General features: G+C 39.3%; 7 protein-coding genes across 19 annotated transcripts in view; all 7 read left to right on the top strand.

The window, feature by feature from the left end:
• Window positions 1-15,748, top strand: part of dennd5a (DENN/MADD domain containing 5A) — a 35,739-nt gene extending 19,991 nt beyond the window's left edge. For 2 of the 4 annotated variants that reach the window (XM_061037734.1, XM_061037718.1), the window contains 18 exons: window positions 342-650; window positions 2,428-2,643; window positions 2,768-3,002; window positions 4,516-4,666; window positions 4,785-4,878; window positions 6,073-6,204; window positions 6,405-6,557; window positions 6,854-6,941; window positions 7,026-7,116; window positions 9,282-9,410; window positions 9,758-9,879; window positions 9,975-10,120; window positions 11,009-11,127; window positions 11,221-11,402; window positions 11,657-11,739; window positions 12,572-12,695; window positions 13,361-13,529; window positions 14,302-15,748. In XM_061037734.1, the coding sequence (XP_060893717.1) occupies window positions 342-650; window positions 2,428-2,643; window positions 2,768-3,002; window positions 4,516-4,666; window positions 4,785-4,878; window positions 6,073-6,204; window positions 6,405-6,557; window positions 6,854-6,941; window positions 7,026-7,116; window positions 9,282-9,410; window positions 9,758-9,879; window positions 9,975-10,120; window positions 11,009-11,127; window positions 11,221-11,402; window positions 11,657-11,739; window positions 12,572-12,695; window positions 13,361-13,529; window positions 14,302-14,485 (2,727 nt within the window). In that variant the 3' untranslated portion in view covers window positions 14,486-15,748. The remainder of the gene's footprint in view (window positions 1-341; window positions 651-2,427; window positions 2,644-2,767; window positions 3,003-4,515; window positions 4,667-4,784; window positions 4,879-6,072; window positions 6,205-6,404; window positions 6,558-6,853; window positions 6,942-7,025; window positions 7,117-9,281; window positions 9,411-9,757; window positions 9,880-9,974; window positions 10,121-11,008; window positions 11,128-11,220; window positions 11,403-11,656; window positions 11,740-12,571; window positions 12,696-13,360; window positions 13,530-14,301) is intronic. The other 2 variants (XM_061037742.1, XM_061037727.1) reach the window with 1 other exon arrangement.
• Window positions 15,749-16,464: 716 nt separating this feature from the next.
• On the top strand, window positions 16,465-21,324 carry sinhcafl (SIN3-HDAC complex associated factor, like). 2 transcript variants are annotated; one of them, XM_061037706.1, is made up of 6 exons: window positions 16,465-16,615; window positions 17,667-17,822; window positions 17,953-18,052; window positions 18,151-18,265; window positions 19,006-19,160; window positions 19,276-21,324. In XM_061037706.1, exons 2-6 carry the CDS (start codon window positions 17,695-17,697, stop codon window positions 19,453-19,455), a joined length of 678 nt encoding a protein of 225 aa, XP_060893689.1. In that variant the 5' UTR covers window positions 16,465-16,615; window positions 17,667-17,694; the 3' UTR covers window positions 19,456-21,324. The 2 variants fall into 2 exon arrangements, with proteins under 2 accessions (XP_060893689.1, XP_060893680.1); XM_061037697.1 differs by having other exon boundaries at window positions 19,003-19,160.
• A 2,848-nt stretch (window positions 21,325-24,172) lies between these two features.
• scube2 (signal peptide, CUB domain, EGF-like 2) lies at window positions 24,173-41,716 on the top strand. Of its 5 annotated transcripts, none has more exons than XM_061037655.1 (23): window positions 24,173-24,434; window positions 24,943-25,059; window positions 25,234-25,359; window positions 25,716-25,850; window positions 26,714-26,839; window positions 26,957-27,073; window positions 28,436-28,525; window positions 29,156-29,272; window positions 29,378-29,500; window positions 29,805-29,921; window positions 30,099-30,221; window positions 30,517-30,633; window positions 32,190-32,279; window positions 32,435-32,557; window positions 33,169-33,336; window positions 33,685-33,891; window positions 38,247-38,417; window positions 39,122-39,289; window positions 40,094-40,255; window positions 40,372-40,569; window positions 40,776-40,928; window positions 41,041-41,120; window positions 41,444-41,716. In XM_061037655.1, the coding sequence occupies exons 1-23, from the start codon at window positions 24,347-24,349 to the stop codon at window positions 41,588-41,590; spliced, it is 3,063 nt and encodes a 1,020-aa protein (XP_060893638.1). In that variant the 5' UTR covers window positions 24,173-24,346; the 3' UTR covers window positions 41,591-41,716. The 5 variants fall into 5 exon arrangements, with proteins under 5 accessions (XP_060893638.1, XP_060893646.1, XP_060893629.1 ...); XM_061037663.1 differs by having other exon boundaries at window positions 24,940-25,059; window positions 33,688-33,891; XM_061037646.1 differs by having other exon boundaries at window positions 24,940-25,059.
• Window positions 41,717-42,988: 1,272 nt separating this feature from the next.
• Window positions 42,989-47,738, top strand: tmem9b (TMEM9 domain family, member B). Its single transcript, XM_061037633.1, has 5 exons — window positions 42,989-43,224; window positions 43,787-43,878; window positions 43,965-44,073; window positions 44,378-44,512; window positions 46,493-47,738. Exons 1-5 carry the CDS (start codon window positions 43,159-43,161, stop codon window positions 46,646-46,648), a joined length of 558 nt encoding a protein of 185 aa, XP_060893616.1. The 5' UTR covers window positions 42,989-43,158; the 3' UTR covers window positions 46,649-47,738.
• Window positions 47,739-48,444: 706 nt separating this feature from the next.
• dennd2b (DENN domain containing 2B) lies at window positions 48,445-101,094 on the top strand. 4 transcript variants are annotated; one of them, XM_061037603.1, is made up of 20 exons: window positions 48,445-48,597; window positions 64,045-64,143; window positions 69,541-70,779; window positions 72,474-72,619; window positions 76,606-76,727; window positions 78,571-78,786; window positions 79,062-79,158; window positions 79,337-79,381; window positions 80,291-80,475; window positions 81,627-81,736; window positions 82,838-82,907; window positions 85,040-85,117; window positions 86,235-86,375; window positions 86,529-86,677; window positions 93,555-93,732; window positions 94,822-94,863; window positions 95,410-95,521; window positions 99,051-99,290; window positions 99,561-99,647; window positions 100,588-101,094. In XM_061037603.1, the coding sequence occupies exons 2-20, from the start codon at window positions 64,070-64,072 to the stop codon at window positions 100,620-100,622; spliced, it is 3,366 nt and encodes a 1,121-aa protein (XP_060893586.1). In that variant the 5' UTR covers window positions 48,445-48,597; window positions 64,045-64,069; the 3' UTR covers window positions 100,623-101,094. The 4 variants fall into 4 exon arrangements, with proteins under 4 accessions (XP_060893586.1, XP_060893604.1, XP_060893577.1 ...); XM_061037594.1 differs by lacking the exon at window positions 48,445-48,597 and adding an exon at window positions 54,279-54,565 and having other exon boundaries at window positions 100,588-101,093; XM_061037621.1 differs by lacking the exon at window positions 69,541-70,779 and having other exon boundaries at window positions 48,446-48,597; window positions 100,588-101,093.
• A 1,503-nt stretch (window positions 101,095-102,597) lies between these two features.
• trim66 (tripartite motif containing 66) lies at window positions 102,598-123,025 on the top strand. 2 transcript variants are annotated; one of them, XM_061037569.1, is made up of 18 exons: window positions 102,598-102,617; window positions 105,583-105,807; window positions 106,565-106,778; window positions 108,709-108,838; window positions 109,151-109,267; window positions 109,451-109,565; window positions 109,843-109,989; window positions 110,692-110,809; window positions 110,923-111,728; window positions 114,167-114,373; window positions 114,710-114,839; window positions 114,925-115,006; window positions 115,099-115,273; window positions 118,484-119,268; window positions 119,352-119,475; window positions 119,598-119,672; window positions 121,127-121,279; window positions 121,411-123,025. In XM_061037569.1, the coding sequence occupies exons 2-18, from the start codon at window positions 105,799-105,801 to the stop codon at window positions 121,645-121,647; spliced, it is 3,624 nt and encodes a 1,207-aa protein (XP_060893552.1). In that variant the 5' UTR covers window positions 102,598-102,617; window positions 105,583-105,798; the 3' UTR covers window positions 121,648-123,025. The 2 variants fall into 2 exon arrangements, with proteins under 2 accessions (XP_060893552.1, XP_060893543.1); XM_061037560.1 differs by having other exon boundaries at window positions 115,093-115,273.
• A 4,431-nt stretch (window positions 123,026-127,456) lies between these two features.
• On the top strand, window positions 127,457-140,472 carry stk33 (serine/threonine kinase 33). Its single transcript, XM_061037549.1, has 14 exons — window positions 127,457-127,693; window positions 132,420-132,536; window positions 133,052-133,165; window positions 133,288-133,392; window positions 133,588-133,726; window positions 136,031-136,116; window positions 136,638-136,725; window positions 137,793-137,868; window positions 137,964-138,076; window positions 138,259-138,344; window positions 138,431-138,503; window positions 138,879-139,051; window positions 139,500-139,586; window positions 139,889-140,472. Exons 2-14 carry the CDS (start codon window positions 132,450-132,452, stop codon window positions 140,051-140,053), a joined length of 1,392 nt encoding a protein of 463 aa, XP_060893532.1. The 5' UTR covers window positions 127,457-127,693; window positions 132,420-132,449; the 3' UTR covers window positions 140,054-140,472.
• Window positions 140,473-142,891: the final 2,419 nt, after the last annotated feature.

The following is a 142,891-nucleotide window of genomic DNA, read 5'->3' as shown; positions in this document are numbered from 1 at the left end:
CACAGAGGAACGTTTTTCCTCATTCCTTTCGATGCTGCATTTTTTAGTTTCTTTGAATGACTTCGTCACTCGTAAAATTTTAACCAGCAAAGCGTCTTAACTGTAAAGCTGTGTGTTAAAGTCAGCTGTTTGTTAGAAGGGTTGTTGTGGTGTCAGACATGGCGGGTAGTGTTAATCTTAAGGGCCTTTGAAATAGACATTGTTGGCTTTGTCATCGTGTAATAAGAACTTGTTCGACTTGTTAGCAGTTAGCCTTGTTTTACAAATAGAACTAATAATGTTAAGCTTTTCATATACTTCTGTTTGTATGCATCATTTTCTTATCCTCTGTCATATTTCAGGCCAACTTGTGTTTTGTGGACATCGACAACCACTTCATTGAACTGCCAGAGGAGTTGCCCCAGTTTCCCAACAAACTGGAGTTCATTCAGGAGATCTCCGAGGTGCTCATGTCCTTTGGGGTTTCTCCAGAGGGAAATATTCACTCCAACGACAGCCAGGCAAAATACCGGTTCAGATCGGTTGATATGGTCTCTGATAAACGTAACGGCAACCTGGCCTCGCCCCTCAACTCCTACCTGCTAAGGGAGAACGAAACTATCGCCAGACTGCAAGCGCTGGTCAAGAGGACAGGGGTCAGCCTGGAGAAGGTGAGGAAAGAAATGTTGAATTTGTTGAAAAATGATATATTAAGGGTACTGGTTTGGCTCTGTTGGTTGAGCAGTCGCCCCATGTACAGAGGCTACAGACCTCATCATGCTGGCTGCAGGCTCCCAGTCCTGATGATATTTGGTTCACGTTATCCCCCACTCTTAACCTCCATATTTCATGTCTGTCTTCAGCTGTCCTATCAAATAAAGGCAAACAAAAGCAACCCCCAAAATAATCTTAAAAAATGATATATCAAAGAAAACACATCATATCACCGGCACTTTAAACAATATCAAGTAAATCTGTCAGTAGCCCGAAAATTGTTTTTTTAATAACTTCAGCGCAAAGTTAGATTCTTATTGACTTGGATGTGCCTGGAAATCAACCGTGAGTATACTCTGAGATTTCAATATTTTTGATCAGCAATTGACACCAAAGTAAATACATTTTCACCCAAAATCAACAACATTTTGAAAGCTTAAATAATGTTGATTAAAGATACAACTGTTGTTATTTTTTAAATAACTGGAGGATCTAAATTTTCTTCTCCTTTAATCAAGAGGTCTCTCTTGCCTCATCTCGTAGAGTTGTATTACCTAGATTTGATTCAGTTTTGTATCTGTGCAAATAGATAAGATACTGTACATGAAAGCTTAAAATGGCACATTTGCTGAAAAATGGACGGAATAGAAACCTCTATCAACTACATAAACTGAAAAACGTGCATGTTTATTATTCTATCTGTAAGTATTAACATCATTATTGTAATAGGGGACAATGGACAAAAGGGGGCGCTCTTTCTGTGCCACACTTCAAACTCAATAGATCTTTTGTCAGATCTCAGAGGAAACTGTTGTTCTTTCATCAGAAATGTTTTTTTCTAAAATTGTGAAAAAACATGTTAAAATAAATAGAAATGTTAAGTTATTTAATTGTGACATTTTACCATATTTGGAGTAAATATGTATACGGACACATTTTAATATGTCAGAGATTGTTGGTCCTATTTGTGTTTTTACCATAATGTTAACGAACAAACAGCTGCCACTACATCACTGTTGTGAAGATGTTTTACTTCATCAGTTCAAAATTCACCTCCAGACTCCTTTGAAAAGGTGCTGGTTGATGTTTACAGCGTAGATGACAGAAAGCTCTTACAGATACTCACTTCACTAGATGTAGTCGGTCACTTTGAAGACTTGTTTTTAATTTACCAAGAGTGTCTCAATAACAGTGATAATAGCATGATGAAAACACAATCTAATGCCTGAGAGACGCACTAATTAGCTGCTAATTAGAGAACGTCTCTGTGAATGTGTTGTAATCAGCTTTTATGCTATTGGGCAGCATTATCTTTTCAAGAAAGGATTAGCTCATCGTCTGTGTACAGCTTTCCAGCTCTGAGGTCTGACCTCACTATAGCGCTTTTTCTTATCTCGACTCACTGCTGTTACAGTTTACAGTAGGACTTTCACAATCATCCAGTGCAGGGCCTGCTCTCTGTTATTTTAGCCCCCTTAGTTCTGGCATCTGTCCAGTCGACCTACTGACATGCTAAAAAAAGAAAACGTGTTTCAGTTTGCTTTGGGTCTTAAGTCAAGCCAATGTCCTTGACTTCCTTTCCCATAACCCCCCTGCTCAGTGATAACCAGCAGATAAGATCAAATAAATGCCCTCCTCAGTTCCTTTTCTTCGTCTCACAAGCTTTTCTGTTTTTTTCCCCTGTCCTTACTTGTATCTGTTCCCTGTGTTTGGGTGTTTGTTACTGAACACCAGCTGGAGGTGAGAGAGGACGCCAGCAGCAATAAAGACGCACGGTTTCAATGTGATGAGGAGGAGCTAAAGATGCACCAGGCCAACATCCAGGTGCGTGAGGTCTTCGCCAACAGATTCACCCAGATGTTCGCGGATTACGAGGTGTTTGTCATCCAGCCAAACCAGGACAAAGAGTCCTGGTTCACCAATCGAGACCAGATGCAGAACTTTGACAAGGTAAAGAGCTACAGAAAGATTGTTTATAGAGTAGTTGCTCATTGCTCGAAAGGGTATGAAATTTAATTTAACCCTTCAACTTGTTTGTGTGTGTGTGTGTGTGTGTGTGTGTGTGTGTGTGCAGGCCTCCTTCCTGTCAGACCAGCCAGAGCCCTATCTGCCCTTCCTGTCACGTTTCCTGGAGACGCAGATGTTCGCCTCCTTCATCGACAGTAAGATCCTCTGTCATGATGATGAGGAGAAGGAGCACACGCTGAGGGTGTTTGACTCCCGTGTGGATAAGATTCGCATGCTGAATGTCCGCACGCCTACCCTGCGCACCTCCATGTACCAGAAATGTACAAACATCGAAGAAGCGGGTAAGTCCTGACAATCATTCAATGCTTTGAGGATTCCAGAAAAATAGAAATAAAAACAGTTTGGAGGGGTTTGGAATCCTTTCAAAAGCACTATGTTTGTGCAGAACTGTAACAAAACACTTCAGCTTACAAAGAACCTGTCTCTGTCTTGCACCTCTCATCCAGAGACAAACGCTGTGATTGTGGTTGACTGGGATAATTCAACAGGCTTTCATTTTTAAAGTTAAAACTCTCACAACAGCATTTTTAATTTGAGACATGGGATTTCAGAAACTGATGTCTGTATGTGAATTAACACCCTGCATGAATGAATGTAAGTAAAGAAACTGCACAGTGTGTAACTTGTGGCAGACCTCTAAAGTAACAAATGTTGGTTAACCGACTGGTAATCGCTGTCTTCTTTGCAGACAAACTGGTTAAAAAGCGATATGAAAGAGCAGATTTTTTCGCTCCTGGACCTCATGCCATTGGGCTCGAGAACGACAACACTCACCCTCGTAATATTTGCACTTGTTACCTCAAGCATCCCTGGTGGTAGCAGTCTGAATGTGTGTGCAATGTATTCACACATAGGGGAAAGACGGACTCTCTGCATGATAACTCATTGTTTGTTAACTCTATTAACACACATATGGTGTATATGTGTGTTTGATACCTCCAGTTTAGAGATTCTTAATGTAAAAAACAAACAAACGTATCCTTATAAATAAAGAGTCCTCTGTGAGATCCTTTATGCATTGCGTTCGTGTCGTTTTCTACACCTGCAGCTTCAGGTTGTGGTGCATTATTACTACCAGATAATGCACTTGTTTGTCATCTATATATTGGGGATCTGAATGGGTGACATCAACTCTTCGTCATGAACCAAATCTGTGTTCCTGTGAATCACAGCTTTAGACAGAGTGTGTAAAAGTTATCTTGCATTTCGTCTGAAATATTTGAACCTTTTTGTTTTTCCTATCCCATCTTTGGCACTTGCTACATTTTCTTTTCATCTATGTAAGTTTGATTGTATTTCCTCATAACTCATGGATGCTTGTGATAACACAGCCCACGTGTGAGTGGGTTGATAATCAGGCATCAGAAAGTCACTGTCTAAAGCTGCATTCATGGAGGATTCTGCAGTGATTTCTTAAAAGAATGAAAGAAACAAGAAGAATCTATTCTTTGTCTTTTCTGACACTTCTTTTGGTTCTATGCTGGGCCTTTTATATTTTACAGACATAAGGCGTTATTAGTTGTATTTTATCTTTGTTTCAATACTTGACTTTAAACTTTATTTTTCTGCTGGTTTTGGGATTCCTTTATCTTCCTCGACCATTTATGACCACCTGATCTCTTTAATTGTACAAACAAACCCAACTGTTGACTTAAGCTTTGCTGAAACCTAAATATACTTTAATGTGCCAAGGACACTTAATCGCTCCTCCCTCACAGTAAGTGGAGCAAATGGACAAAATGAAAATTATGAATGCATCCTGTCATCTCACCACCTCCCACGTCTCCTCTGCAGAGAAACTCATTGAGATGAGAGTTACAAAGATCGACCACACTGCCCTGCACCCCCACCTGCTGGACATGAAGATCGGTCAGGGCCGCTACGAGCGGGGCTTCTTCCCCCGACTGCAGTCTGACGTGCTCTCTACTGGGCCCACCAGCAACAAGTGATTATAACTGTTATTGAAACTTGTATGGAGAAAAATGTTGTTATCCATGGTCAGTCTGAACTGAAAGGCTGTGTTTTATAACATGTCTCTGTAAAGGTTGCTGTTTGTGTTACAGGTGGACCAAGAGGAGTGCTCCTGCCCAGTGGAGGAGGCGGGATCGGCAGAAGCAGCACGCTGAGCACCTTTATTTAGACAATGACCAGAGAGAGGTGAGAGGTTCATGCACTGTGCTCTTCTGTCAGCATGTATTCGCTCAGATTGACTGCCTGAGCTTTTTTCATTTTGCATGATCTGTTGTCTGTTTGCTTTGTTCTTACATCACTCTCATCCTCTTGTCTGCTTAACTTTCCTCCTCCTCAAACTTCTTGTCTTTTTTTGTTTTTCTTTCTCTGCCTCTCTTGCACTCACGCTCACACGCTCTCAGCATGTAGAGTGTTTGTTTCCGGAGCTGCAGCTCCTGCTGTTTCTTGACTACTACTGGCTCTCGCAGTCCTTCAAGCCCTGTCTTAAGTCGGTCACTGTGGACGTGGTATGTTTTAGAAATATGTAAGCCATTAAGCCTTAACACTGGGACCACATGACCTGTACGCTCATGTAGTCTCTACCTCCCTTTGCATCCTTCATTTCCAACTTTTTCTATTCTGTGGGATTGGTCATATTGGGGATAAAATGTGTGGAACTTATAGAAATGAAATGATGCCAACAAAGTCAAACAAAATGGAACTTGGTACATATGTTTCAAAAGTATCAACAGATTTGCTTTAGACATGAGTATTGATATGAATAACACAAATATGTTCATCACAGATCTATTCATCTTTACCAGTTAGCACAGCTTTTGGCATTATGCTGCTGTACAAAGCCGAGCACTGAATCTACCATAATATGTTATCGGCCTGAGCAGGAGAGAGTCACCATGTGAATCTCTAGTGGATGAAAATTGTGCACTTGGTCATGTTAGCATGATCCCTTATTGGCTGGTTAGATTTTGATGTCAAAGTAAAGAACATGAACAGCTGTATTAGTGTGAATTGTAGTTTTTTTTAAATATTGATCTTTTGTATTTAATCAATAATAGTTCACCTTTATTGATCATTTTAACTTTTATTTTTGACAGGTTCACTGCTTGTAAGGATGAATACAGCTTTGTTTGGGTGTTATATGTGAAGGTTGCAAACAAAGTTCGGGCACCTTTGCTCAAATTAAGGATTACAAAAAAGTGAAGAAAGCCTCCATTACTGTAGAAGAAACTGTGAGGTGAAATCCTGTAGTTGTAGTTCCTCTTGTTTCTCTGTGGTAACCTTCACCTGTGCTGTGAGCCCATGAGAAAGGTGATCCTTTCTCTCTGTGTGTATGTTTGTTGTATAATATTTGCTGACTAATTTCTCACTTTCTGTTATTAGAAGTACATCCAGGAAGCCAGAAACCTGGGCACGACCATCAGACAGCCCAAACTGTCCAACCTGTCCCCTTCAGTCATCGCTCAAACTAACTGGAAATTTGTTGAAGGATTGCTGAAGGAGTGCAGGAACAAGGTTTGTGCTCTTACTGACTAGTACTCATCTTTCTGGGAGGAGGTATAACAACGACATAGAATCATAATCATTTTTGAGTGATTGAAAATGAATAAAAGGAACTGCTGTCTCCACAGAGCAGGTTCAGTGTTATCAGTTTGATGCTTTGTCTAGAGAAATTCACCTGAAAGCAGTATGTGTTCCTGTTTGTTTCCCTGCAGACCAAGCGTATGCTGGTGGAGAAGATGGGTCGGGAGGCTGTGGAGCTGGGTCACGGAGAGGTCAGCATCACCGGTGTGGAGGAGAACACTCTAATTGCGAGTCTTTGTGACCTTCTGGAGAGGATCTGGAGCCACGGGCTGCAGGTTAAGCAGGTCAGAAAAAAAGGATCAATAAACTTTTATATATAATAGTTGATGTTTGATCCTCCACAGCTTGTGGACATACAGTGCTCTAAAGATTATTTTAGGGCTTTCATGCCTTTATTATAAAGGATGACATTTGTTTATTAAAATAAGAGTGAGGTCAGAGTTGAACCCTGGGCTGCTTATATAGAGCACTGTAGCCTCTGTGAATGGGTCGTGCTGTATTAGCACTTGGCTATCCTGGGCCCCTGTCATACAGTTCTCTCAGAGCAAACGATGGCACTCATGTAGGTTTTGTCTTTTAGGGTAAATCTGCCTTGTGGTCCCACCTGCTGCACTATCTGGAGAGCAAAGAGAAGAAAAATGTAACTCCAGGCACTTTGGGACCTCCAGGTAAATGTCATTTCACCTGATGAACAAATTAGGACTTTTCTTTTAGTAAGGCTGAAGTAAATAAAATAAATAATTTTTGCTCACCAGGTTTTATTCATGACACTGAGAGGCGCAAATCTGATGGTGGTGGATCAGCCATGGCCCCGCTTAAAGTCTCCCTGATCCAGGACATGAGGTGAGGTGTGATGTGAGCTCAATGGAGCAATACATTAGGAAAGTTGCTTGCAATCATAAAGGGTACATAAAGATTGTTTTGAAATACTAAAGCTGCTGGTCATGATGATAAGAGGTTAGCTGGATAAGACTGCCCTCCTGTGGTAGACTTACATGGAGTTGTATGTTTCCATTATAATTAATGGCTTAGTGGATCCAGACAGGATATTCATTTGATTTATTTCAGTTCAATCATGATGAAACTATCTTTCATGGAGTACAACCTTCTACTAGTGTCTCCACCATACATTCTATGGTCTCCACATATAGGAACTGAATAAAACGATATATAAAGAGAGGGTGCCACCCGCTACATTTGCTTTATATTCTGATTATAAGAAGAAGAAAAAAAGTTGTTTTGTGCTTTGCAATAGTGAGAACATAGTGAGATGTTTGAAAATCATGGGAGACATGCAGCACCAACACACAATCAGACATAAACTGGTGAGGCTGATTAACATGAAACACATCTCAGACCTTAGGGCCAAGCAAGTGCCCCACTTGACTCAAGATGTTGTATATTTATCAACATTTTTATAAGACACTGAGCCTTTCACTTACCCCAGGAGCTTCCGCAGCACACCTGTGTATTTGTGATATGGCAGTGATATGGCAGCCTTTAATGTCGTCATGTTATTCATGTTTGTGATGTGAGAAGGAGGTGCTCAGTCAGTCCGTGTAACAGCACGTTACTTCCAGCCTAATTACCAGACCCCCCCGCCAGTCTGACTGAGATTGGGGGGGGGGGGGGGGGGGTCAGCTTGAGGCGTTCATACTCTGCATCATTGATCGACCCCCCCTGCACTCTTATGTCAACACATGACGCAGAGGCATCCCTCAGCCTCTCTCAGGCTTACAACTTCAAACTGAATTTTTCACATTTTAAGGCTTGATAGATAGAGATGGCAGCAATAACTCAAATATGTGTCAGGATGTGTTTTCTATCTAAGAGGCAACAATAAGAGTGCATACAGTAGATGTTTTCCTCTGTTGCCATGGAGATGACGAGCAGAGAAAACTGGGTTACTTAGTGTGAGTGAGCGTGGAGGGTGTAGACAGGGAGGGGGATGGAAGGTGGAGTGTGAGACTCGAGGAGCTCTCAGCCGACGAGCTTCTGGCACAGGTGGAGTGGAAGGGAATGTGTCTGGACGGCGGAGGCATGATAGTAGCTCCGAGCGATGACATGGGACCCAAGTCTGTGTTTGAAAATGCCACCACAGCGAGAGGCTGAGCTGCTCCTCTCAGGGCGGTGAAATCAGACCAATGATGATACATTATATATCCACTAGTCTGAGCTCTTTGAACAACATTTGCAGCGCAGAAATTATATTTATTGAACATTTTGATAATCTGATCATTTTGTGTCCTTTCTAATGCAAGAATACCAGATATATATGATATAACGTAATATATAAACATAACGCTTCTCTGCCCATCTGTTTATAGCATTACATTTTAGTCTCTTGGATAGGTTGAAATACAAATATATCTGAGTTGGCTGTGGCTCAGTTGGTAGAGTAGGTTGTTTCTCAAACGGAAGGTTGGGGGTTAAATCCCCAGACATTTAACCCAAAGTTGCTCCCGCTGCTTTGTTGGCGGAGTATGAGTGTGTAAGAATAGGGTTAGATGGCAACCTCTGCCATCAGTGTGTAAATGGGTGGGTGTGACCTGCAGTGTAAAAGTGCTTTGAGTAGTCGGAAGACTAGAAAAGCGCTATACCATTTACAAAACCAACCGTTTTTTATACATTACGTTTGAGTCTGAAACCTGTGATTAGTTATGTATTATTTTAACTAATCATTAAAAGTACATTCAAATACCAATACATGTATTGATTAAATCAGTTGAATCCATCTATTAATCATATTTGTCTTTTTTTTAATCAGTTGAGCTACTTTAAAATCTTTGCCACTTATATCCTTACTTTCATCAGATTGATATGAAAGCAGCCTTCCGGTGTAAAACCTCTGCACTCTGAGGTTCAAACATCGAAGTGAATTAACAATAATAAACACATATTTGTCTCAGATAAATCCTTCCTTTTCTCACATGATAAAAAAAATCCTGTTTATGTATAAACTCCATACCTCTCCTGACCTCGATGTCGATCTCTTCTGTAACTTTCAGACACATCCAGAACATCAGTGAAATCAAGACAGATGTGGGCAAAGCCCGAGCCTGGGTTCGTCTTTCGATGGAGAAGAAGCTGCTGTCCAGACACCTGAAGCAGCTGCTTTCAGACCACGAACTTACAAAGTAAGCGAAACAACAGCAAATCTGCCTGCTGTCAGTTACTCCTTCAGGGTTGGCTAGTGAGTCTCAAGGACAAAAGAGTGTCTTTCTTCCTACCTCATCATTACCTTCTTTCTTTGTTTGTGGAAGAATGTCTGTCTCAGATGAAATGAACATGATGTGTGATATACCCATTTATAAAACATTAACTCTTGAAGAATTTGCAAAGCCTCATACTTAAGTCCACCGCCACATAAATCATGCAAGGCCTTCTTCATAATTGATATGTCAGTGTTGAACTGGGTCAGGGGGGAGTCTGTCTGCCTTTGTGACCTTACCGTCTCAAACAATCCTTTTTTTTTTCCTTTTAGAAAACTATACAAGCGGTACGCCTTCCTCCGCTGTGACGATGAGAAGGAGCAGTTCCTTTACCACCTCCTGTCCTTTAATGCTGTTGATTACTTTTGTTTCACCAATGTCTTTACAACCATAAGTGAGTGCTTTATTCGATTTTCAAACAACAATAAACAATCAGTTTTTAAATTGAATTGAATAATAATTACGTTTCCCTCTCGACTTGTCTCCCAGTGATCCCCTACCATGTGGTGGTGGTTTCCAGTAAGAAGCTGGGGGGCTCCATGTTCACAGCCAACCCATGGGTGTGTGTTTCTGGTGAGCTGGCAGAGACAGGAGTCCTGCAGGTCCCCAGAAACACTCTGGAGATCACTTTTGAGGTTGGTGTTAAATTTCTGATATAGAATAACTGCATTTAACTACAACTTGTTTTTTTTCATTCAATATTTTTATTTTATTTCAACTTGGGTCTCAATTTTTCAGCGTTTGTCATCATTTTTGTTGTTTATGGCAAGAATCTGTTTCCGCAACTTGTTATATTGGGAGGTTCTAACATACAAATAATCTGCTTTGATATGTTTGTATAACAATAAACATGACATGGGAATAAGAACGAAAAAAACACTACTAAAGAACCATCAACATTAAATAATATCGGAACAATAAAAGTGTATATATATATTTTTTTTTTTTTTTTAACTAAAAACAGCCATACCTTGTTTGAAATTAGGAGGATGAAATGTAAGAAAATGCTTCATGAAAACAATTAAATGAAAATATACAAGGAGCATAGATAATAACCCCAAAATAACATGAGACCAATTGAGTTCAGGAGGAAACAGGGGACTTTGTGCTTTTGTTGCTGAAGGTTCAAGATTAAACTGGTTTAAAAAAAGACAATGGTTAAGTCAGATTGTCTATACTCATTTTTTTGTATGAGACCTTTATTGTCAATAATAATGACTCATCACATGAATGGTTGTACATGAACGCATTAGAGGTCATCTTAAACGTTGTCTGTAAACTGAACTGAACTATGTTATTAGACAGCTGAGGTAATCATTCACCACTCTTCATGTTTGCTCTCAGATCGAACTTTAGACAAAACCTGTGTGATCACCTGACTGCTCATCTTCCTTTTCCAGTTCCACTTCCTGCAACATGTTATAGAAACAAATCATGTCCAAAAAAAAAACATATGGAAGTAATTCCAAGGGCTATTTTTTTTGGTTTGTGTGTTCTGATGTCACCATTCTTCTCTATCTCAGTGTCAGAACCTGGGCAAGCTGACCACCGTGCAGATGGGTCATGATAATTCTGGGCTCTACGCAAAGTGGCTGGTGGAGTCTGTCATGGTCCGCAATGAGATCACAGGCCACACTTACAAGTGAGTGTTTCTTTAGAGAACCATCTAACTGCTTTGCTAATATTTTGACCGTTTGGTGCTCAAAAAATAAATGAAATGTGTGTTGTTGTGCAGGTTTCCATGTGGCCGGTGGTTGGGGAAGGGTGTGGATGACGGCAGTCTGGAGAGGATCCTGGTGGGAGAGCTGATGACCCCCAGCACAGAGAACGATGAAAGGATGTGCCGCACTCCCCCCATGCAACAATCGCCCGGGATGATGAGGAGGTTTGTCACCATCTCGCCAAACAGCAAACCAAGTAAGTCACTCAAGCACATAATAATAAGTACCAACTCCTAAGTCAAAGTGCCATTGAGACATATTTGTTTGACTTGTTTTATACTTACTCATGCTTGAGGTCTTGTTCTTATTACCCTCACTGTCAAAAATGTAAACGCATGAATGAGAAAAGACAGAGTGATAAATAGATAAGACCTGGTTAGGAGGTTTTTCTCCCTGTGTCTGCTCGTATCATCTCAGAGCATCTTTGTTTGCCCCTTTCTTCTCATGCAGAGTTAAACACAGGTCAGATCCAGGAGGGAGTCGGAGAGGCCATCAATGGGATTGTGAAGCACTTCCACAAACCGGAGAAGGAGGTGAGAGACGGCAGTCTAGACAGGCCCCAACACGTAGTTCTATTATTCATCACAAATGAAAGAAAAGCAGCTTTCGGCTTTGGTGGTCCCAAAGCCCCTCAGTAACTGGGGAGCGACTTGTTTTATTCACATTGTTTAAACGTATGAGAGAAGAGCTTATTCTGTTTTTCAGAAATGAAAATCATTCTTCATCATCGTGTTCTTGTCCAGACTGATACTTGATATTTGTTCTGCTCTCAAGGCAGTAATAATAATGTGTAGCCAGCCTAACAGTACAAAGGATTTTAAATGGGAAATCCCCTTCACTACTGCTCCACCTCTTTACAGGACTAATGGAACAATGGAGAGAGGCTGCTTATATAAAAAAATGTCCCTTAAATGTAAATGTACTCTGTAGTTGGAGCTATCACAATGTTAAGATATGTGCTGCTATATTATGTTTTCTATGGCATGCTCGTGTGTTTTGATGTCATGTAAAGTATTTCAAACATACACATGATAGCTTGCTTACATGCTTATATTCACATGCTGATAACACAGCAACATTTGATCAGTTTGGTTCATCACAGATGTAAACAGTGTTATCTCTTATAATGATTCCTTACTGTATAAAAAATGACCTATGAAGCCAGAGAGCTGTGTCTTGTAAATATTCCACCAGTTAGTTTGCACCTTAGGCTTTTTTTCCGCAAGACACAGGGAGGTAAAGAAGTTACTTTATATTAGAAACTGGATCTAAGAAGCTGTTGAGAATTGTATTTTTTATTTTCATTTGTGAGAAATAAATTCAATTAACCACATTTTTTTTCCTTCTTTTTTTGGCCCTGTACAGAGAGGCAGTCTGACTCTTCTCCTCTGTGGGGAGTATGGCCTCGTCTGGGCCCTGGAGCAAGTTTTCCAGCACGGTTTCAAATCACCCAGACTGTTTAAGAATGTCTTCATCTGGGATTTCTTGGGTAAAGACTCGTTCAAATCTCTGATATCGTTTTGATGATATTCCATCCACAATGTAAAGAGTTTGACTATCAAACAACCAGACTCTGTACTGAAGAAGTAAGAGGTTTTTTCATCATGAACAATAGCCACCCTGGCCAGTTGAAGTCATAGCCAGCTACACTTGCCTCCAATAGTGACCTGTTTTCATGCTTCAACAAACATAAAGCAAAAGTTCTCTTACAGCAATATTCACTGCTTATGTCATTGTTACAGTTTTTTGTAACCAAACTAGTAGTGTCTTAAATAATAAGATTTGTAACAAGGTTAAGTGTAATAAGATATAGCTTCAGCCTACACCTTTTCTTTTCTTGTGACCGAAATAAATGATTACTACTACTATTGTTTGGTAAAAGATCATGCTGGTGGAAAACGGTGAATGGGTTTTTGAGCAGGATTGGTTTGGGATATAATTAATGTAAAATCAATACTACATCAACTACTCCATTTTAAAAAAAAGTTGTGGAAACAATGAATAAGGTTAAACTTGTGTTGAGGATGTTTTGTTCGAACTTGGTTTGTCTATTTGAAACACTATTTGGGGTCAATTATCATTCATAAACGTCTAAATAATACTGTGTAATGTATTACTACCTAACTTTCTTTTGATTCTTTTTTGTTTCAACAGAAAAGTCACAAGTGTACTTTGAAGGTGCAGAGCAGCGAGAGGTTATTCCGGATGAAAACTGGCAAACCAGAGTTCGCCATTTCTGCCGCTTCATGCGCGCCATCAACAACACGTCGAGAAACATTGGCAAGGACGGAAAGTTCCAGATGCTTGTCTGTCTGGGTGCGAGGTGGGTCGAAAAAAAAACACTCGCTTACCATCAGGACATATTTAGACGTCGAGGACATTTGTTGTGTTTCACAAGGACATTCAGTCTTCAGGTTCAGTGCAGTGAAACTTGTATAGCAAACATAAGATTTCAGCTGCTGATAGGTTGGAGTGGTGAGTATTGACTCTGTTCCTAAATAATCTGTATCCTCATACTGTATATCCACAGCCATGTAGTATATTTACAATTTAGAAGCGGTGATTGCTATGGCTGCCTGCTTGGTCTCTGCAAACTCTTTAGCACATGAATCGAGCTTAAGCCCAAAGAATACAAATGAATCCTTCCTGCTGAATAGTCCTTTATAAGAACAACCCTAGCCCTATAAGAACATAGCAACCTATCAGTCCTGGATGCACTGCTCTCCTCCTGACCCTGCATCCTGACCTGCGATGAGTCAAGTGAAAATGATCTCTCCTTGGAGGATTCTTGATGTATGAAATATTCTATTGGTTTCCATCAGTGCTTCCTCCCTGTTTAAGTGTTTTTGTGTCCGTGTGATGAGTGTACAGTATACTGGTGCAGTTGTTTGTATGTTGATGTACAAATGTGTTTATTATTAACCGATTTCTATTAATTACATCTCAATACACTATAGAAGTGCTGCAACAATTAGTTAATTTGTTGAAAGTTTTATAATTCACTTTTTTACTGCATAATCCAGTTTTTATACTTTTCTTGTAAAATTGAAACGTGCAGAAATGTGTGACATTGTGTCGGTGTGTTCTTCTCTCAGGGACCATTTACTGCATCACTGGATTGCTCTGCTCGCAGATTGTCCAGTCACCACTCAGATGTACGAGGACACTGCACTGATTAAGGACCGCTCATTGGTAAACTCTCTGATCAGAGTACTACAAACTCTACAGGAGTTCAACATCACCCTGGAGGCTTCGCTTGTCAAAGGAGTTGGTATCTAAACCCAACCAAGGAACATCACCGGGAACCACTAAAGAGAATAATTGAACCTTTATATGCAGGAACCCACTTGAACAAAGGACATTTTCTGGCTTATATTAAAGCTACTGTTACATTTGCCATATATATTAAGTGCAATGAGCCTTTCAAGATATGTTATTTTTTTCCTCGACAATGTTGCCATTAGATGTTAAAATTATGTTTTAAAAACGTTTTCTATTATGACCCATGATTTTCACATTATTGACGATGACCTACTCGTGCTATGTTTTATTGAAAGCTAAATATTTTCATTGTTATCGTGCTGACTGCTGACAATGGCTATATTTAAGGGAAAGTGAGGATCAAAACTGTTAATATATATTTTCAGAGAAAAACAGTATTATTTTGTTAAATCAGTCAAGTTGCTTACTCTGTTGTCAACTCAGATTCCAATGTCATTACGCAGAGCTTGAAGCAAATCTTTGCAGAAGTATGCTTTATAAGTATCTGTATGACAGGTAGTTTGTAGTGTGAAGATGAATCACCTACAGAGGAATAAAGAGGTTGTTACATTTGGCTAATTCCCTGAGAAATGTACCAGTTTGCAGATCTTTTAGATTTAATACCTAAAAATTACCCTTTTTGCATGATTTTGACTATGTGGCTTAAGCCTGTTTGACAGTTTATCCAGTTGGATAAGGGAGAATACCCCAAGTCCTCCAGAAGATGCTTTACCTGGCTTTCTGTGCTAAGTGGATCAAATTGACAGCCTTCATGTAAATACCTCCAACCAACTGTTTCTGCCTACCATCATCCCAGCCCTAACACTACATCTGCCCTCTTCTCTGAACAAAGACGAGTGGTCGCGTCGATCCTCATACAGAATGGTCTGCTTGATTTCCCATATGAGGACAGCTCATTCCCCTATCCTGATTTTCTCATCATGGTTTCTTGCTATGCAATATTCACAAGTTTCAACCCTCTACAAACTACATGGGGGTGTCTTGGATATTACCAGGCCCTCCTCTGTTACATGCATTGAACTTTACTGTGCAGAACAAGAGATCAAATATGTGAAGGACTTCTTTTCTGTGCCAACAACGTCTGGAATGACTGTGTTGTACTCGTCTGTGTACGACCCACACGAGCATCTTGGGAGATATATATTTTTGTTTTCCAATACTGTTGTACATTTATTGACATAGCTGTGTAACGTAGTGTTTACTAAGTGAGCAACACTGTACAGTGTAAAAAAATATTAAGAATAAAGCATCTGTAATGGGTTGGAGTGAGTTGAATTGTTTTTATAGATGACCAGTCATTCTTTTATATTATTTTATTTTCTGCTGAATGGGCTTTCTCTGGTTAGAAAATTTGTACTTCAAAAATCCACAAGACTCAGCTTCTTAAATGTAAATAATTATTGGTTTTAATAGCCTACGACATTTCAGTCAGCCTGGCTTCAGGATTATTAGTTAATTAATACAAACAATTTTCAAGTAGATCTATGTGAAATTAAGTACACACAAATTAAGTAATTTTACCTATATTGAACAATGTTAATCATTTCCAGATGGGTTGATAATGAAAATAATTGTAGATTTTTGTTCACATTTCCTCTTATTAATATTATTTAAAAAATATTGGAGTATTAAAAATGTCTTGAATTCAAAAGTTATTCACAGTTAGTCATTAAACAGTTAAGTGTAGATCATGGTGTACACACGGTAACAAGCACAGACAAAGCTTTATAATCTCTGCTCAATGTACCTTCTCAACTGAGAAAATGTCAACAAACCCCGTTCGCGCCATGTCAAATGGCTGTTTTTCTTTAAAGCCTTGGGCCAGGTGGTTCATGGGATGTTGAGTTTAAAAAAGAGGCCGTTGAAACTGAAGGCATAACATATTTCCCGCTCGTTCACTACACCTCCCATAATTCATCTCTTCTGAAGAGGGGTCGAGGATAGCGCCCATTGGTTGAAACCCGGTTCAAACTCGACTGCTGCACTCCTTATATGGGCATTGTACGCATATTCCTTTCATTGCTGCTTTTTATGCTAATCGTATTCTAATGGCCAGCTGTATGCATTAGTAGTAAGAGCATGCGCAGTGCGTGAAAAGAATACGGCGAAGATTCAAAGTTTTGTTCAGTAAGTCGCTTTTATTTCTCTTCAGCAGGAATTACGTTTGTGAAATTGTACTTGTTTGTTTAGTGTGGAAAGACTGGTTGTGTTTTGATATTGTTGTAAGCTGACGTGTGTGTACGAGGACTAACCTACTTGACAATAGGATAACGTGGAAGTGAACGAGAGTGTGGCGTGGTAATGGTAGCAGAGTCGGTTAGCCAGCGTGCTAACAGCTAACAACAATGAACCGTATTTGGCGCTCTAGCGGGCAAAAGTTTGAATTTAAAGGGAAGGTATGCGTTCATTGCAATTTTTTCTGAATGCCATTAAAATATGGACAACATAACGCGAATTGCACAAAAGTTTGTACCAGTGTGTTATGTAAGGTTGCACATAATTCACCGGAGAGCCCGGTAGCTTTTTGTTTCTTCACTTAAAAAAAAAAAAAGCGCTACTGCTGCTGCCCGCTTTCTGCGTCGACTAATCACTGTAAACAAATGACTGACCCATGCCGTGTGTTCACTGCTTTCTTATGTTGATTTCTAACAACTTCCATTGGTTTAAAGTTAATTTAAAAAGTGACATAAATGTAAGAATAAAGCACGGTAAACGATAGTGAAGCTTATTGGTGTTTGCGTGTTTGAATGTGCGGGAGACAACATAATTTATTACTGCATCAGATTTAACTTCTCTTCAACACTTCCTTTGTTTAATCAATATCATCCGGTTAGGACATTATTATTATTATTATTATGTGTTTTGGTGTGTTGCTTGTTCCCGCAACTTTGCTTCAATTGTTAAAATATGTTTTTGTAATTTCCAAAGATTGGCTTGCTGTTTTCAATTCAGTTCACTTAAAAAAAAAAAAAAAAATGCTTTTCTGCTCAAACCGTGTGTTTCGTGTGATATGTATTAAAAATTTAGTGTTGGGATAGACTCCTGTGTGTTTATGTGTGCGTACTGGGACCGCCCCCTTTTCTAGTAGTAGTAGTAGTAGTAAGCAACTGTCTGCAGACATCCACGGTGCGTGTAACGGAGACTGGGAGAATAACCTCCATTTGTTGTCGATTTACAGGTTTCTTTCACAACACTGAACAACAAAAATGTTCGGCTTTCACAAGTCAAAGATATACCGGAGTAACGACGGCTGTTGCATCTGCAAGACCAAATCCTCCAGTTCACGGTTCACAGACAGCAGTCGATATGAGGAGACGTTCAGACTGTGTTTTGGGTAAGAAGCTCTCATTCATTCATTCATCTGCTGTATTTGCATCATATGAATGTGCTTATATGTACATAACGCAAGTATTTTCTCTGACTATCAGGAGCTTTAGCAATTGTGCGTTTCATTCATTTTTCAGGCTATCAGAAGATCGTGTTGGAGACATTTGTAATGCATGTGTGTTACTGGTTAAGAGGTGGAAGAAGCTACCAAATGGCTCCAAGAAAAACTGGAACCATGTAAGTAATATCTGCTTACAATAGTAGGGATTATATCTCAGTCTCATTGTCCTGCTCTAACTTTAAATTGACTGGATGGTTTTCCTGACTTGACTCAGGTGGTTGATGCCAGAGCTGGACCAGGCTTCAAGATGACAAAACCCAAGAAGATTAAAAACAGTGATGGGAAGAGGAAAAGCAAGCTAAAGAAGCTTCACAAGTTAAAGAGACAAAGTAAGTTGGCAACAAAAAAAAATGACTACAAGAAACTGGCATGTGTCAAAAAAATTGTCTAGTGTATTTTTTATTTTTTCAAATTTTAAGTTAAATGGATAAAAGGCCTGTACCAGAAGCAGGATTGAAGTCGGGATGTAACTCTATGGCACAGTTATCCCGTCATAATAACATACGCTGCACACCCTACCAGCTCAGGTAACCTGGTTTAGGTAGGGAGCAACTGATAGAAAGCAACACGACAATATAATCAAAGGCTCAGATTTTTTATATTAAGATTTAGTCTTGCACCAATACCAATGATTTTACTCTTTATTACCATTTTTTCTTTTTGTTTGATGTTTCTCTCCTGCCTCAATACTTTCCATGTATATGCTGAAAAAAAGTTCTCTTTAATGTGCTCATGTAGATTGCAAAACTCTAGGTTGACTTACAAATTGGATAACTACAGCAATTTGACTACCTTGTTCAAAGCTAGTCATTACTCTTTATGAAGCAGGTTAACTAAAGGATATTCTGGGTATGTTAAATTTGAGTCATAGTGCATGCCTCCGGTTCAAATCCAGACTCTGTGTTGACTCGCTGTCAGTCTACGTAGTTTTTATTCAAAAATATACTTTTATATTGTCCCCTTCTCATTGGCACTTCTCCACTCAAATGATCTGTAACTGTTAAGATTTTAGTATTTTACCCACTAAGTATGACGACAGCATGTAATCGTCTCTTTGATTTCCAAGCAGACTCAGATGCCCACAGTACGACCTCCAGTGTGTCTCCTGCTCAGTCCCCGAGTTACAGCAACCTGTCAGATGACGGCTCAGACATTGAGTCAAAACAAAGACGCACGACTCCCTCGATCTTCTCTTTTTTGGACCGATCTTACTGGAAAAGGCAAGTTTCTGCTCTCATTGAAAACTTTTGATAACATCATGTATTTCTTAAAAAAATGTATGTCTTGAAACATGAATAAAAACTGATTTAAAATATGCCCGTTTTTCCCAACCAGGCAGAAGGTGTGCTGTGGGATTGTCTATAAGGGGCGGTTTGGAGAAGTGATTATTGATCCTCGACTCTTCAAGCCCTGCTGCAGTTCCAAAAAACAGAAGACACTGGCGTCCACCAATGTGGCCACACACCTTCCAGACACACTTCCAGCGCAGCTCCCAGAAGACATGAAAGAAACATGGTGATGGCTTTAGTAAATTCCCCTGTAGGGTTATCCATGGCATCCACCTGGATTTGTCTCCAGTGGCAGACCTCTGAATTTCCAATCCCCAAATTATACCTGTTAGATGTTCCTTTGTTAAATTCCTTTTCATATGGGTATTTTTTAACTTTTGTATAGAGTTGATTTCTTTTTTATATAAAGCAAAATGAAAAAAATATCATGGGCATTAGTGTTATTTATAGGATAAGGAATTTTGTTGCCACTCTGTTTCTGAATCTACATTTTTTTACGTTTTGTAATTAGTGATGATTTGTAAATATTTTGTCACCTTTTTTTTTATACATATCAGGACTTTACCTTTTTTATTTTGTATTTACTAATTGTAAGAGTGCATATGAAAGAGACCAGCTTTTTCTAATACCAGCTTTTTGTATGTGTGTGTGTTGGAGAGGCTGTTCAACACGTCACTGAAATGCTCTCTTATCTGTTTGTGCCATATGTGCACATTTTTGAATATGTAGGATTGTTTTACAACACAAATGGCTTTAGTTTAAACCAGAGATGATCAACAGTTTTCTATGAACTTAATGAGCTTTTATTGTGTGTGTGTCTGGATAAGAACCCATAATCTCTGACATTTTCACAGCTTAAGCATGCGTCAAGTTTGACACACTATGCATGCAGTACATTCCTCTGCTTTTCAAAATAACATAAGTAATTTATTTATTTCTTTGTACAGTCTCCAATGAAATAATGCATGTTGTAAAGCAAATGATTTTTTTTTTTGGTGAATGCAGTTTTTTGGCATTTGGTACATCAAACCATTACACAATGGCGAACCACTACTTCTGTAGAAAAATGTTTTGTGTGCACCAAGACATCTACTTTCTCGTTAGACCAGTAATGTTCAGCACATTTTCACATCTCATTTATTTCAGGATATTTCTCTACAGGTGTGCATAGCTGGAACCTGTTCAGAAATGTGTGTAAATTGCAGGGAAAGCTAGCTGCTGTATTGCAGCATCCTTATCTGTTTAATGGCATGTAATGGTCGGAAGCTGAGCATTTAAAAACGTGTGACATATATTTTACGGTTACTATGTATGTTGTTGGAAGTGTTTTTGTGAATGCCAGTGCTATGATTTATCTTCAAAAACTGTCACAGTTCAAACTATGCAGACACTTTGAATGTGAGAAGTGTTCAGGGCTATCATTTTACTAATACATTGTGAAGTGATTGGTCCTTATTTAACCAAATTGGCTTGTAAAAAAGCATCCATTTTATCAGCAATAATTTTCCCAATATCAGTTCATAATTGTCTCAAGATATTTCTTATGTTTGTGGTGTTGAAATAATACTTAATTGCACAGTTTAAGCCATGATGCATCGTGTCTCTTAAATTAACACTGCAGTGACAACGGTTATGTTTTTTTATTACTGTCTGAGACTTCATGAATTGACAGGCAATGATCTGTGAAGTTGCTTAATATATTAACTTTTCTTTCCGCGGCAGGGTAGCTGAATGCTGAACATGTATGATTCATACTAACAGGAGAAATGCTGCTCCCTCTTTTGAAGCTGGAAAATAAGCTTTTTTTTGTCCTTAGGGAGTTGCCATATTGTTTTTTGCGAGGTACATTTTGGGATGTGAGATGTGCCTTAATGAATTACCTGACATTTTCTCTATGATTATCATGTAATTTATACTTATTTATTGCAAAACTTTTTAAACAGATTTTTTGTGATATTTGGTGTAGAGACTTTCCGAAAGACTGTTATTCATTTTGTTCACTTCCTTTGAACATGCCATGTAGATGTTTCTCTAATGCTTTTTTTGTATACTGTACCACAAAGTAGAACTGTATTGTAATAAAAAAGTGAGAAAAATAAGTGTGATGTTTGTTACTCCAACAGTAGGTTGCGCAAGTGAGTCAGAGGTGGCAGTTTATGCAGATTAAAGTCACTTCTGTGGAGGAGTTTGGTAAAATGACTTCTCTCTGACTTTAGAGGACATTTATAGATTGGGATTCTAATAAGAGACAGCTATATTGCTGTTGCACACTAGATATAGTTTATCATCTGTTAGCAAATACTCTTCACTGCAAAGCTTTCAGTGTTCAGGGTTTGAATGATAGGACTGGCCTCAAGTCCGTATTGAGGCACATTATAAATTACATTCCATGAACGTCCCTCTTGCCTGATATCAGTCAGAATAGTAAATTGATTATCTAATGGAATCTTCCGTATGTGTCAAAAGGACTAAAATAAATGAATGTGAAATTTAAAATTGAAAACTACCCGAAAACATATTAGTCCTTTAAAAAATGTCCTCTGTTCACTGAACCACGAGGACTCATCTTTTATCTTCATTTAATCTTTTTTTTTTCTTTACTTTATTGCTTTTATTTAATATTAACTTAAATAGCATTTCCTGAGAGCAAGCTTTTGATCCTTCTGCAAGGAAGAGATAAAGTGAGTCTCTGAAGCATTGGAGGCCAGCCTTTGTTAACCATTAATACTGGACTGACGCTGCAGAGTGCTTTGAAATACTTTGAATGTTATTTAATATCATGGACACAAAAAAAATTAACATTTGCACTAGAAAAGTGTTGAATTCTGCATTTAACTCTTGAATAAGTCACATTTTCTACCCTGAAATAAACAAATTGTTGTTCTATCATGCCAGATAGTAATTATACAATGCTGATCTGTTGGTATTTGAAATATGTACATACTATTGGGCATGCACTTTTTCTGCAGGGTCATTGGTTTTTGTTTAATTGCAGAGTTTACCTAATAGAACAACAAGGGTGATAACACTCCCATTCTCTGCTTTACACCAGTTGCCTTTTGATCTGCCTTTGATTTACCATGACCTGGATAAATGAGAACACTGACACAAGAGTAGACAGGTATCACTCCTTGAAATGTATGGCATGTAAGTTAGGTCGTTTATTCATGTCATATTTAGACTAACGAATTTCCCTCGGGATCAATAAAGTATCTATCTATCTATCTATCTATCCATCTATCTATCTATCTATCTATCTATCTATCTATCTATCTATCTATCTATCTATCTAACGCTCATTAGTTATTATATAGGCCTATAACAAACGGCTCTTACAACTAAATCATTGACTGTAAGAAAGGGTGTGAAAACAACAAATTGTATCTTAATGCAGATTAAATCCAGGTCAAAACAGTTGTATTAGACTGACTTCATTTTGGCTTGACATGCCGACATAACTTGGATGTTAATGACACCTCTTATACACAAGGTGGCATTGTTGCCTCACCACTTCCAACCTGTAAGAAGTAAAGTTTTACTATTGTTTTTCTTCACACCAGGGTAAATTCCAAGAATTATTCAACTTAAAACTTTTCAACATAGAGATATAATTTCTGAATATTATCAGATGTTCTGCCTATTGTAGCCTACCTAATGTACAGAGTTGTGGAAAACGGGATATACATCCATAAACTGTCTATCTGAATCTTTGAAATAGAGCTCCGTACAAATTCTAACATTTTACCAAAAAACGCAGTTGGGGGAAATTTAGAGTTTTAAATGTGCCATTATTTTCAATCATTTGTTTTGAATTGTACTGCTCTGTAAATCCATTTTTGTTGCTACTTGTCTTAACTACAATTAATAAATATAAAAACACAATAATAGTATTTAAGGCATACTGCAACCTATTGGCAGGTCTCCCTGCAAACACACAGGCCTACAATCCTCTGCAGATAATTCAAAACGCAGCAGTGTCACTGGTCTTCAGACTAGCTTACACTAACGAACTTATCGATTGGATTTTGATGCTGATGATATTTATGACGACGATAATGATGTTGATGATGATGATTTTGAGGATGTTTCTGATGTTGATTATATCCACGATGCTGATGATACGCATATTAATGATGATGATATGAATTATATTAATAATAATAATTATAATAATAATAAAAGTACTCTCCCTCTCTCAGACATACTCTGATCGTCTGTAGACATGAAACTGCAAAATTGTTTACATTGATGAAAGCTACAGAAATGGAGGTTTGTGAGGCGGTGTAGCCTTCTGTCAGTGTGATCTTAAAAAAGTATTCACTTCTATTTTTTGATAGCCTATTTTATCTTTAATGATTATGTTATTATTTTAAAGATATTAAAACGTATACCGGAATTAAGATCCCTGTGTGAAACATTACCAAGCATTTTAGTGGGCCTACCATTATCTTCCACCGAAATACCATCATAACAATAATAACAATAATAATGCAGACCTCAATTTAAAACACGGTCACTGTGAAAACATTGTAAATTGGAACGTTGCCTAGCAACCACATTGTTTGTCATGTTCTCTTTCAGGGCTAGCTTGTTAGCCAGGTTATCAGCGTTTGTGTATAACGCTAATTGCAACTTTGTAACATATTTATTCAGTCTTTTTTCTTTTCTTTTCTTTTTTTTTTCTTTTTACCTCAGACGTGTGACATGTTCGGCATCAAAACAAACCTCAAAGGTTTGAGAGTTTTTCCAAGGGATTTTCTGTTCCGCGCTGTCAAAATAAAAGTCCTTTTGGCGTGATCTTAATGTAACGCTGAACGCAAAGTAGCTTTACTTCCGGTTGTGCATTGGTTATTTGGCTGACTTGACGCAGCTCTGCTTCAAAAGAGTTTTCTCTACGTGTACGCGCGCGCACACACTCATTCTCGCCCTCTCAAACACACACACACACACACACACACACACACACACACAAACGCACTCCCTCACTTACTCCTTTCTCTTTTCAAAAGCCCCTTGTGAAACAGATTGACAGGCTAGAATGAAAATGAGGCGGACGCTCGGTCACGACTTCAGTGCGTACGCGTCCTTTTGAGAAGACCTCTAAACTTGGATCATATCACCATGGGAGCTATTTGGGCTGCGAGGGACTTCTGTTTGTTTTTGCTCTTGTTAAATAGCCGCCAAAGCGCAGCTCTTCCAGAGATTCGAGGTGGGACTGTAGTGAGTGTGTGTTCATGTGTGTGTGTGTGTGTGTGTGTGTGTGTGTGTGTTGTGTTTTCCAGTCATGGAGAGTGCTACTTTACGCACGCTTTAGAGAGTGCGTTTATGTTGTTGTCCCCGGTCCCAGTGGTGCCTTTTTTTTTTATTCTTTACTTCATATTTTTTGGGGCTCTTTAAGACATGCCTGTGGAAATAATTAACTAATGGCTATGTGTTTGTAAAACAATTTTTGTATCGTAAGTAAATTGCATGAGCACTCATTAGTTAGTTTACACTGGAGTTTTTCAAATATCCCGCTGTGGGCTTCTATTTTCATTAGGCTCGTTTTTATTGTTGTGCGTCAGTTAACAGATATAGGCTCACCCTCTTTATTGTTTACTTACAACAAACAACAAACGTAGATAGTGCATCTTTGAATGTCATACTATTTGATGTATTGGAATATTTGAATGTTTCCTGGTGTTTATGACCTAAAAGACCCTTTGGGATTTCAGTAGATCCATGTGCAGAGGGAAGTGATGGCTGTCACATTGATGCTATATGTCAGACTACTCAAGGCTCATACAAATGCACGTGTAAAGCAGGCTTTAAAGGAGACGGAAAACACTGCGAAGGTAAGTGTTTTCCATTTGTTGACCTATATAATCTGACCTCATTTATTTCCCTGTATAAATGTAGGATATACACACATTTGCCTAGTGCTCTCAAGTTATTGAAGACCAAAATGTTTTGCATTTACATTTTCTGATCAGTGGGTGGACATTTGCTCATATGTTGTTTACTTTCAGACACTGATGAATGTGACTTGGAGTACAATGGTGGCTGTGTACATGAGTGCAACAATATACCAGGCAATTATCGCTGCACTTGTTATGATGGATTTAATTTGGCACATGACGGACATAACTGTCTCGGTAAGATCAGCTTTAAAGGATGGAGTAAAATAAACTTTTGTGATTAATCATTTGCTCTGATGGTGAAGAGTTCAAGTTTATGTTGGCTCTATGTGTAGTTTCTCACAGTCACACAGCCTACTCTGCTTAAGTCCACTTAGTTTCACTTGACTCTGCAATACCTTTTGTTTGATTCATGCAGTGATTTAAACTAGTTCTGAATATTTATGTGTTGTGTGAAAAAGTTCTTATTATCTGCATTGTTGGACAAAATAAGCCTTATTTGTTTTGCATAGGGTAACAGCTAAGTTGAGAACAGTACACACATTTGTTTTGTTAACACTGCTAATGAAATGAACTTATCCCCTGTTTTGTAGATGTGGATGAATGCAAGTTCAACAATGGCGGGTGCCAACACACTTGTGTTAACACTATGGGCAGCTATGAATGCCGCTGCAAAGAGGGCTTCTTCCTTAGTGACAACCAGCATACATGCATCCACCGCTCTGTGGGTGAGTGACCACAACATGCAAGCTCGTTCTGTAAACAGCAGCTACGCCTGCAGCCGTAGCTTGACGACAAAATAAATCTCAGGATTGTAGAAATGATTTAGTCATTTAAAAAAAAAGAATTGATGGAAAGTGAGACTTTAACAGTTACTGGTTCATATATGGTAGAAATATTAGATTTGTACCATTTGTGAGAGTGTTTTTGGTTCATGTTTGTGATTGCTTATTGTATCAAATTGTCAAACAAAAAGTCTGAGAATAATTGAGCAAATCGCTTCAATATTCATAAACAAATCTAAGATTGACGGCACAATGAAGGGTGACAGGTTCAAGCTGGCTTCTGTCACTGAGCCCTTATCTGCAGCAGCCACATGCTGTGGGAAAAGGATCCCTGTGTCCCAGGGAACAAAATAAGTTAATAACTGCAACGCTCAGATCTATGTGGCCTGTGTCACAGATTAGTCTGAAGAGCCTCTGTATTGTCTTCTTGACTGAAGTGAACTAAATGCGAGTACTTTCCGCTCCATCAGGTCATGACAACCCTTTATAATCCCGTGGACCTGTCCACTCAGCTGTGACCCATCTTTATAAACGCTGCTTCATCGCATCTCATTGCAGCTCAAAGAAAAGTACGTTCCCGGAACTTATTTTCAGGGAACTTTTAAGAAATTTTTACCGTGATTATAGAGTTTTCTTTATCCCCTCTCATAACACTGATCGATGTTTTCTGATTGTGTAAAGCTTGAGAACAATCAGTGTCTTTAAGGATGCCAGACTAATCTTGCACTATTTGTGCCTTTGTGTGGAGCCGGTCAGTCGCCGTAGGAGAGTTTCATCGTCCATCTCTTTCCCTCTTTTTATCCCAGAGGGCCTCAACTGTATGAATAAGGAACACGGCTGCGCCCACATCTGCAAAGAGACACCCAAAGGGGGTGTGGCCTGTGAATGTCGTCCCGGGTTCGAGCTGGCCCGGAACCAGAGAGGCTGCATCTGTACGTACTTCACAGCATTCAGCTAAACTCACACTACAACATGACCTAGTCGCACTTATAAACCCGTGTGTTGTGCCGATCAAATGTCTAACGGATGCAATGTTGTTGACCCTGCAGTAACTTGTAACCATGGCAATGGAGGCTGCCAGCACACCTGTGAGGACACAGAGAGTGGCCCCATATGCAGGTGTCACATCAGGTACACACTGCAACCTGACAAGAGGTCGTGTGTAGGTAAGAAATTAAAAAAAGTTTGTTAACTCAGGTGTTGTTTAAAACAGGGAATGTAAAATATTGTAAGACGTGATGCCACAGTCAAATCTCTTTATGTTGTGTCTCTTTATGACATCCACTTTTAAAACTCCCTTTGAAGAAGATTATTTACCCTCTGATGGGTGTGTACAATATGGCTTTGTTACAAATAACCTGCCAGTACTCTATGAGGGCTCCTAGTCATCGAGGTCACAGTAATTGAAAGTTTAATAGAAAAGACAACTGGACATCTCAGATGGGAAGCAACATGTGTTGAAGAACTTCCACCAAGTCAAGTTGCCATTTGGACTAAACTTCGCATGACCCGCCAGTAGTTCAGTCGATTCAAACATACCTGCATATTCAAAATGACTGAACATGAAGAAACCAAACATGATACACTTCTCCATGACTCCTTTTTGGTTTGTTATGTATATTAAATGAAGCACAAAACATGTTAAACAAGCAGTCATTCCAGACATTCACAACTGTAGACTTCTAACTGAGTGAATGGAGTACTAAGCAAGTTAGACATTTATGAAATTTTGAGGTTCAATGAGGAGCTGAAACAAGCTTGGTTTCTATATCATGCTATTTGAAAGTGTATAAATTGATGGTTTTAAGGTATGGCGATTTCAAACAAAACCAAAAAATAAGTAAACTGGATTTCTTTAAAACTGGCTGTAAAAATATTTTTTCTAGTTCTTTTTTGTCTTGTCACATGAACCACAGCTATCCATCAGGGTTGGCTTGTAAACATTTAATTATATTCATAGAAACCAGGGGAATGACTGAGGTACGATTAATATTTTGGCCTCTTCAAATCCTTTCCATGTTGTGTCTTTTATTAAATATGTAACAAAACAAGGAGTGCACATACCACGAGCAGCCCACAGGATAACGCTCTTTGTTTTTTTAGTATTGTGATGTTATCATGATGGAAAAATGAAAACACATTAACTGGAAACATCTCTCTATGTCAGTTCTCCTGTTAGGCGCTTGTGTGCATTTTTCCACACAATGGTTCTGTAGGATAAAGATCAGAAATTGGGTAATATCCCTCCAGCAGCAGCAGCAGTGCGTGTGAGGTCCAGGCGTAGCACTGCGATGTTGTCTTCAGATTCACTTTTATAATCTGATGTGCTATCTGACGAAAACACCAAGCTGCTACAAGCTGAACATCTCAAGTGTAAACATGCATCTGGTTACTGAAAGGGGATCTACACAAACAGAGCTGATGTCGGCAGAAAAATCACGCCTATGATTGCGTTGATTTTAAAATGTTCTGAATTTGTGAACCTACTCTTATTCTGTCAATGATTTGTTTGTTTTTTTGTGCCACAGAACGAGACGAAGCCACAGCGGAGTCTGCAGACCACAACGCAACATCTTTTACTGAGGTGGACAAAAGGGTCAAACGGAGACTCTCAATGGGTAATAATAATGCTAAATTCTAACTGCCTGTGTTCCATGCACATGCTGCATGGCAGAGAACCACTTAGGGATATTATACAGGAGAGAGGACCAATCTCTAGTCAGCCTGTGCATTCCTCAGACTTTTGAGCAAACTGTGAAATGACTACGGACTCGCTGTCTCACCCCCCAGCTTCCCCCTGGAAAAATATGCATTTGTGACAGTGTGATACATTTCACATTATCCTTCTACCTGGGAAGGGCAGGGTGTAAATCTTTACTTATATGGTGTTAGTTGTGGAGTTCTTGATCACATGATTTGTGTAAAACATTGTGTCTTAGGCTGTTTACCAAGTCCATAGTCAGAACATGTCCAGTAATACAGAAAATAACTTTTGTTTAGGTAAGCCTTCATGTCAATATATACTCAGCCTTTGTATGAGTGACAACAATTATTCATGTTTTGAACTGTAGAATGAAACACTTCTCTTCTGTATTTTTCTTGCTCATTCAGCTTTGTGGTCCAGCTGCTTTAAGGGCACCATGTGAAGAAAAAAATCAAGACTCTGTTTAACAAAGGATCTAGCATGTAACATTGAGATATGAAGTGCAACTTTTCATAGGCATTGACATTGTGTGTTTTAATTTCAGAAACCTGTGCTGTGAACAATGGGGGTTGTGACTGCACCTGTAAGGACACCTCCACAGGTGTACGCTGCAGCTGCCCTGTTGGCTTCACACTGCAGCCGGATGCAAAAACCTGCAAAGGTCAGACTGCCAGTCCTTTAAAAAAAAAACTATTATAAACAGAGAAAGAAAGAAAGGATTTGAGCTTTTTCATGAATGTGATCATGAAGATCTTGTATCCCACAGATATTGATGAATGCGAGCTCCACAACGGTGGGTGCGAACACTTCTGCAGGAACACCATTGGCAGCTTCGAGTGCAACTGCAGAAAAGGCTTCAAGCTGCTGACGGACGAGCGTTCTTGTCAAGGTAGAAAAGCTCCTGAATTGTTTAAATCAATGTGATCCATCCTCAAATATCTAAGACAACATTTCAGATCTAGTTGTTAGATAAAAGGGGGTGTCTCAACACAGCTTTTGTGTAACCCCCTTTTTATTTTAAATTTCAAGTATGGAAAAGTTCAAATGTACCTGTTCTTAAGACATGTCAGATTTCACTCTGTGGGGGAATTCATGATCAAAAACTAGCATTTCTCTGTGGTTGGAAAATCCCTCCTGATGAAGAGTGCCACTGACTGCCCTGCTATTATATCTTCTGTTCATTTTGATTACAGATATAGATGAGTGTTATTTTGAGCGCACATGTGATCACACATGTGTGAACTCCCCTGGTGGTTTTCAGTGTCTGTGCAACAAAGGCTACACCATGTATGGACTGGCCCACTGCGGAGGTGAGTCTACAAAGAAAGGAGGGAGTTTCATATGGGACAAGTTGAGCACAACATCTCGGTTTCACTTAAAGATGTGTTCAGATAAAAAAGAATACGAATGCACATGCTTCTTGGTTTGCTGTAATTATTCACCCTGTATTATTAATGAAAATGACCTTTTTTCTATTCTCCTGTCAGATATAAATGAATGCAGTGTGAACAATGGTGGTTGTGAGCAGGGTTGTGAGAACACCATGGGCGGATTTGAATGCTTTTGCCATCCTGGCTTTAAGCTACACTGGAACAAAAAGGACTGCATTGGTAAGCCAGTGCCTCTTCCTATATGGGAGGCAAATCAGTTGAGTGTGTGCTGTTTCCATCCCACATTTTTGACATAAAAACTTAGGGGACAAAAACAGGAGATACTTTGAATTCTGTTCTCTTTTTTCTCTTTAATTCTCTGTCACTTGGTTTTCTTGTGCTTCAGTGAAACATCCCAAAAGATATGAATCTTTTGGTGCTGGAAGATGTTGGACTTGCCTCGTTGCCCTTTTCGCACTGTTGCAATCAAAAGTGTTCCATTTTACCTTGGAGTTTTGTTTTGATTTCCATCTAGAGGCTGAGGGTTCACCACCAGCAAGACAAACGTCTAAACCTACCTTGAACTGTAGTAAGCTGGAGGGAGGGGACCACTGCTTCCTGACATGCCAGTCCCAAGTCCACATCAGCAGTGGTGAGTTTGGTTGAGCTTCAACTCAGTATAACACGATTTTATTGCCATGATGGGCACAGTTATAGAGATATTTCCCTGTGAAATGTGCTGCAGAGGAAGCAATTTGGCTTTTCATCAGCACATGTTAGTGTTTCAGCACCCGCACACCCTGCGGTTCACACCTGTGCACTTCACGCAGCCTACTGTACACGTCTTTCTTACGCTTGAGATTTTTAATCTCATTTACCAAGACTCACCTGCTAATTACTGTACATACACTAGCATTTGTATACCATAGGAGTCACTCTTAATATCTTTGTCCAAAGGTACCAAAGGTAATTATCTGTTATCATTATCTAATAAAACTCCACTCCTGTGGCTAATACACTTACTATTGACAAGTACAAGATTCAACTCCACATCAAAAAATCCAAGCAAGCGCTTTAACATAGGAAACAATGATGCATGTCTTTGTATAGTGAAAATTGGGAATAGTGCAATTGTTTAAAATACTTGATCCAATCAGTATTCTTCATAAATGTAATAAGCAGGGCTGCCAAGTTTGGAGTGAGACTTCGGAAGAAGGGACCTTGAGTCGCTGGCGAAAGAAATGGGGCCAGATTAATATCTCATATTAAATCAACATTAGGATTAGACTGTTGTGATGTCATTATTCTGTCTTACTCTGTCGTTATTCAGGCAGCTCCTCTCCGCCGCCAGATTATTTCTGCAATTTAAAAACAAGTTTCCTGCAATTACACATTCTTCATAGTGGAACAGCATAAGTAGAAATGAAAGTTATTGTAATATCGGATACAACAAAGACAATTTTGACTAAATTAAGTAAATAGTTAAATTAAACTTTGAATTCAGCAACCTGTCCTTTGCTTAGTCACCCCTGTTCACCAGCCTGTGTCACATTAACTTACTCTTGCTCAGAGTGACAATTAAAGAATGCATTTTATTAAGCTAGAAAAATAACACAATTCATATCAAAAAGAGTTGGTTACCTAAAGTTTGACTTTCTGCTTCATTTGAAACGCATTATTTACTTCATTATTTAATTCACTGACTGTCACACCAAAGTTTGTTCTCTTCTCCTGAGATGGTGACTGCATGACCCGCCCTACTCTGCCTCTGATTGGTTGGTACTCGTTGCCTTTCATTGGTTTGGTTAGATTAAGACATGAGGACAGATGATTTGTTAGGCATAATATCTGGGTAAGCAAATCAGAGGCAGAATAAGGCCCCAAGTTCAGCAAGCAGCAAGTAAGAAAACATATTAGAGAGGATGAAAATAAAAAGGGGCAACTTTTGATTCTCATCGTGTGAAACATGAGGATTAGCGTGTGGCCGTGTGAAGATGCTCACCTGCATGACGGTCAATGCTTGAGACTCTGCAGCTCTGAATAAGTCATTAGGTCAAGCTGTTCTGGATCTGCTTGTGTGTCAACATCAGTCTGCAGAGAAACTTTTCGTGTTCCTACATGCCGCCTGTTTGCTCCCTCTTACTTGGCTTTTGTGGCCTTAACTTTTGTCTGTGTTGGTCTGTGTGTCATGGCCTCTCGTGTTTGCAGGGACGGAGGATTCGTACACGGTGACCTGTGGAATGCCTCTGCCCTGCCTGGCTGAAGCACAAAAGAACAGCAGCGGCTTGCAATGCTTAGGCAAGTTCAAAACATCCCAGATTAACATCCATCTTTCTGCTCTGCCACACAAAACAGTAACTCAGGAACAGCTCAGGCTTTACTTTTCAGCTGATAAATACTGCCAGGAGATGAAAATGATGAGTTTTTATTTCTTTTCTTCCTCTTTCCCGCAGGTCCAGAAATGACAAATGTTCCACGCATTAAAACCACAGCCACTTTTAAGTCCGGCTCTGCAAAATGCAACTTGAAACGAAGTCATGATAAACTAAAGGAGAGCTTGAACTCAGCTCAATCAGGTACAGAGGTTGCCAAAACAACGAGCACAACAAAGCCTCCAAACACAGGACCTAGATCACGGATAAACAAGGATTACATTTACAATCTCCTTGTTGCTGGTTAAAAAACATTTAGGTTTTACCCAGAACTGCCAGCATTCAAAGCTGCACTCTTTAGAAGATAAAGCAGACCTCAGAGTCAAAGTAAACCAAAAACCAAAGGCGAATGTGAAAGACATTTTGTGGGGAAAGTGATGTGGTTTTGAGTGTCTTGAATGTCTCAGTACAGCACTTTGTCTGGCAGTGACAGGGGAGGATGTAATTAGCCATAGCATGCCTTTCAGTTGGTTCTGACTGAGCCATCAATCAAATGGGTTTCCGATTGTAGGATTATTTTTGCTTCTCCAAAGGGTTGTGATGTTAACATCCGTCACATTCGCTGAAAAGGCACAGAGGTGTTTCCAATGAAGCAAAATGACAAAAAAAGATCCTTTATAAGTTTTCTGATCTACACTACTGAAAAGTTATCAAATTAACTAAACATAAGGACTTGTTTGCTGTCTTTTTTTGTTGTTGTTGTCTGTTATGCTCTCAAAGTTTTTCTTTAACAATTGTGCCATTTTGTTTGTTAGATAGCAGGTTCCTCTTCACTGAAAACGTCCAGTTCAGCTACGTGAGCCTGCGCTGCACCTCATCCGGACAGCGAACACGCAGCCGTCACGGAAGGAAAGCTGGCGAGGAGGACGGCTTGTCGATAACAGCTGAGTTTGAGCTGGATGTGAACCTAGAGGAGGTAACAGGTTGGTCTCTCTGCGCTTCCTGTCTGCCTGCCTGCCTGCCTGGGACCTTTGTTTCTCATCCTCCATCTTTCTTTGTTTCTTTCCTTTTCTCTTTTCAATCGCTGCTGTTCATCACTAAACAAACCACACTGATAAAGTATCTCCTGTTTTGACTCGGCTATGGTGGTGGGCTCTGGGTTGGGACTCTGAATCAATGTGTTTAGAAGTGGTGGCCTAGATCACTCTTACCCTTACTTGATGGTGGATTTGTGGGTCTAGTTGCGCATGTGAGCAACCCAGGTGAAGGTGCAATTTACGACTTTTTTTTTTCGCAATGGAAACAGTTGTGGTATCAAGTGCCTTTCTCAGCAGAGAGCTGTGACCTGAACTGTGTGCGCCGACGCTCAGAGAAGAGGCTCAGGAAGACCATCCGGACCCTGAGGAAGTCCATCAACCGGGAACAGTTCCACCTTCACTTTGCCGGGTCTGACTACGAGCTCAGCAAGACACTGGGCCAGCCAGCAGAGCTGCCGGGTCACTGTGGAGGAGGACAGGTGCTGGTGGGCAGAAAATGTGGTGAGTTATTCAATGCAGAACCTATGTCAAATGTCAGGAGTCAACCTTTCAACCAGGGACCACTTCTGATGCAAATATTGATTCTTTTCATCTCACAATTATCAACTTGGAACTGCTGTTATTGCAGCTTACATTATGGCTTTTACAGCTTCGACTGGGCCCAATACACACAGTAGGCTCATAGGTTTTTCTTTAAGCAATTGAAATGGACCATGCAAGTAAGATATATTTAGACGAGCTGCTTTAATGATTCGATTAGATTTGGAACAGGTGTTGGCCAGATGAGTGCCTTTCTTTGGTTTTCAGACATGCTGTAATGAGCTAGTTGGAGGGGAGAGTGGGCTCGCATGGAAGAACAGAGACTCTGTTGTTGAAATGGTCCAGCTTCTATGGATAAAAGTGTAACATGAGGGCTGATGGCAGCTCTCCTGGTAGCTGTTGCCTCTCGCTTGGGTTTTATATACAACCTGTGATGGAGAAAATGTTCATTAAATAAGACCGCACACTGTCAAGCGTTGGAGAGCTGAAGGCTGGCATGTGCATTCTCTGGATTTTGGGACCCTGCGCCCCCTAATTTCGGGCCTCACAGTAAGTTCTCTGCCTGCTGCGCTCTGTTTTAATATCAGTGAGAGTGAAAGTGCTGCCTTTCCTCTGTGGAGATGTCTAAATATTTATTCAAATGGTATGCTTTTTGTTCAAATTTTGCGCATGTCTGTCCCAAATGTTGGAGCTGTTTGAATCTGACAACAAGGCAGATCCTGAAAAATATGCGTTTTTGTTTATGCCCTGAAGAAAGCATTGGAAAGCGTTTTTACTCATCTAAGATTTTTTTTCACTTTAACCAAGGAGCAAATCTAGCCTGAAAAAATAACTTGTCTGTAGTTTCTTGAGGTGAAGTTTGTTCAAAGAAAACCCACAGCTGAATACATCTCCCTTCAACTCAACATTTCTCTCCTCTACATCAGCGTCAAAGTTAGTTTTGCTGCTGAGCCGTGCCAACTTGATTTAAACCCAAACTGCTCCTGTTCTTTACTCCTCTGTTTCAGTAACTCAGCTCCTGAGTGTGTTGATTTCTTAACTCCCCCGCTATGCTTTCAGGTCAACATTAAGCAGTCTATTGGCCATGGCAGGGGTGTAGACATGTAATTTGGAAGAGGAGTGGAGGGGGGGGGGGGGGGGGGGGGGGGAGCTGAAAGGCATTCTTCTTAACCTCCAGCTCTTTAAAGGAGCTATATTTTCCCCCTCCTCCTCCCCCACCTCCCGCTCTGGCTTAGCTCGGAGTGCAGTTTAGCCCTATTCAGTTTGCCCACTCCATTGAAAAGCCCATTTGGGACTTGTTCTCGCTGCCTCAGATGGATGACAACACAGGCTCTTGTGCATTTGGAAAAAAAAATATGCATCCTGCTCGGTGCACTCTTGAAAGTGTTTCTCCTCTGACTTTGATGCTTTGGTTGCTGCTTACATCGGTTTCTAGGATGCTTCTACTTAAATGAAGCCTATGGGTGATGGAGTTAATTAATTATGCAAATATCCCTCTCTTAAAATAATATTTGTTGGTTTTCATGTGACTGCATCCCAACACACCTTGATCTGAAAGTAGGACCAGAGCAAACATTCACATAAATGACCCAAACTTTCTGTTCTCGGTGCGTGTCCACGTTTATTTGACCGCTCTAGTTGACTTGTTTGCGTGTTTGTTTTAACATTGAAGATGTTTAGGAAGTGCTCTTGATTCAAGCTGGCAGTTTGAGTGCTGTGTCCCCCCTGCCCCCCAACTGGGGCCACTTTGCATGACCCCCAGCCACTAAACTGCTAAAGAGAATTGACTTCAGCCACACCATGGGAATCAATTAGCATCAGTTGTTTGGGCCTCGGCTTGATAGGCGCGAGCAGCGATTGGGCCGAGCAGAATGGGGGGATTCAGAAACCTGACCCCTTTTATTGGGTTCAGCTCCTTACCACTGTGATACCGTGGTGTTTTCCTATGTCATCAAGTAGGCACAGACTTGGGACTTGAATAGAGGTGAAAGGTCTTTTAAACCTCTTTGGGGCCATCAATTCGAGGACTCTATAGAAGCGTTCTTTGCATTTGAAAGGCTTCAAGGTTTTTTCTCTCTTTCACTCTCACTCTCTCTCTTCTCGCACTGCTTCCCTCTGTCAAATAAAAGCTGTTAGAGGACAATGCAATGATGGCTCCTCATGGTCTTTCAGAGTAAACAATGGGTTTCAAAAAATGAACTGCTCTTGAGAGAATTACATTTTCTTTCTTTGGAGGAAAATCGAACAATTTGCTGAGCCACATAGAATGGATCCACATTAAAGCTTTTTGTGTGTTGCGCTTCCAGAGATTGTGGCTTCTCTACTTACAGGCGGCTTAAACTCAGGCACATTTTGCGCGAAAGGCCTGCCATTTAATTGATTTATTCTTGTGTGAGATCAGCCTCAATTTTCTGCTGAACTTCTGAAGAACATCAGACAGACACAGTAATTCCCAAAATTAATAACAGGTGTCGCTCTGCGTGGGAGGAACCAAAGCAAAACGGCTTTCTGCTCCCTTTAATCAAGACTTTGCACTTTTGTAAGATAAGAAGGAAATGCTCTCTTTGATTTGCTTCTGTGTTTTCTTTTAAGAGAGGTGAGGTTGCTTACGGTGGTAGAAATGTTCCTCCCTAATGCACGGCTATAATGTGTATAAAGTATTAGGACGTGTCAGATGTAGTTAGAGGGGCAGCTGTGGAGAGGTTGGGCTTTTGTCTGAAAGGTTTTAATGGGTCACAAATGCATTTACATAGCTGAATAACACCTTATATTTAACTTTTATGTTTTTAATTTGACTGACAATATGATTCACCCTTCATTGAATAGTGTTGCTTTAATAATTAGGAAACGATTTAAGTAACAACTTTGCTATTATCAATTTCAACTAGCCTATTTCTTTTTGTTAGAAAATGTTTGAATTTGACCATAAACAGACCCTACATTTTGTTTTCTATAGCCTAATTGTTATTGCCAAAGCACAATTATTTTATTTCACGCTTTCCTTTATTAGCTCACCTCATAAAATTCTTCTTTACCTCCACTTGATTCCAAGTAGTTTGATTTAAATATTTCCCTTCTGAACACTGTAGTAACAACACAAGATCTAGCATGAGCTATTAAATAGTCTTTCTATTTAGTGGCAATAACATTGACATCATGAATCAGGTTAAAAAGTCATAAAATGACCAAAAGAACACGACTGATGTTACAGAGAAACATATACTTATACACTCTAAGTCTTTCTTGACTCTATGCTTTGTCTTCTTTACAGAGAAGATTTTAATTTAAAATAGTAGATTAATTCTTTGAAGCCATAAGCTAAAGCTGGTTGGTTTATCTTTCTTCCTTCTGGTTCACAATTAAGATTTTCTTTATCCTGATACATGCTTTGACCATAAAACACTTTTCCAAACACACTAAGAACACAACTATCCCAGTGCCAGGTGAATATTTACGACTTGTCTTTTAAAAGCCGTTCTTGAAGCTCATCTTTCTCTGGAGTTTATAAATGAGTTCATATGAATTTGTGAGTTTGAGGAATGTAAATATTTTTTGTCTGCATCTCATAGTATGATTTGTTCTGTTAAATTACCCGGTGAGTTGTCTTTCTACAGTAGTGGAGTAACTTGTGCTGACATGTAAAAGATGGATGACAAAAAAACTTGTCATATGGATTTATTAAACATAAAATCTGAAACCCTATTGAACTATTGCGCTGTCTTTTAAGAACACTGATTCCTGAAATGTTCATTACATGCAAGTCAAGCTCTGAAATCTGTCAACAGGTTGATGAATTGACGAGGCTCAGCTCACGTTTGATGTGTTAAGGATGCTCTTAACTGTGTTTATCCACTTCAAGTGTGTACACGGTGCTGTTTGATTACACTTAAGAGGCAGCTGATGAAGTCTGGCTTACTTTACTTTCATGGTCTTGTCATGCAACTGAACGACTGTCGTTAGAGTGTAAATCAACTCTGTGGTTAGGACTGTTTCATTATGTGCAGCCACAGGCCATCCTGCTCTATTTGTCGATTCATGTCTGTCTAGCTTTTTTGGAGGCAAGCTTTACATGACTCAGACTCGTCTATTAAAACAATAATGATGTATGTTAAAAGTTCAGACAAACCACACTCTGATTAAACTGACCTTTTTGTGAGTGAAATGTCTAATTTCACCTGCTTGAATGATCAAATGTTTGTATTCCATTCCAAATGACTACTTTAATAAGAAATTATGGTTTTGTCTTGTAAAAACATATGTTGTTCTCCAAAAAAAACGAAATCTTAAATCTCCTTTTTTTCACTCCTGTCTTCCAGTGAGCTGCCATGTCGGAACTTACTTGGATCGGGATCAGGGCAGGTGTGTGTTGTGTCCTGCTGGAACGTATCAGGATGAGGAGGGACAGATGACCTGTGAGGTCTGTCCTGGACCCGAAGGAAGAGACATCTCTAAGGTGGTCGGAGCTCGAAACATGTCAGAGTGTGGAGGTAAGACTGTCAAGCCTATATTCTGTTATTATATTGTGAACACTTGCACTTCTCTATACATGGGTCTTTTTCTTTAAATATTTTTTTTGGGGGCATCCTTATTGGAGGGAGTCTAAAATCTGTATAAAGAAAGAGTAATAAACAAAAGGGACACAACATTTATGAAAGTGTTTTGTGTATATGAGCCACACAGGAAGCGATGAAGCCTTGATAAGGATCTCTCCCTGACAGATGTTCTGCTTTGTGTAAAGCCAAAGACGCTTGAGCTTAGATGTTGAAGATGTATTTGAATTCAAACAGTGAACACGCTTCCTCCAGACTGAAATAGAAGGCTGAAAGAGCCAGCATGTTTCTGTCTCCTCTCGAGCTGTTATCAGAGTCACTTTGTGGCTGAATCCCGGATCCCAGCTCCTCTGTCAGACTAAACAACAGGAGCTATCAGCTAACTCCCACTCGCCCAGTTTGAGAGGTGGTGCACTCAGAGATTAAACAAGTTTCATTAAGATGGGAATTTAAGGAGAGTCTTTTCGCTTATATTTCACATGTAATAAAAAAAAAACGTAAAATAAACTAAGTGACTAAGTGGTGCAGCGCTAAAAGGTTTGTAGGAGGGATAAAATGCTGCTGTGTGTGAAGGTTCTCCCTTTGAATTCACTCAATGCTTGTGTGTGTGTGTGTGTGTGTGTGTGTGTGTGGGTGTTCAGGTCAGTGTCCCCCCGGTCAGTACTCTCATGACGGCTTCATCCCCTGCCTGCCTTGTCCTCTGGGAACGTATCAGCCAGAAGTGGGACGCACCTCCTGCTTCCCTTGTGGAGGAAACCTGGTCACCAAGCGCAGTGAAGCTGTCACCTTTCAAGAGTGTGAGACCAAAGGTGAGAAAGCCGTGTTTGTAGCTGTTGTAAAAACTCCAGTTTAGATTAGTTTAGTTCCCCATGTGGAGGTAATAACCGAGGAGGTTTGATGGTTTGTTTAGAGCTGAGAAAGTTAATAAAAACCTGTCAATCCTGATAGATGGAGTGAAACCTCTGTTGCTGTTAAAGTTTTATTTGTGTTATTCAAATCTTTTTACACACTCATCATCACAACAGAATTGCATGGCTGCAGTCAGTGGAGCTGATGTGCTGACAGGAACTCTGCTGCCCTCCACAGCTCTTTTATTGTCTTTGCATTTAACAGCACGAGTTGTTTTTTAACTATGCACCTCCTTGATGGCAACCTTCATGGATCTGAGTGGGAGAATTTTGGTTCAAGCCTCTTGACCGTGCATTATTGTGTACAATCTAATTGGTTGAGGAGGTTCCATCTTATGAGATATTTGTTACATTTTGCTCACTTTTACGCTGTTATTCTTTTTCATAAAGACCCTGCAATATTTCCAGCTCAGTGGTCATTTTAAAGCAGAATTTAACCCCTTTTTTGAAAACATTTGTGTGTTTGACCTTAATGGATTGATACCTGCAGTTAAAAGAGGATGTAAACAACGACTCCATCCATTAAAGATCAGGCTGTTAACCTGAACTTAAAGATTTTCCTCAAGAAATGTTACGCTGCTGGTTTGATTTGTACCATACCCATAGGACTTCACTTATTTTGGGTTGTAAACATTAAACCCACAGTGAACCATTTTGGCATGATATGAACTAACAGTCTTCTATCTTTGTGCTTTACTCCTGCAGTCCAGTGCTCTCCCGGACATTACTACAACACCAGCACACACCGCTGCATCCGTTGTCCCATAGGCACGTTTCAAGGAGAGTTCGGTCAGAACTACTGTGTCTCATGCCCTGGAAATACCACTACCGACTTTGATGGCTCAACTAATTTCATGCAATGCAAAAGTATGTATGTGTGAACAATGAACAGCTCCTGCTTGAAATACATTTTCAAACAATTCACCTTTGCAGCTCCAAAAAAAACCATATTATTTAACACTCTGATCTATGAAACATTACAGACCGACATTGCGGAGGAGAGCTGGGAGATTTTACTGGCTACATTGAGTCCCCAAACTACCCGGGAAACTACCCAGCCAATATCGAGTGCACCTGGACCATTAACCCACCCCCCAAACGCAGAATCCTGATTGTCGTCCCAGAAATCTTCCTGCCCATTGAGGACGAGTGTGGAGACTACTTAGTGATGAGAAAAAGCTGTAAGTTTCACTAGTACAGATATTTGAGTGTATTCATAACTATTTGTTTCAGGGTTTTTCTTTGTTTGGGTTTGGTATGCTTAGGTTCACAAAAGGATTTGTGGTAGGCACACAAGATATTGTGTATAATCTTATTTGTCTTACTCTGGTTACACCTGATCCCAGGCATTTATATTCTCTATTTTTACTAAAACTTCATTCCACAGCTTTATCCAACTCGGTGACAACCTACGAGACTTGTCAGACTTACGAGCGTCCCATCGCTTTTACCTCGCGCTCAAAGAGGCTCTGGATACAGTTCAGGTCCAACGAGGGAAACAGTGGGAAAGGCTTCCAGGTCCCATATGTGACGTATGATGGTAGGAAGAATGATATGATATTTCTTTCTGCAGAAAACAACACAGTGTTCTGTACAAGTTTTTTCTCGTGCGTTGAATTAATGAAACTATTTTTGGACTTTTTGTGTTAAAGAGGACTACCAAGAGCTGATAGAAGACATTGTTAGAGATGGAAGATTATACGCTTCAGAGAATCACCAGGAAATTCTAAAGGTATGTTGGGACAAATGATTCACATGAAGCACTTTTCATTGCTTGGTTGTAGGTTTTTTGCATTTCACTTTTTTTTAATGGATTAAACGTTCAACAGATTATTTTTTTTTTATCTCATATGTATTTATGATACAGTTCAAATTGTGATTTTTATTTGATGTTAAGTATCTGCAAACCAAACTACATTGTTAATTTTGTTGAGCACATCAACACCCACAAGCGCCCTCTTTTGGTGACTTGTGGAAATACAAGCTGCTGTTGCTCATATTTGCTTTTGAATATGTTTATTCTTGTCCATTAATGGAATTCATTTTTCTAATCAGGACAAGAAACTTATGAAGGCGTTGTTTGATGTGCTGGCTCACCCACAGAACTTCTTCAACTACACAGCACAAGAATCACGAGAAATGTTCCCAAAATCCTTTATCCGCTTCCTGCGCTCCAAAGTCCTGAGATTCCTTCGCCCTTAGGATGTTCCTGCCCTTTTATTGGATATTTCCTGAAAAGCTAGATCAGATGCCGGCTAAAGAATCTGTTTAATCCACTGACCCAGCTTAAAAATATTCTGTAGTTATCTGTATCTGTTTTCACATGGAGTGATACTAGAGGGGACTTAAACAGACCCTGAGGAGAAAGTGGACAAGTCATGCAAGTGAACAAAGATTTGAGAATAAGTGATACGTGGTGCAAACAGCACTGGTATCCTCATAGGCGGTCTGGCTCTCTTCACTTTGTTTGGAGAAATGTGTTTACATGTCTTAATTAGCAACAGAAGAATCGTAACGACTTAATGCGTCCCTGTCAACTTCAAACTCACCATTTCAAATTTCAAATCTATGTGTTGATTGAAAAGCAAATATGGTAGCTAAACGGATACCTACTGTCAGTGATGCTGTAAATAGAGTTTGTATCTGCAGTAATCTTAACATAGACTATTTTTACAGGTAGAGGTTAATCAACAGAAATACTGCTAAAGGAAACAAATATAGCACCATTTTTTTCTTGGTAACATTAGCACTACTAAAGAAGTAGTGGCACTGACTGCTACTGCCCTGGAGACATTTTTCATTTTCCAAATGTTTTGCAGTCGCACAAGTATGCATCAAAACATTGCACATTGCAATATTGTGAACTAGCAACCAAAGACAACAGTTGGTTCTGCAAACAGTGCCGACAATGGGGGGAGATGTGATTTTAGTGACTGAATATTTCTGAAAATTGAACACTATAATGTCAGAAAAGTCCTGTAAAATAGAAACGGAGCGATTTGCCTGTCTTAGATGACATATATATTTTTGTATGGTTTTGTACATCCAATATACTGTAAATAAAGATAGGACACTTGTTTTGCGTTTGTGTTATAATTTGTGTTTAATTATTTTCTCTGTGATCAAGAAAAAACTTCCTAAGCTGCATTTCATTCACATACTCAGATGCATGATATCTTCAATAAAGCAGTTTTAATCAAAACACACATATTAGTAAGACAGCATAAGAGACAATAAAAATGCCATTCTCTGATTTAAGATGGAAAAGAAAGAATGGCATGAAATACAATTAGCCTGTACCAACAGATTTGAACCATATTGGATTTAAAGCTTCAATGAGGACCTTCGTTTCTGTTGAGTTTGGCGACCCCTGCAGGCAAAGTGATGCATTACAACTCTACTGATTCTGTCATGTGTAAGTAGGTTGCGTGTATGTTTTTTTTTCTTTATTCTGCTCCTGCTTGATTTACAACAAATAATCAGACTTTTATGCCGATAGTCAAATTTCCCTTTGCGTTGATATTAAACCCGCCAGCCGGGGACGTCTTCTGCTTGAAATCGAGCTACCCCAGCGGTGTTGTATGCGGAAATGGACCGCCATTTCCGGAAACCACTAGTCAGCTGCTAGGAGGCTGATGATGTTTATCCTCGAATAATCTCGTAGGCGAATGTCGTCAGTTGTTAGTATTTTCTTTATATAGTGTTTTGCTTTTTGAAAAAAGAGCTGACAAGCGCTTAATTATAAAAGGAAACCTCCTGCAGACTGAAAGATGAAGTCTTTGTTTCTTTGTTTCTCTGTGGCTTGTTTTGTTCTGTTAAGCCAAGTGACAGCGAAGGTAAGGCTAATGTTAGCTGAGTTAGCTGTGCTTAGAAAGACAATGGTCCTCCTTTTAAATATCAATAAACAATATCTGCTGCCCTCATCATGAGTTAATCGTATGAATAGATTGTGTTTCGGCCTCTTGGGGTGTTTTAAACTCTGTGTGTGATGAAGTGTCTGTGTAAGTGATGCACCTGGCTACAGGTTAAACAGGAACTGAACATTATAACCCACATGGAGGCTGGATATAAGTGTGATAGCTTTTTGTTTGCTCATATGGACTGTCAGTAACCGAGACAATGATCATATTTGACAGGAGAAAATGTGATAATACCACAAAGGCTACATACTTCTCACATGTTTGTAGTCGTCATTGTTACAGGAGCAACATGTCATTTACAAAACACATTCAACAAACAATCAAGACAAGTCAAACAAAATGAGAGCAATACAAACAAAAATACAATCATTTGTGTTTACCAGCAAAATTCTGTGGATATTTAGGGAGACCGTAGACAAAATGATGAAATGTATTAACAAAAAAACTCAGTTTGAAACGTGTGATCTGCCTTTTACAGAATTCCGAGGACATTCGTTGTAAATGCATCTGTCCACCGTACAGAGACATCGAGGGTCAAATCTACAAACAAAATGTTTCCCTCAAAGACTGGTACGTCTCTAGACTTCCATGGATGTTATCAGCCAGCCCTTTGCGTACTGTACAGGCTACCGTCTTATTCATGTGTTGTTTTTCAGTAACTGTCTCCATGTAGTCGAGCCCATGCCGGTGGATGGTAAAGACGTGGAGGCGTACTGTTTGCGCTGTGAGTGTAAATATGAAGAGAGGAGCTCGGGGACCATTAAGGTAAGTTGATGGTGGAGCTTGTGTATCACAAAGTAAGGGATGATTGATTATATCTGTCGGACCACCGTAGAGCTGCACCCCGGTCGTCCTATTTGTTGTTCATCTAAGAAACAAAACACCCAATAAAAATACATTTAGGATAATCAAATAAATAGAGCTCGCACATTTTGTTATATCTTGAATGTTTTATGGATAATTGTTGATAAATCGATAAGTTTATCTGTAGTTTCACAACTTTTAGTATTTTCTCTCTTCATCTTGTAGTCATGTTGAACAACAGGTCAATAATCCTTCATATTTGCAGGTAACCATCATCATGTACCTCTCTATTCTGGGCCTGCTGCTGCTCTACATGGTCTACCTGACTCTGCTGGAGCCCATATTGAAGAGGCGTCTGTTTGGGCACTCGCAGCTCATCCAAAGTGATGACGATGTTGGGGTACGTGTTTAAATGAACAAATCGTCTTTTATTGTGGTAACTATGACCCTGCCTCAACTTTCTACGGTAATGGAATTACTTTGAATTCTCGTCGTGATCATTTGATACTGGTGGGAGTAGCCTCCCTTTACACAAAATATCAAATAGGATCCTTTATGAGATTATAGATTTTTTTTTCTTTCTAAACCGTTATTTGTTAAAATGCACTAAAGAGCTAGTTTTGTAACAAATGCCTCAAACGTTAAAATGAAACAATTAAATACAGGATATTATTTTGAAAGGATCTTTGAATTTCTCATTTGACAGCAGTTAAATCTAATTATTAATCACAAAACGTTTTAGTTCACATCTTGCTGCCTCTCTCTCTCTCTCTCTCTGTGCTTTTGGCACTTACTGGGTTATTGACTGCCATTAAAATGAAAGACCTGCTGCAGCAGTTGTATTAGATAAACCTGTTTCTGATATAATTATGAGCATGACGGAGAAAGAAAGTAACATCCAACTTTCTAGATTCATTGCCAGCTGTACAGAAGTCTGCTTATAATAGTTGATCAGGCAGAAAAGACTCATGGATGTCTAATAGTCTTGTCATTAGGCCATAATGTTGCTAAGTAAACACATAATGTCTTTTTTTTTTTCAATAAAGAACAACAACTGCAGAGCAATCAAAAAGGGTTTTCCCTGGTTTCTAACAGCAAACCAGTCGCTGATAAAGTCTTATCTCAGGAAACAGAAGCACAATTAAGATACTCAAGGTGTTTACAAACAACAGTAAATAAAGGCGGTCTTCTCTGGGATGAAAAAGGGTTTTTATATGAACAGAACAGTGACTGCCTTTGCCTGAAGGGAACTGCAGCCAACACACTGAGCTCTCGTGTGTTTTCACTGGCAGAGTCCAGGCTCCAAGAATTGTTGTACGAGTGTTTACTGTTAAAATATTCTTGTGCAGAATCAGCAGCAGTTCAAACCAGATGTTTCACAACAATTGAACTTTTATTAAAAAGGAAAGGAGGAGAAGGACTACAGCAGCTTCCAGTTCACCCTCAAAAGTCCTGTTTATGTGAGAAATGTTACTGTTGGGGAAAATATGCCTTTACTTGTATCAGTCTAGATGTAATGGGTTTGCTGTTTGTTTGGAAATAAAAAAGAGACTTGAACTAAATAGGTCAAACTCTGACTGTGGCCAATTTAAAAAAAGATAGCCATTTAACTGGAAGTCCTGCTGCTACATAATCACAGAGGAAGTGTGCTTGTAGGGAGTAGGTCTTTGGTATTAAGAATTTTTGTCGCTTTCGTTTTTGTCGTTTAGTCTAGTTTAATGTTCTTTTATTGATAATAAAGCAACTTTTTTTAAAATAAAAAATATAATTTAATAAAAAATATTTCAGACAAAGACATAAAAGCAATAATGAAAGTAAGAATGAATAACTAAATGAAAACCAAAGTAATTAGGTTACTATTTAAATGCAATGAAATCTCAGAGTAATGATACCGACACCTGGGCTTTCAGCCATCACTGATCTCATATCATTTATAATGTGTTGGTTAGTCTGTTGTGTAGTTTCATCCAGCTACTATACGTATATATACTTTAGGGCCCTGTTGAGACCCGTAACTATGTGAAAGGCGAGCATGCAGGACTGACCCTACAAAGATTTGTTCATGATTAAATTGGGATAATTCAATATTATTCATGACCTCAACCTAAATAGTTTTGCAAAAACAACTTTCTTGACTTGCAAAATGATCTGGAGATTAAAAAATAATGTGTAATTCACGTCACATTTCAAACATGATCAAGTCTTTTCTGGCCTTGGCCATCGACTAATTGTCATTGTTTGTGAAATTAGGTCGTCGGTTGGTTGGTTGAAATCAACAGGACATTTCCGCTCTGTTAGATCCCCTAAGAAGTGTCTATATATACTGATTGATTTCATATCTTCTTGGTTAATTGTGTTTCTCTCCATGCTGTGTTTTCAGGACCAACAGCCTTTTGCGAACGCTCACAACGTCCTGTCCCGCTCTCACTCTCGACCCAACATGCTGAACAAAGTGGAGCACGCTCAGCAGCGCTGGAGGAGGCAGGTCCAGGAACAGAGAAAGTCTGTGTTCGACCGCCATGTTGTTCTCAGTTAAAGTCCAGTGTGCCCTGTGATCAACAGTTACTGATGGTGGAGCAAAAAAACAAACAAACAAGAAAAACACTGTGATGGAGCCCTCAGTTTATATATCGCTTCCTTTCTCTCATTTGTGATGTGAGGCTTCTGAGTTGATCAATGTGAAGGAGTTTGGTCCCCTGCAGGTGTAAATTCCAGGTTGGGAACTTTTCATTTAGTCTGCAGCACAAGAGGCAACAGTTACTCAGTTTTGCACAATATTTACTGAACAGTCTTGCATAGCATTCCCAAGAGCTGAATTTAATCTCTGACTGATAACTGGTTTGCTGAAGTGCCAAGTCACCGGAGAATTTCAGATTCAAATTTGATGGTAGAAGCGACTTCGTCAATGTAAGATAAAGAAACATATTTCAAGTCAATATTTTATGGCATCATTTGACTTTTCCTGCCCACAGTTTGAAATGAAGCCATCAGTCCAAAGTTGACCACATTTTCAACGTACAAGAAAAATAAAACTAACCAGATGTTTGCTGGATAACTGGACCCTGTTAATAGTGAAGTAAAAAAACATTGAAATACTGCTCTCATCTCAGGAGGAAGGACAATGTGTAAAATGATCATCTTTCAGCCTTCTTTGAAAATGCATGTTTTATAATGAACCTTTTATAATTGTGTTTTCAATCCTCCATTCCTACCATAATGTCTGCTGTGAAGAAATCGTCATTTAATGCATTCTATTTGACATTTGAACATATGATATGCGCGGAACCTCATCTCTTAAATTGATGCAATTTCTTGGTGATGTCATAGTGAACGTAGCTGTGCTATTGACCCTCATCTCATTTTTGTTGGTTTTTTTTGGAATCAGTACCCTCTTCAACTGTTTAAACAAATCTAATAAAACGTCTGTGATTTTCTAACATCAGTACCATTTTGAAGGTCCTTGTTGTTCGTTGGGCTTCATTAGAACACAGTGCGGTGTTATTCTGAGGTGATTTTCTGTGTGATGGGGCTGTGTGAATGAAGAAGAATCAGACCTATAGAAGTGTTCTTAACTATTGTACATGTGAAACCTTTAAATTCGAAATAAATGTATGTCATATTTGTCATTCTTGCAGTTGTAAAGTGTTTACATTTCTTCATGCTTCACATCAGCTGCAGGCCTTACAAGTCATTTAGAAGAACAAGAACTTAACCGTTTTAAAATCTGTGGTTTCCTGTGAAACGAATAGTGGTTATAAATATGGATGGCCTGTTGATCCTCCTAAATTGAACCCAGACACACACTCCCCCACACCCAGGTTGTCCTGTGGTCAGGATATCAAAGATGCTATTAAAGCTGGACGTTGCCATAGGTAGGCTTATACCTGCAAGACAGGGAGAAGGGGTTTTCTGAGGGACTTGGGGGGCATGGTATAAATACTTGCCTCGCCCTGGTGTTAAATCTGGCCCTGGATGCACCAATAGTTTAAAAAAATGTAACATAACCTTTGATTTTTTTTCTCTCAACATGTTCCTGATTCCACACTATCAATACTCCAGGGTGTCAGCTCTTTACAACAGCAGTTTCCTTTTTTAAAAAGTGTGACCCTGTCTTCCACTTATTTATAGCACATTCTTCATTACCTGTATTAACTCACAAACGCCTGGATAAAAGCCAGTTTAACAATGGATTGGATTCATTGTACTGAAGTGTGACCACATCAGTTTGTTCTCTGAATATTTGACAACCATCAGTATCCATTTTTTTTCTTAATCAAGTTAAATGATTTCCATACAGCTGCGTCACCATTTCCTGCTCACTTTTCCCTTTTTCCCTCCTCTCATTTCATGCAGTTAGGCGGAGGAGACTATTTTTCCGCAGAAAAAAAAAGAGAGAGTCAGTTTTCAGGCTGCAGACAGAAAGAGACACAGGCTCTGTGAGAAAAAGAATGGATCACTGAACTAAACTCTGCAACAGAAACACAGGTAGGCCCTTTGTTTGAAACTATGACTTGTTGAAAACGTAAGAATGTAAAGTGAACTTTTCTTTTTCATCTGTTAAGAGAAATTCGTAGGATTTCCAGCATCTTCAGATGATTGTGCTCACAAGAAAAGATAACATGTTTATACTTCATAGTTTGTCGTGTTGTTGACTTATTTAGAATGGCTGAGCAGTGCGCTTTTCATACACGATGACTTTGGTCGATGTTTGTAGACTGTCTTAATCTTCTGTTTGACTTGTTAAAGAAAATGTAGTTTTCCCTCAGCTGCGGTGCTGCATTTGCATGAGTTGGCCTACAGGGGGCGCCTCAGCCTATGAATTTGATCCATCCATACAATCCGTGTCTATGGTATTGATGCAGTAACCTTTGTTTACCTTCTACTTTCATGCTCCTACAAGTTTCACTTCAATTACCACCCTACACACACACACACACACACACACACACACACACACACACACACACACACACGCACGCACACACACACACACACACACACACACACATAACCTCATTTCACTTCATTTGCCTTCAAGGTTTCTTAGTCAGACTGCTGCTGTAACTGCTGTGAGCTGAAGAAATGCCTGAGATAAAGGATTGTCCTTGAGCTAAACTCTGCAGTCCTTGCTCCTATGGCACGATATGATACTGTTGTCAGATTGCAGCTGATTCTTTGGTACATGCTCTGTAACATGGTGTTACTCATGATATGCCTGTTCTTCTGACGTATGATTATTATACTTTATATAATGTTTTTGTGTTCATCAGTGATTTAATACATACTCTAACATAAACACAAGGTAATCCACAGTTCACTTTTAGTAAGAAAATACTGCTTTATTTTATGTACAACCATGTATCATATTCTGTTAGATCATTTTATTTTAGCAACGTGGCTCAACATTTCATGGGCTTAGAAATACATACAATCTGTTCTCTCCATTTTGGTGATTTATTTTGAAGCTAATACAGGGGATTCACTTATTTTCACAGTTAATCAACTAGTTTTTTGCTTTATAAAAAGTCTCAAAATGGTGAAAATGTTGATCAGTGTCTCTTAAATTCCTCAGATGGCTTTTGTTGTCAACAACCGGATGCTTAGGACGATTAAAGGAACCAGAAATATTCACAATTATGAAGCTTGAATAAGAGAACTTTGACAATTTTCTTAAAATATGACTCCACACCTTTCATCAATTATCAGAATAGCTGGCCATTGATCAAATATTTGTGCACTGATCAAATAACCATTGTAGCTCCAAGTGTCTGCAAATGTAATGATAAATGTCTCTGGCCTGTACTGGAATAGAAGTGTAAAGATTCATGCAAAATACACAAGTAAAGCACCCCAGATTCATACTTAGGTTCATATATTTGGATTTCAAAGCTGGTCTTCAGTATCATTTTGGTGTTATATTCTACTGTGTGAATGGGTAGAACTCAAGAGAAAACACAGGCAAACAGTAAAAACATGTTTGAAATGTGCCTCAGGCTGCCAACTCATTTAACATCTCAATAATCAGACAGATTCCACTTCTAGTTATTTTCTCCACCGAATATTAAAATACAAATCCAGAATATTTTGCATAAAGAGATACATAAAAAAACAAGTAGTAGTTTCATGATATAATTTCAGGGACTCTGTTGAAGACACTTGCAGCTTTAGCTCTTCAGTTTTTAAGAGGGAAGGTGTCTTTACTCGTCTGTACGTCTGTCAGAGCTGTCAGGCTGTAACTCAGACCATCATAGACTCCTCAGCCTCAGTCAACTTAATCCTGGAGTTGCCTCTGGGTTTTTTTTTTTTTTTTTTCCTGAAACCTGATATGGTGTTTATTGCAGAATATATATTTTAAATACAGCAGATAAATGGTAAAGCTATTACAGCCAAACATCCCTCCAACTCCTAGGAACATCCAGAAGATAAATAGAATGATCTGAGGTGAAATCTAGCGTGTAGGTGGAAAAATCCCCACAGAGCTGCAGAATAATCCCCATGAATGTTTTGGGATTTGGGATTCAGAGTGGATCCTTAACCAACACACATAAAGTTAAAGGGTTATTAAAGAAAATAAACTCTGACATTGTCCTGCTATAGCTTGTATAAGAAGAAGGACCTACAAACTGAATTAAACTATAGTTTTAAGAAAGCATATGAAGATTGAAGCTTAGCGTAATGGATATAAGGATTTCATTAGATACGAATTCTGAGTGTACACGTGGAGCTGACGCATGTTCTGTTTTGATTTGAGCTTTCTTTGATGCCTCCATGTCATGCAAGGAGAGGATGTGGCTTTTAATGAGAAATACAGACGGCCCTGCGATCAGTGAAAACTTCTGTGAGAGAATAAGCTTAAGTTACGCTCTGGTAGAAAAACCAGAAAAACAAAAAGAGAAGTCAGCTTCTCGGCTCTTTTTTGTTGCACAGGCGGCGAGGATCTGCAGTGTTTTCAGGAAGGACACTCTTTATGAGGCCTTTTCAGTGGCTCTCCGAGAAAAGCCACACAGTAACACAGCTCTATAGGCTTCCTGCTGACTTGATGTCACATACTGTGATGACGGATGTCTGGATTTTTGTGACTTCCTCAGTTCCCAGGTCTGTGGGATGATAAGACACCACAAGCGAGTGAGTGAAGTGCAGGTTTTAAAGACGAGCTGTTCTTCAACATTTGGTGTAAATAAGTTACTGCAGGGAAGGTGATGTGGTAATTATTAAGAGGTTTGTTAAATATTGTGAATTTGAGTTTCTTCCTATTCCTAATCAAACTGATTTTACGTACCCTGAGGAACTTTTAGCTGGTTATGAAACACATTGAAATGGACTGAGATACCTCTGTGACTTACCAAAGTAAACGAGACCAACAACAACAAGATAGACTACTCTATATTGTAATCCTTAATCTTAATGAGTGAGAGCTGGGTGACACTCTTTTGTCAGAAAAACACTATTTACTCATGTACAGAACAAGATCAGCACACTAAAGATATTGGCCAACCACTTTGTCCACATGAGCTTCAACAGGAACTTCAAAACAATACATTAAAACATATTGTTGCATTACATTTGCTATTACCTTTTACATTTTTGCGCTAGAGCTTAAGTCTTCATCAGCAGATTGCCTGCTTTGTGGTCATGATTGAACAGAATGGGCTTGAAGTTTGCATTGTGTGTTTTTCTTTCTGGGTCAAGGAGTTACAACTCCCATCAATTTGTAATTGCTGAGCAAACAAAACAACACGTTTCAATGTGAGTGCGTACGCTTGCAGAGCCGTGGATCGGTAAAAATGTAATACAAACCTCAGATGGCCTGGTTCTAAAGTTATACCTCATTTTGCTGAGGTTTTGCTGTTTCTCCTGTAAACTGTGCTCAGCATCTTCAATCTCATCAGACTCTGATATTAAGCTTTTATGAGAATAACGTTAACGAAATGATTTGCCAGTTAGTGGGTTGCAATGAGAAAACAACTTGTTCAATATTTCCAGGAGTCAATTTGCATTGAGAACTGAATTGCACCGAACTGTTCTATATTTTACTGAACCGGATCGTGACCTCTTGAGATTGTCTTGTAAAGGAGAGACCCCCCCCCCCAAGAATTACCCTTTATGCTTTATGGAGATAAAACCCAGAAGAAGAGACATTCACATTATGTGCAATGATTGCAATTCAATCACTGCTGTTTAATTTAGGTTGTTGTTGTTTTGTTTTATGTACTAATATATCCTTCATCCTGACCAGATGTATAATGTTGTTCTGTGGTAGACACTGTCACATGCAAAACGTCTGAAGGAAGGTATACAACCAATAGACAGTATTTCTATTTTTAAATGCACCCTTATAAATAAACTTGAATTAATAGAAATCTCATTCAAAGGGGATTACACATTCAGAATTTGTAAATACTCCATACGTCCTAACAGTAAAATCCCTTCATTTAGGTGATGATCCATTGAGTTAAGATAATCCCTGTACCACCCACAGGACAGATAGATTGTGTTCACCTTGATGTGTGATCTTGTAGGTGCTACATGAAATGATTTTTTTACTTTCCTGTATTTTAAACAGATGAACAAATGAGTACATTTTACTGGCTGCTGCCCACTTTACCACTGAGGAGCATACCACACAAGTTTGGAATTCATGTGGCTTTTTCATCCTGTTGTTGTCTGGTATTTGTAGAAATGTGACCGAAGAACATGCACATGTCTGAAATGTTTTACGACCTGACTTTACAAAAAGGCTCTTTATTATCCTGTGAATCCACACTGAACTGCCACATGGAGAGAGTTAAGTGTTTTAATTCTGCTGGAGTTCAGTCAAACCTTTGGGGAGGGATTTTATATTTTGGGTGAAATTTTTCATTTCTGTGGTCAGCTAAAGTTTGGACATGTGGTTCAGCAATGTATGATTTGTTCAGGGGTATGAAAATGTGGAGTGTAACGATGCATATTGACTTTATTTACAGTTTAAGAGTAACTTAAGACAAAAAGGAAAAGATCTCTCACATTCCACAACAGCACTGATGCTTGTTGGTTGTCTGTTGTGCTTTGCTGCACCTGTAGCCACACCCACACGTGATGTCGTTATGTTCGAGGGTCCACCTCTGCATGTGGCAGAGTTCAGAAAAGACTTTCAGGCATTTTTTAGTTACTCTTTAGGTTATATTTGGATCAATTCATGATTTCTTTATTTACTGAATAATACTTAGCTACATGTCTAGTAAGACACTGCTGTTCAGATTGGAGTAAAAGTTTGACTCCAGTTAATCTTTTATGAATAAATTTGTCAAAATTGAATGAGCCTAAATGTTCAACATTAACACTGACACAGATAGTTTTGCTGCATAGTAAATACTTTTAATTTTAACCGTTAAAGCACTTAAATGCCCCCCCCCCCCCCCCCCCCCCAAAAAAAAAAAAAAAAAAAACATGCACACTTCTAGTATCATTGCAAGTAGCCTTTTAAGCTTATATATGCATGACAGGTGGTGGCATGTAAGTAAATTTACACAAGTAGAAAACAATCCTTTTGAGGTATAGGCCTAGTTATTTCGCTTTGTTTTTTGCTTTTTTTGTAGTTAAAGAGACAAGCTTATACTACTATAGGCCTATTTATAAGATGTACCAAGTTTTATCACTTAATAGGCTATCGATTAGTTAGTAACTTATTATGTCATCATCTATTAATAAGACGAATGTTTTATGAGTGAATTTAGCTAATAATACTTTTAGTAGGCTACATTTGGTCATATTTGTTTCCATATTTTACTTTGAGTAAGTGGCAGAGCTATAACTTGTAAAAAAGTGTATTTATTTCAAATGTATGTATAGCATGATATTAGCTCTAAACACTTCCTCCACCACTGGCCTTTCACTAAAGTCAGTTACTGTATCTGTGCATGTAGATAACAGATTATAAACTGCTCTATGGGAGGCTTGGTTACACATGTGAAAGACATCTTTGTGCGGGGTTAAATGCATTCACACTGAGTGGAGGTTTTCGGCAGTGTGACAATGTGTGTGTGCAGCGCTGGCAACATGCTCCCTTCCCATCAGCAGCCTTCATCTCGTGAATATTCATCCGAACTCCTCATCCTCACCCTGACAATAAACAAGGAACAGAGAGCATGAATGCCTGACTGAGGAGGAGGAGGAGGAGGAGGTGAAGGGCAAGAGGGGCAAATCCTGAGGAAAGTGGGGGGCAAACAACCCGTTTCCATAGTAATAAGTCCTGCCCTCCACTCTGCTGCAGGCTGAGAGAGGGGAGGCAGGAGGGATTTTTTTTTTTGTCGGTTTTTGTTGGAAAGACATCAGTCGGAGTTTACTGAGGAGTGCAGGTAACCAGCCAAAGTTTTCAACGCAGGGACGAACTGGATTAACGCGTTGTAAAAAAAAAAAGAGGGATTATAATCTGGAAATGTCAACAGCAGACATGGACGTGAGGAGAAACTCGGAGGTAAAAGCCGCCTTATTCATGAATTGACGAGTTCAAACATGGGGGGTGGGGGGGTTAAACTTGTAGCCAGTAGCGATATGAAAACATGGGTAAAAAGCTATGGTGAAAAACAGGTTAAAAGTTGTGTTAAAAGTTTCAAAGTGCATTAAAATGTGTGTTTAACGTAGTCCTTAGCTGCACGTGACCATATTTGGTCATCGGCATGTTAAACGATGAAGCTCCCGACTTAAAACACAGGACTATTTTTCTTCTCCTGACACTTTGAATGAAGAAATATGTCCCAGCGGAGCGGATACATGCAGGAGGCTAACTGTGGGGGTTGTAATAAAACCAAGTTATTGCTGAAACATCCAACAAGTCAAAAGCAACAGCAGATAAACAGAAACAGCACAGAACTCAGGATCAGGCATTATGAACTGAACACTGTGTGGGATAGCCAACTTTACATAGAGTCATGTTTTAACAGAGGGATAAGGGTATTTAAGATCAGACTCAAAGGAAACTCTATTAGCATTAAACGTATGCTGTGCTGTTCATTATGTCATATGTTTTAAAGTCATGCTGAAAATACAGATTGCACACTTTTCTTTGTTGCTGCTGCCTGTCAGGGCTCTGTAGTCTAGACTCCATAGAAAGGGTTCAGACATGTTGAACAATCATAGGCTAACACACTTCAGTATTATGTGCAAAAAAGGAGCCTATGTTAATTGAAGTAGTGGCATTAATTATGCAAAACATTACAGTACATTATATAACATACAATACATTATATCAAACTGTATTGTGGGCTCATGTTTTTTGTATGGGTGGGATATGTATGTATATATGTGTTGTGTTGTGTGTTTGTATGTATGCTGGCTGCTGGGATGAATAAAGTATATCTTATCTTTATCTTATCTTATTTATATAATCTGTCAGTTACTGTAGTTTTTTTTCTTTATTTTTTAGCGCTGCTTGTTTGTTTGTTAGTCAAATAGTTAGTTGGGGATTTGTATTTTTGTCTTAGCCCAAACTTTTTGGGGCTGAGCCAAAAATACAAAGATTTCAATTAAAGTTGATGAAAGTTTAAGGCACGGTCTGAGCATCTCCAGTAATTTCTAAATGACTTGAGGCATACTTTAACTCAAAGATGAGCTTTTTTATCCATCCTCTGACCTCTTGTACTTACTCTGGTGACACTATCTGATGCCTCTAACACATAATGCTTGGTGTAAATCCACTGCAGAGCTACATAAAGATAATCCAGTGAAGACAGAAAAAGAATCCACAACAACACTGTTCACCCAGAAAGTTCTTTTTTAAACTCAATATGATGACTTTTGGGTCCATCATGAACTCTATTTATAGGCCTACATTTTAATTAACAGATTACAACTCGTATCACCAGAGACGTGACTGGTTTTACTATTACTTTTCCCCCCCACTGAAACTCTTTCTATTGTGTAATCAAACAATGACCTTCCCCTCTTACTGGACAGGACTGTCAACACAAAGCTATTGAGGAAATTCTTTACTGTTCTCTGCTCTGTTTATCAGCAGTGAGCCTGGCCTATCATTCGACGCTTTTAAAAGGACCATTGTTCACTCAACATCATCTTTAAAGTCTTCTTTCCCTCTCCTTATCCACTGGTCCAGACAGCATGGACGTGATTTAATCATGATGTTAAAAATTCAATTATAGCTCTTTACACAATTCATCTGTTATCTGACAATAATCAACATCCTTTGTAGAAAAGTAGTTCCTCAGTTAAATTAGTACAAATCAAATTCAAATGTGTTTGTTTAACAGTTCTTGGATATTTTGTGTTTTCAAGCTCACTGTCACGACATTTGTGATTAGTAGCATGACATGCATTGAAATGTGAATTAACTGTATCAAATATTAGCTAATCATAAAACCTTTAAAACTGATTTTTTTACAAAATATTTGATCCATCATGAACTTCATGGACCATTTATCAATTATCATGATTATATGTTTTCTCATAGTGACGCTGAAGAAGCAAAGTAATCATTGCAGTAATGATGGTGGAGAACATATTTAATCAGCATTGTTTTCTCTGTTACCTTTATCCTCTTTGTAAGGTTAAACTCCTGTGCTGCAGGTGTTTGTATGAGATGATCTATAAAGTACAAGGATCCATATTGGCAGGTTCAAGATTCGACAGGTGTACAAAGTATTAGGATTTGGAGCTAACAGTCACTCTTGAGACCTGCAGCTGGTTCTTGGAGGACGCAGGCTTTCTGACACTGTTGATCGGAAAGCTATGAGGAAACAGTTTGGTTCATGGTCTTGCCGGAGGGAACCTCAGCCACCGCCGTTTGGTGTGTAGGAGTATTTTCCTGTTCAGTGTCTTTTACCAGATTTCTCAACCTGTAGTATCATCCATTGTTCAGCACAAGACTGTCTCGCTCAACTTTACCCCACACTCAGATGAAGACACCAATCAACCACCTAGAAACAAGGCTTCTTTTATATAAGAAACGCACTTCCAATTTGTGTAGCCTCATGACACCTCAGTGCTGAGTTATGTTTCTAAACTAAACTTCAGGTGCTTTGTTGTATTTTTGCCCAGTTGAGACCTTTTTAAACCAGTTTTTATCCTGTTGTCTTACAATACTTACAGCCTTACAGCCTCTGAAACGTGTTGCTACTGTATAGATTCTGCACTGTGATGACTGTGTGAACTTACTTTGCATTTTGTAAGAGTTATTGTACGTTAATAATGATACAGCAACAGGCAGATTGTAAAAATGACTTGTGGGTTGTGTGAGTCACAGAAACAGTTTTTATGCAGAATTAATCTACTGACGTTTGATGTCTTAGTGTGATGCATGCCATAACATCGCACCATGACATCACCATGTCAACATTAACATGCCAGGAGATGTTCTGCCGTCTTTGTGAAATTTAAACACACAGACCTTACACTGTCAGCTTTGAAGTCTGACTCTGAATACAAACACTTTTGGCTGTGTTTGAGAAACTTTCTCGTCTTTAAGAGAAAAATTCAGAAAAATGTTTCTCATATAAAATAACTCCCACTTATCTCAATTTATTGCCTGACAGCTTATGTCTAGAGATACATTTCTTGTCTAGAATTGTATTTCAGAATCAATGAAGTATCCGTCTATCCGTCCATCCGTTTTGAAGTAGTGCTTTAGAAAAATTAGATTAAAAAACTGTTCTTAATGTCTTTTAAAAGCATTTTATTGAAATGTCGACTTCTTTAGCAACAATCCAGTCTTAGTTAATAAGCTTGCAGAATATGAGAAAATTATGAAAAACATATGGTTGCAACTTATCTATAACTCACTTTTTGTCTATTTGCTGTTCTTCATGTTTTACCGTTACCTGTGCTGCAATATGCACATGTCTCTCCTGAATCAAAAAGAGCTATCTGTTAGCAAGTGTTTGCTTCATCTGAACACATCATAATAGCTTAAAAGCACGACTCCATCTTATTTATTGCCATAGATTTAGACTTTTGTGGTGTTCAGTGCGAGTTCAATATCGCGATAATGATGAAATTGCGATAAGTTGCGCAGCCCTATTAGCTTAACATTTTAAGCATGCTATCAGCTAATACACGAACGGATTGTCTCATTGTAGCAACAATGAGCAGAAACTCAGGTGATGTAAAACTTGCCAGTGTTTTTGTTTGCTAAGCTGAACTCTGACTCTAAGACTGAGCCAAACAAGCATTAATCTTATCTTATGTATGTCCTTGAAAAAGTCAAAGTTTGTGGGTCAGAGGTCATCTCTGTGACACACACACACACACACACACACGCTTGCCCCCCTGCTGCAGCTCAGATGGACATAAGCCCGTTTTCCACATGCCTGCCTCTGCAGCTGTGCATGCTCATATCTAGGTTACACAGAAGGGTTTTTGGTCTTTTCCCCAAAGAGAAAATATGCCATGATCAGTCTAGAAAAGAAAATAGCTGAAACTGCTAAAAGAGGAGATAAAAAAAGATTCTGAGAATTGGTTCCACCTGGTCTACAGAGCTATACAGTGGCAGCATGTGGTGGAGTGTGGAGGTAATTATGTAGGTATGGCTATGTACAACTGCCAGTAGCATCAACCTTGGTGGTTTTCTTTTATATGGAGACACATTAAGGCTGTCAGGCTGAAACCACTATCCAGAGACGGTTGGTTATTTACACATTTAGCATATTACAAAAGTCTGTTGGAGAGAAAAAAAAATTCCCCAACATGCAACACATGGTTTTTGTATGTAAATCTCCTGCAATGCTCAGTGTAACATGGTTGGACCCATCTAAAGTCTCTTTGTATCCGTAGTGGACAAAACTGGTCTCTCTGCAGATATTCAAACAATGTCGTGGACCAGTGTGTGGGCTCACGGCTGCATGTGCGATGCGACATGTGGAAAGAGTTGATCATTTGCAGAGATTTCACTCTTCCTTTCCTCATAGCTTCTTGGCTTGCTTGTGATGCTCTGCAGATTCTTTTTTTTTTTTAAATCCTTGAAGTCAGGTTGCTAAATCAGCAGAAAGTGAGGAACAGGTCAGCCAGAAAAAGCAGAGAAGCATTGGACCAAAGAAGATTGTATTAGCCTGCGTTTATGGTAGCTGCTTCTGCATGTTTCAGGATTAACAAAGATCTGACTTTGTCCAGAATGACGTCATAAAATTCCTAGATTAAATCGGGCCCTGGACATCAAGTGCCAGGTGCATGGACAGAGCATTTTTGAGGTCTTTATTGAATGAGAAAGAAATCCTTGGCATATGATGCAGGTGTTTCTGCCCAACTCCTGGGCTTTCTTCCACCCTCTGAAAACATTCTTTAATATTTTGAATGCAGCCGCAGACTGATGGATAGGGCAAATATTAGTACATTCCTTCATGTAGTGGAGTGAACTGTGTATCAGATGATCCATCAGAAGTGACAGGACCAAGGATGTGTGCGCTCTCTTATGCAAGATATTTACCTCTTTCACATATTACACATGTGCACACACGCAAACAGCTGATAAAAGACTTACTTTTTAACCACATGTCCCTCTCAAGGACGTGCTGAACACAAAGGGCTCTTTATTCCAAACTGTCGAATGGAGACACTGCTGTGGTGAAGGAATCTGCTCTGGTGGCTTAGGAAAATATGCGTCATTGATATGCGTCTCATGTAATCAATTAGTGCTTTTATGAAGATGACAAAAGCAGGAAAAACTCTGGAAATGGTGAAGGAGATCATTCAGATGTTGGTTTTCGAGTATGTATCTCGAGAGACCGCTTTGCTTTGAGGATTTCAATTTGAGAATGAAGCCGAAGACACAAACTCATAGATGAGTTTATAATTTCTGTGTTGAGTTTGAAGAAATGGCAGTACAAGTATTCAAATATGAAATATGGAAAAAGTATTTTATCTTCATGGTTTAATGTATTGTTTGATGAAGCTAGTAAGAACAGAAATAATTGTCAAGCTACAGTTCAGGAGGTGGCAGGTGGAGACTTGTCATTTTTTAGAAGTCCTGATGTGTAAACAGGTAGGTACAATGATGTGAGTTAAAAGGTGACAGGTGATTGTTTTGGGTGGTTGGAATGGATGTGAGTGTGTTTTAGGGTTATGTTGATATTGTGTGTATTGTTACACACACCTGTGTGTCCGATCAGACTGAAAGATGATCTTTTGCACACTGACTTTGTTTCCTCCTTTCTAGATCCTTGCTTGTGTTGTACTTACTCTCTGATGTATGTCGCTTTGGATAAAAGTGTCTATACTAATGTTGTCTGTTCTATATGATATACATATTCAGAGCTCAATAGTTAAATACAAAAATGAATAATTTAATTAACCAAAACCAAACAGTTAACCAAAACTTGCGGAAATTAGTGTTTTTTAGAGACATGCATTCATCTGGTTTTAGATAAACACCACTTAAAGTTAAAGCTGAGGAAAAGGGTAGGCAGATACTCAATAGAACCTGTATTGTAGAAAGCAATTCATTATGTGATTTAGAAGTTGAGTTATCTCTGTTTTCCTATGAATGTATTTCACACATAAAGCAGAGCTTCACCGACTGTCGTCTGACAGAAAGCTATGTATGAAGTATTCTTCGACAAATAAGAGTGCTTCAAGTAACCAGCATTCTGAGTACCTGCGCATATATCTGTGCAGAGATTGGTGTATAATTCACACTTAAAAGATTTTTGTTATTTCAACTACAAAAATCACCATGTCATCCAACATCAGTGGGTTCTTCTTCAAATGAACGTTAATATTTCTTCATATGTTTTGGATGGGCAAATAAGCAACAAGCTCATAAGAGTTTATAAGAGCTTCAGAAGAACCATATGTTATTCATCTATTTGTTAACATATTCATATTTTTTTTAGCATATCATTATCATTTGAAATGATGTATGACGCAAACAGCAACTTTAAGTTCTGCAAATTAATTGGACCTTTTGCCAAAAATGCTTTGCAGCTACACAATCCACATTGTGCCTCAATCTGTAAAACCGCAAACATCTTAACACCAAGTCAAGTGTGTCATCAAGACTTTAAAAAAACATCCCCAACATGTAGCTGTTGACCGTTTGCTTGCCTTGTGCTATGAAATCTCTGGAGGAAACATGTCATGAATCTGGTTGAATGCACTTTAAAGGTACTCCAGAGCGTTCTCAGCAGTGATTGTTTAAAGCAAGTTATTTCGTGTTGAGAGATGCTATCAGGCCTCAGGAAGTCAGTTGGCTAACGCCTCAATGTTTACACTGCTCAGTCCATCTCGGGCCTGTGTGACCCATTTCTGTGATTGTAGCTTTCCCTGTCCAAAAGATTACAAAACAGTGATTATATCAAAACAAACATTGTTCTTGACTTTATTTTAGCAAAGTATGAGAGCTAATTCCATAAAAAATGAAAACAGTTTATATATTTATTTATTTTTTTGCTCCTGGCAGCTTATTGCAGTGTTTTATCTGATAGTAATGGTTGATTGAAGGTGTAACAAATTGAAATGACAGACGCTCAATGTTTCAGTTCGAGAGAGAATCATAGAGATTGCTGAATCTCACCTCCGAAACACACCGTATTGTTTCTGCTGGTGGTATTCTAAAGTAATATTTCACATAGCTGCCAGTGTGCATGAATTTCATGAAAGAATGTGATATTTCTGGTTTGGTTTGATTTAGATTCATATTAAAGATTGTATTTCTCAGGCTCTGCTTTTGTTGGTCCTGATTTTCCTTTGTGTTTGAGCTTCCCATGAATAGTTTGTTTAGTTTAATCATGCAATTATGGATCAATTATTTAACTAATTTATGCCCCATTAGGTAATCCAAAATGTGTGTTTAAAAACCCTAAAACCATGCTTGTCCAAAATAAGCCAAAGTTCTGTGATTTACAGAAACCATTTGCGTCCAATTTTGGAAGAATGATTATTTTGTCTGATATAGTTCCCTTGCAAACTTTACTACATTTCCTTACTGAATCCTACAGGACCGCCTGCATAGAAGAAGACATAAGATTAAATAATATAGCGTTCTGAGAAAAGTTGTACTGGAGGGTTGTAAGCCAGTCATCACTCTTAAGAGTCTGATGAAGATAATGATGCATGCTCGTCATCTTAGCACCGTGCACACAGTCACAGGAAATAGCTGACAGCAGGAATGCTCCCTCTCTCTCCTCATCTGTCTCTATAGGACTTAGCTCCACTTCTGGTTGGCTGGCTTCTTCATACAACAACTTCCTGTAAACAAACCAAGCTTCCAAGCACCCTCCCATCCTCCACCTCTGATCTCCAGAGATCTGCATTAGACCTCCTTATGCACCAGAACAATCACTTTGAGCCCTTCAAAGGGCCATTGCTGCATTTTAGAAAGTGATTTAGAGGGCCATTGACCAACACTTTAAACTGAAAGGAAGGTTTAACTAACTGCTTGTCTGATGTGAGATATTAAGCTTAGGAAACATTTATCAAAAGAAGATGTCTTAACTGTTTTCCCTTGTAAGAGGATGTTACATGAAACTTTAAAATAACATGCATTTAGGAGGGTGTTCTCTATGACAGAAGAGCATCCCTACCTAACACAGAAAGCCATGTCTGCACATATTCACAGACATGTTTTTAATAGTTGTGAATCTAAAAAGAAGAATTGTTTCTCAGTAAGTTTCTAATAGTTACATGAGCTGTCCTTTCAAGGGTTAGCCCCTGTGTTTCTCCAGTATGGAACTACAATGACCAACAATACTATTCAAATCAATTCATTCTCATTAGTGGAGGAAATGTCTTGGTAAATGAAGACATAACAAGCAGCATCAAAAGACACTGGAGCTCTACTATTTAATTTGTATGGATCAGCCAAACTCAGATACTGTGTATCAGTATGTTAGATATTGTTGATAAGTGATTATAAAATCAATGCTGAAACAATGAACAGAATGGTAATTCAATTAGTAAACACCATCTTCATCACAGCTTGTCCTCAAGAGAGCACTGACATGTTTTTGAGTCACATAAAAAAAGATGAATCCTTCACAAAAATGTTTGCTTATTTTTGTGTCATTTAGTAAAATATACCATCAGCTGATAATCTCTCCTAAATAATGGTGTGGGTCTCCAAATTTCTATATCATCAGTACTGAATATCACTTGTTACTACTCTTTACATTACCATTACATGTTCATTTATCCGCTGCTGCTGTACATTGTATAAAAGGCTTTTCTGTGGTGAATAATTTTTAAAATATCGGCAGCTAACCTGAAGACAGCCTCTGAAATAAATCTGCCGTGTCAGCAATGGCTGCCTTTCCTCATTTCTTCCCTGGCTAGAAGCCAAATCACAACATCATGACCTTGTTTAAAAATGTCAGCTGAGATCTTTTTTTTTGCAGTAATGTAATTTGATGTTGTTTGATGCAAAAATAGACATTTTAAAGCGGAGGAGCATCTGTTACTTTTTTTTTTCTGTTACTCTGCTCCTCTACAGGCTGTGTTGGTTATTCCTCTTGCTCTGAGTTTGTTGAAATTCCTCTTCAATGTTTACACGAAAGATTCAACACCTGTAGGGAAGTGGGTTACTTTGTGAGATATTGTTATTAGCTTTATGAAAAGGTGTCAAGTACAACTGCAACCATTCTGCTCTGCTCCAAAGTTTCTCTTTTAACTGTCAAATTGAAGAAGTTTCAGAAGTCAAGATAATATCAGCTGTGCGGCTCCCTTTGATGCAGAGTAAAAAAAAGTGTTAGGTCAACATTAATGTGGTGTGCAGAGCTGCAAAGCCAAGTCTAAAAACACGAGTTGACCTGTTCATTCTGATGGTTCATCAAATATTTGTTGCGGTCCCTGGCTGTGGTCTGACAGATTTTCTTTATTTGATGTGGAGCTGGAGTTATGTACATTTCCATAACAAGAATGAACCCTTTTTAAAAAAACTACCGTAGTCCTATTTAATGTATATTTGCATACTGCAGTTTTTTTTTAATGTTGACGATCTCTGTGCTTGTCCTTCAGGTGAGTGGGCGGTTTGCAGACCAACATGACAGCCAACAAGGGTTCGAAGGCTGTGGCCCGTGCAGGAGGGGGTAAAGCTCCGCGGGACGTCCCCGACAGGTCAGTGACATCTGGGACAGGAAGAGTGAGCTGGTTAATGTGCACTTCCAGTCAGATAACATGGTTTCAGACTACTCAACTGTCTAGAGTGCGTTGCCCTTTGATTTTAAAAAGAGACACAACTCATCAGCTCATTCATTTTTATCCACCTCTTCCAATCAATGAACAGCCTTTATCCTTTTTTTATCCTCCGCACATGGAAAAAAACATCAGTGATTGTAAGTCATGATAAGACTTCCAGAGATTTTGCAAGCAGGATCCTGTATTCTGGACGAGGGCCCCATCCAGCTCTGAGCTGTGAGTACGGAGCTAAGCTTGTGTTAGCATGTCGAGAGTTGACAGTGTCCTGCTGGGAGAGAATAACAAACTTTGTGAATGATATGATATCTAGACTGTTCATTCTCACAGTTTATCATCTGACTCTTTTTTTTATCACAAACTCTTTTTAGGAAAAGGATGACTAGTGAGAAAAGATTTAGTCTCATCTTGCAAGCGTAGTCACACATGATCATGGTGCGTCACAGCTGTGAAGTGAAGTCTTTGTTTACACCTTGTGATGGTCTTGTGGCTGATTTTAAGAAAGATTTCTGTTGGCAATGATGCTTTTGTCTGTATTGTAATATATTTTAAAGCTACACTTTGAATAAATAAAGTCTACCTCATCTCTGTGCTGATGAGGAAGTCGAAATTGTTCTCACACCACGAAACATGAAGTATCTTTTGGCAACCACTCTGTAATTACTTATTGGGTATATTAGGCATACTGGAAGTGGCAAACCACACAAATGTCAAGCTTGATCTTAATATTCGGATGTAGATAACTTAATTTACTTGTAAACTGCTTTCCTTGTGGACTCAGTACCTAAGATTTGTACAGATCGTGTTAAAAGCTTGTGAGGATGAGATGCTTTGCAGATTCACGAGGAAAGGATGGAGAGAAATGTGTGAATATTGCTAAACAATACATTCCCTGAAATCATGAAATCAACCAGGAATACTTTTCTAGGGCAAATTACATCATCACACATCCTCCACGTGGTGGATAAATCAATACAAAGCAAAGCAAAAAAATATATATTTTTATGTTTTCTGTGAACTTCGGTGAGAGAGTAAATGAAAATGTCGCTCTTGCAGGACGGTCCCTCTTTATTGTTGTACTTTGAAGAAGTATGCCGCACCTCAGAGATCTCAATTAACCACAAAAGCAATCCTGAGAGGTTTTGTAGCAACTTGAAACATGCTGACAATGCATAAAGAGAGAGTTTTATAAATCCAAACAAGCACATTCACTGAATTAAAACTACAAACTCAAATATTGCAAATGTAAAGAAACATGTACCAGAGTTTTGCATGAATATATATGAAAGTGCTGTTGAATGATGAAGTTCATATATGTTGAACAATAATAGTAGAAGTGCTGTTTATGTACGTGATTGGCTCCCTCCCTCAAGGTCAGAAACAGGAAGTGGCTTGTGGTGAGCGTGCCCTGAACGCCTGAGTGAGAGCCAGAGGTTGGGTTGTGACAGACTGGCATGCAGCTCTTTGTACAGTACTGAATGTGTGGCCAGACCAGATGAAGCTGTCTAAACTGGGTTTATTTTTACAGGCACTATTTAGACCACCGGAAACCCCCTCAAAGTCCCCATCCCCCTAAATAGACAAAATCACTGCACATATTTCCATTTTGGATCAATTGAAAAAGTCCTCGTCAACATTTTACACTTAACTTGACATCATAGGAGGCAATCCTAGATGAGTGAAGACTTTCTACTCTAAAATCGGTTTCTTTTAGTGGCTGATTTGACTTTTGCAGTAAGTTAATCTGCTGACCTGTAAACAGATCAAATGTAAGAGCAACATATTGATAAGATATAAGTGTGTAGACCAAAGCCAGCAAACAAGAAGATATACAGTACACAAAAGCTTAATCACATTGTTTTATATTGCAATATAAACATTATATACAATAGTGAGGATCTTAATAAAATCATGCTTCAGTCATTGACTGTATATGAATATGGACAATGCGTCTCCATCTCCTCCTGTTGTACAAAATGAAGCCAATATTTCACTGAAAAAAAAAAAATCACAAAGCACAACATGAAGCGACTTTGACTCTCTCCTTTAGCATCATCTTATGTCTCATTCACTGCCACACAGGTGGAACATTGTCATGTGTAGATTTAGCCCTGAGCCCCCCTTATGTTTGAATTCTGAAATTAGACCAAATGTGAATCCATTAAAGGCGGACAAACCAAAGACCAAAAAATTGGAAGAATTATGATTAACACAATGAACTCGTCTCATATTGGCATAAGAATTGCACTACTGTGTATTTTGGTCTTGTTGCTACTAAAACATTCTCACTGATATGATCCCTCAGGGACACTGCTCCCTCTCTCTTTCTACTTTAGCCAGGCTCGTTGGCAGAAGTTTAGATAGTTCTCAGGATCCAGAACCATTTGAATTTGCCAAACACGCTTCAATTGTTCCCTTATGAACCAGTGCAACATGCCATGTGTTGGACTGCTAATTAATATCAGAGTATCAGAGTATGTGGTATATATTAAGTATTTTCTGCTCTTTGACTGTTTGTCTTATTGTAGACATGTTACTTGAGATTGGAGGTGGACTGTTTTCAAGATGGACTTCGATTAAATTGACATTAATAATCTCAATAAGATTATTACTCTATTCATTTACAGCTGAGGAAATAGAGCAGAAGAAGAAGAACAGCAGTGGGTAGAGGCTTATGTGAAGCTGTTTCGATAAATCTAGAAAGCTTTAATGAAGACAAAAAGGCTTTGATTATAATGTGGCTCATCTTTTATGGAAGATAAAGCCAATTTTCTTTTGTTATTGCTCACTGTATGATGATGTAGAGGTTTTACATCCTCGAATAATATCCACATCACTAAAAGGTGAATACCTCTACTTGCCTAAGCAGTTTGCAAATATTTATTAAATAATCTTGAACAAACTCAATGTGTTTTTTATTTGACTCATTCTTAATTTATTGAGAGCTGTAACTCTTGTTTGCTTTATTATAAACAGTTAAGGATTTAAAGAACACACACACACTGTATAAATATACTGCACATTCATAAAGAAATATTTGTTTACCACGACATAATGGTGGTCATGTGATATTAACCATTTATTGTCACCAAAATGTCTTTATTTATGAATTCTCAAGAAAGATAAGAAGAACTGAGAACAGAGTCTATATCAATTTGATTGCAATGTAATATGTGTAAAAAATATCTGTTCTTGCCTAATAAAAATTATGTTTCAGCAGTGTAAATTATGTGTGTTAATGACCTGGATGCTTTTATATTCTTCCCATGATTGAGTGAAATAAAATGCATTCTGACACGCCCACAGTCAATGTGAGTCAACATTGAGACCATGCTTCTTATAAACTAGGGCATTATAATTTATTTATTTTTATAGCTGTGGAATTTATGGTCAGGGATATAAAAGTTCAAATCTATCATTCTGATAAGTCCGTATCAAAAGCCTTGTGCCCTTTAAATCTCTTGAGTATCATTCAGGATACTACAAACCAGCGGTAAAAGAAACCCTCCATACATAAGCCGTCTTTTCTAATCCTCATATTTCTTCAGGGAAAGTAAGATAAGAAGCATCCATCATCCATGCGGCTTGCAGGCTCCTAGCCGTTGTAAAAGTCTCCCCACCCTGGAGCTGGAGGAGTGAAACCAAGGAAGGGCAGAGAGGTGTGAAAGGAGATGTGTCCCAACCTGCACTGTTGGATCAGAGTTTACAGCCCTCAGCTTCCTCCTCCCATAACGCTTGTTATTCTAACCATAACGCTGTGACATCAGATCTGCAAATGCCTCCTCACTTTCGCAAGACTTAGCCAGCCTCCAAGTCATGACACAGTTCCTCAAGGACTATGAGTAGTGAGGTATCAGGGAAAAGTCTGGAAAGGACACCGTGAGATAGTTTGCTTGGGGTGTTGCAATCAGCAGTGACCGTGGGACTATTGTAGCTCCTATATTACTTATCTGCAGGGATCAAAAAAGACCTGAGGACCACAGAGGATTGTTGTGAGGAACTTACAGGTAAGGCTGCAGTAATAAATCTCACTGCTTACTGTGTGAGGTCCACACTGAGTCTCCTCTCAAGTTATTATGATCATGTGGAAAAATCCACAGTGGCATTTTAATGTAGTCTATATTTCCTTTGGCCTTTATTTTAATCTCATGCTGCCAAAGTCAGAATATTTTCCTGTGGCTTTTTCTGAATAAGTGGATCAGGTTTTCATTCTAGTCTTTGATCTCGGGGAATGAATTCAGAATCTTCAGCTGATTCTTTAGTTTTCTCACATCTGTTCCACATTACGTGACTTTTCAAGCTCTGGATTTGTTGGCAGATTTTAAGATTTGCCTATCTGGTTCAATAATACCATAATGATAATTAAACTGGTTAAAACAGTGAAATTCCATAGAATGTTGAGATCATTGTTGTAGTACATTCAATTATGAACAGTAGAAAGACTTTCAGCCACTTCATTCATTACATTTTTTCATTTTCACATAAAACTGTATGTTAACTTCAGATATTCAGGCGAACAGTCTATGGTGGTGATGGGGTCTGCTCACTGACATCATATTTAATGATTGCTTGAATAAAATCGTCTTGATTTTTTTTTTTTAATCAAACAAAATTATGAGTACAACTTGGCTTCAAGTTTTGTCACAGAGTTTTGGATTTACCAGATTTTTTAGACCCATATCTTTCTTGTCCTGTTTTGTGTCTCTACAAATTGCACAGTCATCTATGTGTTTCCTACCGAGTGAGATGTTGGTGTTGGTACAGTACCTGACTAGAGTAGTTTAGACTAAAGAATTTAAGACGGCTTGTGTGGAATGTAGCAAACTTGATGCTTACTCGCACAACTCATGTTGGAGGTTAAGCAGCTATTTAGCTAAGTGGTTGGGTTACTTTGAAAAACAGGTCTCCAATCCAATAACAATCCTGACGCCCAATCAATTCATAAATATATAAAAACATTACCCCGCAAATAAGTGTTTGCATATAGTTCACTAGCAAGGCTCTGCTATTGCACAGTATAAAACTAGTTTATTTTGAAGGGTCGAGTAAGGGTGGGTTAGGGTTAGGGGTTAGGGGGAGAGGAACAGGGTTTGGGGGGTACGGTCTTGAGAACTCAGGATGTTTGATATGTACATACATTTATGTAGGTAAAGACATTAGGTAGGCACAGGTGAAGGAAGCGAGGTCCTGTTCCTGAACTTTAATTATGATAACTTCATAAAAAAAAGAAAGAAAATAAAACTTTAATAACGTTTTTTTGTCTACATTTTAAAAGAAATGTTTACATTTGTATTCATACTGTTCTCTGTCTTGTTTCAGGTGCCAGTCCACATCTCCGGGTCCCGTTCTCTCTGTGAGTCAGGGGCAGAGTCAGCAGCTTCTCCTCAGCGATAGTGAGACCTCTGGAAAGCAGAGTAGATACGCCAGGACTGACGGCCGGTTCCTGGTCCGTGCTGGTTGGAGCAGCAAGACCTCCAGCCTGTGCAGCGGTGCGTCCCTCACGGGCGACACAAACTTCCAAGGCCGTCTCACCAAGTCAAAGAGCATCAGCTGCCTGGACAACAGGCTCTCCATCTATAAGCCCCCCGCTCAAACCAAGACCTGTCAGGAGAGTCCAAAGGACAGACAGGGGGATATTTCTCCGGGGGATGGACTGAATGGTCGGCCCCTGAGTTGGAGCACGCTCTCACTGGGGCCTTCCTCTAACCAAAGTCACAAACGTTCTCTCTCTCTCACACGCTCGTTAGCAGGTGTTCCCCCTACCACGATCCGCAAGAAGATCTCAGAATGGGAGTGCAGAAGGGTAGCTCTGCCTAGGATGAGCTTGTGTCTGGATAAAAGAGGAGGAGAGCGTGTCGGGGGCAGTGAAGGATGCCCCAGCCTGCTCTCTTCACCCTGCAGTGAGAAAACGTTTGACTTTAAGGGAGTTCGCAGGATGAGCACAGCTTTCTCTGAATGTTCCTACACAGAGACGGAAGAGGAGGAAGGCGTTTCAGAAAAAGGTCGCTTCCAAAAAAGGATAGCCAAGTCAGAGTCCTCAGGGACATTTGTGCGTTCCCTCTCTACTCGGAAGGAGACTTCAGCAGTCCTCAACAGGATACAAAAGATAGAACAAGCTTTGAAGGAGAACCCTAGCCAGTCCCCTCCCCGTTTTCTGAATAACTGCTATGCACCAGATAAGACAAGACAGAAGTCTTTTATCATAGGTGATGACTTGGACAGCACTTGCGGCAGTAAGCGCAGCAGCATTTGCTCGGTTGCCACTGAACCAGATACAGCCTTGGTGCCTGATAAGCTCTCCAAACTCAGGCAAAGGTTTAGTGTGAGCTCAGCCAGGTCTGAGAGCCCAGAACCCCCCAGTCAGCCAGTCAACCCCTTACCCAAACCCAAACGCACTTTTGAGTACGACGCCAAACGGGATCAGAAGGGCCTGTTGTCAGCCAATGGACTACCTCCAAACAGAGCCTCTGAGTCTCCCCCTCCTCTGCCATCCACTCCTGCACCCTGCATGACACGGACAAAGAGTGAAGGGAGCACCCCAGTGAAGATCCAGGAAAAGTGAGTCACAATGTGCTTCTGCTTGTAGAGTTTGGATGTTGGTGTTGCACAATTCCAATACACCAACTCCATATTGGTGTCAACAACAATCATATTGGTGTCTTATTAAGAAGATAAGGTTGATATGTTTTAAATACAGAACAGTTTCTTTGTGATTTTTACGGTAGAAGTGCCACAGATATCAGCTATTTCCTTGCATAAAAGTTGAGTTCCACCTGTTTGCTGATTTTTTTACAGATATTGCATAACTGATAAAAAACAAATAAAAAAGTTGAAACTAACAGAAACATTACAGAGCAACAATTACTTTGGTTTTTACCATGCTAGTTTTATCATAATAGGATATTTTAATGCATCTCTCACCATAAACTTCAAACTCAAAAGTCCATGTTGTCCCCTATCTGTTTGATTTCCATTTCGTCCTCGTGGACAAACGTTTTCTTGAATCGTCTCCCTTTTACATATTGACTTTGGTGGAAGGTATCAGCAGATGAAATCATTGGATACCGAAGAGAGAAACTTGAATTGTTGCATCAAACTGTTTTAGAAGGTTGTCATGTAAGATTTTTAAAAGCTTTGTTTTGGTGGTGTGGAGCAACTGACTTAGGTGTCTGGTTTTGCACAAATGCATGAATGGTATATGTTGGTTTTCCTAACTTCTACAACATTAATATTTTTATATTGATAAATGTATTGTATGCATTCAAGTGAGTGGTTATGTCATGTGTCCTAAAAGACCCATGAAGGTTTGTGGTATTGAATATAACTTTATTGTCTCTCTAGCTTTTTTTGTTTTATTCAACTGGAATGATGTCTTCATACTTTTTTTATTCCTTAAATGCTTACAGGTTATCACAAGGAGCCATTCATACAAAGAAGCTCTAATTAAATGTGAGATTTGGAAATATAAATCCCCAATAATCAGTTTATTCTTGCTAAAAATAACTAATTTATGCACCTAATTGATGATACACTCTTTAAAATAGCAGCTATGAAATCCTATAGAGACCGGGGAAATCCAGCACTGGATCATTGTGTGTCCCTGTTTGCTAAATGTGAGCCGAGTCTTGTTTTCATTCTGAACGCATAGCTCTCAGTATCAGGCGTCCTCGGTGTGTTTCTGTAAGGGTGGGGCCTTTTCAGATTGTCCCTGTGTAAAGATGGGGATGAAATCCTAAAACGTTCATTGCTTGGACTCTGTGTTTAACATTCCTGTGGCCCGAGCAGTTTCAGACCAAGTTTAAAGCCACAAGCTGTCGATGGTGCGACATGCCCGTACTGTAGATCCCTGCACTAGTGTAGCAAAGTTCCTCTGCAGCTTTCACATGTGACGTGCAAAGAACACTAGGTAACAGTAAGATATCTGCATGTTTACTTGTGACTTTTCTTGTGACTCGAGCACATGTTGCTGCAGCCGTTTCTGTTTTTTCTGTATTTTATTAGAGCCTTGTGATTCAAGATTTTTAAGGAATAAGTCGACGCTTGAACTTGTTTTTTTAGCCACCTGTTCCTCTGTTGTAGTTGGCAAGTGGTGAAGAAGTAAAACCAGCCATCTGGACTTTTTTTTTTTACACCATCTGGACTGTTTCTGTTATCTGTGCACTTCTTTTGAGGTAGACGCTGATTCTTACTGACTCTTCCTGCTTGTAATTTTGTGTTTGCCAATATGCAATGTCTTGTTCATTTCTTTTCAGAGAGTCGTGTGCATCAGAGGATGCTACCAGTCTGCCATCTTCATATCCGTCCTCTCCCACAGAGAATGGCACTCTGACCGCAGACAAACGGAGTCGACCCAATTCAAAAAGCACTTTAGAGGAGAATGCCTATGAGGACATAGTAGGTAAGTGCAGTGGTTTGACGGCAAGACCTTATTTTAACTGAGATCTTGAATATGGAATGGTTGCTGGTTTTCTCAATCTTTAATGACAGTTTACTTCATATATTTATATGTAATAATACACACTTGAACTTTTGGAGTTTATGGAGGCCTTTTTGCTATTTTATGGCCTAAACAAATATCCTTCTAATCAAGTAAATAAACAACTTATTAGTCATGAATGATAACTTAAAAGTTCAACAGTTTGACAGCTATAAGGCCTTTATATTGATAGTTGCTTTGCACTCTAATGGATTGTTGTCATGTTTAATGACTTTGTCCTGAGATCTTAAGTAAGTAAGTCATTCTTTATTTATAAAGTAATTTTAAAACACTCAGTAACAAAGTGCTTCACAAATAAAATCAATCAAACAATTAGAAAACAGGAAAGCACACACACAAAAATATATATAATTACATGCTAACTTTAAAAAGTCCTGAAACCCTGCATATATTAAAGATGATATTCCTGCTGCATTCAAAGTTTTGAATCAAAAGATATAAAGATGTGTTCGTTTTTGCACAGAACCCTTCATGAATAGTAAATACCACTTTTTTTTTATGGTTATTGGGAATGCAACATTAACTTAAGAAGGCGGTTGTGAGGTTGTTTTAGTGGGAGTGAAAGCCTCTTGCAGCATGGCCTCATACAAAAAGACTGTAAGGATAGTTCCTCCTTCTGAACCTGCCTCATATGAAGGAGTGGAGTGGATAAAGAGTACTTACTTTTGTTGAATTAAAAAAATGATGCTTTTCTTGTTGCTTAATTATGATTGTGGAGCGGCATCCTTTCATATTACAAACCCTTTTAGCTACACCCTGTGTGTCTCACTGCAAACTGTCGAAGCTGAACATGTTGAAGAGCAAAATTCCTTTCCACTAGCAAATGACCCCAGACCCTCTGCACAGTGCTGGTTCCCCCAATGCAAAGTTAACACAGTGGAAAAGTGTGTCAGTGTGAGTAAAGTCTCATGAAGAATCTTGCATTTCAGATGCACTGAAAACTTTCACAGTCTGAAATATTTTTCATTAAAGATGTTTAGTATTTTCCAAATAGGTCCTGATAAAAGCTATACCATTCTACAAGAGATCAGTGTCAGGCTCATCAGCTTTTTTTTTTCTACCGAGGATGTGCAGTACCCTCAAAGAGGGTGCCGGAGCTTGCCTGATTTTCATGTGAACTGTCACAAAGCTCCTATTGTTCTTACAGCTCTGTCAGTGTTCAGTTTGCTTTTCAATGACAGACTTTTGCCAAACTGTGTTTGTTCCTGACAAAGATTCTGTCTCCTAGTAACCCTAACCCTAAGTTTGAGATTGCTCCAGCTATTTCAAACAATCTTCCTAATGGAGAGGAGCAGCGGTTTAAAGGTCAAGTGATCCGTGTGAGAATAGCCATGTTTTGGTTGCTCTTCGCCCCTATTTTTAAAATAAATTCATGCAGGGAACCAGGAGTCCATGCGTGATATCTAAACTTCACCAGTTTATCTTTGCTTCCTTTAGGAGTCTTATTCGGACATTCACTCATATTGTTCCTGTTTTTCTCATCTATGCTTCATGCCAGATATTAACCTTAAGTGCAAGTCATGTGTCACCTATGATACAGTGTCAATACAATTGCATGATAGGTGACTGTTTTAAGTGTCAATGAGTGATCTGTTTACAGACAGATGAATCACACCCTGTACTGCAGTGACACTATGATTCAGCTGTCTGCATTATAGAGGCCTGATCTTGTTCAAACTCACTCGCTGACCTAGTTTGCCTCACTCTACTACTCTAGGAACTGCTTGTGAATAAGCATGGGATATTGTTTAGTTACACTTGAAGAGTGATTCACAATTAAATACATTACATTTTAGACAGTAGCAAGTACAGTTGAACGTTTGATTATTCTTCGGACAGGTACTCAGTATTGGTCAATACTCAACCCTGAGTATCAGGAGAGAATTTTATTTTTTTTAAGCATTCAATCTCTATGTTCTGTGGTGCCGCCAAATGTTCCTTACAAAACTGTAACCTATTTTTCATCCTATTTATATTTCTGTTTACAACTGACTGGGTGAGCGGGGCCACTTTACTGTAGCTCATCCACTTTATAGGGTAATCTGAAACTGACATTGTGGGTCTAGTTTGTTCTGTGCCTCGCCCTGCCCACAGAGTCCATTGTGTTCACAGAAATGCACAATCCCTGTGTGCAGCTGAGGTGTGTCCACTCCCTGCATAATACTGTGTGTCTGGGGGTGTGTTAGCAACAGTTCTGGATGTTTGTAATCAGAGGAGTAGATTAGTACCCTCCAGTCCATAGGCCACTATACAGACATATCATTTTCCCAGCAGGCTCTCATTACAGTACTGCCTCAGTTTAATGGAGTTGCAGCACAACGTGGGGTCAGACGACGGCCTGTTATTCGGCTCCTTAGCTTTAATGATGCACAGAAAATCTACTCCAGTAGGCTAATTTACTGTGAGACACAACCCAGCGCTGTAAAAGTCCCAGACAGTGTTCACTATATGAGCATGGGTATTTACCCCAAACTGATTCAATAATTACCTAAATATAGATAACCTAATAAAGCTTTTCAAAAACAGGTACATCTTAGATGTCTGTAAGACACACAGTCATTGTTTAAGAGGCTGAGTTCATCGTTTTGTCTTTCCGGTAATAAAGTCAGGAAGACGAAACACAGCTACCAAACAGACTTCTGCTTCTTTCCTCTTTCTACTGGAAGATAACACTGCTTTTCTTTCTTTTCAAAGTTCCCCACATGCATTTTAGACGCCATCTGGCTCTGTTTTTATTCTTCGCTGTGGTTTCTCCACTTTCTCACAACCTTTTTCAGACCCTGCCAGAAAGCTATTCTCAGAGCGCATGTCTGAATAGACATGGACTGTGGTGTTACACAAGTTTTTTCTTTATTGAAGTTGGCCTCCTGCCAGGTGACATCAGTGAGAGCTGTGTGCGGCTCTGAAATGTTTCTTTCCTTTTTTTTGCAATCATGTTTTGACTGAAGTCATCTATAACGAAGGGGTGGTTAAGTATGCTCTCATTGAAACTTTTGGAGGTACTATCCTATCCATTATTTGCAGTTCTAATACAAGTTTAAGTATGGGACGTTGAGGTAAATAAGAGAGGTTCCTGTACTATTATTTGTTCCCAAACCAATACCTAGATATACAGTATGCATCAACAAATACTGACAGCAGGATTACAAACATAAAGATGATATAAAGCAGTGATTACTGACACTTTCAATCTTTGACCAGTGCTGCACTCTTATAATTGTCTGTGCTCAGGATAATTGGCATATATATATACCTTGGTATTTCTCATTAATTAGAAAAATATACATGCAAACATTAGTTATTCTGCCATATCTTTGTTCATTACATTATATATTTCCTTTCAACACATTTCTATTGTTTTGCCTTCAAAGAAGAAGGATATCAATACAACAGTAAATTCAAAATAATGACAATCAAAAACACATAACCAAAAATGTAATCTCATGAAACAGAGAATTCAGATATCTTCAAACTGTTCCCATTATTTGAACCATATATGTTTCTCCTCTGAATCTAAGAAGATGAACCTCCTGAGCTCTAACAGCAGACACTGGCATGCCTGGACAGTGACTCATCATCACTGATGTGTCCAGAAGTTTCAGCTCGGTCTACTGGGGCCTGTGGGGCCCACAGCCAACAGTAACTGTTTACAAAAGACTTGAGCCAGCTGGTGGTGACCTATGACCTACCTATCATGACTCATCTCTATTCAGTCTAACCATAGGGAGGCCCTCTTCTGCCCCCTTGACACCCTTTACTGCCCCCCATTGACCCCTTTTGACCCCACTTTCTCAACTGTCTCCTGTCAAAAATACTGTCTGCATAGTTTCTAGCTTTACTGCTGACATTATGTTTGAGCTGAGCTGAAAACTATCCTCATCCCACAGAGAAGGAGAACCCGTATGAGGACGTGGACCTGAAGCAGAGGAGTTTAGGTCGGAAGTCTTGTCTGTCTGAGAGCAGTAGATCTTGGACCACCTTCGACAGAAAGCTGAACTGTCCACCTCAGGTAAGTCAAAAGCCTGTTAGGATCAACAGCACTGATGTGTTTTCACCTAGTGAACATAACACATGTTTTCCTTTTAAGGGAATCCCCTTACTTAGTGTCAGTGCTGAATCCTGGACAAGATCTGATAAAGAATCCCTGTCTTCACTTTGAGCAGAACAGGAAACAGTTTAATATGTTTAAGATCTGGTGATTCTCCACAGAGAGGTCTTCCTTCAGATTTGGCTTCCTCATTTCAAATCATGTGCCCCTTTCTCTTTATAGAAAGGACGGACACCAGTGATAACTGGGGGTGATTCCTCCAGGAAATACTCCATACTTTGTCAGGGATACAAAACTAGAGCAACTATTGTAGTACGTGTTTACAGTGCAGCCACACAAATTCATAGGGTGGCACAAAGATATCAGTCAGTAATTAGTCTTTTTTTGTCATCCAAGCAACTAAAGTACATTTTAATGTTGCACAGGATCAGATTTATTTCCTCACAAAACATGGCACAGTTAAATTTGCTGGTTATATGAGGAGCCTGTCACCTGCAGCTGTTCTTCCAATAGTGTTACTCCCCACATGTAACTATCAGCTGATAAAAACGCGTATGAGAACCATGTCTTATGTTGCACATGCAATTTTGATGATTTAGTGTCATTGCTAATCTCTTTGACTTCTACAAAATATACCCTGTGTACCCCCTGATTCAATGCTTGTAATGCTCTTAGGGTTATCTCTGCATTTGGACAGTTCTGATGATGACAGTGAACATCTAACAGTGAGGCTGGTAATAGGCTGCATCTTTTCCTTAAAATCACTTACTTTCTTTTTACATAATATCAGCAATAATTTAAATTTGAATAGAGTCAGAAAGGCAATTTCAAGTCTGCACATCAATGATGGCGGACCCTTCCATTAAAAACAAAGAGAAAGACGACTCGTACACTGCAGGGCTCCAATATTCTAGAAATGTATTTCACCAGTGTGACGTTTCGAGTACAACTGCTCTTCATCACAGTACGGTCACATTCTACGCGCAATCTTCAATACACATGAAAACAGTCGCATGAGCAATCACATGATCAATAACAGATAAATCACAGAAGTCAGAAAAATGTCTACCTACAAATTAAGACAGGGTATCATGTAGGTTAAAAAAATATTGCACAGTGGAAACACTTAAATCCCACAGTAATGCACAATCAGTGTATACAACCCTTATTAACACATATAAGTATAATATGTTCAAAGAGGAAACATGCTCACATAAAGTAAATAACATCAGGGCTATGTACCGTAATAAAGTATGTAAAACTCCCTAAAGAGCCGCCTCTATATGTCCTATATCTGGTGGACTATAAACAGTCAGAGATACCGACATAAAGATAGGTAAGTGGTCGACCCTGTCACTAAAAAATTCAACCCTCTGTATATAAAGAGAGAAACGGGTTTGATATCAAGAACACTCAACCATTAAAGGAAAGTACTGCGATAACGAGTGTTAAAATCCTTGTAATTAACATTTTAAATTATTATCTATCAAGAAGCTGTCACTGTCCAAATGAGTTAACAAGGAGTTAAGACTTAAGAAAGCCCCTGTATTTGAAAAATTCAAAACTGGTGTTAAAAGCTGTTCATTTAGTCAGTGTTCCAAGAAAACATCACAAGTCATGTCTATCTGCAGGCAATTGTTTGTCCACCAATAAATAAATAAAATAGACAGTAAGGATGCTGCTTGGTTCTCTGCCGAGTCCAAAGCGCCTTCGTTTATCTCTAATCTGACAGAGATACTGGCAAAGGGAGTGATTCTGAATAATTTGTTCAAAACCTATCCCATTCTTTTCTCTCTCTGACTAGTTACCATCCAAACCCAGCAGCCAGTCACTCCGCCTCTCTGGTGCGAGTGAGAGGAAGAGCCACCGGATGTCACAGTTGTCCAAACGCTACAGCCACGATGAAATGCTGCTTCTCACCCAGGTGGGTGTATCGCCTTCACCATGTGGCCTGCTGGATGATAGCCTCCGGAGCACCAGCGATACCCTGGCCTCACACAGGCACTGGAGGATCCCCAAGGTACACACTAGTAGCTCCTACACAAACTCCTGCACTAAGCCCCTGCAGAGCTCTGACTATGTTCTCCTTCTTCTGATATGAGCTCTGGTGTCTGTAAGGAACAAGTCAGAGTCAGAGCAGAACTTTCCTTTTCCTTTTCAGTTGTGTATTTCAGCAATCATAAAGTGTAGTACAGTATGACTCTCAGGTATACCCTCTTTTTCTATACTTATAGGATCAAAAGAAACAAGCCTAAAATTCACCAACAGAGAATTTCCTCCTTCCTTTGTTTACAGCTGGTCCAGAGGATTAACTCTATATACTGCACTAAACGTGGGAAGAAGAGACTGAAGAAGCTGTCCATGTCCAATGTTGAGACTGCTTCTCTGAGGGGTAAGAGCTCTCTGTATTCCCTTTATCCACAGGCAAGATAAGAGGGTAAATATTTGTGTCTAAACCACCCACACAGAGTTCTTTAAGTTCGTGTCCCTCTCATGGCATAAACACATGTTTGTGAAACAGAACTACGACCTTTAGAAAACCCTCTTGTCTGTCTCATGTCTGCCTCCAGATGACAACAGTGAGAGTGAGAGCGACTCTGACGACAGGTTCAAAGGTGAGTGACCTCTACATTCATTCGGAAAGAGTTAGGTGCTACACTCTGTTTTTCTACATGTTTATTCCACATATGTTCTTTTTTTTAATGATTGGCCTTGTTGTTGTTCCTGACATAATGCAGGATTGTAATTGATGTTAGCAGGAATGATTAGGGGCCCCCTTTAAAACGCATCTCAAGGGGTTATCCCTCCAATAAAAAAATTCAATATTAGTAGATCAAGTTCCCTTATTGATCATGTTCACACAGTGGTTATATACTCTGACATTATACTCAGGGTGGGAAGCCAAAGAATGTTTTTATGTTATGCTGCTGTGCTCCTGTGTGATAGTCATATTACTGATAGTCATATGAAACTGAAAGACAATAGATATTGAAAAGCCTAATTGAGGTCTGTACATATTTCATGTTAAAAACATATATAAGATAATGAACAGGCTACCGTTGGACAAACACTTCAGTCAACACTCACCCACTTCCTATCTAACATCCAATGCATTTGGAAATGGCCAAATATTATTGTTGATAAAGCCTTACCATCTCATAGCCTTATACAGTATCAAAGCTATAGACCGTGGCTGTTAGCTAGGAGATTGCTGAATGCTAGCATTAGCCCTGGTCCGTTGTGAGCTAGTGAGTTATCAACTATGTTGTTTTAACTCCAAATATGGCCAAATGTCACTCGGTATTTTCACATTGCTTTGTTTTTTGTCAGTTTTTGAACAACAAAAAAGTGAAGAAATTAAAAGACGTCAGATTTTGTATATTAATGCCTCTTAAAGTCTGGCTGTAGCTTTTTGTTAAGTCAGTAATAGAAATGACACAAATGGCTGAGGTTTAAGATCCTTTAAGACATAGATAAGTGTGAAATTGTTTATACAATGACATATTGTTTGCTTCCCTCCTCAGCCCACACCCAGAGGTTGTTAAAACTGCAGTCCATCCTCCGACGGGCGCCAAGCTACCGCACACTGGAGCTGCAGCTCATCGAGTGGCAGGAGAGGGAACTCTTTGAGTATTTTGTGGTTGTTTCTTTAAAAAAGAAACCCAGCAAAAACTCCTACTCCCCAGAGGTCACCTACCAGTTCCCTAAGGTAAACGTCACAACTGAATCCATCTTCTTTGTAACAGCATACTTACATCACTATGATATGAGGCGCTTTAGTTCAGGAATCACAAATCATTAATACTACCACATCATTATCATTGTTTAGTGCTGTTGACAGCAGGAATTTATTTTAAAATGCACTCACTTTAGTGGATAAGTCTGTTAAAGGCAACTTGAAAATTGTTGAATTTATTTCGAACATGTAAAAAAAGAGAAAAGAAAAAAAACTTAAAATAAGGAGACAGAAAAAAAGTGATATGTATAAACAATGAAAAACATTACACGAAAGAAGTTCTCAAATACTTTCTATTTCAACACATTTAATCCCACCCATTCTCCAGTAATTCATAAATGTTATATTAATCTTAGTTGAAAGTTGGAAAATTTGTATCAGTTTAAAAATATGTAGCCTGTGTGGTCTGTAAAACACCGTCCCTGAAGCATAATATTGCCACTATGTATTTACAAAAAGTGTCAGCTTCATAGGCAGCAACATTTTGTTGACATATATTTACAATAATTAATGAAGTTTAATATTTTTTGGTCAATTTGATGATGGAGGTGAAGTGCTGCTTTTCAGTTTGTCACAAGCAAACTTCACCCTGTCGAGGCATATTCAAACATTGTTTGAGATATAAATATTAATGCCATGGATAAAGCAGGCCCATCTTAAAATAGCATGTTTGAACAGGAGCTGATTATGCAGGCTTTGTACAGGTGTCTGTTTGCTGACAAATGATGATGACGATTTGTAATGTAGGACAGAAAGCCAAGATTTATAACATGGAAGACGTAGGAGCTTGTTTACAGTCATAAAGTAACCAGGACCTGTTTTTTTCAGTAGGGAAATGTTTTCAGTCATTGAAACATATTTCAAGGACATTTCTGATGTGGTTCAGCGTATGTTTCCCCTGGGAGAAGTACATCTCTATCAGCAAGGGGGGACACACTCTCTCTGTTGTTGAGTTAATGAGGACTGGAGGGGGCAGAGGTTTTTACCCTAGTATGGGAGAAATGTCCGTCTGGTCATTTATTGGTCAGGCTGTCATCCATGGGGATCTTTAAAGACGAGGACACTGTTTTCAGAAGGGAGAATGAACTGATGGTAACTCTACTTCATGTTTTCTCTTCTCACAGTTAGAGAGGCCCACAAAGCAGATGAAGGAGGCAGAGCAGAGGCTCAAAGCTATTCCTCAGTTCTGTTTCCCAGATGCAAAAGACTGGAGTCCTGTGTCCGAGTACTCCAGGTATGACTGCAATTCTTCCTATGTCTATGTGGTTAATTATTACTAACTTGTCTATTAAAGGGAAATTCCATGTAACATTGCCATTCCATTAAGTCGGCTGGCTTAATATTTAAACCCTTACCTTAAAGCATTTGCTCTCAAACTCGGGGGGGTAAAGCCAATTTAGTAGTAGAGGGAGGGGTTGGAGATCTAAATTATATGATGACATAAGCAAACAATAGTGCTGTGATACTAGCACAGCTTTATTGCTTACCTGAATCTTTCATTTTAATTAAACTAAACATAATATTTTACTTTGAGGTTTTTCAGGTAGGTATTAATGATTGATAATGATTCAGTGAACCTTATTGGCCTCTGAAAAGGGTCAGGACAGACAAAACACACCACAGTAGAGTCTCTTTTTTTTAAACCCTCCCTGCCTGTGAACATCACACTTTACACCACATTTTGTGGTGCAGGCATTTTGCTTGAAGGAAAATGTCATCATAAAATCATAATGATAATCCTGATGACACTATTAAGACAAAAGATGGACAGACAGAGTACTGTTCTCTCTGTTCATGGGTGTATTAGTATGAAGTGTAGCTGAAAACAACTATGTAAGCTGAGCACTTTATTCTCTAGAGCCTGGAAGAAAACATTGACATTGGTTTGTTTTCTTGTATATAGTATTGTTATTTACGTGTCTACTTTTGGTTTCTGGACTCTTTGTCTCAGTAATGGTGTCTTATGAGCCTGTTGGGCATAATATCAATGCATGGCACAATAATAAAATCAAATCTGTCATGTATGAATAGAGTTTACAGGGAAATTAATTTACTTTGATTGATAATACATATAACTATGTATATTGGAAGCCATGTTTTCATTTGATTTTATTATTTTTTTTATCATTATGCTTAGGCCTATGTTAAAAACCCACCTGTTGCTTGCATGCAGCAGAAAATCTCTCATCAGTGTTTTTTTAGCTAATCAAATTGTGTAAATGTAAATGTGTTCCTTGATCTTTGCTCTGAATATTTATTATTATATGTTTGTGTATGTTCTACATGTGTTTTTGTGTTGCTTCTCATGTGCCTATACGTTTGTTTTCCCCCACAGTGAGACCTTCTCCTTCATGCTGACCGGAGAGGACGGCAGCAGGAGGTTTGGGTACTGCAGACGCCTGCTGGTAAGTTATTGCTGCTCAACCCCACCCCCACCGCTCCCTTTTCACACCCTGCTGAGCCTGTTTGTTTTGACAGACTGTTTATGTGAACATGTGATAACTTTTTCCTGTGGGGGGGCACTGATGTGTTGCATGACCATCAACCATGTCAGCCGGAAAGTAAACAAGTACAGCAAAAAAGATCATTAAAAATGTGCTCATGACTAAAAAAAAAAAAACATGCACACAGTAAAAGATTCACCAGCTCATTAAAACAGCTGCTGATGAACATGCGGTTCATATTTTGAGATGTCATTGCCTTTTCATGTTAACATTTACAGAGGAAATAGACATAAAAGAAACATCTGGAATAACAAACATTCAAACCACACCACCATCTAATAACAGGCATTAACAATCAATATACGTAACCAATAAAGAATAAAACAAAGAAATAGAGATGCTACATAATGTTTAAATGGTGTTAATCTTTCAGTCTGCGCCATAGAGTACATTTAAATATGATGAGAACATTATAATTACAGATTTGAAAAAAGTTAGTATTGACACATTGAAATTTACTAGAGTTTCTCAGGAAAGGCAGACAAAGAGAAACCCGGAAAAATCCTAACTTTGTCATTGTGGAGCATTTTTCTTCATAATGAGTCCAAAGAGAGCTTTGAAGTTTTCTGTTGCGCACTACATTTAGCTTGTGGGTAGAGATCACAGCTGTGTGGGATTCTGTGAATGTGGTGGTAGTTTTTTGTTTGCTGTATGGTTTTTTTTGAGCGTGTTTACAGTACTACAGTGTGTATGTTCTCGGAGGTTTACTGGGAGTGTCTGTACCACTGATTATGTGCGCATGAGCTGAAAAACAGGAGGAAATTTTGGGGAATTCTCTGACCAGACTAAACCCTTTTTAAAGTTCTCTGATGTGCTCTGTTGATCTGAGATTCATCCTGATAGAATCAGATTTTAATGACGGTAGAGGACGAGGTGAGCTGCTCCCCTCCAGTGACTTTGTTTCATCCTCTTTCCTCTTCTTTCCTCTTTCCTGCTGTCCAACCAGCCATTGGCAATAACCGAGCATTCCTGAGGACTTGAATCAGCCTCCACATAGTTGATTTAATCATCCATTTGAAAAAAGCGGAGGAGAAACAAGAGGAGAAAATTGTATACCTAATATGGACAAGTGGATTTGTGTTTCTTGAGTGCTTGTGTTCATTTGTGTCTGTGTGTTTGAGTGCCTGTGTCTCAAGCACATAATGGTCTGTGAGTGTACAGAGGAAAACAGATACTATCAGCAGGAGCAGATAAACCACCTGTGTTTAGGAAGCTGGTTTCCACATGAAAAGACTTTCACTTTGAATCACATCCCTAGATTAGAAATCTTTAGCTGCTCGACACAAACATCTTATCTTAAAACTAACGCAAGCAGTATATTCCACTGGTCCTAAATCGAATCAAAAAGTCACTTTTTCCAACTTTTCTGCTCTGATTGGGTCAGCAAACTTTAGCAACCTCCCCCAATGGCAATCAGGCTTTTTAACATGCCAGAGGTTAGATGGAAGGTACTATATTTAAAGGTCCTGTGAGGTACTTTTGGTTTGTGTTAATTTTAGCACTCCCTGTGGACAAAGCTGTACATCTTATCTCATCCTGTTTTTTTTAAACAAAAAAATCTAGTCCACCTTTTTTGCTATCAGTCAAATGTATCTCTCACTGAGAATCTTTGCTGTGGAAAATCTAAACCTTCTCACCTCATTGCAGCAATTTCAATTAATGACAGATAAATATTTAGAAATGATCAATCTGGTTGTTGACACTCTGGTATCCTCTTGTAGGCCATGAAGCGGCATCCATAATTTCAGTCTTTTTTGTGACCAGCTAAAGGCTCCACATCGGAGCTTTAAGCAGAAAGCTTGCTGTGGTGTTTGTAAAACGTGAACAGTGGATGGAGGCTCTGCCAAAAGTTACATAATGGGAAATGCAGTCAATTTATTTAAGGGGCTCACCTTACAGTAAATTTGCCCCACACTATACATAGGAGCAAAAGTTATGATATCTCAGATGTGTCAGAGTTTCTGTGAATACTTCTCTTCATGGACTCTACAAACATCCGTGTCCAATGAGTCCCCGTCTCTTTTCTCTTACAGCCGACTGGGAAAGGACCTCGCCTTCCAGAGGTGTACTGTGTCATCAGCAGACTGGGCTGTTTTGACTTGTTCTCTACAGTGAGTTCAGTCTTTCCTATGTGAACACACATATACATACACACACACACACACACACACACACACACACACACACACACACACACACACACACACACACACAGTTTGATCACAATCTGTGGTGTTGTAGCTTTGGTTAAAATTACTTTCACCACCTGATTATTGCAAAATCTTATTTCAGTCTTCTTTATTTATTATTGTTTCCTTTACTTTTGACTCTGTGGTGTTTACACAAAGCAGAGCAGTCACTCTGTTTGACTTTTCAGCCTTATCTGATTCTATATAAATTCAACACGAGGAAGTCCAGAGTGTTCAAACAAAAAGTCTGCTTTATGTCATTCTAAAGAATCTGCAATATGTATTGTCTGGGCCTGAAGCCTATATGGACGACAATCAAACTGTGATTATTGGCTGTGGAAAAAAACAATAACCTTCTAGCTGTTAAGTTGAGGCTGAATAACAACAGTGCACTGAAGATTATATTTTGTTATTCAGTTCATTAAAAGTGTTAACTAGCTGAGTTTTTAAAATATTGCAGCATGTAATTTTAATGAACTTGAACAGAAAAATGACTTTAAGCCAGTTGTAGAGCAGCAAACCTGAGAAGAAAATACAAGAAATCAAAGTACTTAAAATAAGTGCTTCTGTTTGATTTTAGAGAGAGTTTTGTGTGAGAGAGAGAGAGAGACAGACAGACAGACAGACAGACAGACAGACAGACAGACAGACAGACAGAGGTGATGTCATATGACCTTGAATAGAAGTGATTCTCCAATCACGTCCCAGAACAGAGGCAGCTTGGACCAAAACAGACCGACAGGCACACTAGATGGAATTTTCCAATCCCACAGGCTTGGAAAAAAATCATTTGATATTTCTAAAAATATAAAAATGAATACTGAGTTCCAGACAAATGCTTCTAGTTAAACACATAATATTATTTTCCAAAAAAATTGTCACCTTGGTCAATAACCTCATTAACAGTGACCCTTTTTTCTGTCTTTCTGGAACCCTAGACCCCTTCAGTAAAAACACATTTCCAGTCACATGAATGTTTCTGATGTCAAAACACTCTCCAATATGTGAACCTAACACTGCTTTGTCCTTCCATGTTCAGATCCTGGACGAGGTGGAGCGGCGACGAGGCGTCTCAGCAGCCCTAGTTTATCCCTTCATGAGGAGTCTGATGGAGTCGCCCTTCCCTGCACCAGGGAAGATTATCAAAGTGAAGACCTTTCTGCCTGGAGCAGGAAATGAGGTCAGAGCTCATTCAAAAGCAGAAAAACTGATTTAAAACTTTTATTTTTATTTAGGTAAAATAAAAAATGATATGGGTGTTTAAAAGAAAATTTCTTACTGAATCATTCATTCTGTGATGACTCAAATTTCACATGATATTCTGGTCTCTCAGGTCATCGAGCTGAGGCGACCCACGGACTCCAGACTGGAGCATGTGGACTTTGACAGTCTTTTTAGCTGCCTCGGTGTACGGCAGGTGATACGAGTCTTTGCCTCTCTGTTGCTGGAACGCAGAGTCATCTTTGTGGCTGATAAACTCAGGTGAGACTCAGTCAGAGATTGGTCCCTCTCTCTGAGAATATAACCTCAAAACTATTATTCAACACAATGGACGCTGCTTAGCTTGCTTTGTTTTCCTGTAGCAGATTTAATTGGGTTATACTTTACCTCTTACAATGTTAGCCTTTGAACATATTTTATAGGCAATTGGCCATTATAGCTATTGTTTTTTAATCAACAGACAGTAGTTCTTTGGAATAGATCGTTTCTTACGAATCAGTCCTGATAAAGATTTCCCAGATGTTTTCTGACAGATGTTGTCTCTGGATTTATTGATAAAATCCCACATGGAGTCCTGTAAAACATGAACAAACTGTACAGGACATACATCACCCCGAATCAGCCCCTGTGTCCCTCTAGTTATTATAAAGCGGCTTAAAAATGAATAACTTGAACTGGGGGGGGGGGGGGGGGGGGGGGGGGGCAGAATGACTAATATGATCAATAATTATGGTTGTTTAGGGTTTGAAAAAGGGACAATCTTAAAGTGACATTTGGCTTATTTTTTACAGAAATATTTGTCTCACTCACAATGAATGGACAATTTTAGGTCTGTGAGGCTATTGCATATTGTATTTGCTTTTGTATGACCTGTGTGGTTTACTGTGGTTGTTGTTTTATGCTTCTGGGGTTGTCTGAAGGCTGCAGGGTGGTGCAGTGGTTAGCGCTGAACCAGCTGTACAGGGGCCTTTCTGTGTGGGGTTTTGTCTGGGCTGGTGATAGCACACACAGACAACTGATCTACTGGAGGGGATCTAATGGAACTGTTTTGATAATAAAGTATTGATAAGTATTTAAAAAATCAGACATTGTGTCAGTCAGTTAGCAAGTCAGTCAGGCAGGATTATAGCAGAATAAAAGTGGGTCATGCAGTGAGAGTCACAGCCAGAGGAGGACAGGGTGGGGCTGATAAGATTCGAAGACTCTCCAGGGACTCGGTGTCCCAGTCTGTTCTCTTGTAACAGAAAAGAGAGGGATACTTTTAGAGGCGAGGGTGGAGTGGGAGGAGATTTGAGCAGAACAGAAATCTCTCCATGTATCAAAGCCAAGTTTAAACAAACATCAGTGGGGGCAGTGACTGTGAGGAGAAGGAATGTACTTCCTGTGTGCGACTCTGCCCCCTGTGATCTGTGGCTCGACTGTCACCGTTTGACTTATGATGCCACGTTCACTCCCTAAGTATGATCCATGGCACTCTCTGCGTCCCTGGAGAAGACAGCTCAAAGCTGCTCATTACCAGAGGTGATAACATCAAGGAGTTACAGGGTGGGAATCATGAGGCAGTCTAAGATACTATATTACCATGATATATTGGTGTTTGATTACAAGCAATCCATAACCTTTTTCCTGAAGAGATACTCAAACTTCCAGAGGAGAAAAAACGAGGTTCAGTCAAGTTTCATCACTCATTATTAAGTTTACAACAAAGTACATCCATGTGTTTCCCAGAGGATACATTCTTCTAACTTTGAACGTCACATTTTATTTTTCTGCCAACATGATGTTTGTATGTGTGGTTTTGAAAGAACTGCTTTAACGACTATTACTCAATTTTTAGAATAGTTGGTACAGACATTCAAAGTCCCCTCAGGATTAAGTTGAATGACCTTTGCAGTGTTTTTCTAACAACTTCATAAAGTCTAGAGTCTAGTTTATGACCAAATCCCTGGAAAACTAACGATATTCAACCTCAGCTTTGCTTTCTGTATTCTGCTTATAAGCAATTATAGCACGCTAACATGCTTCAAATTAAATGGTGAATATGGCAAACAATAAACCTGCTAATGATCAGCATGCATGCATCTTCCATCCAAGCTACAATTCAAATTGACAAATGTTAATCACTGAAGCAGCTCAACGGTTACAATGTCTTCCTGTAGAGGAAGGAAGTTGCATGACTGAAACAACCTTGTAAAGAATATAAAAACATGAGCTATAAATGAGTCTTTAATATTTAATCATTCTGTATAATCTGTTCAAAGGGTTTAATCAGTGGTTTAAACATGTAAGCATGCATGCATATATGCAGAGCTCCTGTGTTTTGGTTTCTTCTGAAACAGTGACAGGGCCACACTGCAGCATTAATGACTCCAATGATAAAAGAGTTGCTCCCTCTGGGGCTCTGGCACATAATCCATTCCCAAAATACCTCAGCAGTAGTAGATGATGTATGTTTTTCCCCTTGAAATGTATATATATCCAACAGAAGCAGAAAAAAGGAGGAGAAGTTGGACACTAGTTCTCGATAGGGTCCTCTATGCCGCGTGTCTTTGATTTCTTTCATTCTCTTAGCTATTGTCATATTACACGGAAACCTTTGTTGTTTTACCAGACAGATGTTTGCCTCTGCATCCAAGTCTGCACAGTCAATTTCTTTCAAAGTGAATTTCCCCATCCTAAGCCTATAATAACAAGTTGGACGGCTAATCGGATAAATTCATCATCAACTGTGTCGCTCTGTAATTGCTTAACTCAATTGACCTGCAGATACTGACCGAGTTTTGACAGAGCTGTAGACTTATGTAAACAGCCTCTGTCAGCCCTCAGGCTAAATATGACGACAGTTACCAAATTGTGTTTGCAAGTTTCGATTGATCTCTTGGCATGGCATCGAAGTTCTCCTACAGTTAAAGTGTTACTTTAGATTTGAATCAAATGACTTTCTCTGGTGTGATTCCATCGTTCAGATGATTGAATCCTACCATCTTCAATGCTTTATTTTGAGTTGCCACTCTCTTAAAGGGAATATAAAATAATAAATGAATGCAGAGATGAACTGTTACAGGAGGTGGAGGCTGCATGTAGATTGAAGTAGCACAAGTAAGAAATAAAATGAAAGATGAGATGTGTATATTTGACAGAAATAGAAGGAATGATTAAGTTAGAGTAACTTAACAATGGCTTCTTGGGTCATGCTGCTTGGAGGCTGCTTGAATTTGGCATACAGTAGATGCTCTTACAAGTTTCCCTTAATGCTGTAAAGTTTGGTCCACTTATGTTTCAGTAACAAAACTGGCATTTAAATTATAAAAAGTACATTGAAAGGCTTTCCATTATGTTTAGTTTTTGGTGACATTTTTATTCTTGGAATAATCCAGCTGTCTGGAAGTAAAACATTTTGCAGCTGCAGTATGATGATCAATGTTGGCTGTAACCCTCAGACAGGTAGAGTTATTACCATAGCTGCTGGCATTTTTCTAATCAGTGTGGAAGCATGCTCATGTCATTAAGCCCTTTGTCGTTCTCAAACGCTTTCTGTAACATGGTCTGCACAGCTGGCATGCTGCCAAAACAGCTTTTAACAACTTAACCAGTTCCCATGTGGTGTTTAACTCAGAACTCGATTGGAATCCCCACAATGTAAACATGTGAAATTTGCTCTGTTTTTCAACAAGTTAAGAGACGACTTGGCCTCCTCAGCGACTGACCAGCTGATTTTTACATCAGTGTCAATCTTGTGGATGTTTCGGGCCCACATGTAGAAACATGTAGACGCTCTCTTTCACAAACACCTGCACACACATGTCTGCTTTCCAGACGGCGCTGATCAAACTCAGGCGTTTTTGTGGTTTAAATAAGAACTCGTATAGAATTTCTCATCGAGGAGCCCTTCCTCAGTGCAAAATGGCTCCTGCTGTTGCTGTCTGGGAAGCCTGAGACCTGAGAGATCCTAAAAGACAGGAAGTGAAGGAAAACCATTTGGGGACTAAGGGAGCTCAGAACGTTCTGCTGGAGGATAAAAATAAACCATGTGCAGCCTTTCATAAGGAGTCCTATAGGTCCATGTCTACGCGGTTGCCTCTTTACATCATTTTAGGTGTTGTTTTGAGCTTTGGAAGCGCTTCAACATTGCTTTTACAAAACTTTGCAGCACAGCTGGTGTCTGACAGCTGTGTTCAGTTTGTCAGTCTTCTCCTCTTTGTCCTCTGTTTTTGGAATGAGTCTTGCAATGCCATGACTGGTAGACACATTGCAGTGTGTTTAGTTGATCTGTGAGGCATGCTGTGATGCAGGCTTTTGTCTCCCAACCTCTCTCTGTTTCGGACACAGACATTTTCCCTCCTCCCCCGGGCTTCATGGACTAAGCCTCTGGATCCCATGTTTCCTGGAGTATCTGCCAGTTCAGTTTCGCACACACTAAACCAGGCCTGGCAGAGCTACGTGAGCTAATATGTCAGGATTAGCTCCCAAACCTCAACACATAACTGCTCTGCACAGACCGCACCGGTTATTCTCTCTTTTCCGTTGTGTTGAATTATAAATTAACGGGACTGTTAGGGTGTGTAATCATCATTGAATCATTGAAGCTTATTCTATGCTTGCATCTTTTCATATTTAGCAGCAAATGTTGAGGTTAAACACTGAAATTGCTCCATCTTCTTTTATCATCTCTGTATGATAAAGTCTTATTTAAAACCAGTCCACACATAGATTGTTGCTTCGTAAGAATCAGTGAAAATGTGTGCTGTTCTTTCAGAAGTTATTCAGCCTGAAACATTTGTAATATCCCATACAAGCCAGACAAGGAAAAGGCTATGAGATCAAACAAATAGAGCCATGCTGAAACAACTGAGGCTGCACATTACACAGCCATGCTAAGTGGTAAACAACATCATGTCAACATCAGCATGCTAACGTGCTCCCATCAGTGTTGAAATGGCTAATGGTTACCATAATCGCCATCTTATTTGAAGTTATAGTCATGCCTACATTTATTTATTAGCAATGAATACTAAGTACATCTAAGGCTAACATGACATGTTGTTTTGAGGGTATTTAGGTATTTATAGACCGTTTTTATGACAATCTGTTTGCACCAAAATAATGGAATCGACCAACATCTAATCCCTAGAGATACTCCTTGTACAACAATACATCAGAGTTCAAACTGCTAAATTTCACCTTCTATACCCATCTACATACACAGACCCAACGCAATAAAACGTCATCAAATAAAAATAAAATACAAAAAAATGTCCCGCTGCCAATCTGTCCTATCAGAGTTTGTAATTCAGGATGGTTGTTTTTTATTTCATGTACAGGATTTTTATGATTATTATATAAGTATTTGACTCATGTATGGTCTGCAGGCTTGGTCTGGATCTAACAGGAATGTCCCTCTTTCTCTCCAGGGTTGAGTGGCAACCTCTGGTAGTGCAGAGTGTTTTCATTGCAAGTTCATCCTCTCCCAGGAGTGTGTGGTTGAGGAGTGAGTGTAATTGATCCTTTTGGTATCAGTGGCGTGAAGGGCCACATGTAGCCTGTGGCAAAGGTTTTTCTGAGATCTGTGCCCCATCTTTCCCTGTTGGAACTCGTCAAACCTCGGGGATGGAATCTGTTAAGAATTATCGAGCCCTCCTCGGGCAAATGGAAATCAGACCAGCCAAAGCAAAGCTGCAAGTGCTTCATGTTATGAGTGAACTGGAAAAGGATTAAAAAGGCTGCGGGTTTTTGCAGTTTTTTGGATTTCACTTGTGTAATTCTATTTTTCCCTGTCAATGGAACACATTTTATCTTTGCAGTGCAAGTCATGGAAAGTTAAGATAAAGTGCTTAAAGGCCGAAATGAAGAATGGGGGAAAAATTGTCATTGAACTCAGGAACAGGAATAATGATGTCTGTTTTCTGTTTTTTACTCTGAAATGAAGTTAAAGTTTCTTACACTAGAGCTGAAAATAAGTGTGAATGAGAGGTCAAAGCAAAGGGAGTCACTTTTGTTAAGTGTGATGTTCTTTTGAAAGTGTATATATCTCAAGTGGGGTGCGTTTGCATACCATGTTTTATCCCTGGTCTTGTTCTTGATCCATAATGGTTTAGTCCTCACTTGTGTGTGTGTGTGTGTGTGTGTGTGTGTGTGTGTGTGTGTGTGTGTGTGTGTGTGTGTGCGTCTCTGTGTGTGCCGGCACAGTTTATTTTCACTCTCTTTGTGTACATGGACTGGACAGTATGTAGAGGACAGAGGGGAGGAGGGTCAGCCACTGTCAACAAGCGACGGATCGTGAGAAAGCATGCTGCTATTTGTGATCCCAGTTTTATACCACAGCTGTCGGACTTAAACCAAACTGGTGCTTTTTTGGTAGTGCATCAACAAGCCTCCAGCTTAACTATGTCGACATGTCAGAGTGTTGCCACCCATAAAGACAAGATTAATGTCACAATAATGGGCTCACACATCCTATCAGTGGCTTGTAGATCATGTGCATAAAGCCCGAAAGAGACAGGAATTTAAGTGAAATCGAAATAAATGTTAACTGTATTGTTCTTAACTGTGCTGTTTATGCTTCATATGAAGTGTGTGTTAAAGGAAAAGGGGATTTCACCTGGGTGAAAAGCGTAATGATGGATATATAGCCTACTCTGTGCCCTTCAAGTTTTTACTCATCATACTACGGCGTCAATCTAATGTTAGCATTCTGCTGATAGCTAGCTTATAGGCTATTGCTGAATGCTACTGTTTCCTTGGGTTTGTGTTTTACAATATGGAAATAGTGTCATTTGCCAAAAGTGTGGATCTAATGCATCACATTTTATCGTACAACTCTTTAAAGATGTCATGTTATTTATATAGATACTTCCTCGCTGATGGTAATATACGCTAGTTATTAGCCAGCTATAATAACACAGGCTGTCTATAACTGTTTTTTCTTTTGCCACCCTGAGTGGGCAGCAAAAGAAGATGGCTGCCATGTGAATACTCCACTCCCCTTTCAGTCTGAAAAAAATAAAAAATAATCTATTGAAGCATTTGCCTTGTTTTGTCTGTGCGACTCAGTTTTATCTGGTGTGGCAACTTCAGTGCGGTATTGTTTCAATGCTTCTTAATACATTTTATTTTATTATTATTTTTATCTCATCATCAGTACCCTGTCCAGCTGCATGCATGCAGTGGTGGCACTGCTCTACCCTTTCTCCTGGCAACACACCTTCATCCCCGTGCTACCTGCGTCCATGTTGGATATCGTTTGCTGCCCCACACCCTTCCTGGTGGGGCTTCTGTCCAGCTCTCTGCCCAAACTCAAGGAGCTGCCTGTGGAAGAGGTGAGGACTCTGCCTCTGTGTTTTCTCAGACGGTCTACCCCTAAGTGAGCTTTCTTTTCCACTTTTCATATTCAAATCTTTGTCTCCTGCATGTTTCATCTTCATGTTCCTGATTTTTCTGTGCCTTTTTTTTCTTTTTTCTATTTTTCCCTGGATTGAAGCCGATTTCTTATAAGAGTGCATACTAGTGTCATAGCTGGTACATTACAACAACAGAGATTTACAGTAATTCCTTAAAAAAGTGGCTTTTTTTGCAGTTGCTGTTCTACCTCTAGTTTGATTATGTAAAGGAACTGGCCATGTGAATTCAGACAAAGCCATTCATTTAGATCATACCTATTAGAACTAGAACAGAACAACTCCAAGGTGCATTCATTGTTTTGTTTTCGTTGACCACTTGGGGGCAGTACAACGAGTTGTGAACATGCAGCATTGACATCAAAACGATGTGAAATGCACGGTTGAGAGATAAGTTAATTTAGATAAACTCTTTAGTCAGTACTGGTAACCCTGCTCATATCACTAGGTCATTTGATCTGCTGATAATCAGGCCGATACATAGTTTATTAAATGACAAGCAAAAAATCCCTTAATCACATTTTATACAATGTACAGATGTTTACATCAGGTAGTTTGAGTAGCTGATCTATGGCCTCTCTTTTATACCAATTTTGGTTCCCATTAAACATTCTGGCAGAAGAAACACAGTGAAGCATTGCCCTTAATTGGTTTTGCAGGTTTTGGTTTTGCATCTGGTTTTCTAATAAAAAATAATTTTATCTTAGTGTTACCTCCATCTGAACTGTACTTCTCAGTGAGGTGATTTATGTGAGAAAACACATGTGTCAATCATAGTTAAGAAGGAAGTAGCTGTTAACATCTGCTGTCTTATTCTACACTTCTCCTGGCTTAAATTGACTCACTTCTTTGTGTTATCAATCTTTATTTTGTGCAGGAGTTGTGCATGTTTTTTTAAACAGATTTTGTTTTGCAGAAAAGAAAAACATTTTTTATGTGGAATAAAAAGTTATACCTGTGAAAAATAAAATAATTGTTGATAGTAATGTGCTCTTTTTTCCTTCTTTATAGGCTTTAATGGTTGACCTAGGAACTGACAGATTCATCCGACAGGTAAGGGAATAATAAATAAACTGACCAGAAACTTAGACTACTGTATGCAGGGAGAACTATAGGTTAATGGCAATTTCCATTCATTTTCAAATGGTTTTGAGTGTCTTTGAATATGTCCTTTTAGCCAAGCGTTGGACCTTTGATGTATGTAGCCAAGGTATTTGGTGCTCAATAAAAATATTAGTATCACAGCCATTGGAATGCTCAAACATATGAAACATTATCAATGCTATAAAATCAGCAAATGGTCTTAGTAACATTTGTTTGACAGATAAAAAAGTTAATTAAAGTTATCTAATTAAATCTAGCAGACATTAGTCACAGTTACTATTCATTTTAGACCAACTTTGCAAAAAAAATGTAGCTGAGTACATTTTTGTTGCTTATGAACACAAGTCTTCGTTTTTAGGGTGCTGAATGTGTGTTTCCCTCTGTCTTATATTAAACAGGGTTTTAAAACATGCCACTCTGTGTCATAATTTTAGCCTTTGAGCTTTTTTGTTTCGCCATTTCACTTGTGACTGCAGTGTTTTCTGTCCTTTACAGATGGACGATGAGGCCTCCCTGTTACCACGGAAACTTCAGGCAGCCCTTGAACAAGCTTTGGAGCAGAGGAATGACATCATCAATCAGGACTCTGACAGCGAGTCAGACGAAGGTGAATAAGTGACGAATCATCTCTCCCCCCACAGAGATACATTTTCCCTTGTTAATTGGAGAAACAGTCTCTGTGACAGAACATGTTCAGTCCGAGTCTCTGTGAAACTCGTTTAAGATGACGTTCTCCGTACAGACTACTCATCATGACAGTGAGTCATAAAACATCAGCCTAGGTCAGGTGAGATAATGTGCCATTACTGATAATGAAAGGTACATGCTGTGCTCAGTGGAGGCAAATAGTAATCAAATCTTCTCCCACTTAAGTGTCTCTATATCCCATATGGTCTATCGGTTAGGATTCCTGGTTTTCACCCAGGCGGCCTGGGTTCAACTCCCGCTATGGGAATGAGGATTTTGAGGTGTTTATTCCTGATAAAATGTGGAATTAAAATGTTCCTAAGTGTGTCAGAAATGATCCTAAGAAATGATTCATCTTGAATAGAGCATACAGCCCAGACTTTCTGTCTCTGCTTTCCACATTCTTCTCACAGCTCACAGTCTGTGGTCTTACTACATCTGCTGCATGTCAATTACAACCTGTTCCTGCTAATGTACTAACCAAAGCAAGACACTGATGAAGGCCAACCAACATCCTGTTAGATTCAATGGATGTTAAAGTCTGACTTTGACTTATAATACTAGATGCAAAAATGTAGTGCTCTTAAAGTACTATGTCATATTTAGACAGTGGGCCGGGCTTATGGCACCTAGTGTTACTGTTTACAATAAATATTATAAATATTAGAGAAAATAGGCAAACACCAACAAAATTCAAAACGACGTTTGAAAGATAAACATATATAACAGCAATTGAATCCACAGAAATCTCTGTGTGAAGCATTTGTCCCATATGGTCTGGCGGTTAGGATTCCTGGTTTTCACGCGGAGGCCAGCCGCATATAGCTGTAGAGGACAAATCCATGAACCGAAAGCGCCTCGGGTTTGAGCAGGTTTGAATCCAGCTCGACCCAAAATAAATCCAATATTTGGATCAGAATAATTCACTACATTGTACATGAGAAAGTGAAATGCATCCACCTGTTGTGGAACAAATCATGAGGAAAGATAAGATTATAATAATGTTACTTTTAAATTAAATTAAATTCTTCATAAAAGACTACACTGAGTGTCTCACATCTTTCCCATAAGTAGCTGTTACCCTCTAAATAATTGTAAGTAAAAGATAAAATTGTCCCCAAATACTGCTGCAGTATTACTTATGAAAGGACTATATCAAGTCAAATTTCAGTCAAATAAATCAGTTTGAAAATACCTCAAAACAAGTTAAAGCTACAAACTGAAATGTTCAGTATTTATGAGTGTTTAAATATCAGTTTAGATCATCAGATTATCTATTTTGTTTCAATATTACGTCTGCTTTTATGTACATGTTGCATTTTACTGCTGTAGATGCTTCAGGTTACATTAAATTGATATCATGTGAATGAAAATGACCTGAAATGTACAAGAACAGTCCCTGAGTAAATTTAGAGAGATCACCTTGCTCAGCCTCCACCATCACACTGTGCCGTCCTCATTCATGCACGGCCTGCTCCGACTTCCACCTCAGCGGAAAGGAAATGTGGGCAACAGGAACGAGAGGAATACAAAGGAGAAATCCTTCCTGCATATTATCCAATATGTTCTTTTGTAAAGCGTCTCCAGATAACACTTGTTATGAATTGGCGCTTTACAAATACTGATTGATTGATTTTATTTTCACCATAAATATCAAGAAAAGACAGTAAGAGAAATACCTTCTAGATATTTTATTAGACACAGTGATAAAAACTAAACTTCATGAAGAAGCAGAAAAAGTTGACACTAACATTCTCACTGTGACCACATTAAAAACATATGTTATAAACACCTCGCTAAAGGCAGTCTGACATAAGAACTAACAATTATTATTTTTCACATGACACAGTCACACTTGACATGCTGATAATTGACCTATCAGGTGGGCTCCTTAATAATTGTAGCATGCATTCACAGCATTTGACCAATGACATAAAGCCTAAGCTAGCCGTCACCTACCCTCAGATAACAAATTACTTTAAAACAGCATAATGGCTGAGAAAGGAGACATGAGCAAGGAAAATGTTTGGCTCATTGACTCCTCCTAAGGGGTAGTCACAGCTGGAGGGTGGGAAGCAGTTTGAGGAAGAGTTGTGGCAGGTATGCTGACTGTGCGGCTGCCTCATGCCGCCTGTCCGGCTGACTGTGAGGCTGGCTGTGAGGCTGACTGTGTGGCCGTCTGTTCGGTTGACTGTGAGGCTGACTGTGTGGTCGTCTGTCCTGTTGACTGTGAGGCTGACTGTGTGGCTGTCTGTCCTGTTGACTGTGAGGCTGACTGTGTGGCTGCCTGTCTGGTTGACTGTGAGGCTGACTGTGTGGTCGTCTGTCCTGTTGACTGTGAGGCTGACTGTGTGGCTGCCTGTCTGGTTGACTGTGAGGCCGGCTGTCCGTCTGACTGTGCGATTGACTGTCCGCCCGGTCTTGAACCGCGCAAGGTCCCCGGTTCGAGACCGGGCGGAAACATTATTTATTATCCTTCCTGTCACAAACTTGACTTAATTTTGATGTTAGACGACCTCAACATGTGTACCGTTGTATACCACTTTGGCAAGAATTGCAGCAGACAATATTGATTATATGAGTACATACTTAAGTATGATACACATTTTGAGATCTACTTTTGGTATGTTTGCAGTATGCTTGATGCATAATGTACCAAGTTAAGGACTACTATACCCGGCTCCGGTATGGGAACTAGAGTTTTGAAATAGTATGTGGAAAGCAGAGACAGAGTCAAATGTCCAGACTCCCCTGGTCCTGTAGTGCGTCTAGAGAAGTGGTCTTTCAGGGGGGACACAACACACTCTAGTGGTTTCTGCAGACTACTATTACCCACAATGAATTATAAAACAGATGTAAAGTTGTAGGTTTTCTTATTCCTAACTTAGAAACAGAAGGAAGTCATGTGATTTTGTTAAGCAGTAACTCTAACTTACTTGAATAATGTGAAAAATTGGACTCAGAGAAATCAAAAACCCATTTTATTATCATTGTGTTTAGACCTTGCCAACATTAGGCGACCCCTGCATACTTCTGTTGTTGGAATAATCAATATCAGCATTTATTTCAACTCAAATTATTTTCCCTTCAGCTTCAGTTTTCATAAAAAAGCTGTAAGACTAATGAAGTAATTCTGCTCGTCAACCATAAACGGCTGTGTTTCCATCAATAAGTACTTTGGGACACTTTGACAAACTCAATTTAAAAAAAGATATAATAAAAAGTCAACCACAAAAACCACACAATTATTATTTATTTTTGTGGTTCATTCGATGCAGGAGGATTTGACAATAGCTGTGGGTACATTTTATTACTTAGTTGGCTGTGAATGTTGAGCCAAACCATGTAACCGTCTCTAATGCTCTATTTGTTTTATTTCTGTTTCATGATTATAAATACAAATGTAAGTTATGTTAGTATTGAAGCACTTCCTCCTTTTTCTTCTTTAGAGTATAACTCATTGAACAGCCTGGTGTCAGAGGCCTTCATCCGCTTCTTCCTGGAAACAATCGGCCATTACTCGCTGTTAATCACTCAGAATGAGCGTGGAGAGCGTGTCTTCCAGAGAGAGGCCTTCCGTAAATCTGTGGCCTCAAAAAGCATCCGTCGTTTCCTGGGCGTCTTTATGGAGTCACAGATGTTTGCAGGGTTCATTCAGGATCGGGAGCTGAGGAAGACCAGGGCTAAAGGTAAAGGAGTCATTTCTTTCCATGAATATTCTCTTTCGTCAAAAGTTTTGATGGGATGCCTGGAAACTTTTCGGTGTGGATTTTCATTCTTGAGTAAGATGAAGGCACTGCAGTAATACTGATCTCTAGTGGCTAAAAGTTACCATTAGCATGTTTTCAGCCCACACCACTGTTCTACTAGGCAGACCAAAGAAACTCAAATTGTTTGGGTCATTAAGAGATTTTTTATATTCATTGTTTTTGTATCTGTTGTGTTTTGTATGTCTACAGGTTTGTTTGAGCAGAGGGTGGATCAGTATCTGGAGGAGCTGCCGGACACAGAGCAGAGTGGGGTCAACAAGTTTCTCAAAGGCCTTGGTGAGTCCTGTAACGATAGACAAGGCTAGACTCTGTTTCAAGGAGTACAATGAAAGTTTGTTTAGTTTGTTTCTGAAAAAAGAGGCATTGCAAATTAATATTTCATAATATATTCCATATTCTCTCTTCCTGAGTTCCTACTCTATCCACTGTCTTTGCAAATGAAGGCAAAAAGACTCCAAATAAATCTTAGAAAACAAAAAAAACACATGAAATGAGAAAATCTTAACTGACTAAGAGACTACTTTTTTTTCTTTTATGTAGTCCCTGGCCAAAGGTGTCAAAATGTTTCCTTAACTATAAAAAACCAAACAAACAAACAAACAAACAAACAAAAAAAACAGAGAATGCAAAAATAGAAGCATTGTCAAATCAGGCTGCCTAACAACCTGAAAAGAAAATATAAATATTTTTTCTCGAAACTTTGTTGAGCTTTCTCACACTACAAGGTAAAGTCAAACATGACTCTGTGGTTACTTGTGATACATCTGTCAGTTGCGACTCCTCATTTCCTTTTTTTAGATTTGATTTCATACTTGATAACAGCCAATAGCATAGAACCGATATGTCTGTAAGTAGGTCATGAAAAGGTCAAAAAATGTATTTCTCTCGGATGTGGGAGCTCCATTTGCAGAAAGATGTATGAGTAGAAACAATTGTATCCGCTGAAGGAGGGATAGACATATGCTTACTCATAATGAAGTATTGTTTAATCTACAAGCATGTCTTGTGTGGCCCTTTACATTTTAATAGTTAAAAAAACACTTTAAATTGATATTTTGATTTCCAAGCAGACTGTAGACAGATGAATCAGTGTCATATAAGAGCAAACTCTATCTCAGTCTGACTGAATCCATGTATTCTGTGTGTAAATCGGACTTCAATTGAACGTCTAAGATTAAAATTTGTGTTTGACATGATTTCTTCTATTTGTTTTCAGGAAGTAAAATGAAGTTCCTCCACAAAAAGAACTGAGTTGAAGTCCTGCAATGCTACAGCAAACTGAAGACCTGATGTCTCATTTCTACATGATGTTGATTCTCACTATTTTGTCGTTGTATTCATGTAAACGTGTACATATTATTTCACTGTAAGCTGGCTGTGATACTCTTCAGTGTATGTTTATAGTGCCTTATTATGAGATATTGATAGCAGGACGGTACACAGCAAGCGAGCCTCAGAGTAACCACTGATGTCCAGGTGTGACTGTGAAGAGAGTTATGTGAGTGTGTGTGAAGAGACATGGGCATAGATGTACAGTTCATATGTTTTTTTTTTGTTGTTGCATTATTTCACCCCAATGTTGTCCTCTGTTTAAGGAGTGTATCCAAAAAACTTTACATGCATCAAGACGATGGAGAGAATGATAGTAACTCTTCGTGGAGTCTTTTGCAAACTTTTATTAAAAAATGGTAGTTAAAAAAATACAAATGCCTGAGTGTTAATTATTAACTTCACTTATTATAAAAAACGTGAAATATTTTTGTTATAAAATACAAGATTTTGACATAGCAGCTATCACAAGTGTCTTTAATTTTTAAGTCACCATTTGTTTCGTATATATATATTAATGACAGCTTCTCCCAAAGCTGTGCATTAAGAGAAGCTGGCAGGATCCCAGAAGGCACAGTTAGTCTAGCACCAGCTACCACATGCTGCTGGTAACCTTATTACGTCTGTACACATCACTCTGGTGCCTGTCACTGCCACGCTGTTATTAGCTCTCCAACCTGAGAGGCTCACTGTGGAGTCAGGCCGCCATATTACGTCTCCTCTGCTGGTGTCTAATAATACAATTAACGGTGACATTTGATGTGAAATAACAGAGTTCTCTGGTCTGGATTAGGCTGAACACATTTTTTATTATTGTTGTAAATGGAAGTGAAGTTTCAGGGTGGTCAAACTTTATTTTCATTTTTTGTATTTTATATACTAGTTACTTTTACTCTTCTGCATTAATCTGATGGCTGTTAATATCAAGAAAAAGCACCGAGCATTGTTAGTTACATATAACAATATAATAATTACAGACTTTTTGGGGGTAAACTTCAATAATTTCACATGATGAAGAGGAATAATTATTAGTGTGAGTACTGTTACTTGGTTTAATTTCACTGATGCATTATTCTACCTAAAATGTTTCGTTTATTCTTTTTTTTTTACCACATTCACAACATAGTGGTTGTTTGTACCTTTACTCGGGAGTCTGACTGTGTGTTTTACCCCACACAAGTTTAAATTATTATTATTATTATCCTTAACCTTATCTTGTTTTTTTAAGGCAATGATATTTGAACTCTGAATCACAATGCTGAAAACAGCATAAAAAATACTGACCTCACCTAAAATAATGAAATGCTGCTTAAATATTAATAAATCAATAACAGTCCAAATCATAATACAACAAAGAAAAAAATTGTGAGGTAACATTATGCAGCAAGGATTATTATTGAGTATTCATAACTGATTTACATTTTTTGACCACAAATCATTTTCCTGTATTAATCGTTGGAAATAGCCTACAGAAATGTATCGTTAGAGATTTTAAATCTTTTTGCATTTTAAACTTCTTTACATCTATTAAGTGATCTGAAGCATACTGGCATATAAGCATACAGAGTCACAAAAAATAAAACAACAACATACACGAACAGCACGGTATTTTCTTAAAGTAGAACATTTCCTCATTTTGGTTGTGTTATTTTATTTATATAATGCATGAGATTGAAATGCTTCCTCCATCACTGGGTAGCGATCCAACCATAACGCCATTAATTTAATCTCTCCAATAATAACTCACTCTTCTCAATGAGTGTCATGCTGAAGCTTTTTTGAAACGTCAGAAGTATTGCATGAGGACGAATGTAAATCTCACGATTAACTGCGAGACTTGGTGTCTCCCCAATTTTTGGCCGGTCTGAAGAGCGACATCCGATGGGGGGATCGACACTCGGAGATGCACGGGTCAAGGTAAAAGAAAAGACACACTCTCTCGCTTTGGACACGCACGCTGCAGCACACTTGACATGTTTGACAGGCCGACAGAAGTTTATCTGCTCGGCTGACAGTCTCGTTTCCACTGGACTGAGAACAGCACTCTGACATCCTCACATGTTTACCTGACAGGATGCTGTGCATGAGCTGCGCACTTAACGAGCCGAATTAATTTGTACACAGACACAGTTTCGAGACGCTGTGTGCACTAAAACTATCCGTGTGCTAACATATTGCGAGGGCTGTGTTCTTCTTGTGTTGTGGATTGCACCATGATGCCATGATAGGGGCGTAATCTCATGCGCACTTTGTAAAAAATAATATCACGCTCAGTGATGCGCTGGAGGTGAGGCTGCTAATGCAGAGGCAGGCTGAGGATGCGGGGGCAGACGCTGTGCAGTTTGACTGACATGCTCGCTGTTATTAAGCGGAGACGCCGCGCTAATAAAGTGCTGTCAGACTGACATATTCACGAACAGATGGAACAGGTAGCCAAACGTGTAAGATGCCATAAGGAGAAATCACTGGAAATCCCAAAGTCCCACAGCTTTATACAGTGAGTATAAAAACACAAAACTATGCTGCTCTACTCATACAGTTCTTCCATTACTTCAGTGTAACATCCATACAGGGATCTCTTGTTTTACCTTGCGTTATAGTGCATCCTATATCAAATTACAGATGGAGAAACAGCATATCACTAAGCAGAAGTCACAACTACAACTTTGTAGTAGGGCACAAAAAAAAACTAGAAGAATTTAAGATATGATGATATGAGGAAAAGTAGCCTATAAAAAGACTGACATCGGCAATTCCAGTGTAATAGTATCCTAATTATTTTATTATAGCTATCTATTATAGACTGAACACATCTATTATAGATGACATGAATCTTATAAATCGGTTATACATTTTATTTAAAAAAAACCTCCCTTCCTACTCTTTGTAATTTAAAAGTATGGCAGATATTATCGATCAAAGTGAGCCAAAGGCAGCGGGTGATTATTACTTTATTTTTTTACAAGTTAAAGTTTATAAAGCAAAACTTTAAAGGTCACATATTTTTCTAAATACACTCTACCATGGGTTTCCATCACTAATATGTGTCCCTATAGCTTTGTCTACAAAAGAAAAGTCCATCCTCTCCGTCTTTTGCCTGCTCCACTTTTCAGAAAACAGGCTGTGTGGAGATTTTTCCTTCATGACATCACAAAGAGCAGTAGCCCCTCCCCAAGGTGCGTGACACTACCACAGCTACGTGTTCATTCTGCCCTCTGAGTACGCCTTTTCACCGTAACCAATTGGGCATGGTGCAAGAAAACCCAAGCCCCTCCAGAGAGTCTAAGTTGTATCATGTAGATTAAATGCAGTGATTAACTTAAAGCTGATTACATTATAATACAAAAAAAATAGATACATATTGGCAGATGAATTTGTAATTTGTAATAGGATTTGACAGGAGGCAAATGGTGATATCGCATTGGTTGCAGCATTTCATGACAAGCATATAAAAATGATTGGGCAAATAATCCTTTACAGTATTGTTTCTGTGTGAAGTTGAAGCAACTTAGGTTGACTTTAGCTAAAGGGGTTTCAGATTCTGCACCATTTTTGTAACCTTTTTTATGTCCAGTTGACACTTTTTTCAAGCTTTTAATTCTCATTATAGGAAGTTAAAGACGTTTCCCTCCTTCTGGTCGATTTTCTTTGCAGAAAAGGGAGCACATTGTTCATTAAGTTGAGAACAGAAACCGTTTTCATAACCGTTAAGGATTGGTAGAAGATAATCCTGTTTTTTGTATGTGATCTCAACTTTTCAGAGCTAGTAGATGTAACGCGGGGTGCCTTCAAGGGAGAGATCACCGCACAGGTTTCTATTACGGTGACATCTCTTGAGATGGCATGTGTACGTGGTGCCAGCTTTACTTAGCAGGGCAGAGAAGCTGGTGGGAGGTTGCAGTTTGAGTGAAAAACACAGTGAAGGTGCAGAGAAGGCATGTGCACAGTTTGACAATTCTACAGAGCTGCATGAACTAAGAGGCAGGGTGTTCTCCGACTGACTAATTGTGTTTCAAATTGGGTCTTTAAGCGCACAATGGGGAATGGTATTGCTCTGAGCTCCCTGCTGAAGTACCCAAGAATGAGAAAGTTGTCAGATTTATAGGTCAGACTGCAGGGGTTGTTGTTAGGCAGGCTTGCTCACAGCTCCAGATGCGGCTGTAGTTTCATGTTGTTGGCTGTTTATGATCGTACGTCTGTCTGTTTTAAGTTTCGCTTGCTGTCAACAGAATTTTCCCTTCATTAAACTTTATTTTCGCCATGCAACTGTGTGTCTTTTGCAGACATTCTGAACTGAGTGTTATCTTCGCTGTGTTTGAATTTCCTTCATCTTCATCTACGGCTTGCGTCTATTTTCTGTGTGTATGATCATTGACATGTGGAGTTCAAATCTTAATTGAATTCTCAGTGTTAGAGGGAATTGCACGAGTGAATCCTAGTCCCATCTGGAGCTTATCAGAGCCTGACCCGGTTTCGGTGCACTATGTTAGCGTGTAGCTCCGCAGGGACCTGTCCCCTCCTTGTGCTGACAAAGGGAAGAAGGCCACAGCTGGCCCACCTATCCCAGCCTGACATAGCCCGGCTTTACCTGAGTTTAATATCACCTACTTCTCCCTCAAACTGCGGCTGCTCCAAAGAACTAAAAGTTGCTTACAGTATGATTTACCCATTGTAGGTCACTTGGTCTTCCTTCCTCCATTTTGGAAAGAGCTTCCGGGGATATTTTGCCCTACAAAGAAATAATTGTCTTATCTCCCTAATTCCCAATTATTATGCACAGGCTTATTTAAGAAAAAGGATTAGATTTTCTCCCCTTTTTCGGTGGCTGCAGCAGTGAGCAGGGAATGAAATTTGAATGTGACACTCCTCTCCTCCACTGCAGTGAAGCTTGGGTCCTACACATGGATGAACTGTGGGAGGAGAGAGAACAGTGAGGCTGTCATGTAAGCCGTCTCCTCTGGGGCCACCTCTCGGTGCGTGCTGCTTCCTGCCTCAGGTAGAAGCCTCAGTGTTTCTGCCGCTGAGGCGTCAGGCTGCTCGCTCTCCTCTCATCTCCCTCCTGCTGAGAAGGCAACGGGTCTGCTCTCAAAGCACTGAAATGGAGAAGGTAAGGTGTTTGTTTTAGCAATGTTTTCTTGATTTTCCAAAAAGAAAAAAAAAAGTGTTTTGACACACATTGAGATAAGAGGTTTGTTTGTCTCTGCACTGTTGATCCCATGCTTGAACCCCTTCAGGGCATCTTGGGCCTTTGTGTTTAGAGTTGGCATGCTTCCTATATTTGTGTTGCTCACTTCTCATCCGAAAAAATATGTGCTGAATATTAGGAATAGCCCTGGCAATGCCTTTGGGCAAGTAAGAAGGTTTGAAAACTGGATTTGGTCCCGAGGTACTTTTCACTACTGCTTAATAGGCAGACAGGGTGAAGCGCAGAGGACACCTTTTTCCACAGGAATTAGTGAAGTATTATTCCGATAAAAAATGCTCTAGAATGCATAATTTTGCAAGATTTTTAATTGACAGCTTTCCTGCTCCTTTATTTGCTCATACCAGAAGCAAATATCAGATGTAAACACAAGGGGCCCTGATAGTTTAATCCTTATTTTAACAGAATGTATGTTAATTATGTTTAACATTTACATCCTTAAAATGTTGAAATTTATTTTATCTGTATTTAAATATTGTTTCTATTTAACAGGTTTATTGTCACATGAAAAATTCATCACCCTTTAATGTGTGATCAAACGCAGGGAATAGCAGCAATACAAATGTTTCAGCACTGTGCTCTTGTTATCATATGTGTATGTGTGAGAGGGTGTTTATGAAGTGTTTATAACTAAAGGGTGTTCTTTGCAAATCTTTTCTAGAGCTGCTCAGAGTGCTCAGAGCCAACACTCGCACAGAGCCTGTGCACACTCTGCAACAAGTGGTTGTGTTACCAGTGCACAGATGTGCATCAGCATCAGAAAGCTTCCACCACCTCCCAGTACACGGAGCTGCATCAACAACAGAGGCCCAGTGCCCCCCAGTGTCCCGACCTGCACCAGAGAGGCTCCAGCTCCCTGCCTCCCACTGGACAAGGCAAGATACCAACATATTTCAAGACTGTTTTTCAAGATGTTGCATCCAGATTTAAGCCAGTGAAACAGATTATAAATACATAGTCTGACTCTCTCTGTCACCTGCAAGCCTTTTTTTTTAAACTTTGTTTTCACTCTGCTGCTCTGTTTGCTTGTTAATCATGTCTCTGTAGGAACCACAGCAATGAATAATTCATGGTAGGGGCAACGGTTGATAATAGTTCCTGGAGATCCCTGTGTTTTATTACACCTCTCATTAACATGTGTCCCAGATTCTTAAGTGCTCCTATGATATCACTTTTGCTAATATTAGCGTGTTGCTATTTAAAGACCCTCAAGTATGCCTGGCAGCTTTGTTGCCAGCTGCCTTTGCAGGTGTGCATTGCAGAAGTTGTCAAATCATAACAGGCACATCCTAAACACCTTCACTGTGATGGTTGCAGTGCTGCTGTTTGGTTTATGTACTTGTGAGAAAATGTGTGAGTGTGCTGACAGACAGGATGTGGTCAGTGAATGCACAGCAGGTGATGCTCAGCGCTCTACCACAGAGCTCTAAGATGATCTGCAGGCAAGAAGAGGGTTGGCTGAGGTAAGCCGGCCAGCAGAGAGCAGCAGGGCTGCGTTCATTAGCCTTATCCTGCTATTGTTAGATAGATGTACTGTGGGCCAACTGTTTCTACTGTGACCTATTTATAAATGTGTGAAGGATATTTTTGAGTGTGCATCAAAGACCATTTGGGCAGGAGTGTAAAAAATGTTCACTTACATCTTTTGTCCCTCAACTCACATCAACGCAGTCTCCCTGCAACCTCAACATTAAACCTATTTCCCACTATTTTATTATCATTCAGTGGAGATAGGCCAGGATGGATTAATACAGCACGCCAGTATAACTCACCACAGATTAATTTAACCATCCACTTTTGTAACAGTGTTTAAAAGCTCGCTTTAAAACATAGCATGCTTCTACCATCCAAAAAAAACTAACAGTCTAACAATACAATAAAGACTGTAAAACTTTATGCCTGAAATTCATTGCATTCGTGTAATCAAATCCCCACTTTATTCCAAATTAAGGCAAATTACATCAAATGTTGTGGATGTATATACATATAAATAGTTTTTAATTCTGGTAAATAAGCCAAAGTCTCATCACTCTTATGTCCGTACAGTTAACATGAAGCAAGGCAGTTAGCCCAGATAAGCTGTACATTTGGAAAACAGCTGGCTTTGTTCTGTCCAAAGGTACAAAATCAGATCACCTGCACCTTCAACATGTTCTACATTCTCACACATCTTGTACAAAAATCTAAGTGCAAACATTTGGTATAATTTTACAGGGGGTTATTTACTTCAGCCAAAAAATGTCCAGCCTGTCTGTTTTACATTCAAACCATTAGTCAGATTAATAAAGTCTCTTTTCTATGATTAGAGTGTATTTTATAAAACCAGAACTGAAGCAGTGCATTAATAGGATACCTTTACATATATTACTTTGTTGTGGCTAACTTTAGATCAACCTTAAGTAAACAAACTCCTCAGGGGACACTTATAGGGTCCTTTGAATACTTTATTTCGCTTTATTTGTTTTATTCCAATCGCTCAAAGACAGACACATTTTTAAAGAATGCATGTTTGGGTGTGCTGTTTGATTGTAAAGGTGATTAATCTGTGTGATGCTTTATGCCTCTCGGGCATCTGCTGGAGACAATTCCTAACTTTAATCACATTTTAATTAGTTTCTCTATTGGCTGGGCTGATTATTTGATATCTCTTCAGTTATTAAAAGTCCCTGATAACAAGTAAGTGTTAGTGTTTGTTCTCACCAAAACTTTGTAGACCCCGATGGCCTTTCTCTGCTTTTTCAAATTTTTGCTGATGCTCCATGCCCTCTCCCCTCTCCTCTCCTCTCCCTCCGTCTGTCTTTTTAGGCCCCGGGTCGTATCCTTGTTCCCTCCTCATGTGCCATTCTCACAGACAGGAGCCCTTGGAGCTGTTTTGTGAGTCATGTGACCTTCTGTGCTGTAGCAGCTGTCACCTGTCCTCCCACAAAACCCACAGGTCAGTGCTCAGACACACAGCACAAGGACACTGCAGACGAGGGCTAACTGCAGGTTAAAAACTTCCTATGAGCAACGACTCTCTTTAACTGCCTTGTCACTTCTATCATGTGTATTTGCATACGCTATCCTTGGCCCGCCTAATAACGATTAAGTATTCATACGTTTTTGTTTTCTGTGATGTTTCAGCACAGTAGCTGCCTCTAAGGTCACCTGCATAATGTCTCTTTCCCGGGGGGAAGTTCTTTCTGCCCAGTGAATAAATTACTCAACTTTATTTCCAGTAGATGATCTGATCTCTCGTGTTGTTCAGGGTGGTGCAAATCGCGAAGGCCCTACAGGATCAGCAGTGGCTGTTTGAGAGCTTGATGGAGCAGGTGGAGGAGAGGAGGTCCGCAGTGGAGAACAATGCCAAACAGATAGAGGACAGGTTGGTTGTGACTCACAAAGAAGCGAAATGAAAGTCCCAAGTCTGTGCAACTTCTCGAGTTAATAATTGAACATGGAGAAATATAGCAAGCTAATGCATAAATTAACGTCTGCTTTCTTCTTCTACATTTGGGATTTTTCTGCCGGGACTGATGCATTTATTTTCCTCTCTCTGTCTCGGTAGACTTCACGGAGTAAAGATTGCACACAGGAAGGCAGAGAACCAGATTAAAATGGCAAAGATGATTATGATGAACGAGCTTAACAAACGAGCTACACTATTAATAGAGCAACTGGAGGTAATTACTTTCTCTCCTTTTTCTCTCCTTCTTATCCTTGAGCCAGCTGTGAATCTACATTCAAAGAATCAGTAACCGCCCGTGATGTAATCAGTTCTGATAGCAAGCAAATGAGAACCAATAATGATCTGTCAAAGCTGCTTAAGCTAACATCTACAGTACTAGATCTGTCAAAAAAAAACATGAGCCACTGATTTAACCCACAGTCCGGCTATGCCTCTCTGTGTACTCAAAGTTACATGTGTACTGGATGCGTTGTTTTTTTGTGTCTTTACAGAAAATCTCAGAGGACTTTCAGCAGCGTCTGGAGGACCAGCTGCAGGGGGCAATAGAGACGTGTGGCCAGATGGACCATGTTCAGAAGTTCATCACCTGGGCTAAGACCCACCACTGCAGAGGCCCGGTGCTCTTCAGCAGGGCTCTGGTATGTCTCATGGTTAACACACACACAGTCCAATGAGAGTAAGCTAAACAATATGTTTGATCTCCCTCCATTTTTTTTTTTTTTCTAAAGGTGAAATTCCCTGGTTATAAGAGTAAAGTTCACCAGTCACAGTTGGCGTTGAAACATTTGTTGAGCGCTGGGGATATTCATATTGAAGATATGGGTATTTTTTTTAAAAGACATGAAAGGGAGTAGAAGTCACGATAGCTTAGCCTCAAACTTGAGATGCACTAATCACATTCTGATAGTGGACATCAGTCCAAGCTGACTGAAATAGCTAAATAAGGAATTGTGAGAATGGGCTAATCCTGCGCTGATCTATTCAAATCAATTTTATCTTAACTTTTTGGTTAAGTGTTAGCTGTTTGGAGATATTTCACTCTTTTTATGCTTTCAACTAAGATGACTTCCTGCAATAGTTCTTACGTTATTTTCTTCCAATAGAAGGAAAGCTGCCTGATGTTGCCTTATAAAGAGTGATCCCAGCCTTTATAAAAAGCAGTCCGGCATACAGCGTCATTACTTAAACTGGTATCAGAATGGTTCTCTGTATTGGACCAAATCTCAGAAATTAGATCAGGACTAAAAAAAAGTCAGAACTATGGACCCCTACAGCATCAAAATGGTTGGTTTGTTCTTGTTATGCTTAACTCAAGAAGGTATCCTCTTTTTTTTCTTCAGATTTCACTTCAGATGCAGCAACTGGTTGAGCCGTCACTCCACTCAGACTCTTGGAGTCCTGTAAAGATTAAATTCAACTGGGATGCCAGTTACTGGACCAAGCAGATTTCCTCTCTTGGTAAAAGAATTGTAAATTAATTATATGACAGTTTATATGTCAAACTGAAGTTCTATTTTTACTTACTATATTTTGCCGCCATGCTTACAAGTCATTTCTCTGGTACTCTGCAGGCCAGCTAAATGTTGAAGGGGGAAACTGCACATATCCTCAGGGCTTGTCCTGCTCCAGTATCCTGAGGCCTCAGCCCCTCACCTGCATGGCTCTGCCGCCTGTGTGTCACAGAGGACGGGAGCCGGGCTGTGGGTACAAGGCCTGCTGTGAGCCCCAGATGTGTTGCCTACACAGCATTTCCTCTCAGCCAGATCTGTCCAGTCTGGACAAAAACCAGCTGGACACCACACTTTATAACTCCAGTTATGTACAACCTGCCCTCATCTCCTCGCTGCACCAGAGCCAGCAGCTCCAGAGATGCTGGGACCCTGACAGCTCCACACAATGCCCTCCACCTTCATCTCCCGTCCCAATCATGGGAAACATCCAGTTAAGCTGCAGTCGAGGCTCTGCATCCCAGCCTCAAGCTGCTGCCACTCAGTCCCAGTCTCAAACAAAGTCTTATCTCTATCACCATCACCAGAAAGACATTCCTCTGGACAGCCAAACTCAGATTGCAGACCACAGCAGGCCAGGCCAGTGTCAGAGAAAGCTGTCGTCCAGCTCTGTTCTGCAGCAGGATATCGGCCACACAGCTGTAGACAGAGACGTGATGACTGAAGACAACTGGGAGAATAGGTGCAGAGTGGAGGAGGCACATGGAGGACCTGGGGTTGAAAGCAGAGAGCTGCTGGATGAAGATGAAGACAGGGGAGCGCAGAGTCCTATCAGACATCAGCTCCATGTTCATCCTGCAGCAGAGCTGAGAAGAGAGGAGAAGAGGAACAGAGCAGCACTGATGCTCAGAGACCACAGAGACGGAAGGGTGAGACAATTAAAAGACTCCCTCTGATTAGGTTTTAAGTATTTTACGCAAAGATAGATTTGCACTGCAATAACAGTAAACCTCACTTTGATTTGATTAATAATTAATAAGTGAAACTAGAAAACACCCCCATCAAAAAAACAATTCAAAGTGTATTGTTGACCTTGACAACAGAAGTGGACAGTTAATATCACCACAGTGTCCACTCAGTAGCTGTTGAGGAGCTTTCCTTTGTAACAGATACATTTAGCTTATCTGACCTGAAGTAACTTTTGTATTTAAAATGGACAAAGAAAAATTAGACTTATCAATCAAGCATAAGAAATTAGCTGCTGTAAATGTAAATTTGTCTCACTTTATGCCTGTGGTGTTCTCATGCAAAACTTCAACTAATTTAAGCCTATTTACGACTTATAACTAATCTAAAACTTGCAACAAGAGGATTTATTAAACACAACATTCATAAAGTACTCAGCACAAATCTGAAGGTAGCCTGTAAAATGTTTTAGATGGCCCCTATCATTTACAGCCATATGTATTGTATGTAAGAGATAATTCAGTTAAAGTCTATAGTACAGCGTTTTCTGGTGGCTTATTAGATATATATATCATCTGACAGTGGAAGTAAAGCAACAGTTGAAGCTGAGAATTAAAAAGTTCTTGTTTTTGCTCCTGTGAGAGATCAAAGCTGGGTATGTAGCGTGAAAGTTGTGCACCACAGTCTTCGGTTCGTCCTTTCACACGTGGTCCTGCTCAGTTTCTATATCATCTAACTAATTCGAACCCCTCTCCCTCCTCATGACATGGTTAACCACCTAACGCTGTTTGTATTTGACTCTTCAAAACCACAGTGTATTGGTCAGTGTCATGTCTATTTCCTGTAAAACACAGGTGTTCTTCTAAACCCTAACTGAGACAAACAAGGGCTACAAAACCTAATTCTAAAGTTGTTTACTTGAAGTGACACTAAAATCTGTTTAAAAGTCAGCAGGAAATGTTTACATACACTGAGTTTTTTACTGTGTATTTCTAAAATGTTGGTGTTGAATTAAAGGCAGTACTTAGTTTAAACGATTTTCTCTAAACAACTAAAAAATAAAGGAGCACTTTATTTAAATGCCAGATTGATCGCCTCCCACGGTTGACAGCACGCCTGAAAACAGATGGTGCAACACAAATGTGCTTTTATGAAGAAATGATTACGGGAAAACAAAGTACTGCTCTGACAATTAAAGCTCTGAGCTGTTCATAGCAACGCATCCCAAAACCAGGAGAGCACTGTTCTTCATAATCACGCTTCATGCCAGAGGTTTGAGAGCAACCACATAATCACCTCTCTGAAATGTCGCCGCGTGTGCGCTCACACACACAAAGATGTATTATATTTGCATTCTCAAGTCACAGTATCTGAAAGCGACATAAAACCACTTGGGTGCAGTCGTTTATGTACTTAACCTGTCATTAATGAGTCACTGAGGGAATAGAGGAAGCTGCCAGTTTGACTTCAGTTCTGGTTCTTACTTTGAGATAAATTCCTACACCCCCATCCTCTCCATCGTTCCAGAGAGAAGGATTATAGTCAGTTTTTTTCTCCACAGTTTGAATCCTATGTACCTCTCCCAGGGGGCATGGATCAGGTAAGTGTTTTAATCGCATGATACTTAGGAGCACAAGCTCTGTTTGGCCTGAATATGGATGATGGTGCACTGAAAAAAAGAAAAGAAAAGGGAAAAGAGAAACATGTTTTAGAAAAATGGAATAGTCCCAAAAAAATTGTGATAAATTCCCTCCTGCTGATATCCGAATACAGCTCAGGTTTGTAACAGAGCTAGTTGAGACACTTTCATCAGTTTAATTGTAATATAGGCGTGAAGGGGCGGGTTTAATCCAGCCATTCCCAGGTTAAAGGAATTCTGCAGCCTAATTTGACATCTAACACCAAAATAAAGTTCACCCAGATATAGTTTCATCCCATAAAACAGAAAAATTACACCTAACAGTTTGTTCGGCAACAAAATAAGTGCAAATAGTAAAACTACTATTAAAAATCAGTCTTTTTATGTTTGTTTTGTTAAATGAGATTTTGCAGCCCACCTGCTGTAACATCCACGCCCGAGCTGGTTTAATCAAAGGACCCTCATTGCATGCATGATAGAGAATTTACATATGATATAAAGTGTTGTAACTGAGCCTTTTATCTGCTACACAATAACAAAGACATATGCAGCTGTGTGGACCATTCTCTGTGTTTGTAAGGACTGAATCATTTTGAATTAATAGACTCCGAATGATGTTTTTGTTTAGTATGCGCCTGTATCCCAAGGACTTTTCCACCCACACATCCCACTTTCTGTTTTTTAATAACATTAACAGCAGTATCTCTAAATGTGATGCAGCTTGAAATCAAGTTTTGTTTTGTATATGTGTGCTACTAACAGAGATCCACGTCCCTGGAGGTGTCAGTGACAGCCTACGAGTGTGTATCTGATGCACCGAGCAGCAGACTCAGCCCGAGTTTAGCGTGCACAAGGAGGAAGAGACGCTCCCAGAGCATCCCGGCAGAACTGGCAGCCCCATCCAGCAGTCCTTACTCTGAAAGGCCCACAGAAAGCAGTCACAGCCCCGAAGTAGGAGCTGCAAATAAGGTAAAAATGGCTTCTTCTGAATATAATCACACATGACGAGGAGTGAAGCTCGGCTGTCAGATGGAATAGAGGGGATCACTGTTGCGATACTATTTTGTCCTGACTGACACTGTTCCTCTGAAGCACAGATATATCGCTTTGATTTGATGGTTCAAACAACAAATAATTTTTGCTGTCATTCATCTTCTGGTTAGTTAGCTAGTTGTTTTTCTGACTGTGAAAATAAAGTACTGCTACAGCTAGAAAAGAGTGAAAACATGTATTTTAAAGTCCAAAGTCATGTCTTGTGTTCAGATTTCATCACACCGGTCTTGTAAAATATGTGTTTATTCACAGTACACCAGTGTGGACCCCAGACAGAGGAGGTCTTCAGATGGGGTACTTTGTGTTGTCAAAGAATCTTCCTCTAAGATGCCTCCCTACAGGCGCCACAGGTCCCCTTTACTGTCCTATAAAACAGAACCAGGTGCAGGATTTAACTACCTATTCATGCAATTATTTCTGATATCAAAGGTTATTAAAACATACTCACTTTAATAATTTTTCTTTAGAACCATTTTTCAGTTATGTAAATGAGGAGATTGATTTTGAGGCCAAGGAGAAATGCAGGGTGTCGAGAAGCAGCAGCAATAGGTGCGTAAAAGCTGTCTTAAAAAAATATGTCCATGCAAAAATCATGAAAGTAAATATTATAAATATTTTTAATCTTGCCTTTGAAGTAACAGAGAGAAGGACTCAGGAAGGCCAAAAGTCCCAGTGGTTTGCTTGGAGCGTCTCAAAATTCTTGTGTCTCAACTCCCCCCGCATGGACGACGACAGAGTGACCCATTGCCAGCCAGCGGGACTGGGAAGAGCGAAACTCTCTCGAGGGAGAGAACCTGGCATGATGCAGCAGCAGAGGTACATCTCATTTCTGTAGATCAAGGCAGGGAAAGGTTATCCTTTTAAAACACCAGAGCAGTGAGATGTTAAAGGTAAACAATTGAATTAGATTGAATTGAAGTAGAAAACAGAAGTAAATACAATTAAGATGCTTAAAAAACTATTTATTTTAGGTTTATGGGCAGGTTTTGAAAAGATGTAGGCACCTGGGTAGGCTTGCCATTTTTATTGCATTTACCCATACTATCATGGTAAAGTGTAGAATCCTCCAGGATTCAATGTTGGTTCTGAGTTTCTCTACTGATTCCGTGGCATTAAATCTGAAAGATGTTTTGGTTTGTTGGTCAGCTGAAGAAACCGTCGGGTCAGACAGACAGACAGACAGACAAGGAGATCATCAGCATACAGGGTCACACAAGTCTCAACATTGCCTAAACTGATACCTTTAATGTCTGGTTGCCCCCCTTATGCCAATTGCTAGAGGCTCCAATGCTATGTTAAATGACAAGGGGGGCAATAGGTCCCCCTGGTGAATGCCACATTGCAAAGAGAATGGATTGGATTCATCCCCATTTGAAAGAATAGAGCATTTTGATTTAGTATTTTAATCCATCTATTAATTTGTCACTAGATCCATTTCCTGAGTGCTGCAATTAAATAGTGCCACTCAATCATGTCAAACACTTTAGGGCATCCAGAGATGGAATAGTGGCTCTATCATCTTTGCAATAGGCAGCATTTAAACAGAGAGACTTTTCTGCACATTGCAGAAGTAGTATCTGTATTTACTTCGGGATGAATCATGTTTGGTCTGGGTGGATGATATTTGTTATATTTGTATATTAACCTTTTTGTATTTTGTTGTTTGTCTTGCCTTGTGAGAGACACTTGTAGAACAGGCCTGACAGGACTGTGGTCAGATATAACTATGCTTTGGTAATCTGTGCGGTCAATGTTAGAGATGAATCTGTGATTGACCTAAAGTAATCACAGCAGGTGACCAGCAACAACTAACAAAATAAGTAAACTTGTAACAAACATGTGGACAAAATGCCTATCCCCATACGAATCAGAGTAACCATCATCAAATGAGAGGGTAGAGAATTCAGCTTCCTAACTGCCTGGTGGATGAATTGTTTTTTCTTTGCACACTGCATCTCCCCGCTAGATCAGATCTTTTATTGTCATGCTGCAGCTTGGCGTCTGAAGTTTCCACTGCATGAATTGGCTGCTTGTGGTCTGCGGTTTGATGTTGGTGATGGTCAGTCCCTTGGTGAATGCCTGCATGGCAAGGCAAGGCAAGTTTATTTTATTTGGCAGACAAAAGAGTCTGAAAATGTGTCAAAGCATTCATCAAAGGACTTCAACAGTTTATGAGATATTTTGGCTACTTTTTGGTAGCATAAGAGAGAACATGGCAATGGAAATCTCACAGCAAAGATGGTGTGAGTCCTGAAATCAATTAGGTGGTTTGAAAGTTTAAATTAAGGTGTGCCATGAATAGCCCCTTGAATAATAACTTTTTTACTTCGTCTTATGCCTTTTATATTTTTATGGATGTAAAAACACTTTAGTGCTTTGTTGTTGGACTTCTGTGCTCCCACCTCCGGAAGAACTTCTCCCTCATCCCGGGGGAGGTTGGGGACATGGAGTTTGAGTGGTCCATGTTCAAAGCCTCCATTGTAAAAGCTAGGAGTTGCGGCCAGAAGACCGTCTGTGCCTGTTGTGGCGGCAACCTTAGAACCCGCTGGTGGACTCCAGTGGTGAAGGAAGCCGTCAGGCTGAAGAAGGAGGCCTTTCAGGCTTGGTTAGTCCAGGGGTCTCTGGAAGCAGCTGACAGGTATCGGGTGGCTCGGAGGGCTGTGGCTTCAGTGGTTGCGAAAGCAAAAACCCGGGTGTGGGAGGAGTTCGGGGAGGCTTTGGAGAAGGACTTTCGGTTGGCCTCAAGGAGGTTCTGGCAAACCATCCGAAGGCTCAGGAAGGGAAAGCACGGCTTGCCCCAGGCTGTTATCAGCAGGGGTGGAGAACTGCTGACCCGAAATGGGGACATTGTTGGACGGTGGAAGGAATACTTTGAGGAACTCCTGAACCCAGACACCACGTCCTCTGAAGAGGAGGCAGAGTCTGAAGATCCAGGGGAAGCCTTACCACTAACCTTGGCTGACACGCCTTTTCAATTTCGTGTGGAAATCTGGGACAGTGCCTGTGGAGTGGCAGACCGGTGTGGTGGTTCCCATTTTCAAAAAGGGGGACCGGAGGGTGTGCTCCAATTATCGGGGTATCACACTTCTCAGCCTTCCGGGGAAAGCTTACTCTAGGGTGCTGGAAAGGAGACTCCGGCCGATTGTCAAACCTCAGATACAGGAGGAACAATGTGGATTCCGTCCAACCATTGTGGCGGTTTGCAGCCGAGTGCGAAGCGGCTGGGATGAGGGTTAGCACCTCCAAGTCCGAGGCCATGGTTCTCTGCCGGAAAAAGGTGGATTGCTCTCTCCAGGTGGGGAGTGAGTCCTTGGCCCAAGTGGAGGAGTTCAACTATCTCGGGGTCTTGTTCACGAGTGAGGGTAGGATGGAGCGTGAGATTGACAGACGGATTGGCGCGGCATCAGCAGTAATGCAGGCGTTGTGCTGGACCGTTGTGGTGAAGAGGGAGCTGAGCCTGAAGGCAAAGCTCTCGATTTACCGGTCGATCTACATTCCAACTCTCACCTATGGTCATGAGCTATGGGTAGTGACCGAAGGAATGAGATCACGGATACAAGCGGCTGAAATGAGCTTCCTCCGGAGGGTGGCTGGGCTCAGCCTTAGACATATGGGGAGGAGCTCGGACATTCGGGGGGAGCTCAGAGTAGAGCCGTTGCTCCTCCACATTGAAAGGAGCCAGTTGAGGTGGTTTGGGCATCTGTTAAGGATGCCTCCTGGACGCCTGCCTTTAGAGGTTTTCCAGGCACGACCAACTGGGAGGAGACCCCGGGGCAGACCCAGAATGTGCTGGAGGGATTATATATCCTGCCTAGCCTGGGAACACCTCGGAATCCCCCAGGAGGAGCTGGAAAACGTTGCTGGTGAGAGGGAAGTCTGGGCTGACTTACTGCGCCTGCTACCACCGCGACCCGACCTCGGATAAGTGGAAGAAAATGGATGGATGGATATTTTAATTATTTAATTTTATTAATCTTATATTCATTTCATTTTCTTCTCTTTTCTCTCTCTTCTGACCATCATCAGTCCAGCACACTAAAGACTGCCAGAGAGTTTGACAACAGAGGGCCAATCGGAGCTCGTAAAGCACTCACACCGCCGACCACCATCCCCAAATATGTGCCAGAGAGTAACTCCACACTGGATCTTGACTCTGACTCAGATCCCAGATCAGTCTCAGAAGATGCAGTGTTTTCTTGGGATGATCCAGAACAGCAGCAAGACTCTGATTTATCTCCAGAGTCTGACCCAAATGCAGACTCTTCTTCTGAAGCTGAGGAGAAATCTGTTGCTGCAGGAGAGATGGGGCTCTGTGGTGAAACCAGAGATTCAGAGCCCAGTTTAGAATATGAGGAAGACCCAGTATCAGAAGATGGTCAAAGACTGGATGCTGTTGAGGAATCTGGCGACGGTGGAACAGAGTCAGACGTCCAGCCTGACGATGAATCCAGGTTTCAGGCAGAGACCGACTCTGATGTAGCATCCATTCAGCCTCTAGACTCCCATGGCTCTGCGGAGTCTGAGCTCGACTTAGACTCTGACCATGAACTGACAACAGACGACCCGCAACCACTCCGCTCTGACCTAGAAGAAGACTCTCACATTGGTCCTAGTCAGAGGATGCTTCTGATTGCAAACCCTGCTGCCCAAAGAGGCACAGAGGACGATCAGCCGGACAGGGACGGTGCGGCGATGGAGAGTGAGGACTTCTGTGCCGTGTGTCTGATTGGAGGAGACCTGCTGTGCTGTGACCGCTGTCCTAAAGTCTTCCATCTGTCCTGTCACATCCCGTCACTGCTGAGTTTCCCCTCGTATGTTTCTTATACTTTATACATTACATACAACATTACCCTGTCATTGTTCCTAACCTGATGGTGTTTCTTACCTGGCTCAGAGGCGACTGGGTGTGCAGCCTGTGCAGAGACGTCGTGCAGCCAGAGGTGGAGTACGACTGTGAGAACGGGAGAACATCTGGAGAACATGCATCAGCACTCGGACTCACTGAATATGACCAGAGAGTAGGAACTTTAAGTATCTGCACAGTGATAATGATGATAATGTTTTATGGTTTTGACTGTTTGCTATGATTGTCTCCTGATTTTCTAACAATTATCCTTCATGTTTTTTCGTCTGTTTTTAGAAATGTGAGCGGCTGACTCTTCTGATCCTCAGTAACATCCTGAGTGCTCCCTTCCATGAGCCTGTCAGTCCACTTGTAAGTTTCTAAGATGAGTTTCACCATGTTTCCCGTGTATTATATTAGATTGATGCCAGATATGTCAAGGTTTCTGGGTCTAAACAAATCTTCACTCACATGAAGTTTTTTCCAAACAAAACACAATGAGTTGATACATGTCGAATGCATCCTTTGTCATTAAGCAATTGTTTCGATTCATTTAATTTTTTTTTTTTTTAAAGGGAAAATGTACTTTAAAGGGGACATATTATGAAAAATCCACTTTTATGTTTTTATGTTTTTGAACATATATTTGGGTAACCTGAGTGTCTACTGACCCACAAAATGTGAAATAAACCCATCCAGTCCTTTTTTTGTGGTCTGCATAAGCCTTAAAACACAGAGAAAAATGCTCCGTTTTCAGATTTGTTCTCCTTGTGATGTTACAGTTGAGATTCTGGTTAAAAAAAATACCCTCCCCTCCCCTGATATCTCCACCCATGGACTCCACCCCCAGCCTAGAGCAAAACTTTTGCTCAGGTCTGCCATTTTTATTCTCGCTACAGAGGAATGACGTCTACCGGGAAAACTCAGGGGGGACTCATTGCATTTAAAGAGACACACACACACCAAAACGGAACGTTCTGAGAGAGCTGGTTTATACAGGGTAACAAACCTCCTCTGGTGCTTGATTCATGTTATATTTTGACCAAAGCAAAGCACAGATGTTTCATTTAGACCACAGGGGACTGTTTGAAAAGGTGGAAAATGGGTATAATATGTCCTCTTTAATCAACTTCAAATGGATGTATTTTGTATGTGGGTTAGCTGAAAGGCAGTCCAAATAAAGATTCTAGCAGCAACACAGTTTCAACACAGCCCAAACAGTTGATTTGAACAGAAGTCTTGCCTCTGACAAGGCAAAAAGCTAATCATAGTTTAGGCTTGTGAGGTGTCCCCAGGAGTGGTCAATCACATATCAAAGCTGGCCAAGGCCACCTCCTGGATCTGTCACTGCCTAAAATAATTATACAATATAATACCCGATAGTTAAAAACATACTAAATGACAGTAAAACAAGCATTTAAATTACAGCTTTCATCATCTTGCCCTCTTTGTTTTCTCTTCCTTTGCTGCTACACTATAGCACTTCTTGGTGATGTGGATCAGTAGCTTTACACTAATGGCTGGATTGCTCCTGCATCCTCATTACTGTGCATGGGATACAGACAAAGAGGGCTGACTCATCTCAAATTTTTGCACAGTAGTGCTGCCAACTTCATGGAAAACCTTTACTATTGATACCTAAGGTTACCCCTCTGAGTCCATTGTAGTTTAGCTATAAGACACTATCACTGTCTCTACAGTTTGTATATGTTTTGCTGATCCATTTATCTAAGGATTACAATAAGTAAACACAACTGTGTTGCTCACTGTAATAATCACAGTTAGTTACATCGAAATGTCTCCTGGTTGATTTCTTTGTCATGCAGGCCCGTCATTACTACCAGATCATTAAGAGGCCCATGGACCTGTCAGTGATCAGGGCCAAACTCAACAAGAACCACAACCAGCATTATAAGTCAGCAGAGCAGTTTGTTGCTGATGTCTATCTCATGTTTCACAACTGTGCAAAGTTTAATTATGTAAGTATGTCATATATATGTTATAATGTACATGTTGTAATGTATGTCTTTAATGCTATATTTACTGAGGTCAGCATTTAACTCAATGTGACTGATCTGAGTATAAAAAGTCTTTCTCTCTCTTAACTCAGCCTGACTCTGAGGTTGCCCAAGCAGGCCACAGTCTTGAGTCGTTTTTCACCTCCAAGCTGAAGGAAGTTTTCCCAGACAGAGCTTTTCCAGGAGCTGAGGCAGACTCTGACAGTGATGAGTATGACGAGGCCTACAGGACCGCTGAGGGCGGTTTCCCGTGGCCAGAGAGGAGGGAGCAGTGCCACAGGAAGAGGAAGAGGAGACACTCTCTCAAGTCAAGGAGAAATAACTTCTAATCAGAGGTGAAGGGAGTTCAACCATGATCACAATTATGCTGTATTTGTGTGTAATTATGCTGTTTTCTGTTCAGCAGCCTGCGGGGCTGCAGCAGTGTTTCCATTCTGTAATCTGATAGAAGCTCTAATTAGTGGTTTGTAATGATATCACAGTGCTGCCATCCGATGGCAGCTAAACATATTGAAACGATAGTTAAAAGGTCTGACATGTTGGAGCAATTATTCTACCTGCCGACTATAACTTAGCAGAGGAGCATAGAGTGTAAAATAAGAATTAAAAAAGGTTCAGTCACATACTTAATGATCTACTGTACACACAGAGCCATATCTCTTTGATAATAAAAAGAATCAAACGGTTTGGTTTCCCCTGCAGTCTTGATGGTGGAGCAGCAGTTATATATGCATCATATCATATTTTAATGTCTCCTGATGCACTGGACATTACTCATTGTATTTACATTCAGGACTTGTTTAGCTACAATCCCGGTTGTAGAGGATGCTGTAGTTGTTTATTCATTTCACTTTTCATCTTTCGTCTCAAGTGGACAATTTTAGGTGATTAATGTAGCTCTGATATACACAGCACTTTGAAACTTTGACAAGGGTAAATACTTGGTTTGCCATGTTTGTTAACATCTTATCTGTTTATTTGACTATATTTGTCTTTTTGATTCTGAAATGATTGCAGGCAATTATCATAGGTTGGATTCTTGATATGATTATTTGTCTTAAGTAGTTTTTCTTTTCTGGAAAAGCATTAGTAAATCCTATAAACCTTGCTTCATTGGATGAATGATACAGAATGTGAATGGTTGAGGGAAATGTGACTTTCTCGTGTGTGTGTTTCTCCACTTTAAATTAAGATTGTGCATACATGCTGAAGCTTTTTGTCCCTCCTTTGTTCGAACACAATGTTGTACTCTTCTGATTTTTAAATATATCTCAGGCTTGATAAGAGTGTAAGGTACTGATATTATCCAGTATTGATGAATAGATGTATAGAGCCACACTGAAATATGTCATTTTATAATACCCACTGTTGTAGAGCATTCTGTGTTTTATTAACTGTCTGAACTTGCTTCCAGCAGCCTAAGGTAGATTAACTTCACATTTAGAGTAAGTACTGCACACAATGATTGTCTGTGCACTCCTTGATCATTGTCAAGAGTAGTGAATATACAATATACTGTATGTCATGTTACTTCCTTTAAAATCAATAGATATCACAATATTTCCTCTTGTACAGTACGAGGGAGAAGGTTTAGTTACTGTTACTGTTTTTGGCAAGCAGTCTGATTCTTTTTTTATTTTTACTGTAACAATCAACAATAAATGCACATATATGAACATCAATAAAATGCATTCAATATAAAAGACATATTCTTGCAATTGTATTTCTTTTTGCAACTATTAATCATGTCATCTGGGTTTTTTACAAGAGACAGACAAAGGGTGAATCACAAATGCCACTAGCATGGCTGAGGAGTGCTACTTCACAAATGAAGGTTCAAAGACAGGTGCTCTTTGGATATAAGGAAAGATCTATACTGCCAAAAAAAACAGGAGAGTCTTTGTGGTCAATAAGTCATAACCGAAAGAATTCCAAGGCACACTGCTTTGTGAAATTTAAAAAATCCTTTAATGGGCTAGACTTACAAGTCTTAATTAGTGAAGACTTAAAAAATATTTGTGTAAATATATAAGTTCTATAAAACAAAATTCATACATAGGTTTTGAAAATGTGATGTCACTTTTTGTTAACTTTGGAGAGGCTGTGCATTCAAAGTCATTTAAATATGATCAAGTATAAAATTTTGCAGTGGATAATTCCCACTAAAGATGAGTTATATAAACAATCATTCAATTGGAATGTCATTTCTATGATTTCAGAGGGTCTTGACAGATTCAGGGGATTGTGAATAAAATAACTTCCTCGATGTCTCCCTGTAAAAATGACACGACTTATTTCATCATGTCTTCTCTAATAAGCCCCAGGGATGGCGACGGTGATTGAAACTGTGATCCAATGCCAAAGCCCCTCTCTGTGGTACAGTAATAATAAATCCAGTGTGTTTGTGTTGGATGAAATGAAAGGGTTGGGGGTTTCTGAGTGGTAATTGAAGCAATGAGGCCACACTGTAACTTGTTACTGGAAAGACCTGCAGATGCTGATTTTTACACATTTCATAGCAAACTGTCCAGCATATGGGTGAGCATAGAACGCAGAACGCATTACAAAAACACATTCATTATAATCATTCAATTAGTTATACTCCTTTAATGTTCACATCAACATCTGTCAAGTGAGGATATGAGGGACGGGTGTGAGTTTATACAGTTGGTGTTCTGCAGTGTGAAAAGTTACTAACCACAGGCATATTAATGAAGCCACAAGCTAAATTCAGCTCAGTCTAAACTATCAGCTGAAGTGCAATCGCGACTAAAATCTATGTGACTTTTTATGAGCAAGCTGTGAGGGGAATTTTCTCACATATTCTGTCAACTCTAACTTCAGTTATAAAGACAGTCAAACTTTTAAAGCTACTCCGATGTTGTACACGAGTGAAAAGTACGGTAAGTTTTACCCAGAACCCCTTAGGCCATTTTTCTTTTGCTTGTGAGAATACACAGTAGTTAACATTTCAGGGACTACCTCAAAGGCACTGAACTAAATATTAAGTCACTAAGGAATTGAACTCTGTCTCCTGGTGGTTAGGTTTGCATATTTCCAAATTGCTTCCCTAAGAAGAAATAGCTTCATGTCATGTAGCTTCATGTTTCCATGTGCCACACCTTCCTTTTTTACGTTTATTTATATTATCTCTTCAGCCTGATGTCACAGTGAGTACTGTATAGTAGGAAAGTTGGATGAGCTGGAGGTGGTAGGAGGAGATCAATGTACTTTTTTTTTTACCAAAACATTTGTCTGTCAAGGTGGGACAAGCATCCATTGTAACCCAAACAATCAATCAAACTGCCATGACTGTCAGAGCTTTGATGGAGCAGCTACGAGTTTAAAAACTAGGGCCCCCTAGGAGACTTTACTCAAGGGCAAAAACAAAAATGAAATTTTAATTTTATGTGGAAAGCAGCAGGGCTTTGTTGCTCTATGTACCCTTCTGTTTTAGATCTTGTTGCACTTATCTGTAGTTGTTTTTTTTTTTCTGGATTGAATTTTGTGACGATATATGTTTACAACTCAGACTGCATATGTTACAAATATCAAGTTAAGAAAATTAAGATGCTGCCAAAGTGCATTTTGAATCAGATTATCTGGTTCATTGCATGTTAGCAAATAATGTCATTTGATTTCAACGGGCCTTTTAAAATAATGGTTAACATTATCGGGTGGCCTGGGTTCAAATCCCGACCTGTGGCTCCTTTCCTGCATGTCTTTCCCCACTCTCTCTGTCCCAGATTTCTGACTTTGTCCACTGTCCTGTGTATAGATAAAAACACCAAGAGCCAAAAACATAAACCTTATAAAAAATGTGTGTCACAAAACGCCTTATGCTGGATTTCAGTAACTGAAGATCTGTTTTAGATTTAGTCACTCAATAGAAGAAAGAAATGCTTCTCAGGTAAATTATTGTTTGTAGTTTTGAAACTGAAACCCACTTCATACCAATGCAGTCTAAGCTGCAGTTTGACACTATAGCTTTAATGTGCTCTAAAATCAAATTGATGTAATCTTTATTAACAACACTCTTTTGTTTCATTTTTAATACATACATATAGAGCAATAAGTTGTACATTTTACATATAGGCTTTTTTGGACAAGAAAATATTTCAATCTTTTATTCTTGATTAGGGTTTATGACCCTTTTGTCTGCAGACCTGAAGTCAAATATTATAGGACAATAATAAGACACATCTGTGACCTTTAAGGATCAATGAAAATGGCGGTCAGGGAAGTTCTGAGAGGAAAATGAGAACTGACTGAAGTGGTCAATTAAAACAAACTTTGGAGACTCTCTGTGCACTTTGACGGGAGGAGAGGTAGAGCAGGGGTTAACTGACAAGTTACATTTTAACATACACTGACTTTAATAATCTATGGGTTAGACTGTATAAATGCTTGTACAAAGTATCCCGACTATCCTTTCTTGAGTGATTTTATTTTCAAGAGGTCATATCAATCCAGCTTTCTTTGGAAAGGTTATCTATTTGCTGAACTCAAAAAATACACCTGCTGAAATTTTAGTTGGATATATATATATAATTTATTTACTCATTCACATTTAAGATGGAGATTATAAAAAATGAAATTAATGACCGTAAGGAAGTTGATGACTTGAATGTGTCCCTTGAAGCTAACTGGTGGATGTTTACCTTTAGCACCAGGTAAATTATAATATTTGTATTGTTTTATTCAGGACATACTCATACAGGACTCTCAAAGAATACAAAGACGTTTTGTTTGTTAATGGAGATTTCAGTCTTTATTATTACATAAGAGTATCTACCAATGGTTCTTATGAAAACTTTTCATCATAAACATTCCCAACCTACAGAGAACTTAAACCACTCATACTGTGACACGCTGTTTATAAAAAAGTCGACATGAAAAGGTTGTCATCATGTCTCTCAGACTAATTATATGGTGTCTGTTTAAAGTGACTCAACAAAACCTTTTCAGTCTGCTTCATATGGGCTAAAATCAGTACCGTGCACATTTTACCATCACTTAATGTTTATCTTACCGGCTGAACAACTGTAATAGAATGATTGTTTGAAGAGCAATATAAAATTTCAAACCTTAACTCCTGGCCTAAATTAATTAGCTTTTTGGCTCCTCTGAGCAATTATGCAGCACAGTAATTACAGTAATCATTGTTCCATAGATTGACTTAACTGGCAACATGTTGTGTTCACTGCCTCTCAGAAGGCTTTGTGCATTTCCATTTACTGTTTTGAGCTCTTCTCTTATTTAATTTTATTTTGCTAACAGTTGATTCATAGCATACTTCATTTTTTTATAGAGAACCTATTTTATTTTAAGTTTTGCAGATATTTAATGCTGTGATAGAATTGATAAATATGCATAAAGCTGGGAGTTCTTTGTTGTATATGTTTCATCTTCAAAGACGGTTTGGTAATAGTAACAAATAGCTGCTTTTTACGCTTTGTTTTTTAATGCTTTGACTGCAAAACTCACATCTTCACTAATGGGGTCTCATTGATTCAGCTGCAAACTAAGCTGAATCTTACTTTTCTGTCTCTTTGGGCTTCCTTGTTACATAGTGTTAGTGTTTGTTTGCAGATATATTTAGATTTTTTCTAAAATAATGTATGCAGTTTTCAAATGTTATTGAAATGCTATTCTAAATGGCCGTTCTTCAAAATGATGTTGGACCAGAAGTGTTGATAAAATTAGGTAAAGGTGACATCATCCCAAATGGCTATGCACATAATAAAAACTGGCAGAGCTAACAGCAAGTCTTTACAAAATATGCACTAAATGGCTTTAAAAATACGAATCTAACCTATAATTTACAATGCCTTTTAGTTTCCAAATAATTTTATAAAGTTATACTTTCTTTGTGAGCAATCTATGTGATACAGATAAAAACAATATATATATATTTTTTACATAGTTTTTTTAAACATATAGGCATATGCCTTGTTTGTTTGCTCTTAACTGATATTGAAGTATATCTACACCAATAACCCAGAATAATAAATACAGTTTTGTCCACTAGATGGAGACCAAGGACCAAGGAAACTCAGACTGTACTGTAGCCTATATAAACGGGTGACACGAGGTAAAGCTGCTTACACATCCGATTTTATAAAAGAGAACCTGTGGTGGACACCAATTTAGAAAATTAATGGCATTCCTGCCTATGTCACGTTTATCTTTTAGTTAAGTGTACTTCATGTTGGTGGACCCACGAGATCCACCAGGGGCGCTGAAAGACCCTGAAAAAGAGAAGCGCTGTTCATTCATTGGTATCTTGTCCCACTTCGTCTTCCGTACTCACACGCTGATAAACTTTTTGCCCAAGGAGCAACTTGCACACTGAAAAATGACCTGTTCTGAGAGGTAAGACAACTTTTTTTTGTTTAAACTTTCAGACAGCAACTGACACCTTTCACATATGAACCTTTAAATATGAAATGCGTTTTGAAAAAACCCCGTTGTGTACCGTGAAAGGACACAACATTGCACAACTCTGTGTTTCGTTGCCATGACGACACTTGCCATGTTTAATACTAGTTATTACTGTCAGTCTTTTAGCTTTCTGCGCGGTTCCATGTTTTGACAGTAGCAGCATTAATTACATTTGCTGTATCATGATACGATGGTCAACATCAGGTTATCAATTGTCTCTACTGTGTACGATAGTATTTTAGGAATAACCAGTAATGAAACTGCTAGCTTAGTTGGAGAAATCATGCTCCATAATGCTGGTACCCAAAGGTTTTCAGCAAGCTATTTCATTGTTATTGTAACACCTCTGATTCAGTTAAAGCCTATATTGGAGATGTTGGTTGCTCATACAGGATAACAAGGTTGACCTGTATATTTTGTTCTAACTGGTTAAAACATTTCTCAGCTCTGCAGGTGGGATATAAATGACTTATAAATAAAGGTGTGGACATCTGTGTATATTCAGATATGAATATGCGGCGCTCTCTCTGGGTTGTCATTGAAATGAATTTGATTTGTTCTTGTTTCTGCTATGGCCTACATTTTTTTTAGATGTCTGCCCTCCGTGCTTCCCAAGGCTGAGCCCAGCAAGGGCAGAGATTAGCCTTAACCAGGATTAAACCAATGAGAAAATTTGAATTTGTTGGCCCTTATCTCCAAGCAACACGTGGAGAGCTCTGAGCAAATGGCAGAATTTGATCTTTTGCTTCCTTTTGGCAAAGCACGTTTTCTTGCCAATAGACACTTATCAAACATGACCAATGGAGACAGAAGTAATTCTCGAAGGGGGGTTTAAATAATTTGTTTACAGGGACACAACATACCTTACATGTTTTCTGAGTGTAGGAATAGCAACTTCTCCTTGTTGTCAGCACTGTAGCACGTCAACTGTCAGGTTTGGTATATTTGCACAGCTCTGTGTTAGTATGCTTTGATGGCTTAATGTTGATGTGCTCCTGGCATATTGCATTTAGACCACCAGCTTTGATAATCTCTCTGCATAATATTAGGATTCACCTCATAACGTAGTGAAGTAGATGGGCTCTATATTTGCATTCTAAACATGCAATTTCTTGCCTCATCAGGTAATGTAATTCCACGCTTCATTAGGACTGTGAAGTTTATCATTTGTCATCAAAGCCAAGCTGTCAATAAATGATTAAGTTTCACATGAGGAAATGTGATATTTAGGCTCAAGCAAAAAGGATAGCAGTTTACATTTTAATTGCAGTAAATAAGATTCTGTTTTGTTTGATATTCAGGCTATATTTAAGAGGCTGCTTGTTACAGCTAGAGGCGACGTCATTATAGAGCTGCTTAAGCCTAATTTATTCTACTCGTTATGCCATTAAGGAAAGCAAACTTCAAAAGGCCCCCGACAGTGACTGAAATTTGTGATATCTTGATGGTGTGGTTGAGATTCAAAAGGGGTAACTGTTTTTAAACTGTAGTTTAAGCAGGATATGGTTATGTTTGGTATGCTGCAGTTGTTCAACTGGCATATGCCAGAAATTAAGTGCCACAAACAACTATTTCAATATTTTTTACACATGTAAATTACTTTGTACAATTAATTAAATAAAAATGCCATAAATAGACAAAAAAAAAGAAAATGTCTGAAGTCCTGCAGTCCAAGATGAAATCTTCACATATTTTGTTTGGCCAGAAACATGAAAGTTATTATTATTTAAAAAAAAAAAAAAAAGGTTCATTTCTAACAATAACAATTAAATCAGGATTTCTTCACACATAAGTCAGTAGAAGTTGTTTTCTGCACAACATTTTTAAATAACTTATATTAACAGTGTAAATGTTCCCACTACAAGTTACATTGCACATTGACACAAATTAAAAAAAAAAAATAATAATCAAGGTATAACTAGGTAGGCAAATGAAAGTAGATAATTAGGGGAATGCTGTGATGTAACAGAGGTGAATATTTTTTATGTATTGAAGCAGAGGTCCCGTGGTAAAAGTTGATCTTAAGTAAGATATTAAAGACCTATAGGCCAGAAACGGATGTTAATTAATTTAACATTGACTCTTTTTTTTTTTACAGATAAAACTTTCTACTTCCAGGCTCACTTTATAACTGGTAGATAAGGAATCACACCGTATATCAGCAAACATTAGTATGTATGATTTAAAGACATTAGAATTTGTTTTTGACCTGCTGCGGAGTATTGCACATTTAGATATAAAGAACTGTACAGCCTCTACGGGCTAGTGTCAGGCTTGTTGACATTAAAGGTGGGAGAAAGCGTAAACATGTTCAAGCATGTTAAATGGGACAAAAGTTACACAGTATCAGAGTCCTCCTTTATACGTCTGTACTCACTTTGTTCCCGTGTGACATTGATTCTGTGTGCTTAGCCCTGAGACAGTCTCCTCAACTCACTCCCATGCATCAGGCAAATATGTCCATATAGTCACTAAGTAGTGCAAATAAATAGACATTGCTGTCTGACAGAATGATGGAGAGATGAGACATGTATGGGCTTGACTTGTGATGTACTGTCGGCTCTAATTACTTCCTGCTGAAACTGGAGATGAGGCAAACTCGATGCAAAAGGTGGACTTTGTCTCCTTTGGGCTGGGAGGTGTGATGTCTGCTCATCTTTCATCACATCTTTTAAAATGAAGACTGTTTTGTTTTGACATTGTTCATTTGTATTGTACTACTTTTTAGTCGTCATTTGTTATTAGTTAATGATAATAGATTTTTTGATGCTCCACCTGTAATGAGAAAGACAAAGATCCATTATGTCAATAGGCAGAAAATAAGCAGTCTTAATTAACCTCCATGTGAGTGTTTGTAAAGTACAGGACAGGAAATTTAGTCTCAGTGGAAGGCATTTTATTTAACACACAGGCAGGATTCTCACCCCCAAAGGGTAAAAGCCATATTTATTTCCAGCAATTTGATCATGAAATAAAAACAATTGTCCATGTTTTTTAGTGGCAGGTCAGAGAAGCATCATGTCCTTATCATTTAATTAGCTAAATGGCAATTTTCAAGTGTTTTCTTTGAAAAGAGTGATGGGATTTGGGAGCAATGTGAGGCCTGTTACAGTCCACCATCTATATGCAGTTTTATTGGACGGTAAAAATAACTGGTAGCTTTAATCAGTGACATTAAAGGTTAGGATGTTATTTTTAACTGGATTGCAGAGGTTAAGGCAATATGTGTATCTTTTGATAATGGTTTAAATTCTTGGAGTGCATTTCAAATGACTTTATAGAAATGATCAATCTTGGTGCTGATGGTTTTGTTTGCTTTTGTAGGTCATGTAGAGGCATCAGCATTCATTTCAGTCAGTTTCACATCCAGCTATTAAGTCCTTACTGGAGCTTTAAGTTAATTGAAACTGATGCAAATACAGAATCAGATGATAAAGTGCTAAACTTTCGTTTGAAGAAGCTAAGCTCGTCTTGTAGGTGCTCTGCTTGTTTTGATTCCTTCAATGTACTGAGCCAGGCCATAGAACAATCACATCCATACAAGTTAAGCAATACACAGCTTTAAACCTTCTTTCAATAACTAACCAACTAACTAACTAAACAAATAAAACATTTTGGGGACTGAAATCAGAAGAGTACCGGGTATTTTGTATAATGGCAAAAGGATATCAGAATTTTTCTATTCATTTCTATTCATTTCATTATTCATTCATTCATAGTTTGATCTGAAATTTAAAAAACTCAGCTGTCAAGACTGAATATGTCAACTTGAGGTTTAAAACAACTCCAGATCTGTCTGTTAGTCACCTTTTAAGGTCAGACTTCTCACCCTCACCTGACCCTGAGGTGTCCTGTTACCTTTGCCTCGGCGTCTGGGGATAAGGACCCGACACCTGAGGTGCATGGGACCCCCCTCCTCCGGTTACCTAAAGTCCTCTGTGATAGATTCATCACATCCCTCTGTCTTTCACAAATGGGCTGTGATTGAGGTGATTGGAATTTCCAGACGCTGTCACAATCACTTTGATTGGAAAATAGACAGGAGATAATGGGAGAGACAGGCCTGTTATGAGAGGCCTGTCAGGGCTACAATAATGCGTCAGAGTGAAGAGGTTAAAGACACTGCTTCCTTGTTTATAATTAATTGCTATGCATGTGGTGGATCCACTTCAATGCTCCCAGTCATCACTTGATAACTGCTATACATTTAATTTGGATCCAGAGACTGTTTTCTTAGTTAGGCTCAGCCGATATTGAGACAGCAGATCGCTCATGAACCAGTGATCACAGAAAAGTTAAGCTAGTGAAAGAAATTATTCAGTCATTCTGTACACTACTTCATGACTAATTTATGAGCTAGCCTAAATGTCTAAGAATACGCTTCAGTTATAATTCATGAGCATGTCTTTTTTTTTCTTCAAAATAGCAGTTATTATGCTCATAGTACAGAAACATTTTCAAGCAGTAATGTAATAAAATGAAAAATGAACTGTAAAGAAAATACTATTCTTTTGTTGTATTGAATGTCTTTGTCTTTTTTTTTCATTAGAGCAACTCATGGATAAGTCAAATACATGCTTTTAATATTGTAATCAAATAATGAGTAGATATCGATATATTGATATACATGACAACTGCCCTCTTCTTTCATCTTTAGGTGACACAGGCAGATGTTAGTGAATTAGGAATGAACATGGTGTCTCCGGGAACTAATAGTGGTACACTGGAGAGGGCTGTGCCTGTGTTACGCCTGGAGGATGATGCTGACCTCAGAGTAAGAAGAGCTTCCATTATACCACTACAGTCTTATTTTGTGCGATAGACGAAGTTACAAATACTCTCTGATGTAAACCATCTGCACAAGAAGGGGATTAAACTTCACTGTGCTGCTGTATAGCTCTCATTCATCGGGGAATTTGACTGCTCTCTTTGCAAAATCTGAAGCAGCCAGTGCTCACCCTTGCATGCACACAGATAATGATCAACTTAATTAGACCTGAGATTGAACGAACTGCAGCAGCAACTTAATCATTTGTTACTTGATTAGAAATACTATATTGTGCACCTCCAGAGCCCAGAGAATGTATCGTTTTTCCAGTGAGCATGCAATCAGGATGTACTTCAGAACTCAGGTCTTGAACTAAAACATCCTGTTTTTGTAATCCAAAAATTGTAAAATCATCCAGAAGCCTTCAACACATTATAAAAGGAAACCCTCTGCTGCCTCTGGCTGACAGTGAGCAGGTGTAGAACACAAGTGTTTTAAGGTTTCCTCTTTTATCCCTATAGGAAATATATACATGTGGAAGGAAATTGGGTCAAGGTAGCTTTGGAGTTGTTTATGAAGCCATCCACGTCGAGACACGGACAAAATGGGCTATTAAGGAAGTTTGCAAACCAGCGGTGAGTGCATTTGGAATCCCTCTGGGGAGTCTGTTTTTAAATGTCATAAAAAGATGCACTACTAATAGAGTTAAATGTTTTGTGAAAAAATCAAGCTGTGATTTGACTTTCTGTCACTTCAGCCTGGAAGTTCGAAAGTGGAGATGCTGGAGAATGAAATAAACATTCTCAAACGAGTTAATCATGCTCACATAATACATCTCAAGGAAGTCTATGTCACGGCTAAGGTGAGTTATGCTGCACACTCTTAAGTAACAAACTCAAAGCAGGGCTGACTAAGAGTGTGGATTTGTGATGCAGACATTGACACAATGAATTTGACTGGAGCTAATCTTACAGTGTTGTGTCCCTGCAAAAACATTACTGATAAGCAAACAAGAATGAACAGTATGATGAGATGTATTTTCCGCGTTTCTTCCCAGATGACATACTTGGTTACTGAGTTGTGTGTTGGAGGTGATCTGAAGCAGCTGTTGAAGCGGAAAAAGTTCTTTACAGAGGATGAGACGAGGCATATCGTCTGCAGCTTAGCTGACGCCGTTGTCTACCTTCACAAAAGAGGTGATTTCTTTGAAAAGTCTGACATAGATATTATGTAAAAGATTTCCAGACTAACTAAAGTCTAGTATTTAATAGACATGTCAAGTAAAACTATGCTAATGACCTTTTTTATTTTATAATTTGTGATAAAGTACACATGTCCTGTGCTCAGTTCAGACAGTGACCTCCCCTATGCTCAAACTGTGTTACCTTCAGCCCTTTAGTCATTATTTTAGTCACTATTAAAACGTTTTGAAAAAGAAAATATAATAACATTTTAATTAAATCTATGTGTTTGGATTGGACATGTCACCCTCCTTTTTAATGGTGAACTAGAGGTAATTTAGGACATTGCCTGGCAATGAGGCGTCATTACTGGTAGTTAATGAGTAATTTACAACCAGCTAGGGAGCAATACTGATTAATAGGTGTGTTTTCACATGGAAAGTCCCTGTGTGCTGGTTTCCATGATACTAATGAGGTAGCAAGAACCCCTTTTATTGAGTGACCATTCATGTAATCCCTCAGTTTATATTTGTTTGAGCGTTTTCAGAGTAGGAAAATGTTTCCGTCATTTGTGAGGCTTTGAGTTACTGTTTGACACAAACATCAGCTTCAATGCTAACATGCCAGTAACAACACGGTACATTCACATGTCGTGCAGTTACTAAACTGCAGATCCAGCTGTCCTGTGAAATAGTATGATTTCTAGTTGAGATTTTGTAGTGTCCAAAAGAGATAGAATAGATTCATTTAATATAAGAAAAGGTGATTTAGAACTATTTAATACCTATTATTTATTTATTTTTAGTCTTTTTTAGATGTATGAAGGAGTATTTTCTTATGTTTGATTTGGGCACACCAGTTGGTCAAACGTTTCCTTCACACACACCATCTGCATTGTTGCGTTTTATAATTTCCTGCTTCAAACTGCAGTGAAAGGGACTGCCCAGGGCAAATTGTATTTTTCCTCCTGCCTGCTCTCACTCCACCAAGTTTTGTTAATGAGGCCCTTCAACCTGGCCTGCTGTAAACAAGGTAAACAGATCACTGTGTTAGTGTGTGAAAAACATGTTTCTTTATTCATTCTGGTGACGAAGAATATTCAAAGATGGCCACATTCCACTGGCTGTATTAGTGAACCCACTTTGTAAAGTTTGTACTTATTAATCCCTGTGAAGAATTTTATGTTGGGATGAATTTGACTTGATTGTTAAAAGTGGGCATATCGAAGCAAACATAGCATAGAAATAGCTTTTTTAATTGGACCAAAAGTTCAGGATGAATCATTAGACATCTGAATTGTGTTACAGGGAGATAAAATACATTTACTTTTTTTGTTTTCTTTTGTCGTTTATGCCTTATTTGGATCTAAATAAAGGTAGTGAGTAGAGCATTAATTTGGGGACAGTGTGGGGGATGACAAGAAAGGAGCAGCAGGTCAGACTTGAACTGTAGCCTGTAGCCTCCGTACATGGGGTGCAACCTAACTGCTAGGCCATGGTGCCCCGAAAATTCAGTTAGTTTGATGTAAAAGTACTCACATAATGCTTAATTGAAATATATTTGGCAGATAACGTCAGCTAAATAAACATTTAACTCAGGAATGCTGTATTAAAACTGCATTAAAACTGGTGACTTTAACAGTTTATGTAGCGGCATACTGAGCCTCCCACAGTTATACATACGTACTGTGTAAGAACCTCTGACGTTACACAAGCAGAAAACACAAACCACTCAAAACAATGACAAGTTAGCAGATGATTTATTTATGTTAATATTTCAACATTTTTTCAACAGATTTTGAATATTTTACCTACATTTATGATGTGATATATTAAGTTGCATTAAATAATACATCATGCACTTTTACCTTGATTCATGTGGTGAGAGAAATCAAGATAACATTAACCAACACTAGAATCATTTAGGTTTCTGAATGTACATTCTATATTCACCTTCCTTTAAACTCTGATTTGGTCTCCACCAACTTGAACCACCATTGAGAGCTTAGTGTTTTTCTGTACATTGGATTGATTTTTGCTCAAACTGCTGATTGTCAGAGCTGCACACATGGTGGATGAGAGTAGTGAGAGAGAATCAAAAAGGTATGACCCAAACAGTGTGAAAGCACTTTTCATTAGTTTCATCGCTATTAGCAATCACATGTTACCTGTTTGATCTGTTTTAATATTTTTTTTTAAATACAAATATCGACTACTGCAACTTATTTGAAAATGTCAGAGTCACAAACATTCATGTTAAATTTGTTAAGATACGTTTTGACTGTTTCTATGTATGAATATTCTTTCTCACATCTAACAGATATAGTGCACCGGGATTTGAAACTGGGAAACATCCTTGTGAAAAATGCTGTCAGTGAAGATGAAAGTGGCAGGATTAATATCAAGGTGAGAGGTTGACATCAAATTCAAAACTTTCCATTTTAGCTTCTTCACAATAGTTTGTTAAAATGAGTATAGTCCTCTCATGATCACATTTTCAATGTCTCCTAAGTTTACATGTTCGTAAAAGCTTTTAAAACGACCTCATTACCGCTTATTCACCCAGATCTTTTCTTAATAAAGAGAAACTCAGTTGTACTTTTAAGAAAAATCACACTTAAAACACAAACATTCAGATGCTGTATATGTTAGAATATTGTGTCATGACACAGAAGACTTTTATTTCCCAGGAATTAGCCTATTTTGGGGGATTTTGGCTTTTGTAATACTGTCAGAATGCTTTCCAGATATAGCCTCAGCAGCTATGTTGATGTTCATGTAAATTATCACGGGTCGTAGTGGTGCCCTAGCCAGGCTTTGTTTTCCTGGAAAGCACATTTAAAAGAGAATTTATTATGGGTGTGTTAGCTAATCTAAATCATGTTCTTTTTTTATCACCTTTTTCTTAAATGCTATTCTCTGCCTAGGTGACAGACTTTGGATTATCGGTGCAGACGGGAGGTGTAGGCATTGAGAACATAATGACGGAAAGCTGTGGGACTCTTATCTTTATGGGTAGGACACCGGTATCTCCTCCAACATGCTAACAGGCCACGCAGATGACCACAGGGAGGAGGCTCTATGTCAAAGTTTGAAATTGCTACATATGACGGTTATTGTATTTTTGCATGTGGAATGTATGCTTCATAACTAAATGTTATTTTGCAAAGGTATCTCATGATGTTTATGAGCAATTGAGGTGCTATTGAGCAATCCTTTTGCTGTGGATTAATGGTATAGTCGGCCACCTCTGATCTGGAAGTTTGGGGGTCTGATCCCTCGCTCCTGCAATCACATGTGGAAGTGTCCTTGGGAAAGACACTGATCCCTGAATTGCTGTCACAGCTATGACAGCAGGGTGTGAATGGAGAAATTACTCTTGGGCGTTTGGGCACTTTACAGAGCAACCTCTGCCATCAGTGTGTGAATATGGTGTGAATGGGTGAACGTGATGAATAGTGTAAAAGCGCTTTGCGTCATCAGAAGATTAGAACGGCGTCATACCAAGTCCATTTAGGTCCAAGTCCATTTAGGTTTTTTGTGCTAAAGGCATGCGCAATATAACTGCGAGTAAAAAAGGTTCTGATATTAGAGCTACAAGAGCATGTACTTGGTGCCAAACTATTCAATCGAGATACAATTTGTGTGGCATAAACACAAAGCTGGACCTCCTGAAAAAATACTGCTAGCTGATAAATATTACAGACTTCAAAGTACTTTCTAATCAGAACATAAATGTACTCAGCATTTCTTTAAGTGTGAAGGTACACTCAATGTAATATTTTTAAATTGCAAGAGGTTAAGCTATCATGCACCTACATTATAATTATTCTCATATGCAGTTTTATTATTTTCTTCATTTTGTTTTAATTGTTGCAATGCTGCCTATTACAGCTTATTACTGCCGCCAATTATTCTTTTGCATTAATGCCATGTACATCATGTGGCTACTAAACTTCTAATGTCCTCTGGATCCTTGAAAATGTGTTGGTATAAAGATGAAACAATGCTCTGTTGCACCACTAATGAACAGAAAGCAGTCTTAAAAAAACCTTACATTTGTGTCCGTGTGTGAATTTCAGCCCCTGAAATTATGAGCGGTCGTGGTTACACACACTGGTGTGACGTTTGGAGCATAGGAGTTGTCATGTATATGTTGTAAGTAGAAACACTCATGTACTATACATACAGTTAAAAATACATGAATATACAGATTCTGTAAATACATTCTTCTGTGCTGTGTGTCCCTGTAGGCTGTGTGGGGAGCCTCCATTCAGGTCAAAGACAAAGACAGAACTATATAAGGAAATTTTGAACAAAGAAGTTGAATTTACCCAAACCATCTGGAAAACCGTCAGTGATGCAGGTGACACATATTATTAAATACATAATACATGTAATGCTGCAAAAAGGATACATGGTTTGTGTAGTGACATGAAGGGTTGTGTGGATTTGTTGACAGGTAGTACAGGATGTTGTCAAAATGCAGTATTACTGTTCAGATTGTCACAGACAAACTCACCCATCATCTTGTATCCGTCCCAACAGCAAAAAATCTACTGACCTGCCTTCTGAAGGTGGACCCCGCCTATCGAATGTCTGCTAATCAGCTCCTAGAAAACCCCTGGATCACAGTAAGACAGCGATTGTTCCAGCAGCGCTCATAAACTTTACCAAATGAGTCACATTAGGAGCTCTAATGTGGTGCTTTGTCCGACAGGGTGACACTAATGTATCTGCATTACCGTCCAATGTGCTGGAGATGATTCGTCATCACAGAGAAAAGCAAGAGAGTAAGTCAATAATGAATACTTCATTTAAATAACTTAATCCAAGTCATGATTGGATCATTTTTATAAACAATATTGTTTAAGAGGTAATTTAAGTGATGGGAAAAAATGGATGAAGCAGAGGGGGAGAAAAGCTGTTTCAACATGTTGGAAGTTTGTTTTCTGGTTATCTTCAACCTACTTTACTGCTATATTTTACTATGTTTGAGGTGTCCTGAAATAACATTTTAACAGGAAACTACCAGACATTTAGAAACTGTTGCTTTTAAAAGGAGAGGTTGTGAAGTATAAAATACTAGGAGATATATATGGCAAAGTTATCGAAGAAAAAAGGCCACATACCTGATATTAAGGTCATTTCAAAATCATCCACAATAGGAACACAAACTCAGGAGGACTTTTCCCTCTCCTCTGAGGACACACTGGACCCGTCCATATCTTCCAGAACAGCTTCATCTAAAACAAACAGCAACCACAAGAGCCCGGTTAAGCTCAACCCAAAGTCCAGCAGAGAAAGGAGGCTCTGCAGCCCTTCCACATCCACCAAGCAGGTACTGTTCGATACAGCTCTACAAAAACTTCACCTTGGCTGCATATCTGTTTTCTTTTACTGTCAGAAATCAGATTAAATAGCTCAGTCAAGTTAGTTTTTGAGGTTATTGGCCCTTATTTATAGTAAAGTGGTAATTGTAACTTTTAAAAGCTCATGTGGGTAAGTATAATTAATTGTCCTAAATTATCCAAAACAGGTAGATCATGGACATCATATTAGAAGAAAAATAGCTACTGGGATATTAAGATTATTAGCTATTCTTTTTTTTTGATTTTCTAGAATTTATTTGACGTTTAACATTGCACTGAATCAGTTATCAATCTATATATTTTTTCTCATGCTGTGTCCTTTAAAGTGACCTTAATAACACTTTCTGTCATTATGTCATTTTCTAAATGGTAATTAAGACAATAAATCGGGGGTTCTCCTTGTATTTCAAAATGCAGACTAAAGACGGTGTTGGCAGCATCCGACAGGACAAGCACAAAAACGGCTCTAAAACCCCTGGACCACCTCAACCAACACCCACACAGGTCAATAGCACTCCTACAAGTTGACCCTGAAAGTTCAATTTTCTTGAATGTATATGTTTTAATCATAGCCCCAGAAGCACAACCAGTACAACCAGTCTCTGATTTAAGAAACACCTGTCTTATTTCACTTCCTTTGTGCATCTTTAATGCTGTGCACACTGCCTTTCACATTTAATCACCACTAGATGGTGCCAGATTCAACTCTTACAGAAGATGCTAATGAAGGTGTATCCATGCAGCTGTTTTTATATGAATGCGATTAATTCTGTTATGTAAGATGAATATGAATCTTCTCCCTGCAGTCTCATGCTGGCGTGAAACCCTGCACACAGCAGCCTAGAACTCTGGACAAGAAGGACGTCAGTGCAGGACAGAAATCAGCCTCTGACAGAAGGAGCTCTTCTCCCACCATTAAAAGTAGGACTGCCCTTGTAAACCAGAGACAGAATACAAGAGAGAAAAGCTGAATTAGCCGTGGCATACACTGAATAGAACTAATGTAATTCTGTGATTTAGCATTGATTAGAATTAAACTACTGTGAATGGTGCAACCTTTTCTGTGATGAACAGAGACAAAGCATCAAGAGAAGTGTCAATTACTTGAGGCTAATATGCAGGTGTTAAAAAAAGTAGTCAGAGACCAGTGGAGCAGAGAGTCAGCTGTTCCTTGTGCCAAAGAAAAGCCCCCCCCCCCCCCCCCCCCGAGGTGATCCCTGTGAAGTAGGGTAAAACTGCAGGACAAATACTTCCTGTTACACAGCCAACTGTTTAATATTGTCTAGCAGCCAAGATGCAAGCTCACACTTTATCATAGTGTTAGCAAAGACAGGCATTACTACTTAAGCAATTTTATAATTCATTGATAGTAATAATTATTCCTATCAACTTGGGTTATTTAATTATTTGTTAGAGTTCAACAGGTATTTAAAAATTTGGTTGAGGAGATTTTCACCATATAAACAATGACAAAATGAGTCTTTGAATTGTTCTTAAAAAAGCAACTTTTGTTTAGAATAGGTTCAGGTTAGTGCTATGTCTTTAGATCCACAATAGTAGCAACAGAATACTTTCAAAAGATAAGCTACATAAGAAGTACGATGTGCCAAATATCATTACAAATAAAAGAGATTCACAACAATTGTACATATTTTATTTTATTTCACTGAAATAGCATAAAATGAATATATATGTTTTTCTTATGATAAATGCTAAAAAGAAGCTAATTCTTTTAAAGGGTACAGGAGAATGAACTCATTATCATTGCACTACACCAAAAACAGCAATAAGGGTTTTCTTTCTCCCACTCTGACCTCTCAATTCTAAAATGCCCTGTATGCACTGACTGCTCCCACTCAGTGTCAAAACAGAGAAAGTGTCACACAGGCTGGTTACGCTCTGTCTGAATGCAGAGGATTGGGACTGAGGGCAGCCACGGGTCTAATCTCGTTTGGAGGCCATTGAAAGCAGCAGGAGCTACTTTGAGGGCACTGCCATTCAAGCACAGGTTTTTCCGCTGTAGAGAGAATAATCCCCGGCATAGATACAACATTAAAGTAGCCAAGCATAACACACAGAGGCTGAATTTCAAATCCACCCATTTGCATCTTGAAGTGAATGAGGGCCAACAATGGGGCTCCGTGTTCCTGCACAGGCTCTGTGTTTTAATGTGTATGTGTAAATGTAGTGTGAATTTGTTAAAACTGCTTTCAAAAAGGTATTCTTATATTTCAGGGAAGGGATAAGAGTCTTCAAAGTGTGCACACAGTATGTTAACCTCTATTGAATTCTGTCCAGGTATACTACTTCATGTTGAGTGATGTATCCTAACATACAGAGTAGAACTGTACAAAAACATGTTCACCGTCTTTTTTTAGATTGATTTTTAATAAAACATGTGAAACAAAGTGAATTATCTTTGATTCAAGCTGCAGGCCAAAACCGCTGCAACATTTACTGACACACAGTCTACCGCTGCTTTCCTCAGTCTGCTGGAAACAGCAGATGGAGCTGTAGTAAGTTGCAGAATTTCTTTCCTTGAGTTAATCTGACAGGAGAGTGCTCTCCCTAAAGCTTACTACCTAGTTTGGTGCATGATGATGTGTAATTAGAATTGATTGCTTGAGTCACTGCCCATTAAAACTGTGATGTCCATGTGATGTGTCACTAATTAATATGTTGTTTGTCTGGACGGTCCATTAAAAGAAAGCACATTGTTAAATTATTCGTCTTTTGCCGTCTTTTTGTAATCCACAAATATTTATAATTAAAAAGACAACACAGCGTTTAACTTAAATTACATTTCCCTTTAAGTACCCACACTGGAAGTTTGTTTTGACAACCTCCTGAATGTGTAATTTTTGTCAGAAGAGGAGATGAGATTTCAGCATATGGTCCTCATTGTCTTGATCAATTACAAGGAAACAAAAGAATAAGAAAAAAATCCTCCAAATTGACTTGTGCAAGCAGAATATGACCTAGAGCAAATCATAGGGGTTCTTGTAAATCATGACTAGAGGTGGAACAAATGTAAAGAGACTGAAACACATCATGAAAATCTACAGGAATCAGTGTCTTTATGTATGCTGACAGTTGGTTCTGCTGTTTAAAACTATCAGCTTGTATTGCTGAAACTCCACAGAAGCCTCCAGTTTTCTCTTTTGGAACAAAAAAACAGTAGAGGTGAGATGGGAGGGGGACAGAGCAAGAGAGGCTGTATGGTGGGTAGGTTAGGGGCGTGAATTTGGGACAAAGCATGGAGGCAAAGGAAATTAGAAAATTCGTTGGGATGGAACATGGGATGCGCCCCCTGCCTCCCCAAACCCCCCCCCCCCCCCCTTTTTCCTCCAGCAGTGCTCCTGACAGATGGAAGTAAGGGTGGGTGGCTTGATGGGTTAGGGGGGATTAAAACTCCGCAGCCCCATTTTGGAGCCTGAAGAGAGTGTCACCCCTGCAAAGCTAAGGTGGGGTGCAAAGAGGCACTTGTGGTGAGAGTTGTGGGGCGTGCGAAGAGGGTGCACGCTGGGTAATGTCAAAAGAGGCAAGGATGCTTCCCCCTACCTTGGCCCACCCTCTGCTCCAATCACCTTTATCCAGTGAGGAGGGAGGAGGGGGTGCTTCTCAATAACCTTAATAGAGCTCCCTTTAATTAATCAGCTCATCTGCAGAGGCTCGATACCTGCAGCTGGACCCCCCTCCCCCCCTACCCCCAGCCCCTGCACTCACCTCCATCCTCACCCCCAAACACAACATCCTCACACTGCTTCTGTGACATTGTGGTAATGAGGTAACACAACAACAATGTCATG

This window comes from Labrus mixtus, chromosome 1, assembly GCF_963584025.1.
Source record: "Labrus mixtus chromosome 1, fLabMix1.1, whole genome shotgun sequence".
NCBI classification, from domain to species: Eukaryota; Metazoa; Chordata; class Actinopteri; order Labriformes; family Labridae; genus Labrus; species Labrus mixtus.
This window is presented reverse-complemented; position numbering and strand designations above follow the sequence as displayed.

What these genes read in the sequence shown, in the direction of transcription:
- sinhcafl (XM_061037697.1), top strand. Translation starts at nt 17,695, where the DNA reads ATGTTCGGCTTTCACAAGTCAAAGATATACCGGAGTAACGACGGCTGT. An exon ending in ACGTTCAGACTGTGTTTTGG is followed by an intron (nt 17,823 to 17,952) that starts GTAAGAAGCTCT and finishes TTCATTTTTCAG; the next exon opens with GCTATCAGAAGATCGTGTTG. An exon ending in CCAAGAAAAACTGGAACCAT is followed by an intron (nt 18,053 to 18,150) that starts GTAAGTAATATC and finishes GACTTGACTCAG; the next exon opens with GTGGTTGATGCCAGAGCTGG.
- scube2 (XM_061037646.1), top strand. Translation starts at nt 24,347, where the DNA reads ATGGGAGCTATTTGGGCTGCGAGGGACTTCTGTTTGTTTTTGCTCTTG. An exon ending in TGACGGACATAACTGTCTCG is followed by an intron (nt 25,360 to 25,715) that starts GTAAGATCAGCT and finishes CCTGTTTTGTAG; the next exon opens with ATGTGGATGAATGCAAGTTC. An exon ending in TAATTTCATGCAATGCAAAA is followed by an intron (nt 40,256 to 40,371) that starts GTATGTATGTGT and finishes GAAACATTACAG; the next exon opens with ACCGACATTGCGGAGGAGAG.
- tmem9b (XM_061037633.1), top strand. Translation starts at nt 43,159, where the DNA reads ATGAAGTCTTTGTTTCTTTGTTTCTCTGTGGCTTGTTTTGTTCTGTTA. An exon ending in TAAGCCAAGTGACAGCGAAG is followed by an intron (nt 43,225 to 43,786) that starts GTAAGGCTAATG and finishes TGCCTTTTACAG; the next exon opens with AATTCCGAGGACATTCGTTG. An exon ending in AATGTTTCCCTCAAAGACTG is followed by an intron (nt 43,879 to 43,964) that starts GTACGTCTCTAG and finishes GTTGTTTTTCAG; the next exon opens with TAACTGTCTCCATGTAGTCG.
- dennd2b (XM_061037603.1), top strand. Translation starts at nt 64,070, where the DNA reads ATGACAGCCAACAAGGGTTCGAAGGCTGTGGCCCGTGCAGGAGGGGGT. An exon ending in CCAGTGAAGATCCAGGAAAA is followed by an intron (nt 70,780 to 72,473) that starts GTGAGTCACAAT and finishes ATTTCTTTTCAG; the next exon opens with AGAGTCGTGTGCATCAGAGG. An exon ending in TTTGTGGCTGATAAACTCAG is followed by an intron (nt 86,678 to 93,554) that starts GTGAGACTCAGT and finishes TCTCATCATCAG; the next exon opens with TACCCTGTCCAGCTGCATGC.
- trim66 (XM_061037560.1), top strand. An exon ending in GAGACCACAGAGACGGAAGG is followed by an intron (nt 111,729 to 114,166) that starts GTGAGACAATTA and finishes TGCTACTAACAG; the next exon opens with AGATCCACGTCCCTGGAGGT. An exon ending in TCACTGCTGAGTTTCCCCTC is followed by an intron (nt 119,269 to 119,351) that starts GTATGTTTCTTA and finishes TACCTGGCTCAG; the next exon opens with AGGCGACTGGGTGTGCAGCC.
- stk33 (XM_061037549.1), top strand. Translation starts at nt 132,450, where the DNA reads ATGAACATGGTGTCTCCGGGAACTAATAGTGGTACACTGGAGAGGGCT. An exon ending in AGGAAGTTTGCAAACCAGCG is followed by an intron (nt 133,166 to 133,287) that starts GTGAGTGCATTT and finishes CTGTCACTTCAG; the next exon opens with CCTGGAAGTTCGAAAGTGGA. An exon ending in CTTCCACATCCACCAAGCAG is followed by an intron (nt 139,052 to 139,499) that starts GTACTGTTCGAT and finishes TTCAAAATGCAG; the next exon opens with ACTAAAGACGGTGTTGGCAG.